The sequence below is a fragment of the Eublepharis macularius genome, chromosome 3, assembly GCF_028583425.1.
Source record: "Eublepharis macularius isolate TG4126 chromosome 3, MPM_Emac_v1.0, whole genome shotgun sequence".
In the NCBI taxonomy this organism is placed as follows: Eukaryota; Metazoa; Chordata; class Lepidosauria; order Squamata; family Eublepharidae; genus Eublepharis; species Eublepharis macularius.
The window spans coordinates 134,905,362-135,049,540 of record NC_072792.1 but is presented as its reverse complement, the minus strand read 5'-3'; the positions used below and the strand labels follow the sequence as shown (position 1 = coordinate 135,049,540).

Sequence of the window (144,179 nt, the reverse complement as noted above, 5' to 3'; positions counted from 1 at the left end):
AATTGAAAAAGTAAGGAATTATTTGAATATGCTACACACATTGGCTTGCACAAAGCCTAACCTCAGCTCGTGATAACTAACAGAAAAACACCTCAGATTATTTTGTATAAATAAGAAGGTATTTGCAAGCCTTAATTTTTTTCGAAACATATATGACTCATGTAATGTAGGGTGGCGGTGGAGATCTTAGTGAGCAAAGGGCTGTCTTGTTTCCTTCTGCCAAGAAAGACCAATTCTGCCAATTGTTCTAAGCTTTGTGGAAGTTCTGATGAAAAAGACGTTGATAATAAGAACCGATAAGAAACAGGGATGTTGAATATATTTTTAAAAAATTCTGCTATGGTTCAAAACCAAAATGACAAATCTGTTTTCATATTTTGGGGTGTGGGGGGAGAAAAAAAATAAACTTTTACATTTTCAACTGAATCCTTGGTGTTGCCTTTTTGAAATGCAACATGAAATTTATTTAGTGGCTGCTTCCACACACGTTGGATAATCCACTTTCAATAGTCTTTAGTGAAGATTTGAAACTGATTTTCCATGTGTGGAACAAAAAATCCACTTACAAAGGATTGCTAAAGTGCATTGAAAGTGCATTATTCAACGTGTGTGGAAATGGCCAGTATCTCAAACATTCTTAAGATCTAGACTTCTGAGCAGCTCTTTTATGAAATTATTATTGATTGTTGCTTTACTTCTAATGTACACTGTTTGGACAATCAGACATTCATGTGAATAGCATGAGAGAGACTTAGCAATTATTTGAGCTCCACATATGAGAAGAAAACCTCCTTTATCCTTGTAATCATTTGCTGTGTTCTTTTTTAAACATTTGCCTTTGGATCTTTAATCAATCTCCTCCTTACTTTACTTTAAACTTATAACACTCTTAATTTCCATTCACACAGAACATCAGGTGTTTCCTACTTTACCTAGGCTTTTACCTCAAGAACACCTTCCCTTTTGTGTTAGTGTGACTTTTATATTGCTGTCTCCCTGACTCCTTCAAAAAGTTTTCACTGCCACCTTAGGCTTCCACAGTTTAACTGATAATATAGGAAGTTTTGTTATAGATGGTAGTTCTACCGAATGGTCAGTGCATGAGGGTAGTGGCGGGGGGAGTGATCTTTTCTGTTTAAACAAAAGTAGAATTTATTTATAAGAACATAAGCATAAAGGCTGTAGAGTTTTGATAAGCATATTTGATTCAGAAGAGTTCTTAAGCTTGGCAGTTTCAAAAATAATTATATCTTCTGTGTTGTTCCCTTCCCCCCTTGCCAAGCCTAGACTCTTCGGAGGGGCAAGGTGGTCGTCTTTTGTTTGGTTCCAAAGCCTGGAACCCAGACAAGCCCATTCTTTAACCTGACAAAGCTGCCAGAAAACCCTTGCTGGATTCTAAGGTAGTCTTGGAATAAAAACTACTGTTTAGAAATATAAAGATCTTTATTAGTTAGCAGTTAAGCAAAAGCAGTTAAAATCCAGTACAAATTTCCCTTTGTAACATTGTGAGAAAGGCAAGGAACAATTTAGTGGGTGATTCAAGAGGTTAAAGTGAGTGGACTTATCTTCCTCTGATGTCTTGTGTGACCTATGAATACCATTCAGTGAAAATTTCCACGCTTGATTACTCCAAAGTTACATTATTCCTTGAATTCCTTGAAAAGGCAGCCCTTGTAAATTGAGTTTGCTCATGAACAGAAGCTGATTGGATAACATATTTGGAGTCAAAAAAAGTACTGCAGTTTTTTGTCCTCCTCTGTTTGCAACATGTCATTGGACATCTGAATCTTTCTCCTGTTCTGTTTATGTTCCTGTGATCAGAAGTGAGCTGGTGATTGATTAGTCTTGGCTATGCTTTGGGGGGGGGAGGGGGGCTTTAGGACTTTGATTCTGTGGGCTGTTTGCACATTATTTCTACCTTTCTTCTGTCACTACTTCATATTTGTATCCACAGGGAAACTGACAGCACACTCCTAAACAGAGCTACAACCTTCTGAGTCTTTTGAATTTAATGGGTTTCGGAGGATGTAACTCTTCTTAGGATTGCAGTGTGGGGTCTCTTTCTTATGGGCTCTTTAACCGGCTTTGGCTTTGGGAAGCAAAAAGATTTTTTAAAGGTTTCTCATACCTCAACTGTATGTCATTTATTGATACATTTAGGAAACATTCCTGGGGAAAATGGTACTTGAAGAGGTTGTGTGTTTCTGTAAAGTTTTTTTTTATGGATTACTTTGTATTAGTAGTGGGTATCACATCACACTAACACGCCATGAGAGATAACCTTGACCTTGAGATGATTACTATCTGTGGAGGTGAAGGTTTAAGCTCAACAGAGAATCAGTACTATAGAATTTTTTCTTTAAAGAGCCAACAAAACAATTCATAAATGTGGGAGGAAAAGTTTCCTCTACATTTTCTCAATGAACACCCATTAGGCTATTCTACCTCTTCAGCTAAAGTGAAACAGGCCTTTAAAAAAAATTCTGTAGAAACTAACTTGCTGCCTAATCACACAAAAAAAGAAGAAAAAAAAGAAAATAAGACAATGAAGGAATATCCAGTTCTTCAAACATTCCTTCTTTTAAAAGGTTGGTTTATCATTTAATGACATTCCCTCTTCAAAGTGTCCTCTTTTTTCCAGTAGGGAGCTGTGCTTCCTTTAAGCAATAGTTAGAGGATACCCGTCTGCAAGGGGAATCATTCCTCGCCTCTAGCAGGAACAGTTCTTGCGCCAACTCTCTGAAAAAGCTCTCTTTGTGAATAATTGAAACTGTCCCTGGAGTTCAAGATTTCTTTTGCTGTGGGACTGCCTGAACTCCTGTATTCTTCTTAACAGTAATTGTGGAAGAAGAATTGTATTGCAATTGATGTTTTTTCTCCACCCACCCCCTTAATGGAAGGGATAATGGAACTGTTGTGCCTTCTGCTGGAAAAGTAAATTTTTTATCATTCAGAATGCCTTTTCTGGAAGTAAAAGCATCAATAGAAGATAATTGGAGGAGTCCCGTCGCTACCCTCTATATGTGGGCAAAGTTAATGTGTGCCAGGAGATTTGTTTTTAGTGTTGATACAATGGAACTTGCATATGAGATTTCAGTGCCACCTACTGACAGTTCCTTGATACTGATCTCTAGGGAATGATGGCAAATACATTTTGTAAAACTGTTTTGCAGCTCTGCTTCCCTCAAAGAATCCCAATATTATTAAAAATAGTAAGGAACTGAAAAGAGATATATTTAATGCGAAAACTGTTAAATTGAATTGCCCTCAGGTAGAATCTAGAAAAGCAACATTATCCCACAACTCCATAGGCTGTACAAATGGAAGCCAAAGGGAAACCAAGATTTGCAACCTCCAGGTGATGCCTGGAGATCTCCCAGTATTACAACTGATCTCCAGGTGACAAAGATAATTTTTCCTGAAGAAAATGTCTGATTTGGAGGGTAGACTCAGCATACTAAAGATTGAGAATTGTTCTATAAGAAATATACAAATTTCTGCCCAATATTTTGGCTTAATGCCAATGTACAGCCCTCTTCATACATGTTAGATCTGCTGGAATAGAGTTTAGTCAGCATGCTAAGTTCAGCATTTTCTTTACATTAGAAACGGACTGTATTTGTGTGATGCCTCTTTTTGTCTGTTCTGGAAGCTTCTGACTCCTTTTATCCTTGTGCCCTTTGTTCTCTCTCTTCTGCTGGTCTGGCAAGAGGCATCATGGTTCTGCAGAGCTTTCTTGTGCAAGCTTGCAAGAGGCACACCCCAAACCTCCACCAACATGCTGTCAGATTAGCTGTCCATAGTGTTATTTAGATTAGCTTTCTATTTTTCTTTCTGCAACTAGAGATGGGCACGAACCTAAATATGAACCAAAAAAAACGCATGAACCAGGCCAGTTCATGGTTTGTGAAACAGTGGTTCGTGGAAGCTCATTTCCATGAATAGACATGGGCACGAACCGCATTATGAACCAAAAAAACCCACGAACCACCTGATCATCTGTTCGCGATCCAGCGGTTCATGAGGGTCAATGGCCAATGAACCAGCATTTGTATTGTCGAAGGCTTTCACGGCCGGAGAACGATGGTTGTTGTGGGTTTTCCGGGCTGTATTGCCGTGGTCTTGGCATTGTAGTTCCTGACGTTTCGCCAGCAGCTGTGGCTGGCATCTTCAGAGGTGTAGCACCAAAAGACAGAGATCTCTCAGTGTCACAGTGTGGAAAAGATGTAGGTCATTTGTATCTACTCAGGAGGGGTGGGGTTGAGCTGAGTCATCCTGTAAGAGTTTCCCAGGGTGTGGAATGCTAATGGCGGGAGGCTTCACTGTATCCTGAGGAGGTTCTTTTGCATATGGATTGGTACTTGATGTGCTAATCTTCTCTGCAGGGCTATTGTCGGGGATAGAATGTTTTGTTAGCCTGGTGTTTTTCAGAACTGGCAACCATGCTCTGTTCATTCTTAAGGTTTCTTCTTTCCTGTTGAAGTTTTGCTTAGGCTTGTGAATTTCAATGGCTTCCCTGTGCAGTCTGACAAAGTAGTTGGAAGTGTTGTCCAGTATTTTGGTGTCCTGGAATAAGATACTGTGCCCTGTTTGCGTTAGGCTATGTTCAGCCACTGCTGATTTTTCAGGTTGTCCAAGTCTGCAGTGTCTTTCATGTTCTTTTATTCTTGCCTGGATGCTAGGCTTTGTGGTCCCGATGTAAACTTGTCCACAGCTGCAGGGTATACGGTATACTCCTGCAGAGGTGAGGGGGTCTCTACTGTCTTTTGCTGATCATAGCATCTGTTGTATTTTTCGGGTGGGTCTGAATACTGCTTGGAGGTTATGCTTTTTCATAAGCTTTCCCATCTGATCAGTAATTCCTTTGATATATGGCAATCTCATCATCTAAACCACGCACTTCAGGCAAATGGCTACTCCAGAAATGAAATCCAAAGAGCAATCAAACCCAGGATGAATCAAACAACCAAGGAAAAACAGTCTCCTACAGGAAAAGTGTTTTTGCCTCAGATTGGAGAGGGTATAACACCAAGATCCCTATTGCAATCTTGACCAAACTTGGGTGCTGGCTTTAGGAGAGCCTGCTAAACACTCCCTGTGAATACGGCTTCTCTAAGTGCAATGGAGGCCATTCTGACACCCATGAACTACGAACCGGTTTGGTAATGGGAAATGTTTGTTATGGTTCATTTGTTCGGGTTCGTCGGTGGCACCAAACCATGAACTGCAAGTTCGTTAATTTTTTTTGGTTCATGCCCATATCTATCCATGAACTTCCATGAACTGGTCTACTGGTTCATTTGGCTCATATTAAATTTTTGGCCTCCTTTGCCACCCTGTGAGCCCATGGCAGCCATTTGAGGGGCAGAAGGTCTGCCTCCTCTGCCATTCTGCGGGCCCACGCAGCGGCAGAAGAGGCCAAAAACAGCCTTCCCGCCCCTCGCAGGAGGAGGCCGTGGGCCCACAGGTCAGCTGGACCATGGCCTCCACCACCCCAGCTGCAAGGTAAGTGTGGGGCTGGGGCTGGAGGCTGGGGTTTGGGCTGTTTAAAGGATTCCCCCCTACCAGCTGCTAGTTTAAAGGGACCTGCCCCTTGCAAGCAGCAGGAAAGGACCCTTTAAATGATTAAATGCCCCTTTCCCTGCTTCTAAGCAGCCAGAAAGGGGCACTTAAATCCCACGAACTACGAACCCCACGGTTCATTTTTTTTGTGGTTCGTGCCCATGTCTATCTGCAACTGAAAAAATACAAGAGATTGTGAATTAGCTTTAATAAAAGTATATTTTATCTGTTGCTTGGGGAGTGTTTCACTACATGTGATTCTAAGAGTGTGCAAAACAAAACAAATGAGCCAGAAATACAACCAGAAATCACTGTTCTGTTTTGTTAAAGCAGCTCCCAGAACTCTGAAACAAATCTGGGAAACCAAATTGTAATTAGTCCCTCCCACCAAAAAGTGTGTGTGTTTTGTATCAGTTCATACCTCAGAAGAGAAGCAAGAGGCAAGCACTGGGCTGACAGAGCTGCATCTTGTTTTCCTTTACAGCATACAGCAATCTGATCCCAAGAGGAGAGAGCTCTTATGATATTAATTAACTTTGTTGGCAGGAAGGGGGGAATGGGCACAATGCACATTAGTGCATCTTTTTTCATGTTGTTGCCTGGCCAATGGCATTGTCTCCCTGCCAATTGGGTCCTCACAAAGAGACTCCTCCCCCTATCAGATTTGGAAACATTTGAAAACAGGAATGTGCAGACTTGAATCATAGGTTGCAATTCAAAAGACACTTCCCTGGGAGTAAGAACTATTTAATAACATGGGGATTACATATGAGTAGACTTGGAAGCACTCGTAAACATCAGGGTCAAAACTCATATTAACGGGAAAAAACTCAAATAGATGATATCTAAGCTAGCCACTCCTCAGCCAGAAAAAACCAATAATGTTGCACAGTTGGTTCGGAAGTAGTGGATCCAAAACTGAAACAGAATTTTTTTAAGTGCACACCCCTACATGATTCTTCACTTTATAGATTGGGTAATTTTGCTGCATTAACATATCCACAATAAGATCAGACAGACAAATTAAAGGAGGAAACCTTTATTATACAGATCTCGCTGGTTTTTGTATGTATATGGCCCAGTGCATCAGCTTGTTTCATTGGTATTCTGCACACAATTTATGCAACAGTGTGGAGGTGGGAGGCTTGGGGGAAACCGCAAATGTAACATTCAGAGGAACGTTATCACATGCTGATTCATCAGGCCAATGAGAGCCTTCCTTTAGGAATCCTTGTGCAGCCTCTTGCATAGCAGATCTGAAGGGATTGCAACGATAGGTAATGAAAACACATATACAGTGCTCTGTCTTTGACAGCTTCCTGATTATCTTCTGAGGGAGATACTGCAGCACTTTCATGAATATCGCAAGTGAGTACTTGGTACATAAGGATACATCTGGCAAGCCAAGACAAGCACTGCACCAGAGGAATAATTTAAGATTTCATATTTTCCCCCTGCCTATTTCCTCTCATGTGTTAATAAATACCAATCCTGTGTGCCTGAGCTACTGATGGACAAATTAATTTACTTTTCTTATCTTCACTGTCTTCTGTGTTCTCAGCGGAATGACAAGTGCCAACAAATATGGTCCAATGAAAGTCAAGGCCAAAGAATAATGGCTATTAGTATGTCACTCTTAGATAGGACCTAGTAACCTAGGATCTACTGAGGACTAAAGAGTGACCCTCTTGTGGACATGACATATATCATGCTGTGCTTGTGCCTTCCTATTCAATTGTGATGAATAGTTATAGGATCAATAAAACGGCTACCAGCAATTTTTCTAGTATGTCACACAAACAGAGCTACATCTGCTGACTTCTTGCCCTTGTCTCTCCTCCTCTAGCAAAGGAAGGTAGAGAATAATCTGAAGGAAACAAGACCAAAAAATAGAGCAGTCTGCTTATAGAACAGTGCCCCAGGAAGGAACTGGGAGATGGGAGCTGAAATTAATACCACCATTTCCCTAGGCTTTAAGCTCCCTTGCAGTTTACTGTACATGCAGTGGTCTCATTTCAGACTTCAGTGGTCAAGGGGAGGAAACAGCAGCTACCCAAAGCTTACTTTTAAATACTTCTATTGTTTTAGATATTCATACCTCATTTCCCCATCACAGGGACTCAAAACAACTTAAACATCATCCTCCCTTCTTCTACTTTATCTTTAGAATAACAATCCTGTTAGGTAAGTTAGACTGAGGCTGAATATTTGGCCTCAGATCACCCAGTAAGCTTCCATGGCAGACTGAGAATTCAAAGCTGAGGTTCGCAGAATTTATAAATTATTAACATGCAAATCAAATAATATTAAAATTAATAATATAATTTTAAATTATTTTGAAAACAATAGTATTCATAGCAATTTACTACTTAAATCAATGAAAAGGAATATGGTTGCCAGACCTGGCTGGCAAATAGTAGGAGATTGCGGGGGCTGTTGGCGATGGCGTGATGACACTTCTGGGAAAAAACGCGTCTTTAGGAATTGCTGGAAACTCTGCAGTCTTTTTTCCCTCTCCTGCCAGCCCTTGGAGCATGACTGGGCAATTCCTGTTGGGGCAGGTGATTTCCCACCCCCAGCAGGCGTGTGGCAACCCTAAAGAGGAGTGATCAGTTAATATTCAAACATTATAGACAAATTAAAATAAAATGCTATATTTAAATCCATCATATTGGCCTGTATACTACTACTCTACTCAGCAAAGTTGTAAGCTTTCAGACACATTTAAGTTTGAGGAAAGTTTCAAACATGGCAGAGTGAAATGTGAAGATTCTAATAGTAATCTGTATTTTACTGATGGTATGCTGCTTCCCCCCCAAAAGTCTCACATTGCTTACAAACCTGCAAATTACTGTAAAACAGTGTTTTTTAAAGAATCTGTAACAATTTTATGTCTTTTAAAACAATCTTCATAGAAGTTTCAACAGTTACTCCCTTTCTCAGCCATTGCTGTCTAAAGGGAACCTCCACATTCAGAGGCAGTAAACCTGTGAATATGAGTGCCAGGAGACATCATTTGTAGAGTGCCAGGAGACATCATCAGGGGAAGGTTTGGGCTTGTATGCCCTGTTGTTGGCCCTCCAGAATAACTGGTTGCTTACTGTGTAAGGTAAATTGCTGGACTAGATGGATCACTGGGCTGATTCACCTGCCAATGTTTCTTATGCTCTGATGCAACTCTTTCTCACAGAGAACCATATGATGGACTTTGATGAGTACCTCCAGAGTCAGCTGCCTACTTTATGAAATACTCTGACAGCACACAACCTGTCACATTCCTGGGATTCCTGCAGATAGGGAATCAAATTTGCTCATTTGCCTGAATTGCGCTTTTGGCATGATGGGTGATAGGTACCCTGGAAAGTGGAACCCTCTTGGGTAGCTCTAGCTCCAATTTCTTCCCAGCCATAAGGGAGAGTGGATGATGAACAGGCAGAGTTTTAATACACACTCATGCCACCTTTCCCCATGTTGTATTTGGGCAGGGGTGATGGTAGAGCATATGTTTTACATGCAGAAGGATCCATCTTCAACCCTTGACATCTCAAGGTAAAAAAGATTGCAGGTAATAAGTGCATTGTGTTACAATTTTCCTTTTCATTTTTCTATGAGATCTTAAGGCAAACTGTTTCACATATAAGCATACATATTAAAACCTGTTCTAGCCGTGGTTTCCTGTAGCATACGTTTCCTCTCAGTCAAATGAAAAAAGAGAATATGCAAATTATAATTCACCATTTGTAGAGAAAGAGATAATCATTTGGTGGTTGGTCTGACTCCACAAGACAGAATGTTTTGACTTCTTTGAGAACCGGGGTGTGATTTGATTTTTTAAAAACCTTTCTCAGCAGCACAAGATGAAGGTAACATGGTCATTTCAGGCACATTACTTTCTCATTCTCCTGCCACATTTTATCAAAGGTAAGTGTTTTCTTTTAACAAAGCTATATGTGTTATGTTGGTGAACCTGTTTTATGCCTTAACTAAGAATCAGAATCCAAGCCATGTGGTGATGTCTATTTAATTATCTCTTTTTAATAAATACAAGATTGTAGTTCTGGCTTACTGTTGGAGGGAAGGAGTTTGACTAAATTGGCCTTCGTTCTGGGCTAGCCAGTAATTCTTACATTCTTCTGAAAAAAGTATTGATGACTTTCATTTTCAAATGGAGATTTCTAGAACAAGTTCTTACAGTGTATATAAAGTGAGAAACTTCAAAGTTCTTTTCTCTAAAAGGAGAGTGCTGGGTTTTATTTTACTATTATGGAAGAGCATTGGTATAACACTTCCCACATTTCAAGGATGAAAATAGGAGTGTACTTGTTAAAAAGGACTGCTGCCTGAACCCTTCTTCTCCACCCCATCTCCCACTTTTACATGTAACCAAAGGCTCCACTCCACCTGTTGCTGTGGGACCCTTTTTTTCTTCCATTGCTCTGAAAGCCAAGAGGGTAATGTTGATGAAAAATATATTGGAAAACCGTCACTGTCCTAAAATATCAAGAGTTCAAAACCTACTCCAGCAGGCTGGACATAGGCAGCAGCCAGGAAGAGAGCTGAACTTTGAGAAACGGCAATTGTAGCAGCTCATGTTAAGAAAATGATCAGGGGCAGAGCAGGATGTTAAAACAGACCTGGAGGAACTTGAGCCAAGGGCCACTGCAGTGCTAGCAGTACCTCAGGGTCTACTTGGCTCAGATCCAGGCTGCAGGAATGGTGACACTTTGACTTGGCTTTGATTTCTCCTTGCAGCTAGTGGCCCCCCAGGGCAGAGGCTCACTGAGAACTTTCCCAGTAAATTACAGTACTAGTTCACTCCTGAAAATTGTAACAAGGGATCTCTGAAGGGCAAAAACAGTGACTTCACAGGGACAAGGGCTAGAAAATAAAGAGAGTGGCTTCTGAGGCATTCTCGGTATAGATAAAATCTCACAAACACGAGGACTAATGGGATATCTATAATGCTGAATCTTAGTAGTCTTAAAAGGTGTTGTTCATTTCAATGGGATTTCCTGATGAACTTCCTGATGGAATGTGCTGGAAGTCAATACAAGTACATGGTTTGTGATGCTGTAGCAGCTCTTGTTATCTCTAAGCAATTGCACACCTCAAAGTTTCATGATGAGTAGGCTTGATCCTAACAGATAATGTAATCAGCTAAGACTCTGTAAAAGATTATACTCAGACAGAACAGCTCAACTTTAGGAAGATGAGCTTAAAAACTTTGGCCTGATAATAAGACCTCTCATGACAACTTGAAAGATACAGAAATTCCAAGTTGCAACACATTTAGAGATAAAAGGGCTATTAATAAAAGTTAACTATTAAAATATTTATTTCTGATACCCTGCTGATGTTGGCCTTTGATCTTCATGCATGCTCTTAAGAATTTTTTCTCAGAAAGAATTTCCTGTATAACAGTCTGTCAAAAGCAAAACAGCTTCCTGAATGCAAAATACTGAACTAAAGTAAACCTGTAGCACTTCCTGTACTCTTTTTTAATGACTTCTATAACTTACACACTTGGGAACTTTTCCATCATGCCCTGAAATGTCTTCTTCATCAACTTTTTATATGCTTCTTCCCCCAAAAGCAAGTCTCTGTGGAGATGGTATATACATTTTCTAAATAAATAAATAAACTTGACTGTGCAATTTGATGAAGTGCTCTGGTGGACTTAAAAGCTTACACATTGACACCCTATTGCTGTTCTGATCTCCAAATCCAATGCTATCAACTTTCTGTCTCTTTCAAGCAACCCTCTAGAATGTAAGCCAAGATTCCTTTCCCTGTCCCTCCCCCTCACAGTTTTCACTGCCCTCAGATGGGCACGCATAACATGATCTTGAGCCCTTCATTTACTCTGCCTCCCGCTGACTGGCTTACCCCTGCTCCACCCCTAAGTCTCCTGCCACTTCTTTTCCGCTTTGCTCTTCTTTTAATACTCTTATGAAGCCTGGGAACTGTGATTTCCTTGCCAAGGTTCCAACCAGCACCTTTCCTCTTGGTCTCCTTCTCAGAGTCCTGCTTCTAACAAAGTGGAAAGGAAGGGACAAGCTATTGATGTAACCTGCCCTGAGCCTATTCGTGGGGAGGGAGGGCTAAAAATTGAATAGTAGTAGCAGCAGCAGCAGCAGCAGCACTCCCAAAAAACTGCTCCTGTTGTGCTTCCAGCTTCTCTGGATTTGGCCAAAATATTTAACATATATTGAAATTATCTATTTTAAATACAAAGGAAGGGGGAGCAAAAAAAATCCCTCAAGTGATTGTCATATTTCATGCATTTGTTTTTTTCTTTTTAGCCCAGCCAGAAATCACCATTAAGAACAAGAAAACTGTCTATGCCACATCTGGCAGCAATGTGACCCTTCAGTGCTGCATTCTGAAACGAGATGGGATATATGTTACACAAACTCAGTGGTCAAAAGTAGATAACACTCCGCCATCCAGGATAGCTGTATATAATCCTGTATATGGTGTTGAATACTTGCATTTTGCTACAATGGGATATAGCCATTCTGTAGACTTCAGTCAACAATGCCACCATTACCAGCCAGACCTGAACAGAACTTCCAGTCACAGTGATTTCACAGCAAACTACACAGAATGCAACCAATGGAGTTTACAGCTGAATAATGTTACTTTGGAACTGACAGGACAGTATGAATGCAGCTTTGCTACCTATCCAGCTGGAATAAGAAGCTCAGAAATTAACCTCATTATTAAGAAGCATGGTAAGTAATAGTGAACATGTTACTATTATTTAATGAGAAACGTGTGTGAGTCTGTATAAAGCTATCTTTTCCAATAGAAATGGATCAGCATTGACAAGATCAACGTTGTTGGATCTTGTGCAATTGTAATCATGGATCTCCTTGGTTCTCCTGGCCAGACAGGAGGTTTGGGATATTAGCACAATATCCAACAGAGTGTGAGTCCTATCCATGGCTCCAGATGGGAACTTATTTATATAAGTACTGTTATTACCAACATGGCCAACTGTGTTCCTTTTGCAACTATTTGCTGTGGCAATGGATGTGCTTCATCGTTATAATATTCTGCAGATTATACATTGGCATTCCATTCATGCAATGCCAGATGCATCTGTCAGGAATACAAGGTCCCCCACAGTGTGCTCAAAACATATGATCACAGTTTCCAGCCACACAAACTAGAATTCTGTCCAAAATGCAGCAGTCAGGCTACTGTTGGGAGCAGGATACAGGGATTGTTATCATCTTTGTGGTGAAACATCTGCTCTGCTTGCCCATCTATTTCTGGGCACTATTCAAAAGGTGTGGTCCATAGTTGCCCATCTGTGTTTTTCTGTAGCCATCCCAACATTATGGAACAGTCAGCTAAGAATTAGGAGATTGTTGTCTCTGTTGGAGTTCTGTGGGGGTTGCAAAATGCAATTTTTAAAGAAAAGCATTTGGTATCCACAGATGATTTTTGTTTTGTCAGAGGGCTGGCAGCTCTTATAGACATTATTGTTAAGGTTTTTAACTTTGTGTTCTATGTTTTGTGTGTGTGTGATATCCTGTTTGTGTGATATCCTGTTTTTACTTTTGTGAACCTCCACAGCTATCTCGGAGACAGGCAGGCTTGTAAATGTTTCAAATAAATAAGACAGATCATTTGAGCTGGTTATGAATCTCATCCAGGTGCAGTCATAGCCTTAGAAATGAGGTGAACTGGACTGATTTCTTCTTCTTGTTGTTCATCATCATCATCATCATCATCATCATCATCATCATCATCATCATCATCATCATCATCATCATATTCTCCCTGATCATTCTTAGTTCAGGATTTTTTCAGACACTTCAGCTAAGGACAGCTGTCAAAGCATATGACTAACAACAACAACAACATTCAATGTATATACCGCCCTTCAGGATGACTTAACACCCACTCAGAGCAGTTTACAAAGTATGTTATCATTATCCCCACAACAACAATCACCCTGTGAGGTGGGTGGGGCTGAGAGAGCTCCAGGAAGCTGTGACTGACCCAAGGTCACCCAGCTGGCTTCAAGTGGAGGAGTGGGGAATCAAACCTGGTTCTCCAGATTAGAGTCCTGCCGCTCTTAACCACTACACCAAACAGGCTCTCAGCCTCATGATCCCAGCCACATGATCCTCGTGAAGAGGACACAATTTCTACTGGATATAACATTTGAAATTTATTTTTATTCTTGTTTTTTGGGCTGAATTCATCTGTTCCAAGCCTTGCTCTTCACGGAAGTGTGATTTACAATGCCAACCAGGGCCGGTGCCAGAGTTTCTGGCGCTTGAGGCCAGGGGCAGCTTCAGGGCTGTTGCCACCCCACATGCGCGTGCAAAGCACGCGTTCGCACCCGGACTGCATGATGACATCACTGCGTGTGACATCATCACGCAGCATGCTGCTGCGAGCCGGCCCCATTGGCACGGCAGGCAGCTGGGATGGTGTGTGGGTAGCCTCCCAGCCCTCCTGCTCAGTTGCTCTGTGCCGCCTTGACCGCTTGCTGCGCATGGCCTGCAGCTGTGTGCACGCAGCAGCAGCAGCAGCAGCACAGGGCAACTGAGTGGAAGGGCTGGGAGGCTGCAGCAGCTGCGGCCCAGTGCGGCAGGTGGTTGGGGAGGCATGTGGGTGGTTTCCTAGCCCTCCTATTCAGCCACCAGCACTGCCACCACCACCACATGGTGTGCTCCCTCAACCCAGTGCCCTTTCCGGTGCCTCAGCATGTGAGGCAGCCGCTAGATCTGCCTCCATGGACACACCAGCCCTGATGCCAACAACCTGTTTAATGTTATCACAACCTTGTAATAGGACAAAAGTCAAACAACCCTTGTTCACAATCCATTTGTTTTACTCTTCTTCTCTCCACCCTGACACCCTTGCCTCTTAATCTCTGTTGTGCTGCCTGCTAGACAGAGTTCCAAAAATAGTTAGCAAAATGCACATTTTAGTTTTATCTTTCAACTCACCGGATAGAACATGCACAGAAACTGTGAGTGAGAGGATGTGGGACATTAGTCACTAAGGAAGCATAACTATACATCAAAGTCAAACAAACTCATCCACATGGAATAAACCCACTCTAAATCACTAGGGATGGATAACTGGCAAAGTGGAGGCAATGAGGGTTACTGTAGAATTGGATCAAAGGAAGTATGACAAAATAGTTATTGATGCAGCATTGTGAGAACGTGAAAAGCATCTTAGAAAGCTGTAAAGAATCCTGCTACTTAGCCATCCTCTTCCTGTTTGTCTCCAGATATTATTTAAACCACCTGGTCTACTGTTTCTCCAACAAAACACTATTCTAATACAAGGGAGGCAGGGACATTCTTATTACTTGGATGCAGAGGAAAAAGTTCTGCTTGCCTTTAGACAACCTCTCGTGTGACAAAGATATAGGGCCAAGCTACAAGTGATGAATGACACTTGAACAGCAAGTGTATTTCTCCCTGTTCACTTGCCTTCCATTCAATCCACTTGCTGTTCAAGTGTCATTCGTCACTTTTAGCTTGGCCCTCAGTCCACATAAGAACTTAGTAACAACCATTTTGCTCAGTCTTTCAGCCCAGTAATCCATCTGATGTCTCATTAGTCCACAAGTTGGAGGGCCAAAAAGCCCCTTTTGTTGTCCCATAGCAACTGCCATTCTGAGGTATAGTACCTCTGAACATGGAAGTTCCATTCAGCTATTGATGGAGCTCTCCTTTTTAAAGCAACTTTCACTAACAGTCACTACATTCAAAGGCAATGAGTTCAAAAAGTTATTTATGTGTTGTGCAAGGTACTTTCCTTTGTCCTAAATATTTTCTCCACATCATGCCTAATATAATACAATTCTGACACATCCTTCCTTTTTGACAGCAACAAACTCTAGCAAATGTGCTCTAGCTCTTTAATCATTTATATTGCCCTTTTCTGCATCTTTTTGAACTCTATAATATTCTTTGGGAGACAGAATGACCAGGGCTGTACGTAGTGGATTAGATCCCATGATCATCAGCAGAAGTGTTCCCCTCCGATCACAGCCATTTCCAATTCCATGGAAGTTTATTCCTGGACACACTGGACCTGTATGGATCAACAGCCGTGGGAATCAGAAGACTACAGTGTGGAGGAAAAAGGGGCCGTGCTTGCATGAGGGAAGTTCCACTTAAGTGAGGAAATTTCATCATGTCTGCCTCCTCACTTATAGACTCTCAACTCATGGCTGTTAGTCCATATGGACTACCCTAAACTTTCCCAAGGTCAGAAATTGATGTAGGAAAGAAGAAAGCCAGGAACATCAGGGATCCTTACATGAGCTTCACATAGTCCTTGAGCTGGACTATTTAGTCATTTTAGGTGACTAAAATGATGGCAAAAAGTTTGCAAGAGTTTGTGAAGCCCTCTGTGTCTTGTTGTGGTATTTTAAAAGAAACCTGGGGGAAAGAGGATGTGGAGTATTTGCTACTCCAACTCCCAGGTAGAGACAGAAATGGGACTCGTGAGGCAGAGTTGACATGAAAGGAAGCAAGCAATAGGTGGGGTGGGAGGTTGCAGCCCCTCTAAAATCCAGTGTTTCATTTTACCTCATGACAGAGCCTGTTGAAAAAACAAAGAACACATTAATATGCTTTTTCATTTATATCCCTGATTATTCTCTATCATACTATATCCTGTGATCTACTCCTTTTCTTAAGTTCATTTTCTCCCTCTGTATTTGATATCCCAATGAAAGTTCCAACCATAGTGTACTTGTAGAATTCAGTCAGCATTTTATAGGCTTGGCAGATTAGGATATAGTGTGTTTTAAATATGCTCTACACTGTGATTTTAATCATAGTTTTATTTCTTGATTTTGTTCCATTACAGAAGATGAGAAAAGTTCTGTGGTAGAAATATTATTGAATCAGACGCTGGAAATTCCATGCTTTAAAGGCATGAATTCTTCAATCCTGGCAAATGCTACTTTGAAGTGGCTAGTGGTAAGTAACATTTTCTCAAGCTGTGACAGCAAAAGGAAATTATATATGATCGGACACAAATAGAAATATTCAACTTGAACTGCGTGACTTAAATTCCAAAACATAATTTTATGAAAAGGGATGGATCTGTTTTTAATTCCAGGATACATTTTTTTTATCAGACAGTAGGAACACCCCAGAAACAACTAAGAGCTGCCACACGAGCCAGATAACTGAAGAGAAGTACCCATGATAATAGCCTTGAAGGACTGTCAGAGAACCAACTGTGGCCCAGCAATACAATACCTGGAACTGTAGCTATGGGATTTAGGGAGGAAGAAGGTGAAGAGTAAAAGCACTCCTGTGATATCTTGGAAATTAGTTGTCTTCTTGTGGCATGGGATTTGCTGGACAATAGCCTACGTTATTGTGATATTTTACAGTGCCATACAAGCACACTTTCCTAGAAGTAAGCCCCAATGCTTAATCCTTAAGTAGGATTCTGAGCGGCCCTGTTTAAGATTGCACTGTTCATGTTGTAGCAATTGTCAGCCTCCTAGAATTAATAAAGTTATATAATAATCCCCCTCCCTTGGCATATACTAAAGACCCATTAGATTGGTGCAAAGGATTGGTGCACCTATTGTTGCTCAAACTGTTTCCCTTCTTTGGAACAGCAGCAGAAGTTTAAAATTACTCCAACATGGGATCGCTCTTCTCTGCTTTAATTACTTTGCTGTTAAACATGGCTTTTCAGAGGTACTCTTGTCACAAAGCTACAGCATTCTACCTCTGCCACCATAGGCTACTGATACAGTATAAAAATGTAAATATTAGAAAAGATAGTAGAAAACAGCACAACTGTGTTCATTTATAATTTATAAATGTCTTATATTTTCTTATAAATATTCAAATTCACACCGACAACTCTGCATCAGAATCTTTGATGTCTTTCTTCATCCTTAGAGATGGATGTGAGGTGGAGGGGGGCTCCAGCTGCAATTCCTACCACCTCCATAGTCAAACCACCGATGAATCAATGATACATGGTAACAGGAAGCAAATTCCTGAATAAAGCAGCAAAATTCTCAAATGTTAAATGTTGTTGTTTTCTACTATATCTTTCAGCAGAACTTGTGACAATAATCAAATCCAACAAATACAGACCAAAAAAATCCCCAGGCTTGCTTGTAGAAATAAAAATGATACAAAAGTGGGAAGTAAGTTGCTCTGTGGGCAATTGAAATGATGGAGCTAAAAGTTTTACCAGTCTCTCTTCTTGATGATGGCAAGGAATTGTCGGCCTAGATCTGTTCCTGCAATCCTATGATACTGGGGATTGTTTCTTTGCCTATGAAATCCTCTCCGGTACCTACCCTGATCTCACAGGATTATTAAGGCTTCCAGAGGTTAGTCTTTGTTTTGGCTTGGTCAACAGTCAGCCTTAACTGAGTTTTCCTGGTTATAAAACCTTGGTGTTACAATTGGTTCTCTCCCCACCACCATTCTCTATTTCCCTGAACTTCTGCTAAATTTTCCCTCAAGCCTCCCTGCTTTCTACCCTGCTAGCTCTCTATGGCTGCCTAAAGCCCAGCATCACAGAAACTGTAGGGCAGTGATCACCAGTTTCCTGGTGCCCATTTGTTTCTTCTCTAAAACAAACATCAAGCCCTGGCTTTCCTCTGTATTGGTAGCAGGTGACTCAGAAGGGCAAAGGAAGCATCACCTTTCTATTTAATTATTTAAAACATTTCTCTACTACTTTCCCATCCAAATACGGTCCTAACGGTGGCAAACATCAAATATTAAAACATTTCAACAGTAGAAACATTTAAAATAAATTATATCCTACTATATAAAAGGCTAAGCATGTTCCAGACAACTCACTTCCTACTTTGGTGCACCTCCAGAGGGCACTGCCATGGAAGGAATCCCAGAAGAGGCAGCCTGTCCCTCTGAGAGTGCACCATGGCAAGAAGCTCAGGCCAGGAGCAGGCACGGAGCAGGTGGCAATGCCCGCCCCACCTTTACCCAGCTGCAATCAGGAGCAGAGCAGGTGGCAATGCCCACCCCCTGCCTTCACCCAGCTGAGATCAAGAATGGAGCAGGTGGCAAAGCTCAACTGAAGCAGGGCCTCTGAAGGTGACTGGAGTGGTTGTTTCATATGGCAGAAGGTGGTTCTTAAGATATGTTGGCCGAAAGCCATATAGGGCTTAAAAAGTCAATGCCAGCCCTGTGGGGGAAGAGCCCTGTAGCACAGAGCGGTAAGCTGCAGTATTGCAGCCTAAACTCTGCTCACGTGAGTTCGATCTTAGTGGAAGCCAGGTTCAGGTAGCCAACTCAAGGTTGACTCAGCCTTTCATCCTTCCAAGGTTGGTAAAATGAGTACCCAGTTTCTTGGGGGTAGAATGTAGATGACTGGGGAAGGCAATGGCAAACCACCCCATAACAAAAAGTCTGCCAAGAAAACGTTGTGATAGGTCAGTAATGACTCGGTGCTTGCACAAGGGACTGCCTTTACCCTACCAGCACCTTGAACTGGGCCTGGAAACAAATTAATAGTCAGTGTAGAAATAAGACTGAAGTGATATTAGATTTGCCAGGCTGAACCAGAGGTCTGGTGGTGGGACATGTGTGGGCATGCAACCTTAGCAATGTTGCTACATCACTTCCATGGAAAACCTGGGAGTGAGAGGAGAGGATTTATTGTGGACTCCAGGCAAATGTGCAAAGCATGCCTGTGTCACAATTCATTTCCACAGCTGTAAGGCAGCTCTCTGTTGTTCTTACGGAGGAAGGAGATTGATGAAGCTCATTATCTGTCCAATTTATGAATGCTGATGCTATTACGAATTATTCCAAACGTAGGCTGAATCCACACTACCTCGGAGCACCCTGGCATTGTGCTAAATGTTCGCTAAACACCCGGAAGTATAGCGTCTTTCTGAATTTCTGAATCATGCTAGAAAGACACTATACTTCTGGGTGTTTAGCGAACATTTAGTGCAACAACGGGACGTGCCGAGGTAGTGTGGATTCAGCCATAGACTAGTAGTGTTGTTTTAATAACAAAATAAAATTCATAGGGATGTTAGAAAGGGAATTGGTTTTTGACATGATTCTTGTTTTAAGCAGAAAGAAATCGGAAACGAAGAGATTATTCTAACCAAACAGCCCTTTCATCATCCTGGATATAGAACCAATCACACAATATATAAGGAAAGAATTCATGTGGGTCCAGAGAACACATTAAGGATTTCACCTGTCTCCATTCTTGATGATGGCAAGAAATTTATCTGTTCTCTCACTTACCACCCTGGAATGAAGAGCATCACTGAAGTGAAAGTATTTGGTAAGGAGAAATAATACTAGTAAGAATAACTTAGCTGTAAAGTGTGCAGTGGGTAATACTGTTTTTAGCAGTTATTTTATATAAGTTATTTTTTGTTTTTTAAGTGCTAAAGTTGAAACTTCACATTATATATGCTACACACTTGCCATGGGGACTTGCAGCTGTGAGTTTCCTGTGGGAACTCAATTTGGAAATCCCACAGGCCCCCAATTCAAATCAGGACAACAAAATGGGAGCAGGGACTCCTACTTTCTCCCCCACATAATTTTCATAACCTAAGACAGCCCCAGGAGGAGTAATTTGCACTGCTATGGGCTGTCCCGTGCAATGAATGCTTGCACATGCAAGCCCCATGGTGCAAATGAAGGCTCCCCGACAGGGCCATTTCAGGTCAGGGGAAGGCAGTATCTCCTCCTCCTGTTCCGTGGTTCCCCTCTGAGAGCCAAGCTACAAGTGATGCCTTACATAGGTTGGACCCTTGTCAGCTTCCCTCAAGTTTTGATGGGAAATGTAGGCATTCTGGTTTTACAGCTTGGCTCTTCATTACAGCTGCAAGACCAGGATGCCTACATTTCCCATCAAAACTTGAGGGAAGCTGACAAGTGTCCAACCTGTGTAAAGCGTCACTTGTAGCTTAGCTCTGAAACAGGCCTCTGCAGCACTTCCAAATTGTGTTCCCATCCTGCTGCAAGTCCCTGTGGTGATTGTACAATATTGTACAATATTTTTTTGCAATATTGTAAAAAAAACCCACCCTCTCCCCGCAATTATTACTGACCTTTATTTATTGCTTATTGCATTTATTTTAAAAACTGCTTTGCCACTAATTCAAAGTGAGTTACAGCAACTGCCAAATTCTGGCACATAAAATTAAAACCCACCATTGTGACAAACATATTTTAAAAACCATTAAAACAATCATAATAAAAACTCTTGTCCATGAACAGTGACACTTTCCTCTGATTCAAGGTGACCTCTTCCAAGGCAAGAGATTTTCCTCTGGCAAAAAAGCCTCTTGCCTGAGGAAAAGCCACTCGCGCTTTAAGAAAGCACCGTCATTGGTCGAAGGGTACAGAGGATCCAACCTAGAAACAGCATAAATCAAACAAACTCCAGCCAATGACTGCCAGCTGAAGATTCCCCCCACCCACCCACACTCAAACTAGCCTTCATTGCTTCCTTTGGAAGGTGTTTACAGTGCGTGGGCACAGAGGGCCCAATTTCTGCTCCAAGTGGCTCCACCTGTCCAAAATACAGTAAAGCATGCTGACTTTGCAATTCACCCACAAGATGCTCAGAAGAAATGCTTCTTAACCTTGCCCAAATTCATACTGAATCCTACACATTCACAACCTTCTCACAACAGTTTCACTGTAGGCTCATATGCTACATTTCAGTACAGGCTGACTTATTCCTCTGGTTGCAATTGAACTGAGATGATTGAGTTGAAAATCTGCTCTAAATAAAATGTTTTCTAGGTCAGCTTCATCAGAACAACATCCTGCCCCACCCCATGTTTTAATGCTGTTCTCTGTAGTAGGTCAGCTGTTTCCACTGACAAAACTGTGGTTATATCAAGGATGCAGATTATTGTGCTGGGCTGAGACTGAAAATCATGTTGACTGTGGTGGCAGCCACTCAACTTATGGCACTGCTGAAAATATTCACCACATTCCTTTTTCTTTTTTAAAAAGCGTGCTGAAAAAGCATCGAGGTCCATTTTTCAAAGCCAATAAATAGCTTGTGTATATTTGTTTATGTACAGCACAATAATTCCTAAATGGTATGACATGGCACATGAGTATGATGTTAGAGAACCACTAGTGCATTGAGAGAAATAATAATTAATGAAAATAATTAAAAGTTGTTATGAGTTCAGCCTACAAACCCACAGAAAAGGCTGTCCATTACACAAGTTACTCTTCAACCTTGCCTTCCTCCAATTAATCTCCAATATAAGTAGGTGATTCTGTTTTTATATACTTAATGGGATGTGATTGGATCATTCAATCATTCTGAATGCAGCAGAATTACCATCCCATATAAGGTTGTTCATCAGGATTTGAGTCCAGTGGTACCTTAAAGGCCAACAAGATTTTCAGAATGTAAGTTTTCAAGAGTCAGTTCCCTTGTGCCTGAAGAAGAGAGCTCTGAGTCTCGAAAGCTTACACTTTAAGATGTAAGCTGGACTCTAAGGTGCCACTGGACTTAAACCCTACTGCCCTTGATATGTCTCCTTCCAAAAAAGAGTCAAATGTACAATTGTGACACAGAGAGTGTGCTTTTGTCAGAGTGGAAATACATGATACTAAATACCTAGGAATGCTCAAGTGAACTTCATTTCACATGTCTCCCCTCCAACTTACTTGCACAGTCATGCTTCAATTTGCTCTGTGTGAATACATTCACATGTTCGATATCAGTTTCTCCTAAATTGCTAAAAGTATCCCAGTTCACCACCACCACCACATCCATTCACTGAAATGCAGATTTTGATACTTTCTCACACCTTAAAGAAATGCAGTCTGGCAAGTCAAAGAAGCGTACAGAACTTGTTCTCACAGTGAGGGACTCAGAGTCTCTCTACATGAGATGAATTACATGAAGTGAATGGAGAAGCAATGTTAGCTGGGAAGGGTAGTTAAAAAGACAAAGCCAACGGCTCTGTCAGTTTCACCTCTCTAGAGCAAATGATTGCTCCTGAGGGGGTTTATGTCTTCTTCACCTCCCCAAAGGGGAGTATCCTCAGGTAATTCACAACATGTGCCTTAGCTGTCATAAGTTTAGGGAACTCTGATTATAATATAATGGTGAATCTTGAAAGATGCACATTTAATTCTGTTAAAATGAATGAATACAGAACAGATAATTTTCATCACAGAACCTCCTACTTTCAGTAGCCAGTGACTCATCCATTCACATAAGCGTACAAAGATTTTTAAAGGACAGATGAGAGCGATTGTGGGGAAGTACATACTTGTCATTCCCTACTGAAAAAGAAACAAAACCAGAAACAAATGGGCTGAGATTCCCTTTGTTTATCTAACACAGAAGTTGCTTTTGAGTTTATATATTGACAGAAGGTTCTCATTTTCCTTCTCCCTCAGGAGATTAATACAGAGTGACTGCGCTGCAATCTGTTTCATCATATAGATTTTTTACTAGTGGATTATTGTGAAAAAATCAGTACAGTGGTGTGGCATGGGTGAAAGCACAGCCAGCGTTTTAAAGCCTCAGAAGCATACTCTTAGATGGCTCTGCTTTACAGCATCACAACTCTGGACATATTTAGTATGATTCCAAGTTCAGTGAAGCATCTGAAAAGTGCCATATGTAACATGGCTTCTTTCCATTTTCTTCTGCACTAGAAACTGTGCTTATAATATTTGCATCATTATAATCTTGTTCATGCAGGCAGGAGACTGATACAGTAATAACATGGCAGAGCTAGGTTTACCGACCTCAAGATTGGACTTGGAATTCTCCTGATCTTTACACTACAGAGATCAGTAACTATGGGCGAAGCTACAAGTGATGAATGACACTTGAACGGCAAGTGTATTTCTCCCTGTTCACTTGCACTCCACTCAATCCACTTGCCATTCAAGTGTCATTCGTCACTTGTAGCTTGGCCCTGAGAAAGAAATGGCAGCTTTGGACAGGGTCTTTATGGTATACTATAGTGAATAAGAAAAGTAGAAGCAGAAGTTCTAGAATGATATCACTCCCCCGCTGAGCTCCCTCCCCAAGCACCTCCCCCAAATCTCAAGAAATTCCCAAGATGGACCTGGCATCCCTTAGGGTGGCTAGCCCTTGGTTAATAACTGGCAGGAGGACTGGGGATGGATACAGGCATCAACAGCAGTGTACAGCACCATAATGACATATCCAGCTGGAAACCAAAGTGTTTGGGCTGAAAACAAAATCACTGCATTGCACAGCACCCCTCCTCCCCCGTGTTTCCCTCCCTGTTATCCCACTGAGTGCAGGTGGGTAATGGGGGAGTGCAAGCAGGTGTTCCCCACCGGCAGTGGGCAAGTGGCAACTCTAGCAACCATAGGCAGATCCTTTAACTGATGACCCTATAGCATTTCAGACTGCAAATGGCAGATTCCAGGTATGAAATACTCTTCTCATATCAAATGCCATACAAATTACCACAGTAGGCAGAACACTTCTAGTCCCTCTCTTTGCTTGGTATGCTGGTTTTTGTGTATGTAGGAAAAGTGTAACATAAGAGGAGAATTCCAAAATGTAATCCTCAAATGCTATGTCCATCCACATCCTGATGTAGTTGAATCCATTCTATTAACTCAGGATTCTACCATTAATTCCCATCTCATTATGCGGCATGTATGAATCAGGCTTCAGTCCTTTCTATCAGTGTACTAGGTTAGCATCCAGGCCTGTGTCTGGGTGGCCAGCGAATCACTGTTTCACCCCCCACATCCAAGGTAGGCCTATAAAAAAAGTCAGCAGAGATAGAAACAGACCCCTCAAAGTAACTGGGACAATCAGCCCTCAGATCTGGGCAAAGAAAGAAAGAAATAGAAATAACCCTGCAAGGCATCTTAAGTGGGAAATCCTGCAAGTATGACTGAACACTACAAATACATTTCTATTTGCCAGTATCATACCATATATGCAAGATCTGGGCCCGACCTATAACACCTTAAAGACCAACTAGATTAAAGTGCTGTTGTACCCAAATCAAATATGCAGACAGCTGTTAAAAGAATCTTGATATCACAAAGTACTGCTCATGAGATGGGAACTTATCCATGTGCTGTTATTATAAATATACATTTTAACGTGTCTGTTTTATCAACAGACTACTGAGCCTTGCAGAAAAAACTTACAATGCTGTAATAATTGCTGCCTATTTAATTAAAATGTATGTTTTCTTTCTGTCCTTAAGTGAAACCAGAAATCTCTATTGTCCCCCACAAAAGTGTAACAGGAAAGGTGAGTCAATTTGCTTATGAATGCATGGTTTTGTGTGCAGTTATATTTCCTCTTGTCATCCAGTTATATGGGGCAAAAACAAGTATGTAGTCAGGAAAAACTGTGCAAATAAAGAGTTGGGGGGGGGTGTTTTTTTTAAGTTAGGAATTAGCCTGCCAGAAATCTCCTCTGAGTAGTAAAGCAAGTAGGATAATTTTCCTCTGTTTGAGAGAAAAACTACGCTTGCAGACCTGGCTTTATACAGTATACAACTTTAGGGGATAATTGAAGAGAGTTAAAGATGTTGATCTTTTACAGTAAAAGCAAATGGGACTCCAGTGGCAATTTAAATACTAACAAGATTTTATTTCAGCATAAGATTTCATGGACTATAGCGAGGAATAACAGGCCTCCTGCTATAGTGGGAGGCCTCCCAGAATCGTTGCCTGCTAATGTCTCAGGTGCCGGCAGGAGGAAATGGCTGGGAGAGAAATGTGTGCTGGTGTTGCACGAGGACGCTTACATCACTTCCAGTTAAAACCAGAAGCAACATGGTAACTGTTCCAGCATTTTGCAAAAAACCTCTAAGGTTAAATGCATCCACCATGTCACGTCTGATTTTAACTGGAAGTGATATAAGTGTTCCAGTGTCCATCCCCAATTTCCTCCTGAAGTTGCCAGCTGTAGCCTGGCAACCCTAACAAGAATCCACTTTTTCAGATGCAGATTAGTAGATTTAGGTTTTACTAATGTCAGCTATTGTATTTCATGTTCATTTTCCCCTCCTCCAGCGTATGTTGTTGTATGTTAACATTACGTTTCTGATCTCTACATAGGACAAACATGTCAGTCCATACACAAAAGATACAAATCTACAGTAACTATAAAAATGGCAATATTCAGAAACCATTTCAACCTCCAAGAATACACTGTTGCTGATTTAAAAGTCACCATTCTTTAGTTTTAATAACAACAAAACTTAAAAGGGAGACACCCAGTGTAAAACCGCTGAACTAGATTTCATCAAGAGGTTTGATGCAGTCTTTTTTCCTCTATGCATTTTAAGTGCTGAACAGGGAGTTGTGATTGCTCACTTTTTCTGAATTTTATATAATTACATTTCATTCTGTATATTTCATGACCCTTAGTACTGTTTGTTTGTTTGTTTGTTTGTTTGTCTGTCTGTCTGTCTGTCTGTCTGTCTCCCTAGAAATACCTGTCAAGTGAAGACTCACTATATTGATTATTAAGAAGTATGCTTTTATTGGAATAAAATTTTATTCATCTTCAAGGAGACACTGGACATCTACATTTTTTTACTAGTCTAGGGGAAATTACTGTATCTGGGTCCAGGAATCCTACCAGACTCCAAAGAGACAAAGAAAAACATGGAAGAAGTTTCAGGTGAACAATTCAAGTTCACCCTAAACTTGAGCTTGTGGGGGGGGGGTAGCCAAAACTCTGCTCAGAGTAGCTAGGCATGTGATGAGGGAGTTTTGGTAAATTAGTTGCGCTTGAAAATAGGGTCCTAAAATGTAAATAAATACTTTGGTAACCTAAGTAAGAGTCCCTTTGTATTACATATATATTGTTTGTATCTATCTTCCCTTCCCTTTTATTTTCTGCCCATACAGAAAAAGTTAAATAAAATATTCACAAAAGGAATCCTTAAAAATCGAAGACTTAACCTATCTAGAATGTTAGAAATCATTACAATAGCTGTATTTTGTATCTCAACCCATATTAAGTTTAAACCCTAAAGGCAGTACAATATTTCAGTAGCATAAGGACGTCTCTTATGCTGACAATTTTCCCAATACCTCATTTTGGCCTAGGCAGTTTACCATTTTATGTATGTGCATCGAGAATAAGAATCCTGTGATCTAATTACTCTTGAGCTGTCAGCCGGGGGAGCAGGGGCCCAAACCACATCCTCCCTGCTTTCATACAAACCACATGTCAGACAAAGCCACTTCGTTGTCTTTTAACAACTGTTTCAGTGCTAATATTTGAGAGCCTTCATTTCACATATGACTCTGTAGAAAATGTACAGACTCCTTATGGGCCAGGAGAACCAGGTTTTAGCTATTTATCTGAAATTAACAGCCAGAAAATGTGTAAATCAATGGTATCCAGTTTGACAATGTGAATAATGAGAGGATATTAGAATCAACAATCCAGAAGTCAATAACAAGGGGCATTTAAATGTTAGTAAGCTGCAGTTAAGCCAAGCTATCCAGAAATCCCATGCGAATAGAGCTTTTTTAGATTTCCTATTGTACAGCACCAAAGCTAGATTCAATGGCTTTGTACTTCAACCTTTATGTGACAAAAGAAGGGCATTTGCTTTCTGGTACGTTCTTGAGCACAGTCTATTTACAGAATGGTATCACCTTTAGTTTCACTGCACTTATTGAAAGATAGGGGTCAGAATTTATAGGTGAAGTTAATCCCATTTTCCTAAAACTCTGTCCCAAACTTCATATAAACCCTAACTCAAAGAGTACTTCTTGTTTCGAAGGGCTGTTCTTGTTCCTTCCACTCAATTCTTGAACAAAGAACTAGAAATTATGCAAAATTTCAGCAAAGACCTTCAATGAAGAAACAAGGGAGTAAATAAGTTAAGTGTTCTTCATGTCTCACCACTCCTGATAGGCAGCTCCGGCTGCCAACCAGAGACCTCTCATTGTTCTTTATGAGAGTAAGCAGTATATATAACACCCAGTGCTGAGCCACAGTTTCACTTTCCAGCTGGTTACCAAGGGAGGAACTGCTTGTTGAGGGAGGTTTTTTTTTAATTATTGCGCCAGAGGGAGGCTTGGGGTTGTGCTGCAGCAAGGCTCTGAGTGGGAGCAAACTTATTGGGTTTCCTCAGCTGAGGACTCACTCTTCTGTTTAATATTTTTTAATTTCAATTCTTATTCACTTGTGGGGTGGTGCGCTAGTCTAGGGCACTGCCCCAACCCAGTCTCAGGGCTGCAGTCAGGCTTTGGGACCAAGCTTATTAGGCTCCTTGAGGGCTCACTCTTTTGTTTCATTTTTTCTTTTCAATTCTTATTTGATTGTGGGGTGTTGGGCTAGCCTAAAGCTCTGCTAATTGCTGCAAGCCAATGCAAGTCAATTGTTGTTTGTGGCTCCTACTCTATCTACTGGAAGTTTCCTGGGGGTGACCACTTTGGGGGTCTGTAACTCAGACCTCTGAAATGCAATCTTGGCCAAACTTGGAGGGTGGCTGGAGGAAAGATTGCTGAAGACAGTAAGTTTTGCATCTCTGGGTGTGAAGGGGGCAGTCCTATGTCCCCCCCGGAAGTGATGGACCATGGACCAACAAACTGGTCTGTGAACAGGAGCAGGTCCATGAAAAGTTCATGGTCTGCAGTCCATGAAACATGATGGACCACGGACCAATAATAATAATAACATTCGATTTATATACCGCCCTTCAGAACAACTTAATGCCCACTCAGCAGTTTACAAAGTATGTCATTATTATCCCCACAACAATAATCACCCTGTAAGGTGCGTGGGGCTGAGAGAGCTCCAGAGAACTGTGACTAGCCCAAGGTCACCCAGCTGGCTTCAGGTGGAGGAGTGGGGAATCAAACCCGGCTCTCCAGATTAGAGTCCCACGCTCTTAACCACTACAACAAACTGGCTCTGTGGTTTTTTTCCTGGTCCGTGCCCTTGTCTATTCCTCCGCTTTTCAACTTGGCATTCAAAACCATGCAATTATTGCACTCAGTGGCTGTACAAAAATGTACTTCTGCTGCACTTAATAGATTCAAGAACTGAATGTATCACATACAGGACTAGGAAAACATGGATTATCACTATTATTACTTAAAGAAGTAAAGGGTTCTATTTGGCTAATATTACTATTCTATAGTAATGGTGCTTCTGTTATATTTATGGTCCAGTCTTATCCGAAAGTAAGCTCTACTGAATTCAGTGGAAGTATGTTTAGAATTACAGTCTTAGACTCAAACCACCAAGTTTAAAAATCATTGACATAGTTTCCTTGCCCCCACCCCACAGGCTGCTCTTACTTGTGTTGTAAGAAAGGCATTTCCCAAGCCAAACCTCCTGTGGTACATGGACAGAAAGATTCTGAAGAACAAACCTGAAGGTAATGCAAATTTTTCTAAAACAGCATTCAAAAATAACATTTCTAACCTTGTATGGCTGTAAGAACAGGGTATAACACTGTAACTGTGGGTGTGAGAGGTTAGGAATCTTTATTTTATGTAGTTTCAGGTGGGTAGTTGTGTAATAGAAGAGCAAGATTCAGGTCCAGTAGCACCTTAAAAGCCACTGGACCCTAGTCTTGCTATTTTATGCCGGAGCTGAAGGCACTAAGGGAAATAGAGTGATAAAAAAAAATCACAACGTTTAAGCTAAGAATATGTTTTGAGAATAGTTTTTTCAAACTTAACTGATATACAGCCATAGAGAAGAGTGATCTTTGTTTCTTTTCAAAGGGATGTTTTTTGCAAATGAAGATATAAAAGATGAAGAAGGTTTTTATGAAATGAGATCACTATTGATAATATCGGATCCATCTCAGCCACCCATTCCTCAGATTTTCAGATGCATGGCTGTGTACCCTGTCCCAGGAAATGAACTGCGGAATGTTTCATCTGGAGAAATATATCTTCCTCCTGGTGAGTAAGATTAAGTTATCAGCCATCCAAAATCCAAAGGGTGCAATCATGCACAGGAACTCAGCCTAACTAAACACACTTTGACAATAGAATTCCACACACACAAAAATCTTCATAAGTGTTTCATGAACCATTGTACACAAGTTTTCAAAGTATGAGCTCAGTTTTGCTCAGGGAACAGTCAATGATACAAATATATTCAGCACTGATGCACATTCAAAAGGTTATATATTCCTTCTACAATTGTATTTTGATGCCCTTTGAGCATGCATTCACTGTGCACTGAAAACTAGAACCAGGCACATATAGCGCCAGACAGCACCAATTGTGGGGTGGGGGAATGAGTTTTACCCTGTATCCTGCCCACTCACACCCACAGATATTCAGATCCTTGATAAACATTTACTGCCACTGCATTTTTCTCTCTGAGAACCGTAAGTCCCTAGAAGAGGAGTATGAATTACTGTAATATGCTTCATAGTCATTATGGTGATGCCAGAAAAATACTTTTCCCATAGCAAATTCTATCTACTGGGACCATTTCTTCATACTGTTCTTGTACTGTGAACTTTCATTCTGCCCCCTTCCCACTGTGGCTAACAAAAGAACTCAGGATCACTGGACGACAGTAATAAAGACTTTCTCAGTGCCAGGATAAGTAGGATGTCAACCAGGGGGTGGGGCTAGAGATCTCCTGGAATTACAACGGATCTCCAGATGACAGTGATCAGTTCATCTGGAGCAAATGGCTGCTTTAGAAGGTGGATTCTATAGCATTATGCTGAGGTATAATGCCCTCCCCCAAACCCTGCTGCTCTCAGGCTCCACCCCCAAATCTCTAGGAATTTCCCAAACTGGAGTGGGCAGCCCTAAGAGTATGGGGGTTTGGTATTACCAGGCCTGGCCTGTTGCTCAAGACTCTGTCCTCAGAAGTGTGATCCCATTACAACCCTCATTCTCCTGACCTCAGACTGGGGGAGGAGGGGTTTTTGGATACCTCCTGTGCTGCCTGAGTCCAGTTATCAGCCTTGCCCTCCTCATCTACCTTACAGCCCCTTTTGAAGCAAGTCAACAAAGTACACGTGCTCCCACTCCTCTCCAAGCTTGTTGCAAAATTGCCACTTGTCATGATGAGCCATTGGGAGTCATCTTGACTATGGCAACAGCTATGCCAGGCACTGATTCCTCACCTGCCTGTTGGCTGTTCCATCCATCTGATGTGGCACCTTTTCAAAGGTTAGTGTCACCAGGTTAGTTGCCCAAATAGCTGACAGCCTCTTCCCCTTGGAACAGCCAGCAATCAAGGACAGGAAACCATCCCCACCCCCATTCTCAAAAACAGGATGGACTCACAGAGGCTTTCTGCTGCAGTTCAGACAGATTTGCAAGTAGGTCCCAACTGCAGCCATTAACTAATAAAGTTTGTAATAGTATTACACTGGCTAGTAACTAGGGAACAATATATAGCCCAGGAAAGCCTTTCCAGTTTTCCCATCTCATAAGAGTACTAAGTTATTTTGAATCCAAATGATAAGAGATGTCCTATAGCTATTACAATAATAACATGTCAATCACTTAATCCACTAAATTATCCTGTCCCTGAATATTGCATGGTGATAAGAAAAGACTTTTTCCTGAAGGTGGGAAATGCTTGTTTTTAAGGATTTGGACACCCAGGCATATACCGCTTAGTCACCCAGACAGCTAAACTGATCTACTCAAAATCCTACTCACCACTATACAATTGAGTTTATTACCAGGAAAGTATTCTTAGGATTACACTGTTCATCTTTTAGATTGTTATTCCTGTTCATTGCATATTTTCTTAATACAGAAATTCTTCACTGCATATACTATAATGGCATATTTCTATAGTGCTTATATTTAGGGGTGTGCAATCTGGTATTGAGATATGGGGGGGGGAAGATGGATTTTTGCTGATTTGGCAAAATCCAGCTTTCCAGGACCACATTAGAGAATCCCAAATCCGGCCACTGGAAGCTTCGTCTCTGTGTGTTTCTGCCTGAGACCCTGTTTGAAAAGGTTTGTCCGACAGGAAACAACGAAGAGTCTGTGCAGCTTGTCCATGTGGATTTGGGGGGCCTTCACTTTGGTTCTATTGGGCTTTCTGTGTCTAGAGCTTGTATTTGGGAGTGTGCCTTGGCAATGGCAGCCTCGCCCCAGTGTGTCTCTACAGTGGGAGTCAGCTTTGATTCCCCCCCATTAGAAACAATGGTACAGCTGGGGGCACCTTGTTCAGGGGCTAATAGAATAGGATCCCTGGGTTTAATCTTTCCTAAACTTTGGAGATCTTTAGAGGACAGGCAGGAGTAGGTCCCCTGCAAATTTGGTGAAGTTTTCTTGGGAAAATGACGCACACACTAAGACCTTCAAACAACCCCAGGATAGTTTTCCTCATAGGGAATAATAGCCAAAAAAACTGAATTTCTCTCATCTGTCTGAACTGGATCAAAGAATCTTTCCCAGATTTTGCGAATCCTGGATTTTGGGGGGAGAAGCACTAAATCCAATATCTGGATTTCCCATATTTTTTTCCTTTGGATGCACACTCCTACCTAGATCAATAAATAATTTCAGATGGGTAGCAATGTTGGTCTGTAGTGGAAGAACAAGATTTGGGTCCAGTAGCACTTTAAAGACCAACAAGATTTCCAGGGCATCAGCTTTTGAGAGTCAAAGCTCATACCAGGGAAATCTAGTTGGTCTTTGAAGTGCTACTGGACCCAAACCTAGATCAATAGAGGGCTTCTCAGAATTACTTCCATTGGGTTGGATCCTATGAGTGCCAGCAAAAAGTGGATTTTCCCCTTCTTCCTCTTCCTCAAGCAACCATTTGTGACCATCAAAAAGGTGGTACTAGGAATATAGTACTATAGTCCTTAAGCAGTTACTGGATTCTTTACTACAACATTTCAGGCCATGGTTATTTCAACAGGGTTTCAGACTACATCTTTGGCATCCCCAGAAACCATTACTCAAGTCACTCCAGTTTCGGATTCCCCCAGAGGAAGTAAGTTTCTGCTTATGTATGCCTATTTACTATTTTCTGTGCTTTTTTCAAAAATTGGGGGGAAAATAACACAAGTGACCATTTTGAGAAAGAATTTGGTGGTGATATGGTATTCTGGTAACTCCTGAGGCCAATTGTTTTCTTCCCGTGTTGTTTTCTTCCCTGGTTAAAGAACCACAAAGTTGTTAAATCCTTGCACTGTATTTCTAAGCACAAAACTAATAATTGAAAGAAGGATTTCTAGTGCATTTTGAGTGTGTTTGTTGGAGGACGTGACAAATAATAACAACAATGTGCTTATATACTGCTCTTCTAGACAGATTAGCACCCACTCAGAGCAGTGAACAAGGTCAGTGTTATTATTATCCCCACAATACAGTTGGGGAGCTGGGACTGAGAGGAGTGGCTTACCAAGGCCACCTGCTGAGCTCATGACAGTATTAAGAGTCAAACCTGCAGAGTGCTATTTGCAGTCCAACCACTTAACCACTATTCTACTGCAGCAGCAAAATATTTCACTGTATGTTTGTTTATTTAAGTAATAAAATATGTGCATCTATATGTTTTTAAAGCATTATCAAGCTTCATCAATAAAATCATAAAATGCGAATCACATTCTAAAGTGGCAATTAGCAGCAATTTTATCCCTCCCAAGCCTTGGTAGTGCTGGAATGGAACAATTGGAGATAATACAACCACATACTCTGCTTATGAGGAAAAAGCTTTCAGAAATTCTAATCTTTCCAACTCCCTCTCTGGCCCCTATGCCATATTCTAGGTAGAATCAAGCAAGTAGAATCAAATGCCTACTCCATAGCTCCACAAACTGAGCAGGCATAAAGCTTTGTAGTATCTTTCTGGAATCCGTAGGGAAGGAAATTCTCACATGGAACTCCTGGGTCTCAGGATGTAAGGAAGGCTGTCCCACTCCACACTCACTACCGTTACTACCATCAGCTTTCCTGTCTCCTTTCTCCTTTTTGTAGGAAAATATAGCACAGTTGGCGCAAAGATTGTGCATTGAAAGTAATGAGAATAGACACACACACTCGAGTGTAGCTCTGTAAGAATACTTTACTAAAGGATAAAAATAGGGTTTCATTTGGAGAAAATAATAAATTGCTAAACTGGCTACATCTTGCTAGAAAGTAACTGAGAGAATACTGACTTTGAGAGAGAGAGAGAGAGAGAGAGAGAGAGAGAGAGGTGGGAAACTCACTCAAAGCCCTAATGGTTACATGCAAAGTAAGTTTACTAATTAAGTAAGTAACACAAATAGTTTAGCTCTTTCATGACTGAAACAAAAACACTTGTAGATTCCCACACTTATGTTACCCCAGTGCTCATCTGGACAGCATAATCAGTCCTAGGGAGTAAAGGAAAAAAGGGAACACAGACCAGTGTGAATGTGTTTTACAAGCCATTGGTGCCTCCTCTCCCCAACATGTGCACTTTGCCACAGAAGTGGTATTTGCAAGGTAGAACGGAAGTAGCTGTAACAGGTCCTGTTGCATTTTTATTCTATTTAGTGATGATGAGCAGGGGTGTAGACTTTCCAGTTTCCATGGGGGAGGGCTGGGGCTGGGCTAGAGGCATTGCTATTATCAGGTCCTTAAAAGAACCGGGGGCCACGGACCTCACAGGGAGGAGTCAATGACATCACAGGGAGGGGCTTCTATTGCCATCATCTACGGAGGTGGGGCCATGGAGGATTTAGGGAGGGGCTCCCCACAAATTTAGGGGGACCCCTAACAATGCCCCTGGGCTGGGCCAACCTAGGAAAAGGTGGGAGTTGGCCAGTAGTTATAGTACCATTTCAGCGACCTCCTGCTGAGTCCTGTTTTTGAAATTCACTTTTAGGATAGTCACTTTAAGATCTACAAATATACATACCATGTATATTGAACAAACTAATGGTCACAAATTTGACACTAAGAAAGGCAACACAGAAAACCCTGTAGGGGAACATTTTAAAAGTTTTCCTGGACATATATTTACAGGAGTCTTGATTCTGCCTCATTCATAAGGGTTACTTAGTACTGAGGGGTAGCCATGTTCAAAACACAGAGAGTTATATCCTGATCCTGAATGAGGCCAAGAGTTGAAATAATACTAAAGCAAACCTCTCTAAAAGTATAATAAAAAAGAATCTTGGACACAGTCTGAATATTATGCCCTGTACACATTAGGTGTTATATTTTGGTCCATGGCAAATATGTGCAAACATCTGCTGGGACAGGCTTGCCTGGGTTGTGCAGGCAGGGTGTAATCCCTGCAGCTTCTAACTTTTTGTAATAGCATTTCAAATTTACCAAAGTGTTTTATAGCTTTTTATTCAAACAACCACCATGCAAAGTAAGCCACAGTGCAATAATATTGTTATATGCTTGAAACCAGTTCATGTTAGCTGTACCTGCCTAGCTGGTGAACAACTGTTAATACACACCTACTTGACCAACTCTTTAGTGTGTGTGTGTGTGTGTGTGTTATGTGCCGTCAAGTCGTTTCCGACCTATGGCGACCCTATGAATGAAAGACCTTCAAAACGTTCTATCTCTAACAGACCTACTCAGATCCTGCAAACTGGAGGATGTGGCTTCTTTTACTGAGTCAAGCCACCTCGTTTTAGGTCTCCCTCTTTTCCTGCTGCCTTCCACTTTTCTTAGCGCTATTCGTACTTGTCCTCAGCTCTTCCCCAGTAGCCAGTTGAGTGCCGTCCGACCTGGGGGTCCTGTCTTCTAGCACTATATCTTTTTTTCATTTTGGTCTGTCTCGTCATAGGGTTTTCAAAGTAAGAGATTAGCAGAAGTGGTTTACCATTGCCTTCTTCCGCTTCACAGTACTAACCAGGGTTAGTTGAAGTAACACTGCCATTGTCTGTGGGAGATCCTCTGTCAGTGTCACCTTCCACTACTGCTGCTGCCCAGTAGCTAACCTTCAAGGATTCTTCCACTCCCATCACCATTGGAACATTCAGTTCTCTTCTGCTGATGTGACCATTGAATCTTGAAGGGGGTGGATACAGCTTAGTCTGGTGTCTCAGCTTTGACCATTCTGCCTTGAGTGACTCTTCCAGAAGTTTAGACTCTTGACCAAGCCTGTGCTCCTGGCAGTGTTACTCTCAGCTTCACTGACACACTCAAACCCCCTCACCGCGTTAAGGTGTGTGTCCAAGAAGGGGCTTTAGAGTGTAGACATTTTCAAGCCTGTGATTTTCTATGTTTGCTGAAGTGGATGCAGAACCAGATCCTTTTTAAAGTTAACTAATGGCCCCAGAAAACCTGTTAAATATTCTTTTGAAAATGTCTTTAGAGTGTAGACATTTTCAAAAGAATATTTAACAGGTTTTCTGGGGCCATTAGTTAACTTTAAAAAGGATCTGGTTCTGCATCCACTTCAGCAAACATAGAAAATCACAGGCTTGAAGAAGACACAAAATATCTGTCTACTGAAAGAATCCCCAAATCCTATATCCCCAAATCCTACATTTGCTATACAAAGTGCTACTCAGCTGTTTTTTTTACATTTCTTCTCAAAGCATTAGCTAGTTGGTCACCCCTTTGAAACTGTACCACACCATTTTAGGTACCAGAAAAATGCAAAGCTTGAACATGTAGAGAGTGCACATTCCTTGCCAATGTTCTCATTGGGCTGCACACAGGGAAAAAGGAAATTTTTAAAAGGCCTCTAATCTGCATCCCCCATGCCCCCAATCTTGTTCACGCAGATGGTCTTTCTCATTGCTTCAGAGAGACAGCACTCAATTTGAGAGCCAGTTTGGTGTAGTGGTTAAGAGTGTGGGACTCTAATCTGGAGAACCAGGTTTGATTCCCTGCTCCTCCACTTGAAGCCAGCTGGGTGACCTTGGGTCAGTCACAGCTTCCTGGAGCTCTCTCAGCCCCACCCACCTCACAGGGTGATTGTTGTTGTGGGGATAATGGTAACATACTTTGTAAACTGCTCTGGGTGGATGTTATGTCATCCTGAAGGGCGGTATATAAATCGAATGTTGTTATTATATTATTTTAGGAATTATCCCTTTTGCAATAGATAATTATAAATAACTCATGTTTTTTATATCCAGCACATATCAGTCCTTGAATGTGTTTGGTGTCTGTCAGAAAAGAAAGTACAGTCTCCAGTATTCAGATTTTTGATCCTCCAAGCATCTTCCCACTGTAACATTTCCATATAATTAAAACACATTTTTGGGGAAATTTGCCTTCTTTGGTTTTCTTCATCTATCTTTTTTTTAAGATCCATTACCCCATTCATGTCTCCAAAGATCATTATCTTCTTGAAAATCGAAAATGGATTGGAAAACATTTTTGTAAAATTTTTCTCTTGCATTGTTTGGTGCATATATTGTTGCTAGTGTGTAAATCTTGCCTTCTAGGAGCCTGATTTTCAAAATCATATATCTTCCACCAGAGTGTCTTAATTCTGTAACATTTATTTGTAAATTGTTTATATAAACCGCAGTTCCTTTTTAAAATTATGAATTCTTAATAAACACACAAATACATACAAGCAAAAAATGGGAACAAAGCTCCAAAGAATCATGGAAATTGTAATATGATACAACAGGAAGGGTGGACAGTCCTGTGCTTCAACTGCCATTGTAACCGATTCCTTCATGTGAGTTTGTCATTTCTTCAACCCGCCCCCTCCCCGGGCCAAATCTGTGGGGGGGCTTGAGCCCCTCAGCTTCCCCCCCACCATAGTTTACACCTATGATGCTGAGTAAGTTCTTAAATAATTGGCTTATTATACATTTTTCAGGTCTTGAATTTGGCACCCTTATCCTGGAACTCTTACTCAGTCCATAATAATGAAACATTGTTTAACTGATATGCTGTTTTTGCATCAGGCAGCTGACAAGGTAGCTGGTAGCACATGTTCATAACTGATTATTTTAACTCCTTTTTGTCCTTGCTTCCTGTGAGCTGCAACTGACTTGATATCTTTTTAAGGGGCACTGTAATTTACAGAACAATGGTCCAGCGCCACCTGCAGTACAACAGTCTAATTGTCCTCATGGCATCATCATATTATTTGCTTTAGTGATAAGCTGCTGCCTGCACAATTCTTGCAATACAGTTCCCCAGCAGGACTGCAAGAACAGTGGGTTGAACTACACCTTTAATTTTTTTTCATGGATGAAGCCTGTAATTAGAATCCCAAACATAATTTTAACTAAGGACAATTCACCCTATTCTAGGTTAATCTTCATTTCCTTCTCTGACAGTTCATAGAATGAGAAACAGCAATCCTCCTCTGTTTGTCTGCATTAAGTTTTGAAAAATCTTAAATATGTATTTTCTAACAATGATGCAGAAGAAATCCATAAAGACAATAACAAGAATGTGAGGCTATCACAGCTATATGCTTTAGACCAAAGGGAATGCAATTGGAGAGGATATATCATAGTTCTGAATCTCTCTCTCCTGGGAGTTACTACACACATGTGAAACTACATTTGAAGCTGCAGATGGAGCTCAGAGTCAGCTGTTTGCTAAACATTTGTTTTGAGCTGGCTCAGATTTCGTTGTAGGACAGACATAGCATATCATAATGATGGGGTGTAGTACATTTGACAATGGAGACTATTTTGCTGTTACTGATTTAAGAAATAGATTCAGATAGTCCTGGCTTGTTTTCTTGCAGTGTATTTATTTTTGGTGTTGTTGCCAAACATATTGATTTTAAAGCTCCTTCATATTTATCAAAAGTTCATTGCCACCAGGGAAATACCAAAATGATATGTGGGCTTGTTTGGCTTTGTATATAGATGCATCAGAAAATAAACCCTACCTCTCTTCTCCAAGGAAAACTAGAAGAGGCTTATCTACTGCCTTGAAATTATGCCATTAAAATAGTGAACAGTAATGAGTTAACAATTACTGTTCACTATTTTAATGGGATAATTTCAAGGCAGTAGATAAGCCTCTTTTAGTTTTCCTTGGAGAAGAGAGGGTTTTTTTTAAAAAAAAATAGGGTTTATTTTCTGATGCTATCTTCAATAGCAAAATATAATTGCCACCCCAGTCGGAATGAAGAGGCAGACACAGGAGTTGGAACTAAAGGGCCACTTTATTAATATAACATCAACCATTAAATACGGCAAGGGCAAACTAGCGGTACAGGTCAAGCCACGGGGTCACCCCTGGACCACCGCCTTGACCTGTCTGGGCGAGCCCCACAGCCCCGGGTAGGAGCCATCCATGCAATGGCTTTTCCCCGGCCAGCCAGGCAAAATGGTTCCCCCCTTCAAGCTCCTAAAGCCTCAGCCGTACAGCATGAGGGAAGGACTTACACATGGGGTTCACTGCAGGCAGTCTCCAGGTGGTGGTAGCCGTCACAAGCATACCATCCGCTCCTGGTAGACCCCATTTCCCCACCAATGGGGAATTGCCAAGGGGTGCTCACCGGCCCGCTCCCTATCCCCAAACTCTCTCCTGCCAGTGACTTACAACGATGCACCACCACTGCCAATTACCTCAAACCTCTGCCTGCAGTGCAAGGTAGGCGAAAAACCACCTCTCCCACCTTGCCAATATGGGGAGAGGAGAAAAAATTCCTACCTGGCTCTGGGAACAGCAGCCGGCTAATCCTGCACTACTACAGGGTGAGGTGGGTGGGCCGAGCACGCAGAGCAACTGCCAGCAGGGAGGGCGGAGCCGTCTTCTGAAGGCTTTGTCTCCGCCCCCCCAGCTATATCCCCATATGCCTGGGAGATGTCTCTGCCTGCTTCTCCTTCCGAAGTGGCAAAGTACGGTCCCCAGCTCAAGCCACTGTGTGGCAGCCAGGAGTACCGCATTGCCACCCCAGTCGGAATGAAGAGGCAGACACAGGAGTTGGAACTAAAGGGCCACTTTATTAATATAACATCAACCATTAAATACGGCAAGGGCAAACTAGCGGTACAGGTCAAGCCACGGGGTCACCCCTGGACCACCGCCTTGACCTGTCTGGGCGAGCCCCACAGCCCCGGGTAGGAGCCATCCATGCAATGGCTTTTCCCCGGCCAGCCAGGCAAAATGGTTCCCCCCTTCAAGCTCCTAAAGCCTCAGCCGTACAGCATGAGGGAAGGACTTACACATGGGGTTCACTGCAGGCAGTCTCCAGGTGGTGGTAGCTGTCACAAGCATACCATCCGCTCCTGGTAGACCCCATTTCCCCACCAATGGGGAATTGCCAAGGGGTGCTCACTGGCCCGCTCCCTATCCCCAAACTCTCTCCTGCCACCGCTGGGGCCAAGCCTCTGCTTAGGCCCAAGCGCCCCACAGGTGGCCTAGTGCCCACCGGAGCCCTTGCCGCTGGTTTATGATGATGTCATTGCCAGTGAACCCTGTCACCTCTGTAGAGGTTGGGAAATCCAGCCCTTATCCTAAGATGAAGTAATTTGACTAGTGAACCCCCACACCTCTGTAGAGGTTGGCAAATTCAGCCTTATGTGGAGGCGTGGCAAATAAATGCACAGACCCTTCCCCGCTGTGGGAGCACTGCAGACCAAACATCAACCCGCCAGGCCCCCACTTGCCCACACAAGCCTGTAACAAAAGGGGAGCATACTGCCCAGTCAGATCACCACCATGCAGTAAATGACTAAAATGAGGCGGAGGCCGACCTCCCCTCAAACCATCAGACCACTACTTGCCTGTGCGTTGCGAGTCCATGTGAGCCTGAAAGGAAAGGGCCATGCCCTGTGAGCCAAGGTCATTACCCAGGGTGAATGACCGGTACGTGAGGCGGAGGCCGACCTCCCCTCGAACCATCAGGCCACTCCTTGCCTGGGCGCTGCAAGTCTGTGAGCCTGTAAGGAAAACGGTATGCCCTGTGAGCCATGGTCATCACTCACCAGGTGACTGACCTGGACGTGAGGCAGAGGACCACACCTCTCCTCGAGCCATTAGGCCACTCCTTGCCTGGGCGCTGCAAGTCTGTGAGCCTGTAAGGAAAACGGTATGCCCTGTGAGCCATGGTCATCACTCACCAGGTGACTGACCTGGACGTGAGGCAGAGGACCACACCTCTCCTCGAGCCATTAGGCCACTCCTTGCCTGGGCGCTGCAAGTCTGTGAGCCTGTAAGGAAAACGGTATGCCCTGTGAGCCATGGTCATCACTCACCAGGTGACTGACCTGGACGTGAGGCAGAGGACCACACCTCCCCTCGAGCCATTAGGCCACTCCTTGTCCGGGCACTGCAAGTCTGTGGGATCCAGTAAAGAAAGAGGGGCCAGGCCATCATCTGCCGTAGCCTACACCTCCTCAGGTGCATGACTAGATATGCAGAGGGGAGCAGTTATCTCACCACAGTGGCAGCAGCCCGGCCAACACAGTTCTAGTTGGTCCCGTGACTTGATAACTGCCATTAACAAAACCAAGCTAATTCCCAACTGGCATCCTCTAGGCTCGAATGACTGCCCGAACAACCCCATGCTGGGCCAGCAGATGAGGGACTTCACCCTCCTGTGGCAATACACCGCACCCACCAAAAGACATGATAAGACATTCTACAACACCAGCCTCAGCCTAACTCTGAACAATCACTGTTGGCTGGCACCAGACAACCTGCTGATTAACAGCCTGAGGTCCATGGCTGTGGCCCTAGAGGCTGCCCCATACAAACTGGGTACTGAGAGAGAGCTGCCAGGCCATGTGGGGTATCACTATCTCTGAAACACCAGCCAGGGGTGGTGAGGGAGTGTCCTACATGTCAGGGAAGTGGCCACACCTTGTTGCAGGGTCTCCCTTTGCTACCCAAGGGGGACATGGCCCCAGCCCCCCTGGGCCCCATGGCCTTCATGACCACCCTTTGGGTTTGACCCAGTTGTCACTGAGACCTACCAACTTCACGCCATGCGCCAGAAAGGCAACCCTTGACCACTCCATAAGGGATTAGCCATAGGAAAACTGAGCAGACAATGGAAATAGAGATGTATGAAAGCTGGGTGTTACTTGCTCATTGAGGAAAAGATCTGGTTCAGATCAAGGCAAAACCAGAGGCAGGGTGCCCAGTTGGAAGAGCCCAGCCTGTATTAGATTGGCCCCAGAATGAAAACCCCACAGCAAAGAGCCCCAGGCGGGGCTAGGAGGAGGCAAAATGCCAACCCAGAGCTGCTGGAGGCCTTACCAACCGCTGTACCCACCCAGACCTCATGGCCAGTCAAGAGTGTGAGCGTGTAGGGCAAGACTGCACTGGGAGGTTCCTATGCCAAACAGGCCTGTTGGGGATCATGCTTCTGTCCCATGAGAGGACAGCACTTGAGCTTCTGACCACATAGGCTCAGATGCCTCACCAATGGGTAGGAAGCCCTGGCATGTATAGCCTAAACATGTTAATAATGTCACAAAATTAACAGTTGATTCATATACTGCCCTCCAGGACACACACTGCCCACTGAGAGAGTTTAAAAAGTGTAACTGGGCATAACGTGCCAGGGGTGAGGGGACCAGGCCTGATCAGCAAGGCTCCATGGCAAGACATACCCCAGCCAGGGCCCATGGGCCCACCCTCATTGCCCACAGGCTCCCTGCTACAGATACCAGCCCAGTTTACTCCACAAACTCGGTACCTGACAGCACATTCGCACGGCAGTCCCACACCCTATGGTCTGGGATACACTTCCCATGCAAAACATAACAAATGCCCCCATTATCTCCTTAACTGGTGGTTGCACTCTACTGTTACCAGCACAAGCTCCAACTATAAATCTCCTTCAGCCATATCAATGTCATCTTCCCTCATCATCTCACAAGAGGCTGTGTGCCAGACTGGTTGCCACCGAGGGCGCTGGACAATCCCCTTCTGCCAGATAGACTTGACTTCATCAATCCACTGCAACAGTCCCAGGACCGGCTTATGGCAGACTAGCGCATCTCAGCTGCTGCCCATCACTTACAGTAATCTTGTCAATCAGATCCACTGTCTCCTCTGCATGACTGGATTACAGCAGCCTAGGCCAGATCCACTACTGGCTGTCAATTGTGCGAATCTGGTAGAAAGATCAGACCACATCTTAGACTACTGTGCTCTGCATGACAGCTCTGCAGATGCAACAACACAGCATGCCTTTAGGTGGCATGAGTGACATGAATGACGAAACCTAAAAACAACCCTTTAGGCCTACAAAGGCTGCAAAATTGAGCAGGGGAAGGTGGGGCAGCAGGTGGTTTAACTAGCCACGACCCTGGGATTGTAGAACCTTGCTAAGCTGGCAGAAATAATATGTGAGGCAATTCACCATTCAGATGACTGCAAGCCTCCTCCCCCGCCCCCACTAGCCTCAGACAAGCCTTCTCTGCTGTTGCTGTAAGTACTGTCTCCAGACAAAGTAGAACAATGGGGTGGGGGAAGTCTAGGCAGGATGGAGGCCTGCGGGGGCTGGGCCTAAGCCTGCTTCAGCCCTCCTGACTGATAGACAGTGATAACCCAATATTTTCTTCATCCCTTTGGCCTCATCATCATCCTCAAAGAATGAGTCTGCAGGTAGCTGCACAAGCCCCACCAAAATGACTGCTAATGCCAGTAAGTAGGAGGCAAATCAGGCCACACAAATGGCACACTCAAAATGGCCGCTCTTGGAGCAGTGCATGTTGTAGATGCCTTCACAACATGGCTGCACTGCCAGGAAACTAAGGTCACTGGGTGCCACTCACAAAATGGCTGAACCCAACTGAATAAACTGCAAAATGGCCACTGCTGCCTGAAGGCCTTAGGCCAAGCTATTGCTGCTAGAATTACTCCCTCCCAAGTAAGTGTAAATGGCGAGGGAGGGAAAAGCCTAGATGGGAGGAAGGGGGGGCTACCAGCATCCACCCTGCTAGGCCAGTAGTAATAAAGTATGAATTAATCTATCCCTCAGAGGGCTGCAACTCACCCTTCTGGCCTACAGCAAAGCCTATCTATTGCTGCTGCTGAAGTACTCTCTCCCAACAAAGTAAAACAGTGTTGGAGGGAGAGGAGCCTAGGTAGGCCAGAGGCCTGCAAGGGCTGGGCCTCACCCTGCTTTAGCCCTCCTGACTGATAGACAACAGGCCCCAAATGTAAATAAGAAAAAAGACTCTGCCAAACCAGTGAGCCTGGCGCTGGGCCCTGGCTCTCCTCTTGAAGTCTGAAGGTAGCAAGCATGAGAAATTCACAGCTCTCCAAGGCAGCTACTGCTGCCTAGCCCTGAGGGCCTTTAGTAAAACCAGCCTCAGAGGAGCTCGGCTGAGAGAGCTTGAGATGTGCTCTGCTCAGGCCGAGCACGCAGAGCAACTGCCAGCAGGGAGGGCGGAGCCGTCTTCTGAAGGCTTTGTCTCCGCCCCCCCAGCTATATCCCCATATGCCTGGGAGATGTCTCTGCCTGCTTCTCCTTCCGAAGTGGCAAAGTACGGTCCCCAGCTCAAGCCACTGTGTGGCAGCCGGGAGTACCGCATTCTGTGTTAACAGCACTCCTTACCCTATGCTTAATATGTAGTGTTAATGCATATTACCAGTAATGTGTTACAATTTTATTGGGAACCTTGGCATTAATAAATTGCCCCAGAAATGTTCATAGATCTGTGTGTGGAGAACTTCACCTACAGTGAAGTATGGAAAATGTGAACAATGTGGAAAATAGAAACTAAAAGTAGTGCTGTGGATATGAAAGACTCATGCTGGGAGTAAAGTTACCAGTCCCCATGTGGGTCAGGAGTTCTCCTGGAATTACAAGTGATCTCCATAGTTCAGTTCCTCTGGAAGAAACGGCATATTCACATAGACTGTATATGGCACCACATTCCTGCTGAGCTCCGCCCCCCCCATCCCCCAAAACCCACCATCTCCAGGCACCGCACCTAAATCTCAAGGGATCTCTCAAGACTGAGTTAGCAACTAGAGATGGGCACAAACCCAAATATCAACCAAAAAAACCCCACAAACCACCCCAGTTCATGGTTCGTGAACCAGTGGTTCATGGAAGCTTGTTTCCACAAACTTCCACAAACTGATCTACTGGTTTGTTTGGTTCATATTAAAGGGGCAGTTTAAATGGCCATTTCCCCAGGGAAATGGCCTTATAAACTTTTCCTGCCACTTGCAAGCAGCAGGTCCCTTTAAACTATCAGCTGGCAGCTGATAGTTTAAAGGAACTTGCTGCTTACAAGCAGCAGGGCTCTTTAAATGGTTCAAACCCGATTCAGCTCTTTAAACTGTCAAATGCCCCTTTCCCTTCTGCTGCTAAGTGGCCAGAAAGGGGCATTTAAACCCCATGAACTACGAACTGGTTCGTGAACTTGCTCCAGTTCATGCCAGTTCATGGTTCCTGATTCATGAAAACCCATGAACCTCATGGTTCATTTTTTTGTGTGGTTCGTTCCCATCTCTATTAGCAACTCTAGCTGGGAGCTGATGTGGCATAGTGGCTAAGAGACCTCTGGGAGGTCTTCCATTTAGTGAGGAGACCTCCAAGTAGTCTTAGGCAAATTATGTCCATGTTTGGAATATAGGAATAATACTGGCTTAGTCTACAGTGATCCTCATGTATTTGCTCATTCACATATAAAGAAAATGTAAATCAAAAATGGAGTTGCAGGGATCAGACCATGCACCCTGCCAAACCTGATCTCATTGTGCTTCTGAAGCACCAAAAATAAATATGATAACAAGAATGAACACATGCAGTAAACATAATAAAAAGACAAAGAATAAGAAAGTAAAACAAAAGTAAAGAGAAAATGAAAATGAACAAAATTTTTGTATGTATCTTGGAATACAGTCAAACAAAGCAGAGAAAAGGTCTATTTGATTGGAACCATTCACTCTGGTTTATAATGGATTATTAGCTTGCCCAATACCATGTCTTATTCCATGCAATAGTCTTCCTTATTGCACACAATAGTTGGTGTCCAACAAACAGGTTGGATCCTGCTAACTTTTTTGCTCAGTCTCACCCATTTCTTTTTATTACAACATGAATCAAACATGGCTTTTGTCCATGCAATTCCCATGACCTCCCACATAACCTTTTTAGTGGTCAAAAGGAACTCCCTCTTCTTTTTTTCACAAGTAGAAAATATGGTCTGATCCAAGCCTGCATGTGCAGAATTTCTCCAGTAGTATTTAATTGAATAGTGCAGTGTGCTAGCTCAGATGCTCTGTGTGTATCCTAGAGCTTTATAGATGTCACATTGGTTGCCTAGTGGTCTTGTTATTCATGCTACTTAACAAATCCCGCCTGAGAAGAAACAGTGGAATTAATGAAAGAGTAATTTCCCTTTGACATTTTCCCCTTTGACTGCAAAAGATTTCTATTCAGTTTTACTCAGTGAGATAAGCGTTCAGCACTTAGCTTCCTGAGGAACATCCTTTGTGGTTGCACCACAAAGAGACACTTTGCTACTGAATGCTAATCACTCTGTATCTCATCTTCACAATCATAAAGCCATCAGATGACTGACTTCTGCTCGTCCCAGATCCGGATAGGTGTCAAGGATGATTGACCTATTCCCATAGAATTTCTGAAACAAGGCCTTTGAATCAATAAAAAAATGAGGTTTTCTTTCTTTTTTAATGTCTAAGCTTGGACATCTGACAAAGAACTAACCGCAGTTTTGAAATCTTTGACATTTCCCATTCATTTTAAATTGATGAGTAAGTGAAGAATTGGAAACAGATTTTCATAAGAGAAATATGTCATCATACCCTTTCAAACATGGCTTCACGAAACTCTGGACTAAGAAGTATTGAGAAAGAAGAGGCCAAGGATTAAGAAGTTGTGAAGAGATTAGAAAAGAAGTAGGGGGGGCAGTGAAGGTATGGCAAGAAGACCAGAAGTTTTAAGGAAGCAGGGAGGGGAAGGGCTTAAAGCCAGCTAGGAACTGGAAAGGGAGGTGGAACTGACAATAGAGGTACCTGACAATGAAGGGCCTTACCACTGTGCTGGGAGTTCCATGTTTGCAGATCCCAGCAATATTTTAGACAATTTTCAGACATGCAGGGGCCCAATTCAGATTGGATCCCCAGCATGTGAGGAGGGTTTTTTCTGCTTTCTAAACCCCAAAATGAACTCAGTCATTTCCTCCTAATTGAATAAGAGCTTGTCCCTCAACAAAGCAGTCCTTTAAACACTGAAGTTAAAAAAAACTATTGGATTTCCTCAGGACACTTGCCTACTACTACAAACCTGCAAGAGATCACCATTACGAACATCTCCAGTTACACCACAGTGCCACCAAGTAAGTAATTAATGAATGCTTTTTCAAATTATGAATTTTGCTAATATCCCAAGGTAATGAAAGATGATAGTTTAGAAGTACTAATAAATGCAATAATATAAAAGATTCATCTGCTTGTGCTTCTATGAGGGAACTTGTTATTATCTTTGTCTTGGGAAATACATGGAGTTTGAGGGGCTTTGCCTAGAGACAGTGGAGTTTGGGGAGGGGAGGGAGCTGAGTGGGGAGAGCTAGTTTGGTGTAGTGGTTAAGAGCGCAGGACTCTAATCTGGAGAGCCAGTTTTGATTCCCCACTCCTCTGCTTGAAGTCAGATGGGTGACCTTGGGTTAGTCACAGCTTCTAGGAGCTCTCTTAGCCCCACCCACCTCACAGGATGATTGTTGTTGTGGGGATAATAATAACATACTTGTAAACCACTCTAAAAAGTGGTATATAAATCAAATGTTGTTGTTGTTGTTGTTATTTGATGCCATAGACTCCACCCTCTGAATAGGATTGCCTATCCCCAGAGAAAAATTAAGAAATGGACATCGTCTATGTCATGATATCATTCCAGGTTTAACCACAGTGTTTCCAGTAATTCCCACAGAGGTGTGATGTCACTTCTGGATTTTTCCTAAAAGTGATGTCACACCATCGCCAATGACGGTACTCCATGTCCCTGTCTCGGGGTCTCCCACAACCAGAACTCTGAAGTTGCCATTTCCTCCGAGGTAACTGGTCTCTGCAGCCTGGAGATCTGTGTATTTCCAGGAGAGCTCCAAGACTCATCTAGAAGTTGGCAACCTTGATTGCAATTAAGTGGGGTGGGGTGGGGGGTTGCCCACTGCCTCTATAACTGACCGACACTGTGTAAGACTATACATTCTGTAAATAAATAAAATAAAAATAAGGTCACTGGTGATGCACAACTCACATTCTCTCTTCGCTTTGCCATTTTCGACAACTGTTTAGAAAGTATTTGAATTTTTACGTTAATTCTGTTTTTCTAGTATCTGATTTGGCACCATGCTTTATAACTGTCATAGAAGACCTTATCTTTCTTATAATTTAGGACCAAAACTGGGTGAACACAAGCAATGCTGCATTACTCATTATTACACGTTAATCTAGTCTTTTCGTTTTGTTCACCCATCATTGGAACACACAATACTTTTTACATTTGAGTGACAAACAGGCTTTCCCCAGAAGCTTAGTTCTGCCAACAGTCTAGCAAGGTGCGTCTCTATCCCATACTTACAACGCTCTGTCTTGTCGAGTAGTATCTTAGTATTTAGACTGAAAATGTGTTCTTTATTGCTGGAGGCTTTCAGTCATTATTCTGGGAAGAATCTAACCTATGGGTTAATCTTGTCCATTCACCGTTACAATTCTTTTAACACAATAATTCTCCATGTCTAGCATGGCTGCTGCTCTTAAAGTTAGAGGAGTCTTACTTGATTTATAAGCTGTGAAATACTATTCCCAGTAGCAAGCCATTCTGCTTGTAATGGCTCACACACATAACATAACACACAAAATTAGGTTCAAACAAACTAATATTGATTGCTCACTTCCAGACTGTTTCTGGCACATGTTTCCTGAGCATTGCAAGTGTTGATTGAAGCTCAAAAGATTTTTTCCTGACAAGAATTTTTTTTTCTTCACCCGTATGTTCACTTTACAAGATTAGAGGAATGGAAACCTGCACATCTCCCTTCCTCACTCCAATGAGAGTGACTACATCAGCTCCAGAATTAAGCCTCTTTCAGTCATTAAAATTTTAGTGCTGGGAGAGTGCACTACATGTGATCCTCTCAATATGTATATCCTCCATTGTGTGTGAACAGGGGGGAAACATACACGTTTGTGTGTGAGTAATTAGAAACATACACGTTTGTGTGTGAGTCCCAAGAGCTGTCCACCTGTCCTATGAAGGCACCGACCAGAACCACACTTGGGCCGAATCCACACTTCCCTACCTTCTGCTTTTCATACGCAATAACTGCGCTGGATTCTATCCCGCAATGTCCCAGTCTGTGTTCACATCCCCTCTTTTACTGTGCCAGCGTTGTGCTATACTCCGTTCACATCCCTGGGAGAATCACGCAATACAGGGTGGGTTTAGATCTGCCATCACTGATGATAACATCACGTAGCCTTTTAAAAAAATTTAATGCTAGATTTTCACTATATCGATTTTCTGTTCAATTGCAATGGCAGGGCCACACCTCTATTGATGCCTGCAATTGGTTAATGTTACCGCTCAACTATAATTATAGGATAGCAATTTTTCACTATACTGATCATTTTAATTTAAAAAAAAAACACAGAAAGAGTCAACCTTTGCAGGCACAGTCCGCTTATCAGAAATTACCTAGGCTCTCCTTCGGCAGTGAAACATTATTTACTGTAAAAAAAATGGCAGAGTCCCCCTTGATGCCTCCACGGACTTTTTACAACGCCACTTCCCAAACTGCTTGTGGGTGATCTTCATGAATGGGATTGCACAATAGCACTAGGAATGCCCCCTCCCTTTTAAAAAAATAAATAAACAGGGCATAGGTGCAGGCATGCCTTGGACAGAGTTGGGACCATAAGAATTGCTTGGCAAAGAGGGACGGTGTTCTGGAAAGGCAAGAAACAAGGAAGTGGGGGTGGTTAAGAGGGGGCGGTCTCTTTGGGAACCGCTTCTATTTGTTCACATCCATAGTGAGAACTGCCCAAGAGAAGCGTTTGAAAGCGTGACAACCTCGTCAGAGGCGCAGTACAACAGATACGATAGAATGGCAGGATTGAGGTAAGAGTATGTGAACAGCCCTCTGAGAAGTGCATAAATGGCAGGAAAATAGCAGCAAACTTGAGCCGTGTGGATTCAGCCTTGTTTAGCATCAGCATTTGCTGAAGTTTGTGCCTTCAGACCATACATTGGACTTTGTTCTTCTAGTCTTGCAGCACTGCACAGCACTGCAAAAGAAAGAAAGAAGACGAGTATGGGCTACTTTAAGAATTGTGGCGTAGGAAAGGAGAGCTGCTGTTGAGGTCACTCAGCAGCTACTTGGGAAGACAATATATCCACCAGGTTCACTACAGCCACAGTTATAGAGAGCCACTATGGCCCCCCCAAAGAATCTCTGTGGGTCCCCCTCACTCCTAACCTGAATATCATATAAAAGTAAATCACATTACTTCCCCAGTCTTGCAGGCCTTCAGGCTGATGAGGGGCTCAGAATTTTGTACCTTTCATCTTCTCTTTGTCTGTAGTCCCTAAAGAGGCAGCCACAGGAGGGCTGAGGTGAGAACTGAGGGCATAGGTGAAAACAGTTGTCTACTTTGTCTTGCCATGGCTCTGCATCAAGGAAGAGGGAAACACTGAGTTGGTCGCAGTATCTGTTTTCTTGTCTTTATTTGTTTGTTTAATTTTCACTGTAATTCTTTTTGTGTTAAATTATTGTCAAAATTTTAGAAGCAGCCTCAAGTGCCAATATGTTGTTATCCATCCTGAGCCCAACCATGGGGAGGGCAGAATAGAAATTTTAAATAAAAAAAATATATTGGTAGGGTATTAGGGCTTTAAATATATAAATTAACTTTTATGCAGGACTGCTGGATTCCAGCACTGTAGCCTCAAAGGCCTCTGTACATATCACCCACCATCGGATCTTAACACTACCAGGATGTAAGTATACAGCACTGTTTGGATGTAGATCACTGTTATAGTTTGATAAATATGAATATTGTAATTAGAAATTTGGAAAGCAAAAAAACGGTTATAAGTGTGCCAGGAATATTCATATCAAGTAATGCTTGTTTTATTTAACTTGATGTTTCACATATAGAGCTTCAGCTTTTTATGTGTTGAAATGTATTTTTAAGATCTTATTGTGCTTTTTTAAAATGAGAAGTGGCCTCTCTCATCGTCATATTGCAGCCTTAGTAATGGGATGCTATGGGGATACTCAGTATTACAGCACATGCTCCCCAGATCCCAGGTTCCCTTGGTCTCAAGGAACAGATCAAAGAATGCACCTGAGAAGCCACAGCTAATCAGATTAGCTGACAATAGGGAAGGTGAGCCAATGAGATTCTTCAGTCCCTGGACAAATACAATTGTCAAGGGAATTTATGTTGCTTGACTTCCTTGATTAGACATGAGGCAAGCTCTTGATCAGATGACCCTGATGGTTGTTGTCAAAATTTGTATCAACCAGCTCTGACAAGCTACCTGCTCTATAGCACCAGGCCATTGCAGCTTCTGTTGTTGCAGTTCTGGTTGTCAGCCTGTGAAATGCTTGTGAGGTCATCTTTTAAAAAAAGTGAAAATGATGCTATTATACCAGTGCATTATTTTTTTTTTAACATTCATGGTATGGCAATGTTAATTGGCTCAAAGTGAAAAAAAAAATCATGGAGGAATTCTTCTGCATACAGAGATGCCTAAACGGTAATTTCAAAAAGAGTCCAGTAGCACCTTTAAGACTAACCAATTTTATTGTAGCATAAGCTTTCGAGAATCAAGTTCTCTTCATCAGATGCCTGATCAAAACTGGGCAGATACAGAAGAGGAGGGGAGAAGAGAGAGAGAGAGGAAAGAACGTATATCACAAAGAGACAGAATGCAATTAGCGTGGAGGCAATCAAAACATCCCTTTGCTTGGAAATGTAAACATCTCCTTTTGGTGTGCAGTCAGTTTGCCATATTAGTTTGTAGCAGTGAAGGTATCCAATTCCTATGTAGTATAAGCCTTCGATAACCACAGCTCTCCCCGTCAGCTGCATCTGACAAAGAGAACTGTGGTCCCCGAAAGCCCACACCAGGCATCACTGGGCTCCCCCAGATCACGCCTCTGTAAAGAGAATCTGTTACCTGTGATAATGTGATAACCATTCATAGTCTCTATTCAGTCCCAGCTTGACAGAGTCAAATTTGCATATGAATTCCAATTCAGCAGCCTCCCGTTGGATTTTGTTTTTGAAAGGTTTCTGTTGAACCACAGCGACCTTTAAGTCTTTGGTGGAATGTCCTGGTAGATTGAAGTGTTCTCCCACTGGTTTTTGGACGTTTCCATTTCTAATGTCAGATTTGTGTCCATTTATTCTTTTGCGTAGAGGTTGGCTGGTTTGTCCAATGTACAGAGCAGAAGGACATTGTTGGCACATGAGGGCATATATCAGATTGGAGGATGAGCAGCTGTAAGAGCCAGAGACAGTGTAGTTGATGCCATTGGGTCCTGTAATTGTATTCCCTGGGTAGATATAGGGGCAGAGCTGGCATCTGGGTCTGTTGCAGGGCCTGGTACCTGTGCTGGTGACTCTGCTGGCCGATTCATGATTGTAAGTGAGAAGTCGTTTAAGATTGGGGGGCTGTCTGTAGGCAAGGAAAGGTCTTCCACCCAGGACTTCTGAGAGAGAGGTATCATTTTCCAGGATGGGTTGTAGCTCACTGATGATACGTTGGATGGGTTTGAGCTGGGAGCTATAGGTGACAACAAGTGGTGTTCTGTTGTTAGTTCCTTTAGGTTTGTCCTGGAGCAGACTGTTTCTGGGTACTAGTCTGGCCCTGTTGATTTGTTTCTTCACTTCATTTGGTGGGTACTGTAGTCTCAAAAATGCTTGTTGTAAATCTCTTAAGTATGAGTCTCGGTCGAGAGCATTGGAGCAGATACGGTTGTAACGTAAGGCTTGGCTGTAGACAATAGACCGAGTGGTATGTTTAGGGTGGAAGCTGGAGGCATGTAGATATGAGTATCGGTCTGTTGGTTTCCGGTATAGGGTGGTATTTATTCGTCCATTATGTAGTTGTACAGTGGTGTCCAGGAAGTGTACCTGTTGTGTAGAGTGGTCCAGGCTTAGGTTGATAGTAGGGTGAAAGTTATTGAAGTCCTGATGAAATCTCTCAAGGGCTTCCTTCCCATGGGTCCAAATGATGAAGATGTCATCCCGGAATCTTAAGTATAGTAGTGGTTCCAGTGGATGGGAGCTGAGGAAGCGTTGCTCTAAGTCCGCCATGAATATGTTAGCATATTGTGGTGCCATGCGTGTGCCCATGGCTGTGCCATTAACCTGTAGATATAAGTTGTCACCAAATTCGAAGTAATTGTGAGTGAGTACGAAGTGACAAAGTTCAGTGGCGAGGTTTGCTGTGGTTTTGTCCGGGATAATATTCCGTATGGCTTGCAATCCATCTGCATGTGGGATATTGGTGTACAAGGCCTCCACATCCATGGTTGCTAGGATGGTGTCATCTGGTAGGTTGTCAATGGACTGTATTTTCCTGAGGAAGTCAGTGGTGTCCCGTAAGAAGCTGCGTGTTCTGGTGGCATAGGGCCTGAGGATAGAGTCCATGTATCCCGAGACTCCTACTGTGATGGTGCATTTTCCTGCAACAATTGGGGGTCCTGGGTTACCCGCTTTGTGGATTTTGGGTAGTAGGTAGAATCTTCCTGGTCGTGGTTCCTGGGGTGTGTCCGTATGGATGCATTCTTGTATGTCCATGGGGAGTTTTTTTAATATTTTATTGAGTTATTATAGATCCTCTGGATCTATAAACGGTAACTGGATTTTTTCCTCTTAACAATCAGATTTCTGCTTGCAAATGTCAAACAGGGCATGAGTCAAATCATCAGGTGCTTGAGTATATTTAATAGGAGTAACATTTTTTTCAAAATTTCAAAATGTTAAAATAAAACTGTTCTGATGTGTTGTGTATGTTCTTTAAGACAATCTACCTACCAAAAGAGTGACTGACCTGACCTCACAGACTATCCCTAGCTCTTCACCCAGTGTAAAGGGTGGGTTTAATCTTACTGGTGAGTCATTGTTTCTCTCTCAAATCTATTCTTACTCAACCATTAGATTTTGTTCTGGGTCTTGATAGCTTGATATGTGCCTTTTAAAACTGGAGGCAGTGTGGCAGATAAATGTCCAAGGGGATGGATTTAGTGCAAAAAAGCATTGCAATCCTGGGAGAAATCAGTATAATCATACAAAATGGACACATTCAAATAGCTCACTGAAAAATCAGTTTGCTGCTTTAAAATGATGACTGTGGTATAGTGGGTAGAGTACCAGCCTAAGATCCGGGAGACCCAGGTTCAAATCCCCACTCTGCTATAGAAGCCTACTAGTTATTCTTTCTCATCATACCTACGTCTCAGGATAGAGCTAGATTTGATGTTTGGCTCAGGTTTGTACTTGTGTCCGCTGATGCCATTTTTAATTGATTTGTTTTTTAGCAGAGCCATGAGGCCCCGTCCGGAACAGGTGCAGAGTAAGGCAGCCTTAGCACATGGACTTACTGGCCAGCCAGGTCACTTAATGGTGTGGCCTTGCCACTTTGACCTGGAGTGCCAGGTTGCGGGGGGAGGGATTGTCCCTCAACCCTCTGCCTTGCCAGGAGAGCAGAAAGCCAAGTGAGAGCAGGAGGAAGATGGTGGTGAGCCATGTAGATTCACTGGCCAGGCCACCATCTTTCTCCTGCAAAAGGAGGCAATGGCAGGAAGAAAGAGGGGGCATGGCAGTGAGGTCTACTGTTATGGTCCTTTCTTTCTCTTGGGTAGAATTTGCCTTTAATCTTTCTCTTACATCCTCTTGGTAGATTGCTGCCACCAGGAATATTATATTCCAAGATATTTTATTTAAATTTCCCCTTTAGTAACGTGCCCAAGGGTCAGGCTTTTTTGTGATACTATGTGCCCCTGAGGATATGAATGGGATATAGGAATGACAGATACTCTGGGATATAAAAAAACAAAGTAAACTTTTATTTTTTATAAGAAGCGTATTGGTTTCATATTATTTCTAAAACTTTTTTTTTTTTGAAAAATTTTTATTGGGTTAGAATCCATTATTTCCACATTTACATTCAATTTTCCCCAATTTTTTCATCTCTAACCCCCTCCCTTTCCCCCCCCTTTTTGTTGACTTCCAACAGCTTTCCAACCCTTTGTCCCCTTTCCCTTAATTTTATTAGCTTCCTCTATCTAAAACAAATATATATTCTCCATTATTCTAAGCAGTACATCCTTAACTATTTTTAACATTATATGCCCAAACTGTAAGCCTTTGTTTCTATCTTAGATAAACAATTTATCTCAATTTTTCAATTTCAGGTATTTCTATATATCATAAACCATATAGATCATACATTCGTTTATATCAAACAATTTGACTTATTCTCTATATATATTACTCATTCTATCTTTTTATAATAGTTCTATATATCTCTCCTCACGTAGTCAATCAATTTGACCCATCTATATCTTCAGACATTCAGTTTGGTACAAAACTTGTCAGAAAAAAAAGGAAATATTGTTAGTTAATCGCTCCTTATATTTAGTCCTTATAATTAATTATTTTCTCTATGTTCTGTTTGTTAACCTATATATATCTATATATATGTCAATCTATTAATCTGACTGCTTATTAATTCACATTTATCTCTTCTCCCCCCGGTAAAGTCTCCCCCCTCTACTTCAATACTTCAGTAGTTCTCAAACTGCCACAGTTTTCCTCCCACCTCCCATTTCTTCTCCAGGTATTGTTTCAGCTTCTCCCAGTCTGTGTTGAACTGCCCTGAGTCCAGATCTCTCAATTTTCTTGTCATCTTGTCCATTTCAGCCATATACAGCAATTTGTAAGTCCAATCTTCAATAGTTGGCACTTCTTGTACTTTCCATTTTTGCGCATACAAAAGTCTAGCTGCTGCTGTCATATAAAATATCAACGTCCTGTGTTGGGCTGGAATTCCCTCCATTCCCAAGTTCAGTAGCAGGAGTTCTGGGTTCTTATTAATTTGAAATTGTAAAATTTCACTCATTTCTCTTATTATTTCCCCCCAGTACTGCCTGGCTACCTCACACGACCACCACATATGATAGAGGGAGCCCTCATGCTTCTTACATTTCCAGCATTTATTAGAAGTATTCAAATTCCCTAGCGCAATCTTCTTTGGTGTCATGTACCAACGATAGATCATTTTATGAATGTTCTCTTTGATATTAATACATGTCGTTGTCTTCATTGTAGTTTTCCACAAGTATTCCCATGCCTCCATTGTTATTTCTTTATTAAAGTTTATAGCCCATTTCACCATTTGTGTTTTAACTATCTCATCCTCGGTATACCACTTCAACAGTACTTGGTATACCTTGGATATTCTTTTCTTATCTTCTTTAAGAAGGGTCTGCTCTAGTTCCGAATTCTCTATTCGTATACCTCCCTTTACAGAGTCCGAATTATATAAGTCTCTGATCTGTCTATACTGGAACCAATCGTAGTTAGGTGATAGTTCCTCTTGTGTCTTTATTCTAAGTTTGGATGCTTCAGTTTTAGTTATTTCTTTATACGTTAAACATTGTTGTTCATTATCAACAGCTCTCGGGTCTATCACCTCATATTATTTCTAAAACTTGATGGTTTCAAAAGAGTAGTTCTCAATTCTTAAAGTTACTTTACTTAAACTCAGTCACATAGATCTTCTCTCAGGCGCACACACAGTTTGCCTGCTTTTGATATTAATTTCTCAATTAGAAGTAAGACTTCTTCTCAGGCGCACACACAGTTCGCCTGCTTTTCCCTGACTGAATGTTCTTTCACAAACACACAGTTCAGGCTACCACACAGATTATATTTCTTTCAGACAACATACACGAGCTCAGGCTGCACACAGCTGGCCTGCTTTTGATATTAATTTCTCTCTCAATTACAAGTAAGACCTTTTCTCAGGCGCACATAGTTTGCCTGCTTTTCCCTGACTGAATGTTCTTTCACAAACACACAGTTTCCACATAGGTTATATTTCTTTCAGACAACATACACATGCTAAGGCTGCACAAAGCTTGCATCTCTTGCCCTGACTGAATCTTTTTTCTCCACTCTCTCACTGCATTCATTCTGTCCACACTCTCAGTCATCAACCAATCATATCACTCACTCATCCCTCTCTTTCACCCCCACTCTTCATCTATGCCACACCAAGGATTTAAAGGCACATACACGCATTTACGTAAAATCATTACATCTACTATCCTGGACTGTTATTATTCCTGGAAGGGAGGGAGAAGCAGTGATGTTCCACCATTGTTTTCTTCTGGCTGTTACCTCTTTTCACAGTAGAAAAATGGCATCCTGGCCAGAGAGTCTGCACAGCCTACTGCTGCTGTCTTCTTCCTGCTCTCATGGCCAGGTGGAGAGCTGAGGGGAAATCTCTCCCCCTCCACCAACCTGGCATGCCAGGGCAAGGTGGTAAGGCTGCACGTCTGAGCCAGAGAGTCCACATACTAAGGCTGCCTCACTCTGTGCATGTTCTGGATGGGGCCCACACGCTCTGTGATAAAAAACTACAAATCAATTAAAAACGGACATAGGTACAAACCTGTGCCAGACATCATGTCTAGCTCTGCCTTCAGGATGGGGGTTGTCAGGATAAAATGGAGAAGAGAATGATGTCATAGGTGCATTTGGAATCCATAATGGAGAAACACAGGGTATAAATATTTAATCTAAATTAATAAAAGTATCAGCTAAACTGGTAGATGCTTGAGCATACTTAGCAGTGATAGCATTTAACTTCAGAATATTAAAAGTCATTGTATATATTACATTTTTAAAGACCATCTATCTACAAAAAAAGTGACTGAACTGACCTCATTGACTAGCCCTGGCTCTTCGCCCACGACAAAGGTTGCATTTGATATTACTGGTGAGTCATTGTTTTTCTCTCAAATCTATCCTTGTCCAATCAGTTTATTTCTTTTCCTGCTCTTGATATTTTCCTATGTAGCATCTGAAAATATGGCTGGTGCCACTAGCTCTGACCTCATTGATTTAGGAGTGGGTGGGAGAATCACATAATAAAAGGAAGGAAATGGATGCAGCAAAAAAAGAAAAAGAAAAAGCTAAGGACAAAGTCACACAAGGCCATATACAATGTGCACAGAGGTTCTAAAAAGTAATTCTATATAGGAGAGATGTCTGGGGACGGTGCCAGCCATAGACAGATTCAACATGGCTCCACCTGCAGGAGGCAGCCTGGCCTGAGACCCTGGCACCCAACCCAACATTAAGGTATCCAACCAGGTCCAGCCAGCAGCAGCCATGGACTCAACCAGGTGCCTCTCAAAGATTCAGGGATGTGGCCAGGCCAAGGAAGAAGCATCTCAGGACTTCCAACAAGGGCCAGTGCTGCAATCCCAGGCTGACACAGCCATGACCTCAATGGCAAAATTCTGGGGGAGAGTGGGACAGGGCTTGTAGGCAAGGCAGCCCATTCTAGGTAGTCTTCAGCAGCAGACACACAAAGGACAGCAGGGGCCAGAGGGACTGCTTGTCCTGAGGCAAAGGAAGGGAATAATTTCCCTTCCCTCTAACACAACAGGCAGAAGTGACAGGAGGGGGAAGGGAAGGGGCGACTTTAGAAGGGGGCAGAGCATGGCATGTCCTATAAAAAGTGGACTCCAGAATCCAGCCAGGGAGGAAAGAGAAAACACTGCTCTCAAGATAAGAGAACAGAAGCCTTGGGAAGAGTGAGGAATACATTGATGCAACTCATTCTGAGACTTGAGATGCCTCCACGCATGTTAGCAGGATGGCTGAGGGGCAGCCATTGGGATCAGGAAAGAGGGAACCTCACAAGTGATAACATTTTTTAAAAAATTAAGAATACTATAATCAAGTCAAGGATATATGTATACTTTTGTTTTTGTTTTTAGACAGTCTGTCTGCCAGAGGAGTGACTGAACAAGCCTCATTAAGTAGAACTGGTAATTTCTCCACCGTAAAGGATGGGCTTAATATTACTGGTAAATCATTTTTTTTATTGCCCCAAAAGGAATTTTCTTGTTGAACTATTTCATTTTGGTTCTGACCTTGATATAGCACCTGCAAGAATGACCAATGTTGTCAGCTCAGGCAACTTTGGTCAGGGTGGTGATGGTGAGCAATGCTGCCCAATCCACCAGCACTGACTATATCTTTAGCAACACGCACGTGGAACAGGAGTGATGAATGCTGGCTATCCATTGCACAATTCAATGTATATAACAACACTTTGCACTAATTTTTTTCCTTGGAAGAATTCTCTATTCTGTCTTATACCATGGTAGGCCTTCCTGAGATCTTCATGTCTCATTTTAGTAATCATCATCATTCACTGTTATATGTGTACATTTATTACACAATAACATTTAAAACCATGGCAGCAGTCACAGGAAAATAATTATGCTTGCCAAAATAATAGTCCATGTAGTCTCTTCTCTTTGGTTTTCTAGGGAAGTACATTTAGAACATTCAGAGAATTCCTGAGGGGGCAAAAATTGTGGAAGACCTGGGGGTGAGAAGTTTGGATAGCTTTTTGTAGATGGTACTGACTTGAAAATCTGTTCTACATGGGACAGCCCTTAAAACGATTATAGTAGATTCTAAGCAGAATTATACCATTCTAAGCCTATGGATGTTAATGGACTTAGGGTGTAACTGCTTAGGATTGCACTGTTGATTGTACAGGATGTTTCTGTGGGTGGGTTGGTGGCAGTTCTGAATTGGATCACCACACACTTGGGGAATGATTGTTCATATCAAGCCTATCATGCTCTCCTTCAAGAGAGGCCCAAAATTTCATCTCTTATAGAGATAGTTGAAACTTTCAGATACCCTGTCATGAGCTACATGGATGCACAGATAGACTGATGTGCAGGTTAGGATCTGATGTGCAGGCAAGACACACACAGCCTCAATGTTTCCTCTGTCACATTCCCATTTGGAGAAATACATTGTGGAAACCAGTGGAACACAGATGTGACCCACCACAATTTCCAGCACCTTAGCCATATTTTTGCAGTTGCTGTTATCACAGGAATTGCTGCTGTATATGTAAATACCACTTTACAAAATTCAATTCTGCTTGGATGTAGCTACCTTAGGAACCTTGCATTAAAAAAAAAGCATTGTCTGAATTAGCCCCTAGTTTAGAAATGTGGACAATGTGATTTTTCAATGTTTATTGTACTGAGTTACAACAGTTGTGGTGTTCTGTGTTTTTTGCAGGTGCCACAACAAGGCCAGGACCCCAACGTTTCTCCTGGCCAGCATTTGTAGCAGCATTACTTCTCATCTGCAGTTTCTTAATAGTTTTGGGAATCAGAAAATGGTGCCATTATCAAAAAGAGATGTAAGTATATTGAGTCCCATGTAGTATTTTGTTCTCTAGTATGGTTGTAGGGAGATCAGACTAAATGTCCACATATTTTAGTATCCGAAAGTGGTCAACCAGATTCTTCTGGGAAACTCACCAGCAGGAAATGAAAGCAATAGCACCCCACCATTGTTTGCTTCCCAAACTGCCGTACTGCTCTGAACTAATAGACTAAGCTACATACTGATGGACCTATCCTCCATGAATGTGTTTGGTCTCCTCCTAAAGCCACCTGAGCCACTAGCCATATACTGTGGCAGTGAACTCCGCAAATTAATTATATACTTTGTGAACAAATACATTTTACCACTCTTATCCTGAATCTACTATAAGTCACTGGCTGACCCTCACACACTAGGGTAATGAGACAGGAACAACCTTCTGTCCATATATTGCTCCACTCCATGCATAACTTTGTCCCTTTATGATGCCCTCTCTCAAGCTATATTCATATTTCAAATATTTTAGGGAAATGAGCACAGTAACTGTTGGTTTGTGAATGCACCTTACAAGTTCCCTCTTCCTTTTCACAAATGACGCTGCTTATTTGTTTGTTTGTTTGTTTGTTTGTTTGTTTGTTTGTTTGTTTGTTTGTTTGTTTGTTTGTTTGTTATTAGCCACCTTTGTACAAAAAAAGAACTAAAGGTGGATTACAGTATAAAATATAAACAAAGCAACAGTTTTTACAATATGGCTGTTTTCACATGCACCCGGGAGATCGCACAAACTCACGGCATGAAGCGTCTTCCTAGCATGATCTCCCAGCACGATCTCCTTTAATGGCCCGATGACGTCAGAAAATTGTGCTAGGAAGATGCTTTTATGCTGTGAGTTTCGTGCAATCTTCCGGGCGCCTGGCTGTGTGAAAATGGCCTATGAAACAAATAACTATTAAAATATAAACAACCCAAACAGTGAAAAACAAAGGTTAAAAATAGAGTATAAAATATATTTTAAAGCTATCCTAAATAAAGGAGTCTTCCACAGAAGCTACAGAATGAAAAGGCCAGGCACACCTCCCTGGGGAGATCATTTCACAATCATGGGACTACCACCGAAAAGGCTCTCTCCTGTGTAGTCACTAACCAAGGTTCCTTGGTTGATGGGACAGTCAGAAGGGCTTCTACCTGTGATCTGCATAAGGATGCCAGACCCCCGGTGGGGGCGGCGGATCCCTGCCCCCACCCCACACACCCCACCCCCACTTACCTGGCCAGTGGGGGGATGAGTTCCTGCGCTCTGCAGCAGCCCCAATCCATGCCAAAATGGGCCCGATCTGCACCAAAAAGAGCCTGATTTGGGCCAAAACAGGTCCGTTGGGGGATGCTGCACACAGGAGTGCTCATGTGCTCCACAGTGGCCCCAATTCATGCCCCTGCAGAGTGTGGGCTTGCTCCCAGGGGGCTGCGTGATGACATCACTTCCCGGAAGTGATGTCATCGTGCTTGTGGGAGCGCACACACGTGTACCCCCCACTCCAAGAGGTAAGTGCAGGGAGCCAGTCCCCCTGCTGGAGGTTAAAAGGGACTGGCAACCCTAGATCTGCAAGGTATGAATGCAGGCATGGTGTTAAATGAAGTTTTAGTTTTCTTTCCACTAACTAAAATTGGATTAAACCCTAGTTTAGGATCTTAGTCAGTGGAGAAGTCCTGTTAATTTGCACATCTGCATTTGTACCTCATGAACAACTGGAGTCTGTGACCAACCTGCAAACAATTTTTAGTGACCAAACTAACTAATTCTGTTAGCATAGAGCTGTGTTTGTTCTGCATAAGGGAGATGCTGCATAAGAAATACAGTTCACATGAGGCTTGTTGCTTTAGGAAAGAGAAAGAAGTCTTTCATTTAGAGGAACTGCATACCTTGATAGGAAAGGAAGAATAGTCATTCTCTATGCTGGGGTGGAGAAGGATTGCAAAAAGCAAATCTTGCCTTCATGGAGCTTAGAAAGAGTTAGCAAAAGGGTGTTAGTTTGTCATAGCAAAATAAAACAAAGCCTACTAGTATCTTAAAAACTAACAACATTTATTTCAATAGGAGCTTTCATGAGACAGAGCTCACTCCTTCAGATAGATATGTGAAAAGAAATAGTACTAGGAAATCCTATGGGAAAGTGTATGAGGCAGGGCAAGGCTTGATGTGACTTAAAGAGAAACAGAAAGAGGAGTTAGCCAGAAGGAACCCCAAAGAGTAGCACTCTGGGGTAACAAAAACACTGCAGCAAACAAACACTGCAGAGCAAACAAAGAGAAGTATATGGAAACTGACCTATCTAGTCTTGCAAGCTCTCCTGCTGCCTTCCCAAATTATCAATAAGTTCTACACAAAGGGACATTGCTCAGTAATTCACTGCCAACTAGAGATGGGCACGAACCACAAAAAACCCAAACCATGTGGTTCGTGAGTTTCCACAAACCAAGAACCACGAACTCCCACGAACTGGGGCAAGTTCCCGAACCAGTTCGTGGTTCATGGGATTTAAATGCCCCTTTACGGTTGCTTAGCAGCAGTGAGAGGGGCATTTAATCATTTAAAGGGCCCTTCCCTGCCGCTTGCAAGTGGCAGGTCCCTTTAAACTATCTGCTGGCAGGCAGGGGGGGGAGTCCTCCCACCGCCTGCCAGCTGATAGTTTAAAGGTACCTGCTTGTAAGCAGCAGGGCCCTTTAAATGGCCCAAACCCCAGCCCCAGTCCCACACTTACCTTGCCCAGCCACCCTGCAGGCCCGCAGTGTCCCCCCTCCTCCTGCGAGGGGTGGGAAGGCTGTTTTCGTCCTCCTCCTCTTCCGCACTGGCACATTTAAAGGGCCTTTTAAAGGGCCCTGCCACTTGCAAGTGGCAGGTCCCTTTAAACTATCAGCTAGCAGGGGGTGAGGGGGGATTCCCTCCTGCCACCTGCCAGCTGATAGTTTAAGGGGACCTGCCGCTTGCAAGTGGCAGGAAAAGTGCCCCATTAATATGACCCAAACGAACCAGTAGACAACTTCGTGGAAACAAGCTCCCATGAACCGGCCCGGTTCATGCGTTTTTTTGGGGTTGTAATTTGATGTGCCCATCTCTACTGCCAACACTCAAATAAAACTTGCACCCCACTTGCTATTGTTCAAGGACATGAATGATGGTAAAGCTCATCCCAATATAGGCAACTATCTGAACCTCCCAAGGTTGCCAGTTTTAGATTTTAACACTCTTAATTCTTTGGCCAGTTTTTGCAAAAACCAATGAACCCTAACGTGTGAAAACTCTTAAATTCTGTAACATGTGGAAACCAGTTCAAATCTGACAGCAACATTAGAAAGATTTTAGAAAAGAAATTCAATATCCATAACTATTCTTTTTTCATGTATCAGTAATGTCACTGACTGCAATCCTGCACATATTATTGCATACTGCAGTCCAATCAGTTAATGGAGTTGTGTTTGTGTGATTTTTGGCCATTATCTCCATTAATTGCCATTCAGATATATTTATGTGGAAAAGAATTTGATAGTAATGGAATGAGAATTTGGCACAAATCATGATACAGAAAATTGGTTTTGTCTGAGACGGTCACATCATCTTTACAAAATGGTGAATGTGAGTCTTAATTTTGCCTGCCTTGTCTACTGTTTTATCCTTGTCTACTGTTTTATCCCTTAAGTTTTATTGGCTGCTTATGTTTAAAGACCCTGTATTCATTTTCAGTATGAACAGACCACCATCTTTCAAGCCACCGCCTCCTCCAATTAAGTACACTTCTATGCAAGAAACTGATGGAGCTTATCTATCCTGCCATGAACTGGAAAATTTGTAATGGGCCTGAAGTGCTCCAGCAGGATAATGGCTTCTTCTATTGTTTTCAAAATGAATTGCAAGAGTTCACTGGTGGTGACCCAGATTCCAATTGTGACTATCTAATCTCACATTAATGACAAGAGCACAATATTCCCTAAGTACTCTTACCCAGTGCAATTTACCTTTGTGCATTCAATTAATGCTCTGAAACCAAACAAAATACAAGTTAGTCATCCTGAGTTGCAAGATCAACAAGGAATTCACAGTATTTATTTCTCGTGAAAAGCATAAAAGTGTTGTCTGTTTATAACAGGCATCTTTGATGCGTAAAGTATCAGCTCTCTCAGCACAACCTACCTCACAGAATTGCTGTGAGAATAAAATGGAGGAGGGATAGGACAGAAATGTACTAAATACAACATCCTTATTTTCTTTTCTCTATCACAGTAGCAATAGACAACTTTTATTGTCTGAAAAACAGAATGCTCCTTGAGAATATAATCTAGGGTAAGGGGGGCAGAAGTTTATTTATGTGCGTGTGAGTTGTTGGGATCCATAATAAAGCTGGCGCCTTTATTGATGGAGCACATACTGTTCTACAGATAGCAAAATATCCAAATATGTGCATTGATATATTACCCATAAAATCAAAGAGCTGAAAATTAATATTAACAGAGTGCAATGTTTTCATTTTCTTATTCCTTATCAGTGAAACTACAAACCTTTTTTTGCACCATACTTTGATTTAAATTTAGTAAGGCATTAGGATCCTGAAAAAAATTCCTTGGGACTAAATCCAGGCGATAGGCCATCCTTATACTAGAACAACATGGAGTAATTATGTTTATGGCCATCAAATGCATAGGTTCCACTTTGTGCAATTCTGAAACCTGGTTTATCTTTATACAAGGCTTTTTTTGTGTGTGGGTGGTAGTAGCTCTCACTGGTATTGAGTACTAATACCTGTTGGGGAGGCTCTCCTAACCTCTGAGGGGGAAATTGGCAGGAATCAGTGCAGCCCTATATATGAATACCAGCACCTTTTTAAACAGAAAAGCACTGTCTTTGTGTTCACCTGTGTGGTTGGACTCCATCCTGTGGTTGCTCCCATACTCTTGGGAGTATGGGTTAATATGTATTATCAGGGTTAATATGTATTATCTTCTCTCCTCATAGGATGAAATATGAGGTTAGAAATCACATTGACAACATACCCCCCTAATTGGATCAGTGTTTCCAGCCTGGTACACTACCACAAAATGTGTTGTTACCTTGTGAGCAGAAGATGATAATACAAATTGCTCATAGCAGCAGTGGGAGGGGTGCAGTTCTCTCATCTCATGATTGCAACCTTTGCTTCATAATTTCACATTTCCTTTTTTTAATTAAAAAAACACCTCTGAGCTTTGGCAATGATTGATTTCTTCTTTCTACAAGCCTCATTGATGTAGAAAAAACATAATTTAAAATACACACACAAATATGAGAGAAAGTGTAGTGGTCACATTGCACCAGGTGGTGGCTCTATAGTTTTAAATTTACTTTTGCTGTTAAAATGTTTCACCTGGACCAGGTAAATTTGCTGATTATCAAATATATTGAAATGCTGTTGTCAAATACAGATAAGTAAGCTGAATAGTCGAACTGAAATTAGTTTTGTGATATTTATTTTAAAAAACTATAGATTTGGGCCAAAGAAGAGTAAGAGACATGATCTATCAACCACAGCTAGATTTCAGAAAATCTCATCTATCACTTTGAAGGACGTAATCAGCTTGAAAATGTAATGGCAACATATCCGAAAGATTCTAGCCCTGTTCACACATCTCAATGAACGCATGTTTATCCTGCCTGTACAAGTGTTACATCTGTTTGTAAGGAAGAGCCAAAGCATATTCAGTTTAAGAATGAAACTAGTACCAATGCTCGGATAAATATAGAGCTTGTATCACACATTGCATTGTACATATGTTAACTGTAACATGAGAATTACTCAATACATGTGAAAAGAACAAGTGTACACTGTAATTTGTTAACAGGAAGTACAAAACAATGACTGCCAAATGCCAAATCTCCTGTCTGTTGTGCTGCATATTTTTGAGATGATATATTTTAAGAATATTAAATGTTTGGTAATGTCAGGGATAGGCTTTCTACACTCCATGAGGAACAGTTTATATTAAATAAATAAATAATTCATTATTTAAATTGTAGATGCATCCAGTGATTTCATTTTGTAGACTTGGGATGAAGTTTCTCTGAAAAAGGAATGCATGTTTTTAGGAAAAGTGGATTTTTAAGGTCCCTTTCATACTGGCTCTTCAACTCTCTTTGGCTTCTGAAGGCAATGTTCTTAAAGTTTCACGCATTTCAAAAATAAAATATCCTTCCACTGTTAATGAAGCTTTAATCCGGGGTTTCCAAAACCTTTTTTGATTCTTTTGTTGTTGTTGTTGTTATACTTGTAAATCCTTTTAAAAAACTCATTTCCCTTCAGAAGCCAAAGTGAGTTTAAAGTCTATTGAAGGGACCTAAAATAACGAATTGTGTAGCTACCATTTTAATTCATGTTATCTCAGTAAGTGGTTTGACAGTGTTTGCAGTAAAAAGCTTTGATGTTTCCAAATGACCGCGGTCTCTAGATGTAAGGAAAGGAGGGACTCCTATCTCCACCCTTGCAACTGGGGTCCTGAAAACAGTGCATGAGTGGAGGGGGGGGACAGAAGCCCCTCCCCCATGGCCCCAATCAGGATCGGGCACTCTAGGCTTTTGTAAATAGAGGGAATTTAATCTCGAAAATGGTGAAGATGTCCCCATAGTGGACTTTAGAACACAGTCTCACCTAGTTTGGTTCTTGGACATAGAAAAGCATAATTCTGTTTAGCATTGCACTGTTAGGATCCAAGGCAGACAATTAAATAGTATGTAGTTGTATCCTAGTTTCAAACAGTGTCTTCTTAAGTTTTCAACTTTAAGGGCTGAGAATGGCAAACCTATTTGGTAGGAAGAGCTCTCAGGAGCCATTGGGCTAATCAAAATTTGAGAGCAACAGATACACCTATCCGCCTTGAGTCTCAGTGGGGAAGGCAGACTATAAATAACATAAATAATAAAAATAAACAATACATTTAAAGTTCAAGGATTCAGTGCAGGGATCAAAAATATTTCACTGTATTTGGGCATCGTCCACTGTGTTACCTGAATTGCTATACATGTGGACGCCCTGTAACAAGCAAAAGAGTCCCCGTGCTGGCCCAGAACAAATACATGTATTGCAGGATATTTAAAACAATATTTTGAGATCTTTAACCTGTGTATGCCAAGGTCCAGATCCAGCCCAGAGTTCAGAATAACTAGGGGGAATAAACTCTCTTTAAAATGAAATGAGATACCATAAGCCTAATTAAACAAGTATTACAAAAATACGAAAGAGAGAGAGATTGTAGAGCAGCAAACCAAAAACCTTTCCCTAACAGATATCTGTCTATAAGGGAAAACAAAAGCAGGGGGGGGGGCATACAACCTGTCCTGCAGAGTGTGGAAACACTGTAGAGTCCTGATGTGAAGAGCAGAAGAGTGGAGTGCAGAGACAGAGACCAGCTCGTGTCTCCAAGGTGCCTGTGCCACACAGGGACATTAGCTGGAAAAACTGGCGCAAAATATTGGCAATTTGTGGGCTATACTTATAGTACAGATCTTCATGATCTGGAATGTGCTGGTCATAAGGTGAGGTAATGATAAGTGAACAAAAGAACAGGAAATGATAAATGGCTGTCTCTGGGAAGATGATAGGTCTATGATGAGGGTGATCACCTGCTAGATCCTGTTCTGCATTAGGGCTATCAGAAAACCTAATTCTAGAGAATCAGAATGCTGGAGAATCAGTTTTCCTAGTTTGCATAAAAGTTAAAAATGCTTCCTAGAGGAGGTTTGGAGAAACACAGCCCTGGGGGGGGGGGATGAATAACAAGATTAAGGAGAGGGCAGGAATCTTCCTATACAGTTACCAAGCTAAAAGGAGGAACTAGTTGGGGCCAGGCCATTGCTCATTGTTTTGGAGACTGGGATGTTCATTAGGGTCATATTATTCAGGAAAGAGGCTCCAAATTCATTGGGGAGACTGGCCCTCTGATTTAATCAGGCTGAGGTGGGCTCTAGGGAGGAGGGGGTCTACATTCCATTAATGACTCACCATCTTGCATGGCTCACTGCCACTGTTGTTAGCTTCACTTTCGCAGGATGCAGACTCCATTTTCTAGCCCTAAGCCCATGTTAGAACCAAAGTGGTAGCCCAAAAATGGCTTCATCTTTAAGGAAGGTTGTGGAGATTACAACTAGCTGTGTGCACCCGAAAAAGATTCAGGTATACTGCTTCGGGTTTACCCAAATCGGGAAAACAATTCGGGATAACCCAAATCCCGAAGCTCAAAGCAACCCTTTTTATGCAACTTGCAAGAGACAAGAAAAGGGTTGCTTTAAACTTCCTGCCCTGCCACTTGCTTCCCCTGATGGGAAGCAAGAGGCACAGTGTTTGAAAGAGCCCTTTTTTGTGCCACATACAAGTAGCTGAAAAAGGGGCACTTTAAGTTTCAAACACCGCACTGCTTGCATCGCCCGATGGGAGGGGAAAGAGGCTCCCCCTCCCATCGAGTGAAGCAAGCGGCACGGTGTTTGAAAGAGCCCCTTTTCATGCCACTTGCAAGGGAACTCTCTTCCCCCTCCCATCCGGGGGAAAAAATGGCAGGGTGGGAAGTTTAAAAGCAAGCAGCAAAATGTATAATTTACCCTCGTAAAAATGTTGTGTAAATCATGCTGTCTTGAATACTCATATGGGTAAAATGGGATTACTAAAGGATTTGGAGTATCCTGGGAATATTCTGTTGTTACATCCAAGCATTTGTGATCCATATGCAATCAAAGCCTCTGGAGAAGGCACGTGGAATTAAAATACCAGATTGGTTTTTAACTGAGATCTTTCCCCTGATGAATAAGAAGTGACTTACTGTTCCCTTGCAAGACTCCCAAGAGGTTTATTGGCAGCAAGTCAAGACATTGTCTAATAAGCACTGCAGGGTAAAGCTCTTCACTGAATCATGTGAAAATATATACAAAATAAGATAGAAGCACAGACCTGAACATTATTTCTTTAAGGACTTATTCCAAAACAAGAAGTCAGTGGCAATCCTTACATTGATTTCACTGTATTTCAAATTAAATCTTCCTTGTACACTCTGTTTACTTCGTATTTCTTTGAGGTTTTTTTTTAAATACGGTGTACAGACACAACAGCAGCCCGAGTAGCACAGAGAAGCCCAAACTTGTCAGTGCTCAGAAGTAAGCAATTTTGGCCATGGCTAATACTTGGGTGGGGGATCTATAGTTGCTATGCAGAGGAAGGCAATTACAAACCACCTCTGGTTATCTTTTGCCTTGAAAACCTCTTGAGGGGTTGCCATAGGTCGGTTGTTGTGACTTGATAGCACTTAATTTTAAAAAGACGCAATTATATTCATCCCAGAAATGACTATTAGGGCCAAATTAGACATAGTAGTATCACTTCATACAACTGCCCCAGTCATGAAGACCTGGTTCTAGGGTTGCCATATCCAGGTTGGGAAATTCCTAGAGATTTGGTGGGGGAGGTGCCTGGAGTGTATGAGGCTCAGGGAGGGGAGGGACCTCAGTAGAGTATAATGCCAAAGCAGCCATTTTCTTCAGGGGAACTGATATCTGTAGCCTGGAGTTCTATTGTAATTCTGGAAGATCTCTAGACTCCACCTGGAGGTTGACAACTGTACCAGGTTGTGGTGTAAAATCTGTGGCCTTGTGGTACAACTGCAGCCTGCAAGTTGCAATATTTTACCACCTATGGTGGACATGCAAGAAGTCAAGAAAATATTGGCTAGAAATATATGAAGAAATGCTGAAGATATTAAAATTTAAATCTGTGATGAATCCCAAAACTATGTTATTAAATATTTTACCAAGTAATGTCACAAAAATGCATAGTACATGGTGACAGCAACAAGAGTAATATTTGCAGCAAAATGGAAGGCAGAAAGATGTTCAGATCTGAAGGAATGGAAGAATAAATTATACAAATATATAACAATGCCAAAATTAATATTTTATATACACAACAGGCCAATCTCAGAATTTCAAGAAAAATAGAAAGTATTATATAGCTGAAAATTAAGAATAATTAAGAATAAATTAAAATTAAAACATTGTGTTAAATTTAAATTAAAATGGTAGAAGAAAAGGGAGGAAGAGAAGAGATTGGCAATATATATTTGTAATAAAATTATTATTAGATATGAAAATAGATGGAAAAGATAGAATAAAGATATTTAAATAGAAGTGAAAAATTAAAAACATAGATAAGCAAGTTCTATATAGATATATCATTCATTGATGACTATATTATTTAAATAATAGTAGTTTTATGTTTTGTTTCCTTCATATGATTTAGATTATTGTGTTTATGTTTTATGTATTACTTAGATTGTAGACAATTGTAGTAATGGATAATTGTAGATATATTATTTAGATGACTGCACGATTGTAGTTCATGTTTTATGTTTGTGAGTTTATTAACTGAAATAAAAATGTATAATTATAAAAAGACTGCAACCATCACACTTATGTACTTATAAATAAATTCTACTTCTGATCAAGCAAAAAAATGAAAGACACTCATAGAAACAATAGATACTAAATGTATTCACAATCTTCAACTTCAAAACAAAATCTTCAGTAAATATCCTGGCCTCCACAGTATCCTGATTATTATACAAAGTGGGTATATCTACCAATTCTTGAATGACTTCTCTATCTCGTGGGTAGGCCACTGGAAGATATTGACTATCCTTACCTCAAGCCAGAATCTCTCAGGTCTACTCTCATGACGGAGGATCATGGATATCCTTCCATCAAGTTTCTCTCTCTTTCATCTTTAGTGCTATAACAAGAGGGTTTATGAGGCTGGGCTCCCTGTTTTTCGGGCATCCAATCCCCATAATGGGAATTCCATTATTTATACTAGTTGATCAAGACAGCCATCTCATCATTCAAAAGATTCACAGAGTTTTACCATCTGTGTATAGTTCCCCAATCACCTGATATTCCAATGATTTCCCTTTATCCTAATACATACCATTTGGAAAGATAGTGGTGGGCCCTATGAAACTGAGTAACATCCATTAGTCATGGTAATCACTTGAGACAGGGCACCAGAATGCCAAAAAAACCCTCTCCTATAATGACATATGTCCACTGGAAATCACCAGCTCTGGCAGGAACACAAGAAGCAAGGCCTTTGAAGATGACTGCAGTAGTTATGTATGTTCATAAGGGAGTAAGCAGTCCTTCATGTATGTTGGTCCCAAACTGTATAGGGCTTTGAAGGTCAGCAGCAGCCACCTTGAATTGGGCCCTGAAGCAGATTGGGAGCCAGTGAAGATGAGCCAGGATTGGAGTAATATGTTCTGTGTGACCCTCTCCAGTCAACATTCTGGCAGCAGCATTTGTACCAACCACAGCTTCTGGACAGTCTTCAAGGGCAGCTCCATGTAGAGCACATTGCACCGCAGTGGTAAAATCTTTCTTGTCAAAGAAAGGCCACAGCTGGCTCACCAGCTGGAGCTGGTGAAATGTGCCGCTGGCAACCACTGCCTCCAAGAAGAGGCCTGGGTCCTGCAGCACTACAAATCTGCTCTTTTAGGGGGAGTGCAACCTCCTCTGGAACCACAGATATCTCCATGCTTGTGTTGAACCTTCCCCCATACCAATATCGTCTCCTCCACCAGCAGCACTTCCTCCACTTCCAGTTTGGGGTTGGATAAGAGCTAACAAGCTGAATATGCAGACATTAGCTTCATTGGCTTAGAGAAGGCATGTTTTCCTAAAGCCTGTTACATACATCCCTGTCAGCTTTTCTTCCAACATTTATTAGAACACTGGTACTACAGTTTACAGCATTATACAACAAGGCACATCTGGCTGTACAGTACTGACTTTCAGAACTGTATAATTATGGATTTGCTCTGGGTTAATGGAGCCTGCACCTGCTCCTGCTCCAGGCATTTGAGCTGTCCTCCAGCTGACCTCAGCAGAACTAAGAGCAAAGAGCCAAGGTACAGCAACATAGCTTATAAATGGAGTTGACAGGCATTATTTTGTCCACAGCTTCTTGTGCCTGAAGTGGCATTTCAGTGATGTGGTGTGCTGATTATACAAATCACCTGTTTCCAATGCCAAGACACCATTCTGGAACATGAAATGGTCCCAATTAACTACAGCAAATCCCGTGTATTTGCCAGGTATAGTTTAGAAATAGATCCCATTGAAACCAGAAAAAACAGTTAATCAGGACTAAGTCCCATAGAAAGAAATGGGATTTGAGTTAATCTCAACTAATTTTAGCTGCATTGGGGTGACCTTTTTCCTCTAATCACAATGCTTTAACACACACAACTGTTGAAACTGTTGCCTGTGTAGTTAGTTAAATACAGACATTATGGTTGTGAAATGTTTTTTATAATTGAGTGACTCCCTTGGCTGTTTGAGATATAAGGTCTGACAGTCTAAAGCTGAAATGTTCTTGATCTTTGTGATAATATAAAAATTGGTTACATACCCCCTGCATCACCAACTACTTACATAGTTACCTGGATTGGTTTCTGTTGAAGGAGAAAACACTAGAGACTTGTAACATTTTTGCTGTATTTGGAAGCAAAGACGAAGTCTGATAGAACAGTATATCAGCTATATCAAATCAAATCCTCAGAGACCAAAAGGAAGAAAAAGAGAGAGATCTTACACCCTAAAGTGCTTTAGCCAATTCACAGCAGTTTCTGCCTGCTTCTTTTTCTGTCTCTTCCAGAATCTAAACAATTGTTTCTTAATACAGAGTCTCTTTACACAAGACATATTACGTAGGGACACTCAAGTGAAAGATCTTATACTTGTTCTTCCACTGTGGTACACATGCACTTCTAGGGAGACAGAATACACAGACCACACAGAAAGTAAATCACTTGAGTGTCCCCATGTAAACTGCATTGTGTAGAGACAAAGATCTGTTCCCCCTGCCCCCCCCCCATCATGAGGGCCAATTCACATGCTATAAAGTGGTCCTGTCTCCCACGTGGCTGCCACAGGTCCTGACAATCAGACATAGACCTGGAGTTTTATGCTTAATTCCCATGTATCTATATTCATTAAAAAACATTACCATTCTTCTTTCATAGGTACTAACTTTTGGAAGTACACAGTTTTAGGCAAAACCAATAGAACAGAACAATTGAGTATTAATTCATAATAATATTTAGCCTACTGTGTATTTGGTAAATATTTGTTGACCTACTTAAACCCCAATTTCTATTCTTCTTTCATAGTCAGGAAGCAGAATATACATGGATGAATTTCATAAAAGTCATTTTTAATGGTATATTGGCAGCTGGCACAGAAGGAAGAAGTAGGGAGGATACGAACAGGCTAACTCAGCCAAAGTTAAATCACATGTCACAAGAAATAGAAATCTTTTTGAGATGTGGTGAGTAATATTTCATCTGATGGACACCTGCCATCCAACAGAGTGCCTACTTGCACTTGTGATGCTCTCTCTCACTCTTATTCATAGAGAAAGAGTGAGGATATAACTACACAATACACCTGACACGTGTTGGGTCACAGGGGAGCAATGGGACTCACAGATAGATGCATATTGGAAGAGCTCACATTTAAAAGAGCTTGTTCTCTCAATACTGCAAAAGAGCATTGCAGGGAGTGGGTATGAGCTTACAGTTTCCCTCTTGCCCAGTTTTGCCAATGGAAATGGTGGATGGGGTCTTTTTGCCCCTTTTCTCTGGCTCCAGTGTTCACATCCATTAACTTACATGTTCAGGCATATCATGCAGTTATGTCCTGAGAGAGAGTTTCAATTCAACTGTATTATGTGCTCATAGAAATTATGGAAGTATTTTACAACTCGCAAGAAAATTTAGGCTGGGATACTTCCCCCACCATCATCTTGTTACCCAAATGGGGTACAAGTGTAAGGCCCTTCACTTTGGAGCATCCCCATTGCATGTTGGGTTAAACATCTGCACCACTTGGACAATCTATATTTAGGATCACTTTCTGGTGTATACTGGAGTTCCAATTTCAGCAGCAATTCACAGAAATAAAGCAGGCAGAAAATAGAACAATTCAAATCTGTATCGGAAAAAATACAGAAAGTAGAAAAATCAAGATACAGGATAAAATAAACCACACACATGCATGTGCGTGCACACACATATAAAACCAATAGGTAAGCTACTTAATAATACCTTGGAGAGGATTGCTAAAGGAACAACAACGGACATAAAGAAAACATAGGAACCTGATACTGGTGAGACTCCATGAGAGTTTGAGAGCAGCAGAAGATGCAATAGCGCATGTCAAGTGATCTCAGGTGGCACTTGGGGTGCAGAGGCTGAAAAAGGAAGCGATATGGGGACCAAGGCCTGCTTGAATTCCCCTTGGAGAATCCTGTGCAGTTTTATGGGGCAGTAGGTAGGATAATCCTGTTAAAAGTTGCCGGGAAATTAGGGCTGTTTTTATTGGGATTGGACTATGGGACAAACTTTGAATTTTACTGGATGATTCAAAGTGAACTGCTTCCAAATTCATGTAGGAAGGTTTTAGGAATATTACAACAATTTAGGTGGTCCAGACAAATGGGAAGACATTTCACAAGCTATTTTTAGGGAACCAAAGCCCGTTGGGATTAATGACTTAGTCTGGGGTAGTTAATGGGATTCCATTTGGTGTCTGGTGGATTCTTCCATTCATTTGGGGCTATTGTTATTGCCAATCCAGGAGATACCTCTGAATGGGAAAATGGCTGATGGGATTGACTCTGTAATCTTGAATGGGGAGGGAGTTTGATAAGATTGCCTCTGAGTACCCCTTTTTGCAGTGAAATGGCTTTGTCTGTTCATATGCAGGAGTGCCTAATAACTGTTCAGATTTTACCAGGAACCCCAATGATGTACACCAATGTTGAGGTTTTCACTTGTACTCCTGGATTGGGGGGGGGGGGGGCTGATGCCATAACACATGCTACAAGCTTGTGTGGGGAGGATCCAAATGACTGGCTGACTTAGTAATCTCTACTAACTGAAAAAAAGGAAGACCCAACAATAGAGCCATGCATCTCAGCAACTGTCTTTAATTTTAAAATGTGACAGATTGTAATGGTGAGCCACTTTGGTGCCAACCTTCTCAAAAAACGTAGTGGGTTACTCTCATACCAGAATTAGGTTGTCTAGAATTATACCACAAACATATGCCTCCCTTTGCCTGCCTCTTTTCAAGATACTTGCTCACTGGAAGCTAGAAGCTGAATGACTGGAATGGTCAGCAGAAGCAAGCCTGGCTAGCATCAGTCCAGTTAGCATCAGTCCAGTTTTTAAAAGCAAACGATGGCCCAAAGGATTCTGGGGCACAGCAGCTACAGCTGTCAAAGTCACATCTTCCCAAATGGTTAACAGTACAGCTGCCCTTTATAGCCAACCATGTGTTATTTTTAAAGGTTTGGCTCTTTATTTCAAGAATGAAACTGTTACATGACCACATCATTTTATCATGACATGGTGCTGTGGATGTGAGTGATCCAATTTCAAGCCCTTGCTCTACCCTGAAGTTCATTGGCTAACAGTGAGTGTACCATTTTCTCTCACCTTAATCTTGCCACAGAATTGTTGACAGGATTAAATGAGGGCCTCTTCTAAAGTTACATCTCCTTACTCATGCTTTGAAAGCTGCCAGGAAATAGTTGGCTCTGCTTCTACAAAAACTGCTCTAGAATTGTCAGACATGCAGACTCCAGAGAAGGTTCTGAGCGTTTTGCAAAGTGCGGCAGATATTTCCTTTCAATGGAACTTAGTTGTGAAACAGGCATCTTCTTTGTCTGTACAGTGGACATAACTATCATTCATGTCTAAGTGAAAACAATACTCTCAAATGTTTTGGCAAAGTATAGTAAACTGGGCTTCCTTCCGAAACCCCATGCTTATTGCTTATTTAAAAATGGCTCTTTACGATCAGGTTACTGAAGATATTTTCTGAAAGTAACTATGAACATATCAATTATATTCTATGATTAAAAATAATATATCTAAGATAGCTAACACCAGGGCTTTTTTTCAGTGGGAACACAGTGGAACGGAGTTCCGGAACCTCTTGAAAATGGTCACATAGCTGGTGGCCCTGCCCCCTGATCTCCAGACAGAGACCAGGCTGAGCGGCGCGGAGGGCAATCTAAACTCCCCTCTGTCTGGAGATCAGGGGGGTGGGGCCACTAGCCATGTGACCATTTTCTCCGAGGGCAACCCACTGAGTTCCACCACCTCGTTTCCCAGAAAAAAAGCCCTGGCTAACACCAATGGAGAATTGTATGGGCATATCAGAATTCAATACAGATCATATGTAAAAGCTTCACATTTTTCAAATGTTCCTATAAGGTTTGTGTAGCAATGGCTTCATTACCATGGCTCAATGAAAAACAATTCAAGAGGTGCGGTCCATGTCACAGTCTGTAATGGAAAGTTCATGGCTCTAAGCCTGACATTTTGTTCAAAATCAAAACTTGCATGAACTGTACATTATCCGTTAAAGTTTAACTTAAGCTATAAATCACTAGTGACTATATTCAGCCTTTGGGGGGAAAAAGTTTATGCCTAGGGTTTTTGAGCCCAGGAAAAAAACAAGAGAGAATTATTTCTATATAAGTATATGCATGTGAGAATTTTCTTAAATCTAAGGCATTCTTTATTTTGAATTTATTTTCTTAAAAAATAGAAATGTCTGACATGGAACTAAAAAATACAGAGCACAGTTCATTGAAAGTTAGTTTGACTAAGTTCCATTGAAGCTAATGAAACACAACAAACTTAAGCCACATTGCTTTTAAAGAGACAGCACAGTCACAGCTCAGTCTGCCTGGACTGGAGACAGCTGTTTTCCTGAGTGTTATACTCCTCAAACTTGGACCCACGGGCCTAGAGCAAAGTCTACCATGCAGTCACTATGTTGTCATTGGCATTCTTGTTCTCCTTCTGTGTTTTGAGATGCAAGACCATAGTGTCTGTTATGGTTGCCACAACTCAAGATGGCACCCAGTCTTTTTGCGTGGCTTTTGGGATGGCTATAACAGCCCAAAAATGCTGGTGTGTGTGGCTGTCTCTTGTCATGCCACAAGGCCTATTTGCAGAATGCATAGCTCTCAGACCATCATCAAGTATCCCCAGTCCTTGGATGACAGCCTACACAAGGGTCATGGAAAGCCTCACGTGTGGCCAGTTTGCTAAAGGCTGTATTGGCTGTCTTTGCAGCCTTATTCTTCTGTGGTATCCCAGTATGGGTGTTAAGGGAGAAGTCATATTTTCGTATGCAGTATCCTCTCAAATTTGGCTGCTGACATGGATGCTGCTATCCAGAATGGGAATGCTTCAGAATTAGATATCATAATCACACTCACCAGCAAAGCTGCAGGAAGATGCAACAGACATAACTGAATACCTTTGCTGTCTGGCCTTGCTGGAGCGCAGCATTACTTTCAAAGCAAACATATAGTCACAGTTGCTAAGAATAGCTTAAAGGACTTAGATGTAGAATGGGACTGCATTCGCCCTGCTCCAATCTGAGGTACTTTGAAATAAAGAAAAATAATTAAAGCTTTTAAAATAACAGACTGTTACAATGAGATTATTGTAGAAATGGTTAAATCTTGTTTTCTTTTTTATAGTTTCATGTCACAATAAAAATGAATTATTTCAAAAACTATTTTTGCCATTTTTTTCATCTTAAAAACCAAGCATTGTTACAGTGCAATCTGGTCTTTATTGCACTGAATCCACCTTGAGTCTCAGTGAGAAAGGCAGATAATAAATGAATAAACAATAAGTAAATACAATCATGGAGGGAATGGGGGCAATAGCAAAGGTTTGCCATAACTGAGGAAGATGGCTTCAGTTTTATTTTCCCTGACACAGCAAAGAAGAGAATAGTTTGCTGTCAGATTTCTAGGCTACTGTACAGCCCCACATTTCTTAGGAAGTATATTCCAAAGGGTTTGCTCAGGGTTATTCCCAGATAAGCAGGAAAGTACTGCTGAGTTATTACAGGCATCCCTGCACTTTGCAGTGGTATTATACTACTGAACCAGAAAAGCTGAAAATGTTCTTTGAATCTTGAGGAAATGTAACCCCTGTGAGGTTAATTGGTTTAGCCCAGTGGGGTGGAGTCAGAAGCTAGTGACAGGCTGTTGAGGTGGAGGCTGTTTGCTGGGGAGCTTAATAAGTTATAAGCTCTTATCACCTTGAATAAGGTAATCAAATGTTGTATGTAAAATATGATTTAAAGCGGTGTTTGTGTATTGTGTTTAGTTGGCGTTACTGGTATTATTTTTGCAGGGCTATAATTCCCAACAAGAAGAAGGAAGCCTGGGGTACAGCTGCTTCGAATGGATGAGAGAGGACTCATCACTTCTTGAATGTTGAACTGTTTGCCTTTTCAAGGACATTGTTGGAGTTTTTTGTATGGTTGCACTTAAGAGTTAATTTTTTTAAAAGTTGTATTTTATTGTTAAAAAGCTTAAAAGAAAAAAAGTTATTTCTTAAAATGTTGTGAAAGTTGCTTCCTAAGCCCCATAGAACCCATAAAAAGAGAAGTTACAGAAACAGGAGATTTAACATAATAACATGGTATAAAAGTAGATTGCCTCTTGGTGTGTGTGTGGATTTTCTTTCTTTTTTCCTTTGTGCCAAAACAAGCATTTCAAACAAACTTAAAAGCACAAAAAAACTGAACTTAGGAAATGCGGCAACTATGTGTTTCCTCGACTGTTTCATCATCAATGTTAAGGGTTTATGGTTATTTTAGAGGAGTACACTCCTTCGAACATCTTATGCTTAATATCAAAAACCAACGACGGTCAGTAAAAAATAAATGCAGCCGTTGTTCTATTTAGGGGCGGGGGGGGGGGCACCAAACAGTGAAGCCATTACACTGCTTCTTCCACGGCAGACACCAAAGCTTCACACTGTCTCGTGCTTTTAGGGGATTACTTTCCCCATAAGGCGACTCGCTTTTCCTTTCTACTCAAGAAGCCTCTGAGGCGGCTGGAGGAGTTGAAATTTCAGGAAGCCATCTGGCCAATCGGAGCTAAGCCGGTCCTTAACCAACCGGCATCCGAGAACTGTCGTGCGACGCAAATTACATCCTCCTTGTCCAGCTGCTCCGCCACGAGGGCAATACTTCGTGCCCGCCTGCTGTACCAGCAGCCAATCCCCGCGCTGAGGCTTGTGTCCCGAGTGCTGTTTTCTTTTTGCCTCGCGCCCTGCCCTCTCTGGAGCTGTCTCCGCGGTTGCCGACACAAAGGCGGGGCGCTTCCTCGGCCTGCCAGGTGCGCTCCGGGACCGGGTCAGCCAGCCTCTTGTTACATAAAAGGAGAGGGCGAAGCGGCCCGCGGTAGAGAGGTAGTGGTGACCTTCCGTGCGGGGCCAGGTGTCCCTAGGCGGCTCCCCGCGGAAGCAAGCAGGAGGCGGAGTCGGCTTAGCGCCTGAAGAGCGGGCAGCGGGGTGGTCATTCGCGCGGGCGCTCCTCTCTGCCGGAGCATGGCAGGAAAGGGGCAGCCTGAGGCGAGAGCGTCTGTCCCGGCGCTCTGCAGGTGGACACGTCTCGGCCACTGACTGTGAGGGGCTGGCCGGCTGCTAGGCGGTCCAGCGGCAGCAGCGGTATTCGCGGCCCCAGGGCGGAGAGAGGATGGCCGGAGAAGGCAGCAACGCCGACTGGATGGGCTCCCTGCCGCCCGCCCTCAGTGCTCTGCCCCTTTCCAACCTGGCGATCCCAGGTAAGGCGCGCCTTTGGCTCCTTCCGTGAAGTTCGAGTGCCAAACAGCTGCTCGCGGCTGGAAGTAACTATTCCCCTCCACAGTCAGTTTATGGTTTTAGTTTCTAAATTTCAGGGTTTCACAATTGGTTTTGGGGATTTCATAGGCATTTCATTTTATACTGTAAGGCATTGAAAAGTACATACTGAAAATATGGAAACAATGTCAGAGTTCTGCTGCTTTTCTCCAGTCACCTGGAGAAAGGGAATACAGAAAGTTTAGGTTTCTTTCTTATTTAGATATTTATACTCATTTTCCCTCCTCAATGAAGACACAATGTGGATAACATTTCCCTCCCTCCCTCAGTTTTATCCTCCCAATGCTCTGTGAGTCTGTGACTGGCCCAGCATCATCCAGTGAGCTTCCTTACTCAATGAGCTTCCACAGCAGAATGGGAATTCAAATTGGGATCTCTCAGACCCTACTCTAACCAGAATATTATGCTGGTTGCGACTTATATTATCTTCAGATAATATGAATCTAAAATTACTGTTTGGAGGCTTTCTGCAAATTATTTATTATTTTTTTAATTTTATTTATAGTCCACCTTTCTCACTGAGACTCAAGGTGGATCACACAATGTGGGTCAGTACAGTCAAAAGATATTTCAATACACATGTAGTAGGGTATATAAATGCAAATTTGCCAAGATTTAAATCCAGCAGAAATCCAATACAGGTGATGAAATGCTGAAACAGAGCAAAAGTAATTCTAAGATTAACATATTAAATAACAATTAAAGTATAATAGTAATCCCAAAATTTAGGGAAATTTATTTTTAATGACTTTTCGCCAGAATTCCTTGTATGTGCACATGAACGTATCTGTCTGTGTAATAACAAACGGCAGCACAAGCTGCAGTGTTTAACAATGGGCATTATTTTTTAAAAGTCCAGTGGAACAGTAGTTTTTAATCATGGACTTTTTTGTGGGACTCAGTTCTTTTTACAGCATATGACCATTTTGTACCTCTGGAGTGACCTGATGCAGAGGAGGGTAGGTTTCCTATATTTTTAATAGTTGTTAGAAGACTGATATTTGGAAAGTGCAGCTTATCATGCAGGGGTGAAAAAGCCATATCTGCTTCTACATGACTACTGAAGTCCTGGTACGCATCTGGTCCCCTTTTTCTCACACTGTCTTCTTTCTCTCTTTTTTATTTCTCTACAACTGAAATAATGGTGTAGTCTTTGGTTTGTCCTCCTTAGGCCTGTGAATGACCCTCTTGTAGGCCCTGATCCATTAACGAAAGAAGAGAAACATTTACAAAACAGTTACTGAGAGGCAGTTGTGGAAGAGGGTGTATTTGGGACCAAACTAGGAGCCATTTTCTTGGCACAAATCCCCACAACCATCAAGCTGCTGTCTGTCGTTTATGGGTACATTTTTCTTCAGACAACATATTTATTTATTGGCTTACTTATAGCTTGGCTTTTTCGTGGAGACTCAAGGCAGATTACAAAATATTAAAAAAATCCAATCGGTCAATTTAAAACTGTCAGATTGAATTATTTTTAAGATTGGCAGTAGGGTTGTGATTAAAAGATTTAGAAAACAGTGCAAGCAGAATACTAAGGCAAAACATTCCATAAACCATGTAGACAGTAGATTATAAATGTAGAAGACAGTGTAGTAAAAGTACAGTGATACATACTATAAACATTGCAATAGACTATAGTACTATTCCCTTATAAAAGTGCCCTTTTGGACTGTTCCATTATACTCCAATTCTAATCTCTTTATAAAAATGTCCTCCTGAACATTTCTTTTTTGTACTGTCTGTGAAATGATAGAAGTATGGAGGCTGTCTTGATCTTCTTAGGCTGGCCATTCCGGGGGGGGGGGGGGGACCAAGACAGAGAACGGATCAAGGAGTCTTTATGCAAGAAAACAAGAGTTAAGCCCTCTCCCCACCAGTGACACTGATCCAAATTTGGTGTCCCTGCAACTGCTATTGTTATACTTCCAAAAATTCCTCCTTCACACCTAGTTTGGCCCTGTGGTTATTATGGCATTGGTTTAAACTAGTGAAAGAAAAGGAACTGATTACACAATTCCTGAGAAATTCTCTCTTTATTTATCTCTTTTTTATTGTTTTATTTAGTGTGTGTTCCCTAACTTGCTGGAATGATCCACAGGTGTTATCCCAGTAATTGCTGTAAAAATCAATTTTGGCCAAACTGCATACAGAAACTGCATGATTAGAACTTCTAATGTGCAATTTGGGTCTAAAACATAATTTCAGGGTGGCTTGATCTAGAATGGAACACAAGTATGGGAAAAGGCTCTTAATATCTGCGTTATTGCCCCAAAATAAATTTCTCAAATTCCTTCCCCATGTGCCTTAAGTCCCAGTAGGGAATAGTGACAAGTAAATAACTACCTTATTCTCTTCTGTACTGGGTTAAAGTAGCCAGGTTGGCATTTTCCTGGTGATGTGGCTCCAGTTCATATCAAGTCCTTCTACGGAAGCTTTTCAGAGGCAGATGTCATTTCTGGAATTACAGTCATGGAACTCCTGTGTCACGTTCAAATTATGCAAGTAATTTTTTTTTGCAAGGAGGCAGTATGCAAGTAATTTTTTTTCATATTACAGATACAGGAGAAGAGGACGGTAAAAGCAACAGGGCCTTATTTAAGGTCAACCAGTGACTCATAGCTGACATAGCTTTCTGTCAGAGGCTTCCAACTCATAGTCCATACTCTTAAACTCTTGAAGATAATTTAGCATCAACGTAGTTCAGAATAAGTTTGTAATATATCCATTTCATGTTCTTCCAATGTCCACCCCTCTTTAGAGAATTTCTTTTTAAATTCACCAGACATACACATAGGTTTGCAGGATCAGCCCAAATTCTGTATAGCTGTATAAAGTTTTATATATCCTTTTCCCTTTGCTGGCTAACACAATGCATCCAAAAAATTCACGAGCAGGTCAAGAAGGCAGGAGGCACCATTTGCTGTTACCTACAGCAACTGGTATTCAATAACATATTGCCTTTGAAAATCAAGGTTCCATTAAGCCATTATGGCTAAAAGCTGTTGATCTACCTGTCCTCCATGAATTACTAATAGTACTCCCAAATTATCTGAGGTAGGTCACTCTGTCAAACGGTAGAACCAGCCCTTAATTCATTCTTTAAAGTGATGGCTTATATAACAACTCATATAGCTGTCCATTGCAGTACAATAATGCAGTGACATAGTTTCTCCAAGGCATAGCTAAACATCAGAAGGCCGTGGAGGCTGAAATTTCCACTCAGCTGTGAAGCTCATTGGCTAAGCTTAGGCCAGTCATTTTCTATTGGACTAATCTTCCTCAAAGGTTATTATGAGGATAAAATGTGGTGAAGGAACACTATGTATACCACCCTGAACTACCTGGAGGCAGGGCTGGATAAAAATATTATTAGATACGTTGATTCTGATTCACCAGAACTGCTTCAGATTCTCACTATGTCAAGGATATTTTAAACATTCTTGAAAAAGCAAAATATACTAACAGGTTTATAGTTAAGCTAGTTCTGTGTTTTCATTTCTTTAAAATTCATTGTCTTGATCCTCATGTTATTGGATGATTGACACATTCAGAAAAGGTTTTGAATTGTCTGTGTAGGATTGGCCCAGTGTCAAATGTATGTTACTCTCATTTTGGCTGCCTTTATAAAAAAAATTATTTTCCATTCTTGTTTGACACTTGTGTTAACTTGCAATTTTTTTTGCTTGACAGTAAAAAAGACAAATTATCCACAAAGTGGCATCCTTCACATGTCAGTTAAAATTAATATAAAATGTTCAGACCTCATAGGGTGAAAGATTTTTCCCATAAGAATGAGCCCATCTCCTGTGACTCCTCATGTTTGTGTATAAAATACTTATATATTTCATGCATGAGAAGTTCTCAGCTAAGAACAAATGACTGGAATGCCTAATAGCACATGCCCAGTCCTGGGCATCTTCAGCTAAAGTAGCAGGGATAAGAAAAGTTTCTGCATGAGACTGAATTTAGTCTTTGCCAATTGAAGTAAACAATGTTGGAATATTTGGACCAGTATACATTATTCATAGGCTCCATATTTTCAGTGTTGTGATGGGTGGTTGTTTTGTTTTGTTTTTGCTTGGTAAGAAATTGCATTTTATTACGCAGACTTAATTATTTTTTAAGTAGTCTGATTAGGACAGGCTGTGGCTCAATGATAGAATTCATTCTTCACGTCACGGGTTCTGGCATCTCCAGTTTAAGGTTCTTGGGTAGCAGGTGTTGGAAAATATCTTTATCTGGAGACCTACTACTGCCAGTTAGTGTAGATGATACTGAGATAGATGCACAAATTGTCTAACTCAGTATAAGTAGGGTTCATATGTTTAGATACCTGGTTAAGAACTGGTATGAAAATCGGTGGGGGAAAGGTAATTAGATGGGTCTCACTTTTCCACATCAGAAACCTGTCAGGAGATTAGTATGTTATTATCTAGTACAGTATAACATGAAGAGGTGTTCATCTTGTGTATACAGTAACAATTTGTTCAATTCATATGAAGGATGATATCTTGGAGAAAGATTTGGGAATCCCTGACTTAGTACTTTTTTTGGTTTTATTTATTTACTTCATTTATACCCCACTTTCCCCCGATGGGGACTCAAAGTGGCTTATGTCATTCATCTTTCCTCCTTTTTATCCTCACAGCTGAGTGTGTGTGCCTGGCCCAAGAGTAACCACTGAGATTCCATGGCAGAGCGGGGATTCAAACATAGTTGACCCAGATTCTAGTCCAGCACTCTAACCACTCGACCACACTGACTTCCACACACCACATCGGGTCTCACAGTGCTTGAAGCTTTTCAGTGGAATGACAGCTGACTCTGCATTTAAGAATTAAACAAGCAATGGGCCCACAAGGGCTAGCAGGAGATCTCATCTACCCTAGTATCTCTTTACTCGCTATTCCCTCTTTCCCTTCCCTAGGAAGCCCCATAGCCTCTCCCTTTTTCATACTTCCTTCTCTCCCTACCCACCATTCAGCCTGTCTTTATATGTCCCCTCTGTCGTCAATTTTCCCTCCTTCTTTCCTCTCAACATCTCTTCTGTTGGAAAAGCCTGGCCTAGTGGTGTGATGGCTGTTGCTGGGTGAGTCCAATGGCATGGTTGCTAACACTGGGAGCAGTCTTTTCCATCAGGGTCATAACAAGGGAGGGAAGTGGGACTGTAATGATTGTGTGTGTGTGTGTCTTTAAATGCTTGGTATGGTACTGGTGAAGACGGGGTGAAAGAGAGGGATGAGTGAATGAGAAGATTGGCTGATGACTGAGTGTGTGGGTGGAGTGAACGGCTGTTTTTTAGTTACTGAGCAGGGAGAGAACATTGAGTCTGGGCAAAGCAGGCAAGCTGTGTGCAGCCTGGGAGTGTCTATGCGTTTCTGAGAGAAATATTGATTTGGGTTTAGACAGGCAAACTGTATGTGTACCTGAGAGAGAAAGTTTATAAAGATCTGTGTGACTGCACCTATGTAAAGAAACTTTAAGAACTGAGAACTATCTTTGAAACTATCAAGCTTAAGTACTAGAATGAAACTGATACGCTTCTTGTAAAAATAAAAGGGTTTTTTTTGTTCGTACCAGAGTGTATGTTATTCCTGTATCCCATTCCTTTCCTCAAGGCTACATAGTCCCACAAAGGAGCCTTACGCTTAGACACATTATTAAAGGGGAAATTTAAATTAACTATTTTGGAATATAATTCCTGGTGGCAGCAATCTACCTGGAGGGTGTACGATGAGGGTTAAATGCAAAATCTAATTGAAGAAATAAAGGGGATCATAAAGGGACCTTTTTCCAGGGCTGTTTTACACCCATGCTTTAGAGAAACCATTTTTTGGAGGGCTTAGCAAAATTGTTGAGCTCTAAGTGGTTGTTCTTTCCTTAAAGCAACAGGCATGTTTTCTATTGTTTGGGGGTGTATTAGATTTCAGATTTGTCTATAAACCTGTAACGTCCTTCAGGTTTGTAGAGAAATCCCTTCATCCATCTCTTCCTCCCTTTTGTAGATCTGTTGGTCATATCCTCTATACTATGGTTTAGAATTAGTTCTATAATTATTTTCATTGGCTGAAATGAAGTTAATTTGGTTTTGAGGATATAAGAAATAAGCAAATAAGAAATAAGCAAAGAGATGTTGAACTGTGGAACACAACATTACCATAAGTTTTCTGAATTCTTACATGTATTTTTAATTCTCATGAATGCTTACACTGAAACTACATCAGGTGTGCCATTAACATTGATCCCTGGATTTCTGTTCTTTAAATAGATCTCATACCAATGCCTCAATGGAAGCTGGAGATGTTTAAAATTCTGTTTGTTACCTCTCAGTGGAACAAGCTTCTTCGGGAGGTGGTGGGCTCTCCTTCTTTGGAGGTTTTTAAGCAGAGGCTAGATGGCCATCTGACAGCAATGCTGATTCTGTAAACCTGGGCAGATTATGAGAGAGAGGGCAGGAAGGGTTACATCAGTGCTTAGTTCTTGTGGCCCTTGCTTGCATGCACAGGGTAACACTGATTGCCACTTTGGAGTCAGGAAGCAATTTTTTCCAGGCCAATTTGGCCAGGGATCCTGGAGGGTTTTTTGCCATCTTCTGGCCATGGAGCAAGGTCACTGGTGGTGTACAGGGGATAGGTAGTTGTGAAATTTTCTTCATGGTGCAGGAGTTGGACTAGATGACCCTGGAGGTCCCTTCCAACTCTATGTTCTATGATTTGATGAGTTGATATGCTCAAAAATTCATCTTTGTGCACAGAGGATTCACAGTCTTGGGACCACTGCCAAAAGCTTAGTAAAAAGGTAATAGGACAGAGGTTATTGTGAAACATACTCCCTTACATACATACATATTATGTATAAATATTTTAAATAGTTGTGATAAAAGGTTATATTCTTAAGGATTGTAAATATTAGGTTTACAGACAGTTTCATATGTGGACTGTTTTGGAAAATATAGTAGCAGAATCAACACCTTAACGATAAGACTAAAGCTGCTGTTCTGCTGAACAGCCACATTTCTGGTTCAATTATATGGCAAGGCATGCCCGCTTGTGCCAACCTGGGGATATGCCCATTTTGGAAGAAGACCACGCAAACATTCCTACAGCAAAACCATGATTCATCTAGTCTGGTATCCTGTCTCTAGCAGAAAGCAGTCCTGGGTGTTTCAGAGAAAAGCTCGCTTCCTCCTCAATAATTAACTTGTGCTTGCATTAATATACCCACACCGTGGGCTGTGGTTGGGAATGTTACTTGACCTCAGCTAGTGATCAGCCTACATCCTAAAGCTGGAGGTAGTACTGAAGTGAACATTTTATCCTAGTTAGCTAGACTCATTTACAGTAATGCAGTATAATAACCCTTATGTTATTTTAAGAAACTGATAGGTATAATTCGTACCTCTGGGTAAGAAAAACATTCATAGGTGGGTAAGAATAACATTTGTAGGTGCTTAAAGAGACACCAGGGTGTACATTAGACAACTAACCATTCTGGTAGAAAGTGCCCCTTAGGAAGTATTTAGAATTTTTTTTAAAACTGTATGCAGTATTTTAGATAGTCAAGCAAATCTGGGGAGGGCTTGTTGGAACCAGAAAACAGTACCTCTCATCTTTAAACAAAACAGGTCAATAGCACTTGCCTATATAAATCTCCAAGAGCCTAAGCCCGTAGTAAGAAATGTGATAAAGCCCAGTAAAACTGTGGTAGGGGGACAGGAAGAGAGAGAGAAAGAAGTAGAAAAAGAGAGAGGTTCAATGTATCTGTCCGTCAGGGTCTAAAGGTTGCCATTACTTCTCTGTGGATTAGTTTGGTGTACTGTGGTGTAGCCAGTGTGATGTAGTGGTCAATGTTATACTAGGATCTGGGAGGGCCAGGTTTGAATCTCCACTCTGCCATGGAAGCTCAATGAATGACCCTGGGCTGGTCACACGCTCAGCTTAACTTACCTCACAGAGTTGTTGGGAGGCTAAAATGGAGGAGAGAATTATGTAAGCCACTCTGGGTCCCCACTGGGGAAAAAGGTGGGATATCAATGAAGTAAAATAAATATTAAAAAAAACAGCTGAGGAGGGAGAAAAACAGTTATGGAACCTTGGTCCAAATGAAACTGTTCTTTCTATTGTTTTCCAGAGTGTGAAGAATAATGAAGCACGTTATATATTATTTATTGAATTAGAACAGAAGACATGCATATCAAAGCTAACACAACATTATTGAAGCTTAAAATAGTTTAAACTGGTTTAAATCATTTTGGAGCAATTGTATGGCAGCTGATGTTCTTGGGTTCTCCATCTCCACATGCAACTGTGGCACAACTTTGTCGAGTTCACTTGCCATTTAGGTATCTGTTCAAAGTGCTGAGACACACCTGTATGTAGGCATGCACAAATGTATATAAACATGAGATGGGGGGTGGTGAGAAGGGAAAGAAAAATCTTCATAGTGTCCACTCAGGATCATCTGCATAATCAGAGTAAGAAATCCGCCATCTTAGATGCAGTTGATCAGTCTAAACTGCTTGCTCTGGCCCTTCCAACCTGTTAATTAGTATATTTGCTTACTGTGATGTCTTGAAGCATGCCAGGTATCAATTGGGTGCATAGAAAGTTAACGCAGAATCATTGTACATGCTGGTGCTGTTACTCAAAGGGAAGATCTCCTTGTGAGTTGGAGGAATTAGCATGCAAGGAGGGCAGCAAGAGGGGGTAACTTTAATGATCTCCACCAGTGTATCTGAGGATTGTCCCAGCTAGAGAACTCTTTCAATGACCAGACAGAGGTTTCAACCAAAAAGGGGATTTTATTGAAAATAAAAAAGATCAACAGCACACAAAACACTCAGAGCTAACTGGAAAGCAGTGGTGAAAGTTGGATAGAGTTTAAGGGATTGAGTGATACTTACTATCCAGAAGAAGGCATCCAAGAGAGAGCATTGAGTGACCTGCGCATCAAGGCGGATGGACTCGAATGGAGGTTTGAGAGTGGATGCTGGATCCAAGAGCGTGCACACAGTTATGGTAGCGTAGCAGTCCAATTATACTGTGGCTCCTACCTGGCGGCAAGATTGTGTCTACTGCCCCCAAAACAAAGACTTAATGGTTGTTCCCAGGGTGGGACAAAGGACAGAAGTTGTTTCCAGGGCGAGATAAAGAGCTGGTGAACTGTCTCGGAAGTGGGACAGTGAACCAACAAACCATCTCCAGGGTGTGACAATGAAGGTTTGAACTAGGAAGGTTTGCTTAGGTCTTCCCAGGTGGAACTAAACTTATTCATAATGATTGATGATTTGCAAAGTGGATGGGTAAGGCTATCAGTTTCCTGAATCACCTAAGAATAGGAAAGTGGTTAAGGGGCGATGAATAAGGTGTGCTGCGTTGATTAATTCAGGAACTGTGGGAAGGCCCTATTGTATCAGGATCCTTAGCTCATCTTCAGGGCATTGTGGGGGGGGGGGGGTGAGCTGGCTTTGCCTGTCATTCCCCATGCTTGCCCATTCTATTTCTCGGCTGGAATCTGGCTTCCATATTTCTGCCTGCTTGGGCAGCAGTTTTAGTGCTCGAAGCACATTCAGAGAAGGTGCTTATGGCATAACCATATTCATAAGCCTTCTAATATTATGGGGAGCAAGTCTGACTGCTAACAGTGCTATTGTATTTAAATATGTGGAGCTAGTGCCTAAAAATATCATGCTGGTTTCATGGAATCAACAATATTTTTTTAATACCAGTATGCACCAAAATTAAAGGAGAAATAGCATAGCTAAAGAACCTAGACTAGGTGAGCTTATTTTTGAAGCCCCTTCCTGGACTTAAAAGGTCCTATGTGCTATCATACAGTATCATCTGGGCTGTGGACTATGGCTTAGGATCATGCAGTATGAATAGGTTTAAGATTATCATCAGATGCTTAAAACTTAGAAGAATTAAAAACAGTTTCCAGTAAACTTTAATTCATCTTAGTACACTGTCATTAACCTACCTTCATTATGGGGACTGCAAAAGATAACACTTGAAAGCCTATTTAATGAACCTGGTAGTCGCTATGAAAAGATTTATGATTGATGTGACTCATACATCATACCATTGTCAGAGCACATAATCTCTTAAAGGGTGTTTTGTTAATCAATCACCTATGCTAGAGTTATGCCACACAACAGGTGGTAGTTCGGAGAGAAGTCTGCTATGTCAACTTTGATATTTCTTGCCTTTATCTTGCCATCAGTATTCCAAGTCACGGGGAACTAATTGCCATGATTCATCAACCGTTATCGAATAAATGATACAACCGTTTTCTATTATGAGGCAGGAAAGGACACACAGTAATTATTTAGGAAAAAAATGTTTCATGCACGCTTGCCATGTGTATCTATGACTCCTTCCCAGTGTAACGTGCAATTTAGGCATGATCAATTATGTAAGGTATATAGGGTGCAGCACAATGTTTATTTTACATCATGGCTTTTATATATATATATATATATATATATATATATATATATATATATATATATATATATATACATGTGGTGCACTAATAACATTCAGACTAAGTTAGATGACTGTCAGTTTCCTCTTAGTTTCATTCCCATTCAGTGCAGACAGCCTAGTTCCTATATTATCTTGTTTTTTTAAGACATGCATTTGTAATGATGAATATAACCAATAGAAATAATTTTAACATTGCTTACTACCATAGTAATTACTTCTGCATGTGGCTAGGAACAATAGAAACAATAATTAAAAGCAAGTCACTCTTGCTTTCTGCTCTACTGAACCGTCTGAGAAATGTCTCCAGAGAGGAAATGTAAATAATTTAATTTCATCAAAGTGTTGTTTTTTTCTATCCATGATTTTAGTAAACAATTTTCAGTTTTAGAGGCAAAATATTTGTTCTGCAACTGATACATAATCCATAAAACTCTCATTTATTATTCAACAAGCACCAACAGAGATCTAAGAGTAGTTGTACTAATTATTGATAAAAAAAATAGAAAGTTTTATTATAATAATTTTATTCTGCATTTTTAAAATTTGCTTCATGTCTCTTCATTCCATCTAATCAACAGCATACAGAGGTCCCCCTGTCCACAGACCTTTGTTTCATTTCGATTAATAATGTGCTTTGCACTCAGGATATATCTGTGTACAGGGCCAGAGTGTGTAGAGTAAGTGTGGGTGAATGGACTAGTGCTGCCTACCCAGTCGCACATGCTCACTTCATGTGGACACAGCACTTATACTTATGTAAGCTGAACAACTCCCATGCTTGGGAATGTTTATAAAGCAGCATTACTGACCATGGGGTTCGATCTTGTTAGTCTTATAGATGCATCTGGACTGTTGCTCTTTTCTACTGCTGTGGACAGACTAACACGACTGCCCATCTTGATCCATATCACAAAATATTTTAATTTTGTCTGCAAATATGTCGTTCAGGTAACTGAGCCCTGCAGCCTTTTGTGCAGAATTAACCCTTGATTATATGAAGAGACGTTTTTCTAGGAGATAGATCAAGATGGGTAGCCGTGTTAGTCTGTCTGTAGCAGTAGAAAAGAATAAGAGTCCAGTAGCACCTATAAGACTAACAAAGTTTGTGGTGGGCTATGAGATTTCGTGAACCACAGCTCACTTCTTCAGAAGTTCCTGTTGGAACTCCCATCTCTATCTGTGGACCCCCCCCCACACACACACAATACTCATTTCTTTAATCCCTTTAAGTTTAACTCGAGCCCGGGACCTATTATTGTTCCACCTGACCTGTAAGATGGACCTATTCTAGCAGGTGTATGGTGGTTGAGGCGGGCAAATCATCCAAGTGGTCTCCTGCTGAGGGGGGCCTGTACCCTCCTGCTTTTGTTGTTCATGTTGGTTTTGTTGTTCACCTCCCCACAGTTCTGATGACTAAGGATTGGGTTGCGCAATATATGCGGTGCATCAAGAATGTTGTTTAATAAACTGTATTATTGATGGTTTTTATCTTGTTTTATGCTATTATTGTTTCATCCCTTATGTATTTTGCTTGTTTTCCACTCTGACCACGTTTGTGGGAAGAGCAGACTATAAATCCATTAAATAAAATAAATAAATAAAACAGTGGGTTCAACAGTGGGTTCCTGTTTTAAATGTGTATTAATACACTTTTGTTTTAATGTTTTAATGTAGATGAATTTTTATTGTATTTTAATATGTTGTTATCTGCCCTGACCCCGCTCTCGGGGAGGGCAGAATAGAAATTTGAAATAAATAAATTTTTTAAAACTTGCTCTTCAAGTGAGAGAGAAATCCCCATATGGAAGAACCCATGTCCCCGTCTGGGACAAGATTTTTGTGGCTGGCCAGCTTATGAGACTTTGGGTGAGTGATATAACCCATATGTTACTTTCAGGACAAATTGATTTACGTTTGATTTCTAGTTTCATTTTCTACCTGTAAAATCAGTTGATAGCTTTGCTGTAGTTTCCTCTCTATCATGAGATAAACTATCTAGGAAATAGATTCTTTCTTCAAAAGCTTGGATGAGGTGTGTGGAGCTCTTTTCCTCTACCACTCCAGGGAAGTCAATGAGGAACAAATTGATGAAAGGATTTGCTGTATTAGAGAAAAAGCAGCTAAGCTGGCCATCTGTTTTCTTTGAGGTCATGGCCATGAGAAAATGCAGAAATGTGAAATTAGAAGGGAGAAAAAGACCCCCCCCCCCACACACACACACACAATACTCAATTCTTTAATCCCTTTACCAGTATGGCTGTAAGTTCCCAAGATATGACATTGAAATCTAGGCAAATATGTGGACAAAAAAGTTGGATCAGTCCATCATTCTGCTTTGGGTCTTGGGGGCGGGGGTAGGTATACAAATATTTTCAATGAATGAATAAATAAATTTTCCTTATGCAAGGGTAAACTTACCTCTACTGAAGCTAATATTAGCCATGTTCTAAAGTACAAAATTCCTATATTTTTGGAAACTATTTTGAAAACCTTGAAACTTCTGCATAAAATAAAGAGAAAGTGGAGAAGCAAATGAAGTTATGTGCCCTGTAAGGACACAGTGTCTAAAAGTATGTTCTAGTGTTTAGAATGTTGCACTAAAAATGAAGACTTAAACCTCTGTTCCAGTAGTGGTACCCATATTTTCCCCTCTTGGCAGAAAGAAGCTTAGGGTGGCTTTTTCTAGCAAAAAATTGCAAGGAGGAAAGGATTAAAGTCCCCTTCCCACTGAGTTATCCTCTTCTTTGATACAGCTTTCCTGACGATTAAATTTGTAAAAATAAAGTATACATGGTGATTTGAACTCAAGTCATCCAGATGTGGTCCAGCACTCTCAGTTTTGCCCACTTCACAGATTTCTGGTGAAGATAAAGATGAGATATAGGGGTGCCAGCTGAGTGCTGTTACCTGGAGGGAGATGCTGGAAGAACAGTGAAATGCTTCAGTTTTCCCTCCAATTTTATTCTCATTGTAAGAGAGCTGGAGATGTGGTCACCCTAGGGATAACTCTCTGGAAGAAAAGTGAGATGAGAATGTGACAGAGAATGTGTACCCAGACGAGACCTGAGTCTAGCATCCTATACCATTTTGAGAGAACTAGTTACTACATTTTGTGGACGTGCTGCCTCCCTCCCAGTGACAAAAATCATACATTACTATGTCTTGAGCACTTCTCATTTTCTATCATTTTGTAGTAACTTGTTTTTTTTTTTTTTTTGAAAAATTTTTATTGGGTTAGAATCCATTATTTCCACATTTACATTCAATTTTCCCCAATTTTTTCATCTCTAACCCCCTCCCTTTCCCCCCCCTTTTTGTTGACTTCCAACAGCTTTCCAACCCTTTGTCCCCTTTCCCTTACTTTTATTAGCTTCCTCTATCTAAAACAAATATATATTCTCCATTATTCTAAGCAGTACATCCTTAACTATTTTTAACATTATATGCCCAAACTGTAAGCCTTTGTTTCCATCTTAGATAAACAATTTATCCCAATTTTTCAATTTCAGGTATTTCTATATATCATAAACCGTATAGATCATACATTCGTTTATGTCAAACAATTTGACTTATTCTCTATATATATTACTCATTCTATCTTTTTATAATAGTTCTATATATCTCTCCTCACGTAGTCAATCAATTTGACCCATCTATATCTTCAGACATTCAGTTTGGTACAAAACTTGTCAGAAAAAAAAGGAAATATTGTTAGTTAATCGCTCCTTATATTTAGTCCTTATAATTAATTATTTTCTCTATGTTCTGTTTGTTAACCTATATATATCTATATATATGTCAATCTATTAATCTGACTGCTTATTAATTCACATTTATCTCTTCTCCCCCCGGTAAAGTCTCCCCCCTCTACTTCAATACTTCAGTAGTTCTCAAACTGCCACAGTTTTCCTCCCACCTCCCATTTCTTCTCCAGGTATTGTTTCAGCTTCTCCCAGTCTGTGTTGAACTGCCCTGAGTCCAGATCTCTCAATTTTCTTGTCATCTTGTCCATTTCAGCCATATACAGCAATTTGTAAGTCCAATCTTCAATAGTTGGCACTTCTTGTACTTTCCATTTTTGCGCATACAAAAGTCTAGCTGCTGCTGTCATATAAAATTTTGTAGTAACTTGTGATTGATTACTATATGTTGGTACTTTTTGCAAGGCCATTTTACCACCTGAGGAAAAGTTATCTCATGATGATCTTTCCATTTCAAAAACAAAGTTTGTGGCTTGATATAGCAACCATCCAAATAATCTTTTGAATGTAAACAATTAGCCAGGACTGTTTTTGATTAGGATTTTAAAACATTCATAGAGCTACTTCAGTGGAAGGTCTGGCCCAGGAAATCAGATCTCTCAGCCATGCCCACATGTTGATCTTGTTGTATGTATGTCTTGCAACAAGCTGAACTCGGACATTGGAGTACTTCTATGAAACTTACTCTGGTGTAGGTTGGTGATAATAGCAGAATTAGGCACGTGGCTGGCATAGTGCATGCTGGGTATAACTGGAAGTCAAAAAGAGTAGGCTTCTTTCTGTTTCATGACTTCCAAAATGGCCATGAGAACACAACCTAATAAGTTCAGCAGAAGTACTGAATATTCACATGCTGTCACTTACAACATTTAAGCTTTGTTACAGATTTCTGTATCCCTCACTTTTAGTGGTGACCACTAGGTTTTTCCGCCCTGCCCATTTGGTTTTAAGTTATGCTGAAAATACATTTTACGTACTTTAATCTCCCTCTTAATTTGTTGAATTGCAGCCTTAGAAATGGCAATTGTGAGATGAAGAGCAGTGATGGCAGTGCCTGCTTAATTCTTTTTGCAGTTGCTTAGATCAAAATAGCACATTCCTTTCAGCTGCTTTCTGTGGCAGAAAGAAAAGAGTTTCAGCACTCCTCCCTAACTGTATTTTAGCTCAGTGCTTAAACTGAAGGGGGGGGGGGTAAGGATACCCCCTAATGAAATTTCAGACTCCCCTCAAATTTAGCCCCACCAATGGAATCCTATTAAGCCACATTCCCAGCTGTGTTCCTACAGAGTGCTGTACAAATGATTCATATAGAGCATGTTCAAAAGAGGAAAACAGGGTGGGATTTAGCTGTAACAATAAATTCCTCTTCAGTTTTCTGGGATACAGAAAGGAAAATATTACCTAGTGTTTGGCTCACCCAAGTATAAAATGAGATAACAGGATGAATAGCACAGGATGCAGTAATGTAGTTTTTGAGGTGGGTCAGTGTTCTTTTGTATTCTGACATTGCCCCACCAGAGCCAAACTTATGGCTGCCAGGTCTCCCAGTGGGGGCTCCCCCACTCCCAAACTCTGCCCCCTGTCACTACTCACCTGACCAGCAGGAGGAAAGGCCCTGGGGAACAGGCCTGGGAGGCAAAAAACCTTCCATGTCAGCACGCAGTGGGTGTGCACCCAACAGCAGGCACGTTCCTGTGCTTCACAGGGGCCCAAATTGGCCCTTGTGAAGGGTGGGAGCATGCCTGCCACCAAGCATTTCTGGAAGTGACGTCATCATGCCTGCAGGGAGAGCATGCACTTTGTACATGCATGAGCAGAACAGAAAGGTCAACCCCCCCCCCCCACTCCTACTAGGATGATAAGGGGCCCTGGCCAAACTAAAGTGACAGAGGTCATGGGCCCATCCAGCTGATGAAAGTTTTGTGCCTCATTGAACTGTTTTAAATCTTGCCTTCTAGTGATAGTGGCCACAGGTCCTTTTTGTGGCTTCTGACACCATTTTAGAAGCATTTGTAGGGTTTTTTTTAATTGCCACAAGACCCTGATGTGGGAAGTATGCGCAGCATGGCAGTCCCAGAAGCTCTCCCCCTTGCTGTCTCCCTTCAGGTGCGGAACAGTATCCCATTGACTGTTTCAGCTCCTAAAAGGGGGAGAGAGCTCCTGGGTCCACCGAAGTTCTCCCTGGATTAGGGCCTCGTGGCATTTTTAAAAGAACTATACATGGTTCTAAAATAGCTTAAAATACCACTGATATCAATCAGTGTGTGTAACTTTAGGATATGGCAAGATATCCTGATGGATAGGAGAACCAAGTGGAGTTCATGGGGGGATGGGCAGCTAACTTGTCATCTGACTAAAGTCTACCTGGAGTCATAACATGGTTGAATCTGGAGAGAAGGGATATAGCAATCCACAGCTGAAGAGCAGGATATTCTTCACAGCCAAGCACATGGCCACTGAAAGACATGGTCAAGAAATCCAGGCAGGGGCCATGGCCCTTGAATAGAGGTAGAAAGGGGCCTTCTAAAATAGTAGCTATGGGGAGTCATTGCACCTTTTGCCCCCTCCTGTAATTTAAATTCTGCTTCTGTTCTCAGTTGCATCCTCTGAGGCTTGAGTTCAACAGTGGGGACGGGGGAAGCACCATATTATGCAATGTTAGTCTGGTCCTAAGAGAAAATGTGTTACTGACCTAGATGGTCTCTTTGCAAGATTTGTTCAATATAGAACTATAAATGAGCATGCTTGTTTATAGTCTGATTGGGTTATTCACTGTTCATTTTGTCAAAATCCCAATGATCACAGCTTCCAATGCTATGGTGATGCAGAGTGCCCTCAAGTCATAACTGACTTATGGTGAGCCTTGGTGGTGTTTTCATGGCAAGAGACTAACAGAGGTGGTTTGCCATTGCCTGCCTCTGCAACCCTGGTCTTTGTTGGTCGTCTCCCATCCAATTTCTAACCAAGGCTGACCTTGTTTAGCTTCTGAGATCTGATAAAATCAGGCTCACCTGAGCTATCCAGTTTGGGGCCCTCTAATGTTATAGCCTTCTAATAAACACAAAAAGAATGATTCTGTTAGTATATATTTGAAAACCAGATTTGAGATGTTAATCTTTAATTAGATTATCTGTCCTGTTAAGGACCTGAATCTTCAAGCCTCAAAAGGTTTTGTCAGCCAGCTTTATTCACAAATCGGGCACTTGGTAAATGAAGAGAATTGTATCCTGACCTGAGGTATCTTTTTAAGATATATAGTGGAACATCTACTGTTGGAGAACCAGCAAGGATATTTTCTAGACAATCTTTATATTTATACCATGTTATTCTGAAAACATATGGTGTTCTTTAGAAGTTGTTTTGTATTTCACACATGGTATAAATCTTTATTAACCTTCAATATGATGATACCATTGTAGTGTAATTATGAAAATACAATATATTAAGTGTGGTAGTATCCACAGGCCCTGACCTAGGTGGCCAAGGCTTGTCAGATCTCAAAAGCTAAGCAAGGTTAGCCCTGGTTATGTATTTGGATGAGAGATCACCAGGAAAGTCCAGGATTGCAATGTAGAGGCAGGCAATGGCAACCCACCTTTGTTTGTCTCTTGCTTTGAAAACCCAATGGGCTCACCATAAGTCAGCTGTGACTTGATGGCATGTTGCATGCATGTAGTATCCACAGGCAACAGGAGCCGAATTATAAGGTTTGTGTTGTTCTCAGAGATGGCTTCAGTGGCAGGTAGAGTGGCAGCAGTGGTATCTTGTGCTATTTAGAGACCGCTGACATCCTGTCATGCCTGCCTCATACTCTTAAGTACACTGAGCAGCAGTTCTGAATGTCAACCACTTGGGGCAGGGCTGCCGGCCCTTATTGGGAACGGACAAAAAGCACTCCAGTTGGAGACATCATTGCTTCAGGTTCAAAACAAATCCTGGAAGTCGGTCAACAATACCCCTGATTTTGGGATAGAGCAAAGCAGCCACATACTGGCAAAATGGACTCAAATGCTGCCGTACTGGCACAAACTGCCTATCCCAGACCTAGGTGAATCTATTGGGAGCCTGGTTCCCTCCCAGTTTTTCTTGTATTAGGCAAAACAGGTTTCTCCAGTACAGCAAACCTTGTGTTGAAATGAGAATCCTCTCCCACTCACCTTTCTACCAAAATAAATGCCCATATAATTTGGATTACTACCTGGCTGAGATGTTCAGTATAGCTGTACTTTTCTTTGGGATTATTTTGTGATGCCTTAGTGCTGTGTGAAAACTTACAGATGCATACTTAAATCTTATGCAGCTAAGAAATATTTTTATTTGATGAAGTGTGAACCCAGAGAGAGGCTGTAGCTCTTCTATTGCATGTAGGAGATCCAAGGTTTACTTCCTGGCATATCCAGATAAAACAGACCGCTGGTCACCTTTGCCTGTGACCTTGTAGAGCTACTGATATTCAGGGTAAGTACTGCCTTATCTTCTGTCTGAACCTGAATTTAGTTTTGCAGTTATAACCTCTATAACACTTTAAATAGACTGGCAATGCGGAGGTACACCTAAGTTCATTGAAGTCTATGATTTCAGAATGATTTTTAAATGCTGAGAAATATAATTGTCTTCTCACACTTAACAATGTCAAGTACGGTGTTTTAGGATTTTGTACTCTCTAAATTGTCAAGTTAAAGGAATGTCATCACCATGCTTTCTTAAACACATGAAGCTTCTTTATGCTGAGTTAGAACATTGATCTGTCATAGGGGGATTCTGCATGATCGACTTTGGTCGGACTTTCTGAGCAGTTGTGCTTCAGTGGAGTCGTACGAATCCACCGCTCCCCAATTCCGTTGACATTTCATTTCATCATGCTCAAAGTCTATTGTGCGGAATTTGCCAGTATAAAAATCGATTCCCCATTGCTTTTTTAGGGGGAAGTGTCAACAGACGTGCATCTTCTTCATTTTTAATTTTTATTTCAAAAAAACGCTACGTATAAACGTTGCATCAAACAAGCAAAACAAAATTTTTCTCAAAACACACATTACTACGTATAAACGTTGCATCAAACAAACACATCTGATAGGTCAGAGCATTTCCTGCTGATATCGTGGAATTAGTATTGGTTATTGACATTTGGAGGGAAAATTGTTACTGATGACCCCGCTTTCCCTCTGCCTCAGAAGCTGTCAGCTGTCAGTGAGCAACATGTAACAAATTTGGCACATTGAAAAATGGACCCGTTATTGGGCAGCTGTCATCACGTGACACAGGATATGTTTCTGCATAGACATGTAGAAACGTTGCAACTTTTTAATATATTTTTTTTAAAAGAGAGAGAATCAAAAGGAGAAAGGAAAGGGTAGTGGATGTGGCTTGGAAAACATGATCAACCAATCAAATTTAGTTGATTCAAAGGGTGAGAGAAAAGGGCAAGGGTGGGGAGAACATCGGAAAAAGAATTTCGCACGATTAAAATCCCTAATCTGCAGCAAATGCACAAATAAGTCAGGAGGAAAAGCAGGAAGGAAAAAAAACCGGACAAAACCTGCAGTGACTTCGAAGCTGCTGCTAGGATCGCCTTCCCATGTGTGGAAACGCAAAAAAAAATTGAGGTCGTTTGTAAGCTGAACTGCAGAAAACCACTAGTGGGGAATCACCCATAGGTAGTACTGTCAGTGTCTACTCTGACTGGCAGCAGTATTCCAGATTCTCAAGATGAGGTCTTTGACATCAACTTACTACATGATCCGTTTAGCTGGAGATGCCAGGATTGAATCATGGACCTTCTGCCTGCAATGCAATGCAGATGTTCTGTCACTGAGCCACTGTACCTTTCTCCTACTTAGTATATAGTAGGAGAAAGTAAAAAGCATGCTCACTTACAGGACATGCTGAAAAATTGATATTTTTTATAGATCTGTCCAGTTATGCTGAGAGTTTTCTATGATTGATGGGGATAGAGTGACTATAGAATGTGTTCGTGGATTTAGAATATTTATCTTTTTGCTAGTGGAATGGATTAGGCAGTTTATAGACATGCAGACATAGGATTAGCCTCATTTTGCACTGGAGATACTTAAGTCTGTGCTCTGATTGGCAGCTAATACTTGTCTCATTTCATTAGCTGCCCTGAGCCCATTCATGGGGAGGACAGGATATAAGTCAAAATAAATAAATAAATAAATTATCACTCTGAAGTTTTTACAAAGGAGAAATGGAACTGTATCCATTTATTGTTGGATATTATGTTAACATTGTACCATAGCAATCATTTCCAAGTAGATTGCCTTGCCAACACAGGAGAATCCAGTTGTAAATTATTGTTGTAGTACAACAATTGTGAAATATTCAGCACAGTGAACCCAGCCCAGAAACAGTGATTATTCTATTGATAATACCTATAGCAGAAGAATACATATTGCTCTCACTTCTTCACTATATGAATTTCAGAGTTTTGGCAATTCCTTTGACTTCTAATATATCAAGTAGAATGACTCTGAATTTGATTATATAATCGTAGGTCCGTAGAGCAAGTTGTGATGAGCCTGAACCCATTCACATTATCCATTGTTGCCACACTGTTATAGGGATTGTAACTCCATTTTAAGGATGGGTTCTTTTTTCAATTCTGATTTCATAAAGTATCATATATCAGATCATAGATCAGCTTTTTAAAATAGTCTTGTAGTATTGGAGAAAATGGTGAACGTACTCTTAAGTGGGATGATATAAAACAGCAGTTCACAAATTAAAAACAATTTCAGATAGTGTAACAGTACAGTTTCTTAATTAGAGAACATTATATTTTTATCTATTTAGGGTGTTAAATTAATTACACACACACAATGGCAGAGAATTTTTAAAAAGGAAATTTTCCATCTGCAATTACTTCCTGTAATAAATTTCTGGAAACTTAAGTGGGGGGGAGTAGTATATCCTAAAGAGTACTTTGGTAGCTTCCTTTCATAGCTGGCCTTTCCTTAATGCATTTGAACATTTGTTTCTTTTTTCATAGACAGAACCTAATGCAAACAAGACTCGCAATTAGGTTTTCCCCACAGTGTCATAGCATGATCTATACCTTGTAATTATTATGTAGTAATTAAAATCTTTACCCTGTGGTTCTGAAGTAAACAACCTTTTGTAATCAGGGTCAAACTGCAGCTCAATACCTTCTTTAGCCTAAAGACAGATGATTACATTCCACCCAGCTGGCAAAGAGACTACCTTCAAAAAGGGGTTAAAGCAAGGCTCAACAATCCCAGGTGCCAGGTTGCCATGGCACCTAGAAATTTAATTGTGGCTCCTAGTATTTTCAACCATCATTTATTGTAAGCACCTCTTGTTGATTCTTAGTAGAAGTACAAAGCTTATTTAGGTGAGGGATAGAAATTAGGTTTTTGTTGTGATGAAAACTAGGGTTACCCCATACTTATTTATATGCTACAACACTTTTGTTGTAGCCTAAAAAGGCTAAAAAGACAAAAACTCTGAAGAGTTTAGGATTAGGTTTTGTGGTAGCAATATTAGAAAGTATGGTCATTAAAATATAAAATCCTGGAGACTGAAAAACAAGTCCAGTTCCTAACATTTTGGGGTGGCTTATAAAACCCAAGAAAATTTATCAAAATCTGGGTTAAAGGAATTTACAGTGAAGGGATACTGCCTTCAGCTCTGCCTGCTGTATCTCAGAAGGATGTTATATATCTGAGACCTCTAGTCTCTGTTTGTTGGCCCTTCCAAAGCAACTGGTTTGGCCACTGTGTGAAACAGGATGCTGAACTATATGATCTGATCCAGCAGTGCTCTTCTTTTATTCTTATGTTCAGGAAACCTATTAACATTTTAATCTGAATCCTGCTCCTAGCAACTTGTTAAATTATGTCTATGGGCAATATGCAGTGGATATAATAGATTAAAGACATAATGCAACTCTGTAGGATCTCTTAATAAGAAATGTGGAGAAATTTAGTTGTAAAGACAGGAAATATAGTTTTAGAGCTTGGAGACAAGACATTTGCCTTGGCATATTAGCAGAGCATACTTAGGCAGAGTTATTCTGTTTTGTGCCCATTGAATTCAGTCGGTTTAGAAGGGTAGAATTCTGTTTAGGTTTGTACTGTAGCTTAGTACAGTAGATTATCTGTTGTCTTTTCCAGTGGTATGATAGTGATATGTTAATAAGGTGTTTACATTATGCAAACTGATTGTGGCACTCTGTGCTGAACAAGTTGCCTTACCCTACTCATTGGTTCTCCTAGTGTATGTGTGCATTAATGGCTTTGTAAACTTTGGTTTGCTTCCTTAAATTGCCTGGCAGCTGCACTTGAACTACTTGCAAGTCACAAGCTGTTTGGTTTCTCCTGAATGATCACAATGTGTCTAGCTTCCACTGGGCTCCCCCCCCCCCCAACTATTCTTAGCCAGCTCATGTTCAGCCTTGTGAAAGAAAAATTCTTTGTTTACAGTTTTGGCTGAAGGCTAAAGAAGCCCTTACCTCTTATTTTTTCTTCAAATTGTTCAGTCCCAGAGGCTCATATGCATAAAGAAATTTGAATGAGTCTGAAAACTATCCGTTTATTTTTACCAGTTCATGATTTAAATGTCATACATACACAAGACTAATCCTTCATGCTGATATTCTCAGAATGAGGCATGTTGATATTTTATTTTGACTAGTACATGGTCATCCAGGTAGATTTAGTAGTCCCACCAACATAATCCATGTAAGATCTTATTCGCATTTGCAGCTGCTAGAAGTAGGAAATGTATTGCTTTCAGTGAGTATATGTGCGAGCACACTTGAGCTAGATACTGAAAAAAACCCAACCATAATGTGTCTAACTTCTTGATAATAAAGATGGGTAGCCGTGTTAGTCTCTGTAACAGTAGAAAAGAGCAAGAGTCCAGTAGGACCTATAAGTCTAACAAAATTTGTGGTAGGGAATGAGCTTTCATGAGTCTTCAGATTAAGATATAAAGAAGTGAGCTGTGACTCACGAAAGCTCATATCCTCCTACAAATTTTGTTACTCTTATAGGTCCTACTGGAGTCTTACTCTTTTCTCTTGATAATAAGGAACCTTTGTAGGTGTTAATAAACATCTGCAAAAAAAATAGCGAATGAAGGAGGGAAGAAATAGTAATGAGGTTAAACCAGTATCAAGTTTGTAACAACAAGTACACTGTAGTGGGAGCCAGTGTGCTGTATTAAGCTATTTACTAGGTTCAGGAAGACACAAGTTCAAATCTCCACTGAGAGTCTCTCTACATGAGACATTTGACATGTGAAGAACACATGTCGAGAGATGCAGTGTTAGCTGGGAAGGATAGTTTAAAAAGACAGAGCCAGCGGCAGGGCAAAGGCTTTGCTATACACTGGAGCTGTGTGAAGGGGCTGTGAAATGCCAGAAGGAAAGCTTCCACCCATTATAACGTCTCTAGGTCCAAGCCCGGCTCTGAAAGGCAGCTCCAGCCCATTTCCACTCCTCACTGCCCTCTGGTTAAGATCCCACACAGTTTTAAACTGGAGAGGAGAAATTGACAGAGCCTTCAGGAGGAAAAAATTAACAAACCCTCTGAGGAGCGATTTCCACCAGCTATCTTTTTAAACTACCCTTCCTGGCAAACACTGCATCTCCCTACACTTAATGAACACGCACCAAGGCATCTTATGTAGAGAGATTCTCAGCCATGAAGTTCACTAGGTGATCTTGAGCTAGTCACTCCCTCTCACCCTAACCTGCATCTCAGAGTTGCTGTGAGGGTTAAATGCAGAAAAGGAGCTTCTTGGAAAGATAAAAAGAATGCAATAAATAAATGTGTAATGAATCTCAGTATTAAGGAATCAAATGGTAATGCATAAAAGATAAATGATCAATGTGTGCTTTCACTGAGCAGTTTAGAGAAAGTAAGATTGAGAAGAACTAGTAATTTAACCCATTGCTTTCTAATTCACAATCCTCTTCTTTCTTAGCAATGCAGGTCCGCTTTTAGGTTAGCAGAAAACCTATCCTAAGTCTAAAGGCACTAAACTAGGGTTAGAGCTCAAAACTTCTGTTGTCTTATAGAATCACGAAGGATCCATAGGGCATGGCCTTCTCAGGGATAGGCTAGAATGACAGAACAGGATGAATAGTTTTACTTTAGGGTAAATTTACATTTACAAAGAGAACTCTTAAAGAACAGGCTTGAATCTTTCCTATTTGTATTACAGTTTCAGCATCACAGAAAATGAATCTACCATTCTTTTCCACCTAATTCTAACGACAATGTTGATGTTCTGAACCGATGCTTGGAGTGGGTAGAATGTTGCTGCTAGATTGCTGATTGGATCCAGCTATCAGGAGTATGTGACCCTGATATTACAGCAACTGCACTGGCTACTGTTTCAATCCCAAGCTCATTCAAGCTGCCGGTTCTGTATTTTAAAGCCCTACATGGCTTGGGACCTGGGTATCTGAAGGAGCATCTTCTCTTGTATGTTTCTGTGCGGAAGTTAAGATCACATTGAGAGACTCTCCTGACTGTCTCATCTACCAAAGAAGCTCAGTTGATGAGTACATGGGAGAAGGCCTTTTTTGTGGCAGTCCCATGATAGTGGAACTCTCTTTCCAGGAAGGATCCCTGACCACCCTTAGTCTCTAGCTTCAGGAGGAAAATGAAGACTGCTTTATTTAGGACAGCTTTTTAATGTATTTTAACTGTCTTTAATTCTGTTTTTGTTGTTTTTTAATATATTTACATTGTTTATATTTTAAGCTGTAAGCTGCCTTGAGCACCTTTGGAGGAAAAACGGCTAATGTTTTAAATTTTAAAAAATCATTGCTTGTTAGACTCCTAATGCCATGTGGGATTTTATTCTTGGACAATGTTGCACTGGAATATCACAGACTCTCATTTTATAGGAAAGTGTAACTTGAAGACCATGGGGCTGTTAACTTCATGGTGGACCCATGCACTGGGAGAATGAAAAGTTGTATTGCTGCACTGTGTGTACAGATATTTCCATCATTCCCCTGAACATAGCATACTTCTGATCAGGCTGATAAAAAAAAGAAGCAGAAAGGCAATCAATTTATTTAGGAAGTTTTTGTTCTTCCTTTCCAGAATCCTACTCAGTGTAGCAATGGGATTCATACGGTAGCATTTTTGGAATGCCAGGTACTTCAGGACTAGGTTTACAAAAATGTAAAACCTAAAAAAAACTAAGTTGTTGTTACGTTGTCTTGTAACCCAAGAGCATGCCCAAGTGCATAAAGCCAAACAAAAAGAGACACTAACGTGTTTTGTTTCAATGATTACAACACCCCATGAGTTCAACCAGAGAAAAGCAAGTTGCTGTAGAACAAGTTGCTCTCCCCTCACACCAGGGTCTCAGTTTGAATCATACTTTGGAAGTTCCACGCACAGAAATCTCAGGACATTTCTGGTGACACATAGAAGACAGGAAGACTTTGTAACATGTGAATAAGCCATTAGATTGGAATAAATGCATCTGATTGCACTGTGTGATTTCCCCAAGATGGGTTGTTTTGTTTATTTATTTAGTTATAATCCACCTTTCTCACTGAGATTTAAGGCAGATAACATAATGTTAAGTCAGTTCAAATCAACAGGATTAGATGAGGAGACATCTAATAAACAATATAATAGAGCTAGCATTTCAGAAATCTGAAACAAGGCATATATATATTAAACATGTCATATTAAACAGCGCAAGAAATGGTTTTACATAAGTAGAGATACAATGTAGTGAAAGCAATATAAAAATATATAGCAACCAATAATATATATTAGTGGTACTGTTTACCAAAGTGGCTTACAACAGCAACTCACACACAGAACCAAGCAATGTAAATGAATCAACCAAACCACTGGCTCATCTAATAAAATAGTATTGCCTTACTTTTATATAATAAAATAATATTGCCTTTCTTTTTTATAGGATCACATGACTCTTTCAGCTACTGGGTTGATGAGAAATCCCCTGTGGGGCCAGATCAAGCCACAACCATTAAACGGTTAGCTAAAATTTCTTTAGTAAAGAAGCTAATGAAGAAGTGGTCAGTGACACAAAACCTGACATTCAAGGAGCAGCTTGAAAGTGGAATCCGCTACTTTGACCTTCGTGTATCTTCCAAACCAGGTGAAGCTGGACAGGAGATCTACTTCATACATGGCCTGTTTGGAATCAGAGTATGGGATGGGCTGATGGAGATAAACACCTTCTTAACGTATCACCCAACGGAAGTGATCTTCCTGGATTTCAACCATTTCTATGCTATGGATAATGCCCATCACGTGTACCTGGTCAGCAGGATCCAAGAAGTATTTGGATTAAGGCTTTGCACAAAGGAGTGTGTAGAAAATGTGACATTGAACTACCTCTGGGAAAAGAAACAGCAGGTAGAAAGTAGCTTATGTTTAATTGGGTTTAGAACCAAAATTCTATAAAGTGGGTTGTATCCAGACTGTATTTTCCATCAGCTGCATGGAAGCTTTCATGCCTCCCCTTCTCACTGCAGCCAACTAATCTCTCTAAAATCCTGTGGGGTAAGAGGCCCTAAAGAATGACATGAAGAGGATCTACAGCAGGAAGAGGGGATCAGTGGAAATCCAGTAATTTAGATGGCTATTACAATTGTAAGAAGGGTTTTGTTTGTGGTAATATGTTGTTCAGAGAATTGATTACAAAACCTTCAAATACCCCATTTTTTAGTGTTACAGTGTCTGTTAAAGTGGCAAAATTTGTTTTGGAAGTGAAGATTCTTGATTTCTCTTAAATGCAGCTAATCATCGAACAAAGGTACTCAGTGACTTCATTTCTCATTAAAATATAACATACGCATTTCATCCTATGTGGACTTTATTTATTTACTTATTTATGTCATTTACAGTCTGCCTTTCTCATTGAGAGTCAAGGCAGATTACAAAGTGTGAGATTAGTACAGTCAGTTTCAAGTACATTTCCATAAACAATTCCATCGGGTAAATAAACACAATTTTACAAAGACATAGCATTAGTAAGAATCCAATACAGAGTTGAAGAAATGCTGAAACAGAACATAGGCAATTCTAGGGCTGAAATTAGACTGCATGAAGCACAGGTAGCTCATAGGAGTACATATTTAAGACAACAGGCAGCAGTACATAAGGCAACACAGTGGTGAAATCTATGGTCCTTAATTCATTAGCGAAGCATCTGAGAGCCCCTCCCTACAATACAAAAGCCTTTTTGTATTGTAGGGAACATGAACAATGAACAATAATCATGAACAATGACTTTTCCTATTTTTTCAAGACAAAGTGAACTGTTTAGTGTCACACACTGTAACAAATGGAGATGATTCAATACATAATTATAAATAAATATGACTCCACCTTAAATGTGCATTAGTGAATTCATGTCAGGATCCTTATTTTCTCTGTTTATCAAAGAGAAAATGAAGCTTAACTTTGAACATGGTGTATTACCTGGAATACACTGACTATAACGTCTAAATTATCCTTACCAGTAAACTGAAGGCCTTCCCCCTCAATATAACCAAACTGATGGAAGGCGAACAACTTTTTTTTTCTCTTGTGGGGGGAGGAGTAATTTTTCTTAGTGTGATTTTCTGGTGTGAAACTGTTCCCCTTGCATCAGTTTGGTTATATGGGGGGGGGGCTGTTTACTTCTAGTGGCAAGAGTGTCCCAGCTTCATATGGTTTTGTGTATTTTAAATTAAAGTAAAGTAAATTAAATTTTTCTTAGTGTGATTCTCTGATGGGAAGGTTGTTCCTCATAGGGAACAATGGAGATTGGTGGTGGATAATGGCCCCCTCTTGGGGGAGGGGTCATAACATGGATCCCTGAAGTCAATCTTTCTGAAACTTGAGTAGTCATGGGAGGAGGGTAAGGAAAGGGACCCCTGCAGGTTTGGTCATTTTGCTTGCAAAATGCCTATGACTCCCCCTAGTTTCCCTATAAGAAACAATAGAGGTTGGCAGTGAATAAGGGCATCTTCTTTGGGGGGGCATAACATGATCCCCCGAAGTTCAATCTCCCTGAAACTTGGGTGGTTGTGAGAGAAGAGTTATGAGAGGGTCTCCTGCAAATTTGGGATTATTAGGGAAGAAAATGGCTTTGCTTTGGGATTCAGGTTTTCCCGATTTTTTTTCAAAAATATTTTGGGGGTGCACACCCCTACATCCAATGCTGTTTTATAGTTCCTCTGACAGACTGTTTCTGCTTGACCTATCCATCTCGCTGTTTTACATCCTGTAAAACCCTATAAACTTGTCATCTGTGAATGCTATTTTTCATTTCCATAAGCTCCAGTCAGCTGCTTTCCTCCCACACTTTACAAGTATAGAATATCACTCTTCTCCTTGCACTTAAGGTTTTTTTTGGGGGGGGGGTTGTGTTCCTAAGGCAGGTCAGGGTATTAGAAGCATGTGCTAAAGAGGCCCTACTTAGTGGCAGTAGTTGGACACAGCTGCTTAAAAATTGACTCATACTAAATACAGAAAGAGAAGGATGGTGACATGGTATAGCCTGGTCTCAGAACCTAAGCAGGGTCAGTACTTCAATGGATTACACCAAGGAGAAGACTGCAGAGGACGGCACTGGCAAACCACCTCTGCTTTTCACTTGCCTTGACAGCCCTTTGCTGGGGTCACCCCAAGTTGATTGTGAGTGTGACTTGATGGCACATATACTCACAAATCCAGAAAAAGAAACAAAATCACATCACATTATTTTTCTTCTTCTCAGAATGCAAGTGCTGCAGTCTAACATCTACAGCCATCAAGCTATGACCCTCCCTGTATCCAACATCAGAGGCTAGCATGACAGGGTCTTAAGATCCGGACCTGGAAAAATGGCTTTTTTCTCATTGTGTGATTTTTTGTAATGTCTGCCTGATGAAGGGCACTATAGAACTTGAAAACTTGCACAATGTTTTATGCCATTTGGGTTTCCCCCCTCCCAAAGGTATTACATGATTTTGTTTCCCTTTATACATGATCAACCAAAGTGTATCCCAGCAAAATACAGATATTCATAAACTGCTAGTTGTAGCGAGTTGTTTTGTTTCTCATGTTTCACCAACCACAGAGGCTGGCAGTGCAATCCTTTGCAAGCCCATCATAGATCAATTTGCTTATTTTAGAGTAACTGCATAGGATTGCACGGTTAGAAACTGATTCTGTTGCACTCGTTTAGCCCATTGTCCTGTGAACAACCAATCCAGAAGTGCCTAGCTTAAATGTTATCTTAGAAATGAACTCACAAGGTGGCCTTTTAGGAAAGCTACTCTCATCTGCAAATGCCATCTAACATTTTTAATAGTATTTGCTTTAAACACTTTAAATCTTAATTAGTGGGAGCATGTAAAAATAATATGATTATTAACTCTTAACACTTTTTCTCATTGCTCAAATTACATCTGCAATTTTGTAACTGTTACGTAGACTGGGAAACAGTGATGTTCTTAAAGCCACCTTGGGCAATCATGGCAGCAGTGAGATTCATTCTTCTGGCCCCTTGCCTTTAATCTTTATGCTTCCCCTCTTATTTCCATGTAGACACCAAGGCAATAAGGCCTTTTTCTTGCCCAATTATAGAAAGAAATGCCAGTGAGGAATATATGAAAACAGAAATATGTTTGGGACAATGGTTCTGATGTTTTGCACATTTTTTTCTTGATTTTTTTCAGGTGCTTATTTTCTACCATCATCCTCTCTATGAAGAATACCCCTTTCTGTGGCCAGGGAATAAAATGCCAGCACCATGGGCAAATACAACCAATGTACATAAACTGTTACAGTTCTTAGAGACCACCCTTGGTGAGAGAGCAAAACATGGAACTTTTCATGTTTCTCAAGCTATTCTTACTCCAAGGGTCAAAACTATTGCACGGAATCTCATCCGGGGCCTGAAAAACACACTTGTTCACAGGTTAGTGTCTCCTTAGATTTCAGTGAGATCTTGTTGACTTGCTCATTTTATCAATATATATAAAAAACTTAAGTTCCACACGCTTTGTGTCCAACAGAAGCAAAGCCCAAGCAATTGCATTCATTTGCATCACTTGTTACCTTTTCATCTTCCATCATTTTCAGCCACAATGTTCCCTCTAAACTGTGCAGTGCTGTGAGCAAAAAATCTACTTCAATAACGTGCATTAAAGTTGTGAGCACCCCCCTCTTTTAAATGTATTTCAGTCAACAAACATACAAATCACCAGAAAATAATTTGTATTGTTTCTTGCATAGAGCAGGCTACATCTTATATGAAGGCTATTTCCTAGGGGGGGAAAGGAAGAACGCAAAGACACGGGAATGCACCACTAGTGTGCACTGATGAGATCAGGGAGCCTCAGAAAAACTGCCAGCTTTTCTCACCCCATGGTGCAGTTTTTCTATGAAAATGACAGTTTACCCATATTTCTATTTAAAAAGAGAACTAGAGGACAGTGCTCTTGCCCTTTAATAGAGGCTTAATATATGTAAATAGCATGGAGGGAAATAACATCACCTTGTGCTTGCTGCAGATCAAACTGAAATTAAAGAGACCAGTTTAAAAGTTGGTAACCATATTTCCTGGATATTACTGATCCCAGCAAGATTACTGGGGGGAAGGTGCCCTGCTTCCTGTCTTGGGAATACAGCATTATCTTGCATGGCTGCTTTAGGACTGGCTCACATATTCCTCAGTGGATGGCTACAACATCAAGTGGTGACTTCAATGAGATCAAACACCACATACAGAATTTGCTTTATCATCTCAGATGGAATTTCATACATTCTGCTGCAAGCTACCAAGAGCTAAAATAGGCCTGTTTTTGGACTTGGAAGTTTTTGGACTTGGGCTTCCTTCAAAGCACTTCCTCAGGATGGCATACACAATTCTCCCTTCCCCATGCTATCCTCATAATACTCCATAGAGAAGGGTTAGGCTGAAAGAGTATGACTGGCCCAGGGTCACTTGGTGAGCTTCATGGCTAGGAATTCTAAACATTATACCACACTGATCTTCACATGAGGCAGAATGTGATGGCAGAATGGGCAGGACTTCTGTTAATGGGGAGAGTCACCGTTTTAATTATCCACTACAGAAGAACTCCTGGCAATTTTTTTTAAAAAGTACAATCAGGGAGAAAAGATTTATTTTAGCCTTTTCCACTCACAGGAAATGTACTTTGAATGGTGAAAGGTAGAGATCTGCTCTGTATCACAAATCCTGGTGCTGGGATGGAGAGACAACGCAAGTGCCCACTCGCCACCGTGGCCTCCTCCAGCTCCTGCTGCCAGGACAGAGAAGCCATGCGGGCACCTGCCAACCCACCTGCCACTGTGGCTGCTGTGGCCACAATTACCTATGTCTCCTCCAGCTCCCGTTGCCAGATAGGCTGCTGGGTGGGCCTGGAGGAGGGGCCACTCGGCTGTCCACCCACCACTGCCTCCTTCTGTGGATCCCAGCACCAGGACTGAGAGGTCGCTCAGTGGGCATGGCAGAGAGGGAATTTCTTGGCGCCGGAGCTGCACCAGCCTTCCAGGTGGGCCTGCCGTGCGCTGCGCTTCTCAGCTGTGTGCTGAGTAGTGGAAATTTGTGCGTGATTGCGCACAAGGGCACCTTAGCGGGAACACTAGCTACCACCATTTCTCCCCATCACAATTTAGTGTGTAAACTCCCCTTCTCTCTCCTGCCTTGCCTATCCTGCTGAAGTACTTTGCACTCTTTGAAAAGCTACTCCTGAGTATGGAGGACCCTTGAAAGTTGTCATTAGATACAGGATAAGAAAGGGCAAATCAGCAGGAATTTCTGTCGTCTGTTTCATGAGCTGAAGGGAAAGTTTGGATCCAACTCAATATTTCACTCCAATTTCATGTCTGGATTTTAAATCCAATCAACGTGTTTCATCATTAGAACGAAATATCTAAAGATGTACTGGTAATTCTGTGTCACATTACATTTGCCTAATGTTGCTGAATTTGGTGAGCTTAAGCAAGCGAACATGCTTACAAAAAGAATTCTTCAAGATGAACAAATGTGTTGTGGCAGTAGAGCAAGCAAGGTGCTGACCAGAGCACCAAAATCATTAATGCACCATGTTGCTGCCACCTAAAGACCAAAATAAGTACTGTAGTTACTTTATCTTAAAACATTACATACTAAAGGCGTTATTTTAAGAGGTAATAATTTTTATATTGTTTTGGCTTACATTTTACGCATAGGTTAACTACAGAGAAAGTCAGGATTGAAATGTTTCAGATATAAATAATTTGATACACTTTACAATAACCAATGAATTCTTTCATTACAGATATTACTAGATTAAAGCCTTCAGCCTTAGTTGTGCTAATCTAACAACTAGCTAGCTAAAGCTTTTGCAACAGGAAGAATTTAATAGCAAACTCAAGAAAAGGTTTAGAGTGTTCAGAATATCTCTGGCTGTTACACATAATCTGCAATTAATCTGCCACAATTCACTGCTGCTTTCCAAAGTTGACTAGCTTGGCAGCTTTAGACACTAGATGGCACCAAAATGTTATTTTTCCCTAATAAACAAATGAATTTTTGAGTGTCACTCATCAATCTAAAAATTGCTTATCTAGTCACTACACATAAAGCCCATCATCAATCCCAAGGCATGAGTATGTAAAAATATTTTTTTCTAAAACCTTCACAAAAATGTACACTATTGTACCAACAATAACAATTCCTTCTCCTTACCTTTTTCTGTAGCTCTTCCTTCCTATCCTAGTTCTATTTTTTGCTGAAAATATGTTGAATATAAATACAAGCCATATTTGAACATGGTGACCCACAAATTGTTTACTTCATGTGGAGATAGACTTGTAAGGGGGAATGAAGACAAAACCTTTGGACTATTGACATTTGTTAGCCGCAATACTGAGAATGCGGCTCTCCCAGCGCGGCAGAACGCCGCTTAAGCTGGGAGCCGTCCTTTGGAGCCCCGCCCGGTGGAAAGGAGACAGTCTCCCTTCCCGGGCATCCAGGGCTTTGCTGGGGGGGGGCGGAGCCTTGAGCCGTTACTGGCTGCTCCGCCCTTACCCAGCCTCAGTCTCTTCGATCGCTCGGAGAGGCAGGAGGCTTTTTGCTCCAGGCTTCCCCGAGCATCGAAGGGTAGGCCCACTGCAGCAACAGCTGCTCGTCAGGAGGGCCTTGGAGCAGCGAAAGCAGTCAGCTCTTGGAGGCTGTCGGAGGCGGCTGGCGGCTGCAGCGCACAATACAGGCCAGGGCTTCAGGGCCTGTTGGGGCTAGAGTAATTGAGCAGTTTAATTGAGCAGGCTGGTGGGGCACTGGGGTGGCAGGCAGCAGGGCTGTATTGGAGGGACTTTGGCCCAACTTGGGTGTGGTCGTTCCCCTTAATAGTTGTCTTGGAGAGAGTGGGTGGTGAGAGCCCTCTCCCCCCCCACTCACACATAAATCCCTCTTCCTGCCATAAGCCTGTTTGTTTCCATTTAGCCTCCCCCCCCCCCCCGGCAAGAAGTAAAATAAGGTAATTTAAAAAACAGAGCCAGTGTTCTTCACTTTGGCTTACTGGTAAAGCAGCACCTAAGCCTATATTCTTGTGGGCCATAAAAGAGGGCCTATCTCTGCCTGATAGCCATTCTGTTAGCAGGCAGATTTGCTCAGGGCTGTGCTCAGCGCCATCTTTTGGTGGAGAAGTGCTGGTGGCCTGTTTCTGCCTGGCAGCCATTCTGTTGGCAGGCAGATTTGCTCAGGGCTGTGCTCGGCGCCATCTTGTGGTGGAGAATTACTGGTGGCCTGTTTCTGCCTGACAGCCATTCTGTTGGCAGGCAGATTTGCTCAGGGCTGTGCTCGGCGCCATCTTGAGGTGGAGAATTACTGGTGGCCTGTTTCTGCCTGACAGCCATTCTGTTGGCAGGCGGATTTGCTCAGGACTGTGCTCGGCACCATCTTGTGTGGCAGCTTGGTACTGCTCCTGGCAATTGCTACTTTTGCTGGGGCTTAGTGCTACCTGTCAGGGCTAGCGTCAACAGTTGGTTAAGGGGTAAAGCTGTGAGCCAGTCCAACACATTATTAACGGCTGCCATGTCATCATTTGGGAATGTTTATGCTGCCCAGAAAAGGGGGTGACCCATCAATGGGGAAGTGGCCCGTAAACGGCCAGTGCCGCAGAACCCTACTCGGGCTCTGTCTCCCTCAGACGAGGATGATGGCCCAGGCAGGCAGGAACTTATGGAGCGCATTGTTGCTCTTGAGAGGGCTAGGAGTGGTACAGCATCAGCTATTGCACCTGTTCAGCCACACAAGGGTGCTAAAAGAATTACAATTGCTGCCTTTAATAAGGATTTTGCCTCTTGTCTTTCTGCCCTGGATGGAGTATCAGGAGTGGTGGCAAGTGATGGAGGCAGCAGCCAGGACCATCCAACATCAACTGAGAGTGTGGCTGACATTGACCAGGAATGGTCAGCTGACAGTGGGCAAGTTGCCATAGCAGTGGAACGACCCATGCCTGACGGTACGGATCCTTTGCCCAAGCAGAGTGCCACTTGGCCCTGGGGCTCTTTGGGGCAGGTAGCTGCTACCGGCGCTCCTGCATCTTCTGTTCTGGAGACATGCTTGGTTGGCCTTCTGCAGGCCTAACTATTTGGCCTAGTTATGCCAGACGCTCCTTGCACCTCCAGCAGGTGCAAGTACTGCCTGTACCGGGCTGTGCTACCAGTTGGGATGGATAGGCCTTCCCTCTGTCTGTGACTGGATGGCCTTTTGGTTATGGCAAGCAGATGGGCCTGGCCCCTTATGGACCCCAGGGATATGGCATGGTTCCTTATAGGACACTTCCCCCAGGAGACATGGCATTGCCTGCGGGGGCGGGGAGAATATACAAAGGGTTAGTACATGGATGACTTTACCCTTCTCTTCAGGGAACTGGAGAAGAAGGATATAGATGATCTGTATGATAGGGATAAGGAGAAGATCCGCTGTAGGCAGATTGGTGCAGGTCATGGCCCTTACCAAGTCCAACCTCAAAAATAGGAGCGAGAGTGATCATATGATTATTCTGCCCTCTCAGGGTTCAGGTTCCCGCACTTCTGCGGGGCAGCAGGTTTAAATATGGCTGCTTTGTTGGGACTTCATGTCCGAGGAACTTTGCAACAAAAAAGTGGGCAAGTATATGCATGACTGCCCTGCATGCATGGGAACCCACCCATAATCTGCCTGCCCCAAAGGAAGACAGGGTGGGAAATGCTTTGGGGGCAGTGGTGGCCAACAAGGGCCTGGCAAAGGGGCCCAGCCCAGTAAAGCTGAGGGTACTTGAACGGTTTCTTCAGGTCTACCCACGGCGCAGGGTGCTGACTATTCGTCCATTGTTTAAATGACTTTTTGATGTCTGGGCCAGCTGGCATGGGGCAGTGTGCCAGGCTTTTGGCAGGGGTCATGGAGTGTTCAGAGGAACTGGAGGTTCCTTTAGCTTATGAGAAAACCGAGAGACCATTTGTTGTCATAGCATTCTTGGGAATAGAACTGGACACAGTACAACAGACCTTAAGGTTGCCCCTAGAGACGGTGTTAGATCTTGGGCTCGATTGGAGGGCTGCTTGAGTGGAGCCTAGATATCTCTCCTTGAGTTGCGGCAATTAGTTGGCCATTTAAACTTTGCCTGTAAGGCAGTTGCGCCTGGGAGGGCTTTCCTCAGGTGGCTGTATGATGCTATGAGGGCCTTACGGTTGCCCCATCAGTGTTTAAGAATTAATAAGGGCAGGCGGGATGACCTTTTGGTGTGGAAGGAATTCCTTTACACCGTTAATGAGGTGACTTTTTGGAGGGAGGAGCTTTTGCTAGAAGCTGAACTTCAAGTCACCTCTGATGCCTCCTGGTCTACAGGCTTTGGAGTCTTTTTTAGGGGGCATTGGTGTGCTGACCAATGGCCCGCTAATTGTGTAGCCCAGGGATTGTCCGCAGAACTTACGTTTTTGGAGTCCTTTCCCTTGTTAGTGGCTGTGTGGCTTTGGGGATCACACACTTTTGGTCTGACAACTTGGCTGTCATGCACGTGGTCAAAACCATGGCATCTAGATCCCCCAGGGTGATGAGGCTGGTAAGGGCCCTTACATTGAAATGTGTGCAGATGAACATTTTGTTCAGGGCCAGGCATGTTCCAGGTGTTAATAACGGTGTGGCAGATGCTTTGTCTTGCCAACAGATGGAACGATTCTGGCAGCTTGCTCCCTGGGTCGACAGGCAACCAGTGAGGATGCCCCAGGAGCTCTGCGAGCTTGGACGGCGGAAGTAAATAGAGCAATCCAGCTGTCCATTGCCCCCAGTACACGCCAGGCCTACGACCGGGTGGTCAGGCAGCTTCACCAGTTCAGGGTGTTGGCGGGGCTCCAGCAGTAGTGGCTCATCCCACCTAAGCACTTGATGCACTTTGTGTAGTGCAGCGGGGCCGGGGCCTTGCATTGAGGTCCATCAGGGGTCAGTTGGCCGCTTTAGCCTTCGCCAGCAAAGCACGTGGCTTACCTGAATTCACGGATGTCTTCAGGATTAGAAAGATGCTGGAAGGCTGGGCCAGGGAGTTAAAAATGCCACGTGACCCGAGGCAGCCCATCTCCCCATCAGTTCTTAAGGGACTGGGGACCGCATGGGCGGAAGTCTGTTGATCAGCGTTTGAACGGAAGCTTTTCCACGCTTCTGCCTTAATGGCATTTTTGGAGCTCTGCGAGTTAGTGAGCTGATGGCCTCATCGCGTACAGACGCGTCTGGCCAGGCACTGAATGCCCGGGACATTAAATTTGTTGGGGATGAAGTCTCCATTGGGATCAGACGGTCCAAGACTGACCAGCGACAGCAGGGGAGCCCCTTGCTTTTGGACCCCTGCTCTGAGTACGAGCTGTGCCCTGTTAAGGCCCTCAAGGAATATGTCATGCTTCGTGGGGATGACCAAGAGGTTTTATTCCGCCACGAAGATGGGGCCCCACTGACTAAATATCAGTTTGGGCGGTGACAGAGAGGGCACTTAAGAATCTTGGCTTGTCAGGAGTCATGTTTGGAACCCAGACTGACCAGCGGCAGCGGGGGAGCACCTTGCTTTTGGGCCCCTGCTCTGAGCAGGAGCTGTGCCCTGTTAAGGCCCTCAAGGAATATGTCACGCTTCGTGGGGATGACCAAGGGGTCTTATTCCACCACGAAGATCAGGCCCCACTGACTAAATATCAGTTTTGGGCGGTGACAGAGAGGGCACTTAAGACTATTGGCTTGTCGGGGGTCAAATTCGGAACCCACTCCTTCCGGATTGGTGCGGCCTCCACAGCAGCTGCTATGGGATACCCTCAGCAGGCGATTCAGAGAGTGGGCAGGTGGCGGTCAAGGGCGTTTCAGTCCTATGTCCAGCCCCTGCCGCAGTTTTAAATAGCAAACTACTTGTTCTTTCCTCAGGTGCCGTGTCGGGCCAGGAGAGGAAGAGAATCCTGATTTGTGGCCACAGCATGGTGTTCTGGGCGGCCAATCAAGCCAAGAGAACACAGTTTGGATCCCAGCTGGGCCTGAGCGCTGTGGCCACGGTGGATTGGCAGAGCAGGCGTGGTCTCAGATGGCCTGGCCTGCTGCCTCTCCTGTTTAGGGGACGGAAAGGTCCTCCCCCACACATTGTGGTCATTCACCTGGGTGGTAATGACCTGGGGCTGGTACAGGGCAGGGCCCTGTCGATGCAGGTAGCTGAGGACCTTGAATACATAAGCAGCCGGTGGCTGGGTGTGCTTATAGTATGGTCGGAGATGCTACAGCGGAGGGTTTGGCGGGAGGCCTTTGACACGAGGGCAATAGATAGGGCCCGACGCAAGGCTAACCACGCCATTAAGAGGTCCTTGGGGCAAGGCTTGGGTATTTATTTGCCACACCCCAAGATTAGGGCCGAGTTTGCCCACCTCTACAGAGGAGATGGTATCCACCTGGCACCTGAGGGCAATGATATTTTCCTAGATGACCTGCGGCAAGGGCTTTGGGTGGCTCTAGGCCACCTGTGGGGCGCGAGGGTCTAAGCAGAGGCTTGACCCTTGCGGTGGCAGGAGATTTTGGGAATAGGGTGCGGGCCGGTGAGCCCCTCTGGCATTTTCCCCATGCGTGGGGTGCAGGGTCTGCCAGGACGGCGGGATGCTTTTGACGGCTCCTTGCTAGGAGGGCAGGCGCCTGAGGGGATCCCCAGGAGCAAGGCCTAACCTCATGCTTGACGGCTGGGGCGTAAAGGGTGCTTGAGGGGGGATCCAAGGCCTGGCTGCCGGGTTCCAGCCATTCATGAGATGGCCTATACCCGGGGCAGGGGGGCTCGCCCAGACAGGCAAGGCGGTGGTCAGTGGTATGACCCCAGGGCTTGACCTGTACCGCTTAGTTAGCTCTTGCCGTGCATTACGTTATGGTCATTTAATAAACGGCCCTTTATTCCAAGCCTGTGTCTGTCTCTTCCTTCCGGCTGGGGTTACAAAGAAATGGAACACTGGTGTTTTTTTTAAAAAAAATTTATTGGATGGGTCATTATATCAATTCACACATACAACACATTATTTTGTCTCCCCCATATAATAATATCCCCACCCTTTCCCCCCCTTTTCCGTTGACTTCCGACAGTTTTCCATTCCCTTCATCTAATTTACATTAGTACCTTTTAGTACATAATCCTTAACCATCCTAGACCCTATATAACATAGTTATCTAATAACATATAATATATTCTAACAATATATACCATATATTTAATACTATATAGTATCTAGTATATTCTAGTAATAAATCATATATTCTGTTACATATACACTCTCTACAATCATAATCTATAATAGTATAATCTATAATATTCCATGTCCAAAATAATATATATCTACTATACCATGTTTATAACATTCAAAATTATTGTTATTTTCAATATTACTTTAATATATATTGTCTCATTTTTTCCTCTTACAACTTAAATTAGGCGTTTATTATAATGTCCTTCAAGATATCATAATCTGGTGTATCGTATAATCCTACCCTATAGATCCTGTCTTACATTATAACAAAATGTATTATAACAAAATACATCACTATAACATGGTATATTATCACAAACTATATTATTCTTTTCCAATATAATATTAAAATTTCTATCTCTATATTCAGTTAAAGTAACAGATCACTATCCTCCCCTTAAAAAGTATCCAAAGACCACACCTTCCCTTTAATGTCCCACTTTTTCTCCATATAATTCTTAAATTTCTCCCAACTTATTATATATTCTTCCGCAACTTCTTCTCGTAATTTCCTCATAAGTTTGTCCATTTCCACCAAATTCAATGTCTTCAAGATCCAATCTTCCACCGATGGTATCTCCTTTGTCTTCCACAACTGTGCATATAGTATCCTAGCCACTGTAGTCATATAAAACACCATTATCCTGTCCATTTTATCAAATTCTTCAAGGTTCATACATAACAATAGCAATTCTGGGTTTTTAACAACATTTTTCTGCAATATATCTGACATAGCGTCTACTATTTCCCCCCAGAACTGTTTAGCTTTTTCGCGCGTCCACCGCATATGGTAAAAAGAACCTTCATGTTTCCCACATTTCCAACATTTATCTGACATCTGACTGTTTCCCTTAGCTAACTTTTTTAGCGTAAGATACCATCTATAAATCATTTTATACACATTTTCTCTTTTCGTGGTATGTGTTGATATCTTTATGGTATCCTTCCACAATTTCTCCCAAGCTTCCATCAATATATCCTTATTGCAATTTATTGCCCATTTTACCATTTGAACCTTAACTATCTCGTCTTCTGTAAACCATTTCAACAAAATTTTATACACTTTAGATATCAATTCCCCCCCCCTTGAAGTAAACACTGTTCCAGCTCTGACTTTTCTGCCCTAAAACCTGCTTTCCTCTGATGAGAATCATACAGATCTTTTATCTGCATGTATTGAAACCAACCATATCGAAATGGCAATTCTTCATTATTTTTAATACTATATAAATTCTGGTCCACACTAAGAATATTCTGATATGTCGTCAACTCCTCTCCTTCATATTCAGTCCTTGGATTGACAACCTCCGCTGGTACAATCCACATTGGTGTTTTTTCATTCAAATATCTCTCATATTTAGCCCATACAGCAAATAGACTTCGCCTCACAAAATGATGCAAAAACATCGTATCAGCCTTAGTCTTTTCATACCGTAGATATGCATGCCATCCAAAGGTTTTATTGTACCCTTCCAATGTCAATGGTTTATGGTTTTCCAACAGCATCCAATCCTTCACCCAAACTAAGCATATGGCTTCATAATATAATTTCAGATTTGGTAGCTGTAGTCCACCTCTCTCCTTTGCATCATATAACACCTTCATCTTAACTCTAGGCTTTTTCCCTGCCCACACAAATGTTAACATTTTCCTTTGCCATTTTTCAAATTGCTTATTGTCTTTCACTGTTGGAATTGTCTGCATTAAAAAGATTATCCTTGGTAGGACATTCATCTTAATTGCGGCAATACGACCCAACCATGACAAATTTAACCTTTTCCAAACCATCATGTCTTTATCTATTTGCTGCCATAACTTTTCATAATTATTCTTGAATAAATCAATATTTTTTGCAGTCAACTCAATACCTAGGTACCTTGTTTTATGAACCACTTCACAATCTGTTATCTTCATTAACTCTTGCTGTTGTTGTTTAGACATATTCTTACAAAGCAGTTTAGATTTCTTTCTATTTATATAGAATCCTGCCAACTCTCCAAATTCTTTTATCTTCCCCAGCATTCTTGGCATATTGAAATGGAACACTGTTGTACTAGGAGCCTGCCTAACCCAGTAGCCTTAGGTCTAGGGTTGCCAGGCCCCCTCGATCTCCCAGCGGGAGATTGAGACCTGGCTGTTACCTGGAGGGGGGGGTGCACGCACAGAGCGCAAGCGTGATGACATCACTGCTGGGAAGTGACGTCACCATGCAGCCTGTTTGGATGCGGATCGGGCCCGTTGTGGGCCCCTGTGGAGCACAGGAGCATTTGCGCCTTAACGGGCCTGATCCGTGCCCATTTTGGCATGGATCGGGTCCGTTTTGGCGTGGATTGGGCCTGTTTTAGGACCCTGTGGAGCGCGGGAGCATTCCTGTGCTCTGCAGGGGCCCACAATGGGCCCAATCTGTGCCAAAACGGGCCCAATCCGCACCAAAATGGGCGCGGATCAGGCCCGTTAAGGCGCAAATGCTCCTGTGCTCCACAGGGGCCCACAACGGGCCCGATCCGCATCCAAACAGGCTGCATGGTGACGTCACTTCCCAGCAGTGACGTCATCACGCTTGCGCTCTGTGCGTTAACGGGCCTGATCCGTGCCCATTTTGGCATGGATCGGGTCCGTTTCGGCGTGGATTGGGCCCGTTTTAGGACCCTGTGGAGCGCGGGAGCATTCCTGTGCTCTGCAGGGGCCCACAATGGGCCCAATCCGTGCCAAAACGGGCCCAATCCGCACCAAAATGGGTGCGGATCGGGCCTGTTTTGGCGCGGATTGGGCCCGTTGTGGGCCCCTGCGGAGCGCAGGAACGCTCCCGCGCTCCACAGGGGCCCCGATCCAGGCCAAAACAGGCCTGATCCTGGCGGTTGCTGTGCGCGGGGGCGTGCAGCACCGCAGGGGGGCGTGCATGGAAGGTGCCCCCCCCCCGCTGGCCAGGTAGGGAGGGGCAGGGGTGGCAGGGTGGGGGCGGGGGATCCCCCTCCCCCACCGGGGGTCTGGCAGCCCTACTTAGGTCACTCCCAGTGTTGTTCAAAATAGTGGCTTAAGTGTCCCAGTGGACTGCAGAAGAGGCAGTCCAATGAGAGGACAGCCACTTAGGCATAATGCTGCTTCTCTTGTTCGGCAAGCATTGTTGGAATGAGGAAGCAGCTCTGATGGTAAAAAATGCAAGTTAACGGCATCTTTAATGTAGAACGTGATTCTCTACAATATATTTCATGGTCAGCATTTAATAGAAAGGTAACATTTTACAAGCAAATTGATCAACAAGCAAATTTTCTCATGACATTTATGGTGGCTTTTTAAATAGAACTAGATAATCTCAATATAAAACATACAGTCTTTGTAAGACCTTGTCACGGACATTTTTAAAGGGTCAGACTGTTCTATCCAGCATTAAAGCACAGTTTCCCATTTTATTTTTATAGAGTTCTAAAGGTGTGGCATATTGTGAAAGCAGAAAATAGGCACAAACAGTCTGTTCAAAGTAGCACTCACAAAATAGCACTGCAAGACAAATATTATTCAGACTTTGTATGTATAGATGTGCCAGAAACTATTTAAAAAGCTTCCTTCATTTGTATTTACATTCATTGTTGTATGTAATAATAGAAAATACACACATGTATTTCCATTCAAAAAGATTTAGTCTTCTTCTCTTTCCCTGTGGCACCCCTGTGATTATTGAATGGGTTGTCCAGCGAAGTGAGGACTGCATCTTCCCTTTTAAAAATCTGTAAGGCAGAACTGTTTCAAAGGCCCTTTGGCAGGGTATGGCTTTTTGGGTACCTCAATTGTCTGAATGTGTCATTTAAATCTATTTACTGTATATTAGAATTTTTTTCTAATTGAGTTTTGGGGAGTTAAATAGTACATAAATAATCACACTTTCTAATTTGTTGTAAGGTGTTTGAGCTGCTCAGATACAAAGCTTAGTGCAGTAGCTGGTTAGGTTGGTTAGGCTAAGAGAATCTCTCTTACCCCATTACTCTGTCTGTTGGGATGCTGGTTAGGGTACCAGGGAAAATGGGGAGGGGGGAGGGCTGTGCTCAGATATCATGAAAAATCTCTGGTTTTCATAATGGGTGAAAATGTGGTGTCATGTTCATGCATTCTTCTCTTTTCTGGGAGTATGATTGGAAGTATCTTAGTATGTAAAACATTTAATGATGGTCCCAATTTGTCACGATGCCTGAACCTTTCAAGTTGGAGCTGGTTTATTCCCTGAAGATGGGAATTGTAAACCATAGATTAATCCAGGTTTAGAAAATCCATCTTGAAGAATAAACCTATTTCAGTTAGTCCAGATTCCTGCATAGCTAAATGGAGTTTACTGAACGTCATAGCTAAATTAAGGATGTCATAGCTAAATGGAGTTAACAGAAGAAGGAAGAGTTCAATCTCCCTGATGCCATGCAGGAGGAGGAAGGAGGTAGCATAGGAGCCTGGCAACAAGCCATATTTGTGCTAATCACAGATAAACCTGTTTGTTTGCAACACCTGAAAAACAGTCTGATTCTCTTCCCATTCATCTAAAAGCTAGAAGGCTGAGTGCTTCAATGGGCAAAAGCAGTGCTGTGCGCAGTATGTGTAGAATGCAGAGAGGAGAGGGAGTGGAGTTTCCTTGCCTCCCTCTGACTTCTCTGAACATTCTAAACCATGAACAAACAAATGTCAATCATTCATTATTTTCCACACCTCCTTCTGTTATCCAGACAAATGAATCAAATGGGGCTTTTCTAGCTGATTTTTTCATCCATTTGGGAATAAAAACACATCATTTTTTTGCATTGAATTCTGCATTTAAAATATTAACTGTTATTTATTTTAGTAAAAATGTATTGCTAAAAATAAAAATGAACAATTTTACCCTCTAATTTTCTGTCCTTTTCAGTTTAGCTTGTAAATAACTCAAGAGTCATAAATACTAGAGATCATCCTCCACGTAACCATATGCTGCTAAAGTCCTTTTTTAATGAAAAATTGCACAAATGAGAAAATACTGGCTTGTTTTCTTCTTTGTTCCCAGACACACAGACACTTGTTGAGATTATCCTGGTGCAATCTAAAGTATGTTTGTAATGGCTGAGGTCATCTAGTGTGGCTGTTGATTTTTCCTTATGAATAGAAGCACAGCAAAGTGTATTATATTAGTATATTAGGTGATTGCCTAGTACTGTCATCCCCCAAAGTGGCCACTCTCCATCAATGTAATGTGTGCTTGATTTGTCAGAACACCTATCTGAGTTAATTTTTCCAGATGTTTAAAGTTGTGTGATATGATACCAACATGTTGATGGTGTGCAAACGGAAGGATTGTGTTACATTTTCCTTTCTTTTCCCTTTAGGAATCTCCCTTTGATACTGAACTGGGTGAAGTCACAGAAACCAGGCATCATGGGTGTTAACATAATTACATCAGACTTCGTGGAGCTGGTTGACTTTGCAGCTTCTGTGATTGCATTAAATGATCTCCTGTTAGAAGAAGGAAAGAGCTAAATAAATCCTGACTTTTAAAAAAAAATCTTTCTGTCATTTTCAGAGATTATTTTTCCTTCATTTAATATGGCCCAGGCATATGGATAACTGTTTCAAACTGCCCTACCCTGTTGCTGTTTTACACAAGGAAATAGGCACAAAACTGCACATGCTGATGGGCTGCACAGTTCTAAATAGGATACTGTGGGTTTTTCTTTGTGGGTTCTCTGCCTGTGTTTACTAAAATACAGGATGTGCTGAAGGCCAGCCAGCTTGGAGTCTGGACACTTGTACACATGTAAATAATTAGCAGAGGCCTCTCTCTGGATTTGTTGAATATGTGGATCCTGCACATTGTGAAACCCAGGATGCCAGATAATTATTGACCTCTAAGCACAATTTTACTAGGCTGGCTACATCCGTCAGACCAATGTGCTGCACTTTTCCCTTTCAATGAACTGTATTATGCTACCTCAGTCACTCTTTACAAAAACAGCACCCCTGTTGTTCAGTACGACCTTTTCTGTATATTGTTTGTGACTTTTTAGAATTCATTGTGAAATGTTTTTTAAATCTCCCAGGCTTTTTTTTCCTACATGAATTCAAATTGTATTTTTAATGGGAGGTGATATGTTCAAAGAGATGGCTATTTTAAATAGAAAAGTATACCTTTTGTGGAGGTTGTATTAAATACTGAAGAAATAATGCTGAGAAATTGGAAGTTGTGTTGCAGCTCTGCTCTATTCTCTGACATACTTTTCCTAAGCAAATTCAAGTATCTATGAAAATTATTCATTAGAATGAAAGAAAAATTCTTGTGCATTGCTGTAGGAAAGATGAATGCAACCATTTCCAAATTGTGTACCAGGGTACTCTGGCAACCTATGAGAAAACAACTGGTGTGCCACAAGCAAATGCTTAAGTCAAGCATTCCTATAAAATTTGGATTTTTCTCCTTGTCTCCTTCCAATCAGCTTCTCTCGGAAGTAATGTGTCTATATCAAGCATGAGCTGCTTTTGCGTCTTGAGTTAAAAGACAGGTTATAAATATTTAAAATAAATTAAACAAGTAATTGAATTATTTAGTAGTTTCCAATGCAGAGATGCAGCAATTTTTACCCTCTGACGAGTGCACAAGTTGTGGCATTATGTGTCGCCACTGTGCTTGTATCATTCCAATCAAAAGGCAAGCCTAGCTCAAATAGAAACATGGAAGATAGACTTCTGTGTAGGTGTGTCATTTCTGACCACTGCACATTGTAGTCTACTCTAAATGTAAACCTTTTGGGATGGAAGAGCAGTGTGTATCTTCAATGTAATTCAGGGCAAAACGACACAATAATCAAAAGATTATTGTGTCGTTTTGCCCTGAATTACATTGAAGATACATCTCGTCAATGGGTGTGTTATGGAAGTTCTGTACTTCCCAGATGCCTGATTTGGATCAGGACAGTGGTGTGTGCTAGGAAGAAGAGATTAAGTCTTCCTTGCTATGCCATTTTCCCAAATGCAAGTGGTGCCTAGGAAATGCTGTTTGCCCTGATGGGGAAACTTAGCATGTAGCCAATTGGTACATGTTAAGTTCCCTCTGTGATGCAAATAGTAGCTCCCAAGCACTGTTCTAGGTCAGGAAAATGGCACAGCAAGGAAGGTGTAAGTCTCCTCTCCTTACGTACTGTGGTCCTGAATCAAGTCAGGCCTGCATCCACCTGGGAAGCACAGAGCTCCCTGCAATTGGTAGTTTACAGGATCCAGGTACATACCCAGGCAAAGTATATTTGTTAAGCCCTTTGTGTGATTTTACTATAACACGTTTCGGCTAGAAAATAGAAACTAAGCCTCTTGTTCATAGACTTTTCCTACAGAATGCATGTGAATTTTGAATTCCAATGTAATAGATGTATGCTTGCCAGGAGAAACTGGCCATTTGTTTTGAGAAGTTTGTTTCTTTTATATTTTAATTCCAAGGCAAAATGAAAGTCTAGAATAGTGCAAACTAGCTAATTCAGATAGATGGTGACAGGTTCTACAGAGAAAAAAGAACGAAGTAGAGTAAACTACATGTGAAGTAGTTTTTGAATACTTGACTGTATAACTGATGGCTATTTAGAGTACTCTAAGAGAATACACGGAAACTGGTGGATTTGCAACCGCCCCAGAGGAGGTCTTCGGACAAAACAACAGGCAGCGTCTTGCCAGCCCTGGTTGTCAGGCGGATGGGCGTCTGGACCCTTGGTGGGCATCTGAAAGGAAATAAAGATTTATTCAAGAATCATCTGAGTACTTACCTTGGAGACTTACGTGGGGGTTGTACCCTATGGATTATATCAATTTACATGGACTAATACGTTGATATATGACAGCGGCTTTAGTTTGCACTGTTTGCTGTTTGACTTACTACTGTTTGCTAATTGACTTATTGATGTTTACTTTTCATCTAACTTTTTCATTGCGTAAATTACAATTGTTGACTTTTTCTAAAATCTATGGTATTAATTAGCTTATAACACTTGTTAATTAGTCTTTTCCCCTTCACATGTAGTTTACTCTACTTCGCTCTTTCTTGTGCAGTAGTGAAGGCACCTCTGTTGTATTTGTCTAGGTTCTATGGACAAACAGTGAAGTCAGTCACTCCTCTAGAATTTAAATCCAAATTGTGCCAGTGGTGCTTTGATAATCCAGTAGCAGCTTGTTTTATCTTTAGTTTTCTTGATGGTGTAAAATGCTGTCAAATCATAGCCAACTTGTGGCGACCCCTGCTGGGGTTTTCAAGGCAAGGGACTAACGGGTGATTTGCCATTGCCTGCCTCTGCATAGTAACCCTTGTCTTTTTTGGAGGTCTCCCATTCAGTTACTAATCAAGACTGACTTAGCTTCCAAGATCTGAGGAGATTTGGCTCTCCTGGACTATCCAGATTAGGGCTTTTAAAAAGTTTAATTTAGATTTGTAAATTGCATCTACTTTTTTATTCAGGAAAAGAACATTTATTATACTTCCTTTTTGGAAGTTCCTCACTTGACATTAAAGGGTGTGTGCTTAATGGCAAAGCATCGGCTTTGCATACAGAAGGTCCTAGGGTCAATCCCTGGCATAATCAGTTTGAAAGGGTCAGGTAATGAGTAATTACCTGACTCAGTATAAGGCATCTTCATTTATCCATTTGTAAATGGACAAATCAGAACATCAGTCTCGCATGAAAATGTTTTTACTGGAACTTGCTGAGCAGAATTTGAGCTTCAGACCTTAGTCTTGCAGTGAGTACCCCAAATTCCAAGTTCTAAACTTGATGATTTTAGTTTTATTTATTTATATTTGAGTATTTATACACCATGTTTCTCCCTATTGGGGACCTGGTGCAGTTTATAGCACTGCTTATCCCTCCACCATTTCATACTTGCAGGAACCCATGAGGTAGGTTAGAGAGTGATGAGGCAGCCAGATCTCCCATGGCAGAGTGGCAGTTTCAACGCGAGTCTCCCAAATCCTAATCCAACGCTTTAAGCATTTGTTTCTTAAGTTCATTCCTAATGTTGGAAACCACTTCAGCCAGTGTGAAAAAACTTGAACTGGAAATGAAGAAAATGTTGGCATGACTAGCTAAAGGACTGGCTTACAAAGGTCTCTGCAAACCCTAGAATAAGTTAAGCTATGAACCTACCTCAAGATAGAATCACTAGGCTTGGATGCCTAGTGTTTCAAGTGTTTTCTGCTTATCAGCTGGGGGTGGAAATGTCCAGTCTTCTGTATCTATATTTATTTGAACAGAATAGCATGTGAGGAGAAGACATGATTTTCTGGTTTATTCCCCCCCCCCCCCCGCCGCCCCAGTGTAATAAACTTTGATTATTTCTACTGATTGTAGCTCATGCAGTGTAGCAATTAAAGTATTTGGTGCAGGTATGGGAACATTGCTGTAATATATGTTTCTGAAATATTTATGATTATGAAATATTTATTCAGGGAGATTGTCATTGGAAAAAAGAAAAATAACTGATGACCTCAACATGTGCTCAGACTTGGAGGCTTGTTCCTAGTAACTCTATTGTTTTCTTAATGGGGAAACCATTAGTGCAAATTTTGGAATGAGGCATTGTTTGTACAATCCCTCATTCCTAAGTCATCGCAGATACATGCTTTTGCCTCTGACCATGACCGTTTGAGAGCGTTTATTATTATTATTAACATCTATTTCAGTTGCGTTTGTGGAGAGCACGCATTAATGGCTTACCGTGTGCCTCTGCACTGACAGATTCGTACAATGAGTGACTTCTCACATGATGTGTAGCATGTATAAGTTGTGCCTGATGGTATGTGGTTTCGTGCTGGGAATCAGGAAGACATTTCAGAAGCAAAGGTATCAAAGATGTCATGCACCTTTAACTATGCCAATTCTATCAAACTGTTTTCAGGGAGGGCTGGGATCTTCCATTCCATGTACAATGTAATAACTAGGAAGGAGAGATCCTGTGGCAAAAAAGGACTGGATATTTTTGAACTACTTACTTACTGTGTTAACATGGGCTGCTACATACATCATTATTCTGGGACATTATGGATTATGTGGGATATTTTTAATGAGTTTAATGAGCCTGAGAAAGTGGGGAGGATGGAATATAAATGTAAGAAATTAAATTAAATTAAATTGTTCTGTGCCTATCACAGTAGGCCATAGCTGTTAGCTCAAATTTAGGAACTGCTACTGCCAGCAATAAACAATGATGTTGGGTTTTTTTTAGGTTGGGCCAGTTCATGCTAATCAAAATAGCTCACAGTTATGCCTGGCAAACTAAGAACCCAAGCTATAACCAAGGAAAGCATTTGAGTTTCATTAGTTCATTTGAATTTCTGTTTTGTTTTTGAGTCTAATCCATCATATGTACTGTGAGCAGTCTACTCTTAATATTGTTGATTCAGTTTGCAAATAATTAAATGTGTTAAAAGAATATATAAATGAGTAAAATTACGTGTCTATTCATTATGTCTGTTTATTTCATGTAAACACCTGGTATCTGGCTTCACTTTAAGTAAAAGTCAGATGTCTTGTTTTTATAGTTTTTGATACTTTTTTCTTGAAGTTTACATTTCATTTTTCTTCAGAATGTGTATCCTTCGCAGTTCATTGGTTCACAGAACATGTTCCATGTTCTGTTTCAACCCTTGAGTGTTATAAAACTAGAATACCTCATTTTAATTGTGCAAATAAAATGTGGGGCTTACATCTGTCATTCACATTAACTTAGTACTCGACTGAGTCACTCTGAGATTGCTAACTGCACACATGTGCAACCTGTGTGTATATGATAGAAATCTTGTTATTTTTTAGTGTAATAAAATTATTTTGATACACAAAACGATGGTTTTTGTTATTTGCTTTTCCGTTTGTGCAGAATAATTAAGGATATACAATCTTCCTTGGATTATTTAGTTCAAATACTGCAATACTAAAAACAGGTAACTTCATATTAGAGGTAACAATGTTACGCTGCGCTTTTAAAAATATTTACACTGACAAGGTTTGTTAGCGGACAGCAATGCTTCTCTTTAGAAAATGTGTGTATAATAACAATACTATCATTCTATATGTCTCAGAATCTTGGGGAATGTGGTCTTATTTTCACTCTTATTAATCTTATGAGATCCTCTAATATAAGCAGGTGTTGCTAGATCAAAGAGCAGCTCAGTACATATAGTACAATGGGTTAAGAATTTCATTGATAAAATTTATGAATGAAACAAGTTTGTAGCTGGAAGATGTATCCTTTGTGTATTTGGGTATATTTGCCCATGTCAGACTATATAGATCTTCATTCAGACTGGAAGACAAGTTATACAAATCCCACATTGCCAGGGGCTCTCTCAGTCCCATTTGTAAAGTGCATATTAAGCTGCCTTATACAGAGAGAGACCACTGGTTCACCTAGCTGTCTCTTGTGACTGGCAGCAGTTCTCCTGAGTTCCAGGCAGAGAGGAGTTTCCCCAGTACCACCTACCTTTTTAACTGGCTGTGGCAGAGACTGAACCTTCTCTGCCACTGAGCCATGCCCCTGCCCACCATAGGAATAATGAGATGTCCAGTCTAACAACATAGTTGAGAATTTAACTGAAAAAAGCATTACGCTATCAATATTAGCAGTGTTGTTAATGTTAATAGTAAACATTACAAAGGCCTAGTTACAAAGTGATAGGAAATGACAACATATCCTTATCTTTAGAATATAATTGAAGATTAACATTTGTTCCAGTTCATACGTTACAGCAACCTTTGGGCAAGAATACTTATTTTTGGATTTCAGTGATCTGGACTGTGGTTGTCCAGTGCAAATGCAAGCAGCCTGTTCTTAAGAGATAGGTGGAAAATATTTGGCAGTATTGTTTTCCAATAGGTTCCACAGCTTTGTTATAACCCAGTTCTAAATTCATTCTTGCTAGAGTTTGATACAGGAACTCTTTTACAGCCACATATGTCTGACTGACCATGAATAAAGCAATCCTGTATTTTTCTAGAAGGGTTATAGGACCTCAGGAGGAACAAATCAAATCATGCAAAATGAAAATGTAATATGCCTACTTCTACCCTTTGCAACAATTTGGAAGTATTTATTTCGTTTCTGACAAGTAGTTACCAAATATACTGAAAAAAACCATAAACATTAGAACTAACAACAGATTTTTTAAAAAAATCAGCACAACAGCAAGTCAGTTTACAAAGTCCCTTTTGATTAATTCAGCCTTATACTTGTTTCTGAAGATTTCCAGGAATGACACATTATTCACTTCTTTAGATAACTCATTCCAAAAGACTGGGGTTGCCATTGGAAAGTCTTGAGTACAGGCCAAGACCATTCTAACTGCCCTCAAGCAGCCCCTCTTGTGATGAGTGCAATGGTCTTGGCTCATACCAGGAGAGGTGATAAAGCAAGTATGTAGATGATTAGATGTTTCAAGCTCTCGGTAGTACAGATGAATTTGCTAGCTTCTCTCAGCAACCAGACAGTTGTGTACTAATTGAAGTTTCCAAGTTCCTTTAAAGGCAGTTCCATACTAAATCTTGCCTTTATGTTACAATAGCATGGCTCAGCATAGCTGGATGGGCTGTATTCAGGAGGAGGTGCAGTCTTCATTCTAGATGTATCCCCACATTACAAACTCTAGAGTCTAAATTCCTTGACTTAAGCAAATATGTCAATCTGATTTGAGTGTAAACACTCAACAGTGAAATCCTATTCAGAATTACAGTGCTTTGATGGGTGCTTGGGAACAGAGTGTGGTGTTTCTGGAAGCACTAGTAGCCAAGACTCCAGAATTCTTAGGTGGGCTTTTATCCACATCATTCAGGCCTTTGTTGACACTTCCTTCACTTCAGAGAACTCCTTTGCGCCTACACAGCTAAAAAGTTCATCTGGAAAACCATCCCTAACTTCCATGATGGAGTATATATCTGATATTAGTATGCTTGCCTTACCATTGTCTATCTACTGTTGTCAGTCTTGTCATGGTCAACTGTTCGGTCAAGGTTTCTCGCAAGACTCACCATGTGTGAGGGGCAAGGTACCACAGCTGAGAGTCCTGGGGTCGCTCCTCCTAGCATCACCTTGCCTTTGTGATAAGGATTGTCTGTGAGACCTCTAGGAAGTTTGGATAGGATGTAAAAGAGATTCATACTGCTTCTAATTTTATCATGTGCCCTAAATGGCCACACTTGCATATTGGCTATAATGTGGTTAAATAGGCTCTGCGGGTTCCCCCTGCCACCTATAAGAGCTACCTGGCAGTCAAATCTGCATCTGCACCTGCTCCTAACGCTATACCAACCTGCAGGTTAATGGCTCAGGTGGTGTGAAATGGCTTGTGAAATTTACAGTTGTTGCTCATGGTATTTGAAATATAACTTTTTTTCCTGAACATTCAAAGGCAGTTTACATACCTCTAACAAGGGTATATCCCTGACCTGGATAGCCTAGGTGAGCCTGATCGTGTCAGATCTCAGATGCTAACCAGGTTTGGCCTTGGTTAGTACTTCAATGAGAGACCTCCAACGAAGACCAGGGTTGCAGAGGCCAGCAATGGCAAACCACCTCTGATAGTCTTTTGCCATGAAAACCCCACCAGGTGTCACCATAAGTCAGCTATGACTTGAAGGCACTCTCCACCACAACAAGGGTACATAGAAACCAGTTTCCTAAATGAACCAACATAAAAAAAGCAAAACAAAAATACCAATCAAATGCTTAGTTGAATAAAACTAACCAAAAACATGATAGGGCCTTCTGGCAGTGATGTTCTACAATCAGGATGCCACTATGGAAAAGGTCCATTCTCTAGTTGCCAAACACCTAACATCTGAAGATGGGGTAGTGAATATAGGTTCTTGAAGAATGACCTTGCAGAAATAGCAGGTGCATATGACTCTTCACAAAACATTTGGCCCACATGTTAAAATTCCACCTGGGATGAAATACGCAGGAGGCATTTGACAGAATCTGCACAGGGTTCCAGCCCAAACAGGCATCAATCAGGTTGAATAAGCCTATTCAGAAGTTACTGTGCCCTAACAGACAACTAAAGGACAACTTGAGAGTGGTTATAAATGCCACTGAATATTTTGATAAGCGACCAGACAAAGAAGTTGGCTTTTTCTTTGCAGATGCAGAGAAGGCCTTTGACAACTTGAACTGGGACTTTATGTACGCATCAATGGAAAAGATGGACCTAGGCAAAGAATTTATAGAAGAGCAGAGTCACCTGGGCTCAGGAGCACATGGTCTGCAGCTGCTAGAGGAGGTAAGGGCTTTTTGCCTTTCTTGGCTGTGGTGGGTTAAGCTGAGAAGCTAAGGGTGGTCCTCTCTAGCTTTGGGGCTTTTTGTGTGTAGTTTTGTGTTGATTTGAGTGTAGTTTTGAGGCTAAGTGTGTTTGGGCTTGATTGTGTTTGAGGGTGAGTGTGTTTGTAAGGCTGCTGGGGGTTGCTGGAGTACAAGCCACACACCCCCTTTGTGCTCACCTCCTGTGCTTAGCAGGAAGTGACCTTTTGCATTGAAAAGGCAACTGCTGGGCAGGGGCGCGAGCCTTTGGCGCGAGCCGAAGGGCGAGAGCTAAAGGGCTCTTGGCCTGTGGCTCTTAGCCGGGGGATCATAGCCGTTTTCTTTCCTCTTAGTGTGTTGTTCCTAAAACAGAATAATGAAGTCAGAATGCCAGCAGGGGGTTGGGGGCTTTCCAGTGTATTGCACTGAGTGTCACATGTATGACTATCTGCCTTCTGGTCAGAAGTCCTGGATGTGTGCTCGCTGCAAGGAGCTCCTGGTTCTTAGGGAACGAGTACGTACCCTTGAGGCCAAGGTGGCTGACCTGGAGAAGCGGAGACAGTTAGATAGGCACGAGGACAAGATTCTCAGGGACAGGATAGATGTGTCCCACTCTAAAAATGGCAGCGTTCTTGTTGTCAAGGAGAATGAGGATCTTGTGGAATCAGGGCACCGTACTGAGGATAAGGGGAACATGCCCTCAGAAGGGACCTCTTCTTCAGTTGGTGAGCAGGTTTCCTTTCGCATCAAGGAACCATCCCTGGGTGGGGCGGGAGGGAGGCTCTTGGTAGTTGGTGATTCGATCCTTAGACAAGTAGATAGCTGGGTGGCACAACCGCGTTCTGACCGTATGGTGACTTGCCTGCCTGGTGCGAAGGTAGCGGACATTACGCGTGTTATAGATAGGCTGGTAGATAGTGCTGGGGAAGAGTCAGCGGTCGTGGTCCATGTTGGAACCAACGATGTTGGGAAATGCAGTCGTGAGGTCTTGGAACAAAAATTTAGGCTGTTAGGCAGGAGACTCAAGGCCAGGACCTCCAAGGTAGCCTTCTCAGAAGTGCTACCTGTTCCACGCGCAGGGCCAGAGAGACAAACGCAGATCAGGAGTCTCAATGCGTGGATGAGACGATGGTGTAGGGAGGAAGGGTTCAAGTTTGTTAGGCACTGGGATTCTTTTTGGGACAAGCGGGAGCTGTACAAGAGAGACGGTCTCCACTTGTCCCGAGAAGGAACCCAGCTGCTGGCACTTAAAATCAAAAAGGTGGCAGAGCAGTTTTTAAACTAAATGCTAGGGGAAAGCCGACAAGAGATAAAGTGTCTCTGGTTCAGGATGGTTCATCTCAGAGAGATGAAGGGCTAAGTATAACACTTCTACAGGGAGATAGATTAGAGTTGTCAACTGAGATGGAGACAAACAGTGCAGATGACCTAACTACGTCTCGAGGCAAAGTGTGCCGGGGAAGTTACAGGTGTTTATATACAAATGCTAGAAGTGTCCGAGGTAAAATTGGGGAGCTGGAATGTTTAGTGTTGGGCGAATCCATAGACATTGTGGGCATATCAGAAACTTGGTGGGATGAGGAAAATCAGTGGGACACGGTGATTCCTGGATATAAATTATATCGGAAGGATAGGGAGGGAAGGGTTGGTGGTGGGGTGGCTCTATATGTCAGAGAAGGTATACATTCCAGTAAGATTGAGAAGGTAACTGAATTAGATTCGCTTCTGGAAATGCTATGGGTTGAAATTACGGGCCCAAATGGAAACTTAACTGTGGGAGTTTGTTATCGCCCTCCAGATCAGAAAATAGAGGAGGATTATAAAATGATGACAGGATTAAAGATGGCTGCTAAACAAAAAAACTGTGTTGTAATGGGTGATTTTAACTACCCACACATTGACTGGGCCAATGGGTGTTCGAATCGGGGGAGAGAAAGTGAGTTTCTAGACTGTCTCAATGACTGTGCTATGGAACAGATGGTTACAGAACCTACTAGGGGGGAGGTGATCCTGGATTTGGTCCTCAGTAATGCTGAAGACCTGGTGAGAGATGTAAATGTGATTGCACCACTTGGGAACAGTGACCATAATGTTATTGAGTACAACATATGTATAAATAGGAAATTGCCAAATAAGACCAACACAGCCATGTTTAACTTCAAAAGGGGTAACTTTTCTGAGATGAGGGGGTACGTGAAGAAGAAACTGAAAGGGAAAGTAAAAAAGGTCAAAACACTTGGGGAATCTTGGAGACTATTTAAAACTACAATCCTGGAAGCTCAAATTAAATATATACCGCTGGTTAGGAAAGGCACAAATAGGTTTAGGAAAAGGCCAGCATGGTTAACAAGCAATGTAATAGAAGCTGTAAAAGGTAAAAAGGATTCTTTTAGGCAGTGGAAAACTAGTCGGAGGGAGGTTGATAAAAAGGAGCATAAGCTGTGGCAAAAAAAGTGCAAGTCTGTGATCAGACAGGCAAAAAGGGAATATGAGGAGCATATTGCAAAGAACATAAAGAAAAACAATAAACAATTCTTTAAATATATTAGAAGTAGGAAACCAGCTAGGGAGGCAGTGGGGCCCTTGGATGACCAAGGCGTAAAAGGATTACTAAAGGGTGATAGGGAAATGGCCGAGAAGCTGAATGCGTTCTTTGCTTCTGTCTTCACTGTGGAAGATAAGAAGTGCATGCCCACTCCAGAAGCACTGACTTTGGGAGGGGTTTTGAAAGACCTGAGTCACATTGAGGTGACGAGAGAGGAGGTTATGCGACTGCTAGATAATTTAAAAACTGATAAATCACCGGGCCCAGATGGCATACATCCAAGAGTTCTGAAAGAACTCAAGTGTGAACTTGTAGATCTCCTCACAAAAATATGTAATCTGTCATTAAACTCTGCATCTGTTCCTGAGGACTGGAAGGTAGCTAATGTTGTCCCCATCTTTAAAAAAGGTTCCAGGGGAGATCCGGGAAATTACAGGCCAGTCAGCCTGACGTCAATACCGGGTAAGTTGGTGGAAACTATTATCAAAAATAAAATTAGTGGGCACATTGATGACCAAAAGCTGATGAGGAAAACTCAGCATGGGTTCTGTAAGGGAAGATCTTGTCTCACCAATCTGTTAGAGTTCTTTGAGGGAGTGAACAAACAAGTGGACAAGGGAGACCCGATAGATATTGTTTATCTTGACTTCCAGAAAGCTTTTGACAAAGTTCCTCATCAAAGGCTCCTAAGTAAGCTCAGTAGCTATGGGATAAAGGGCCAAGTCCTCTTGTGGATCGAAAACTGGCTAATTAATAGGAAACAGAGAGTGAGCATAAACGGGCACTTCTCACAGTGGAGGGTGGTGAGCAGTGGGGTGCCACAGGGGTCGGTATTGGGTCCAATGCTTTTTAACTTGTTTATTAATGATTTGGAATTGGGATTAAGCAGTGAAGTGGCTAAATTTGCAGAGGACACGAAATTGTTCAGGGTGGTGAAAGCCAGAGAGGATTGTGAGGCACTCCAAAGGGATCTGTCGAGGCTAGAAGAGTGGGCATCCATGTGGCAAATGAGGTTCAATGTAGCCAAGTGCAAAGTAATGCACATTGGAACCAAAAATCCAAAATATAAATACAAGTTGATGGGGTCTGAACTGGCGGAGACTGACCAAGAGAGAGATCTTGGAGTCATGATAGATAACTCACTAAAAACGTCAGCACAGTGTGCGACTGCCATAAAAAAAGCTAATGCTATGCTAGGGGTTATTAGGAAAGGGATTGAAAACAAATCAGCCGGTATCATAATGCCTCTGTATAAATCGATGGTGAGGCCTCATTTGGAGTACTGTGTACAGTTCTGGTCGCCACACCTTAAAAAAGATATCATAGCACTGGAAAAAGTACAGAGAAGGGCAACTAAAATGATTAAAGGGTTGGAACACTTTCCCTATGAGGAAAGATTGAGGCGCTTGGGGCTCTTTAGCCTGGAGAAAAGACGACTGAGGGGAGACATGATAGAGGTTTACAAGATAATGCATGGGTTAGAGAAGGTAGAGAAAGATGTGTTTTTCTCCCTTTCTCACAATTCAAGAACTCGTGGGCACTCTATGAAATTATTGAGCAGTCGGGTTAGAACAGATAGAAGAAAATACTACTTTACACAAAGGGTGATAAACACATGGAATTCGTTGCCACAGGAGGTGGTGGCAGCTACAAGCATTGCCAGCTTCAAGAGGGGACTGGACAAATATATGGAGCAGAGGTCCATCAGTGGCTATTAGCCACAGGAGATAGATGGTATTCTCTTTGTGGGGAGGTGGTGCTCTGTTGTCTTGGTGCTGGAAGGAAGGCAGTGGGAGGGCATCTGGTGTCCTGGCCTCACTGACAGTCCTTTAGATGGCACTGGATTTCTAGCCACTGTGTGTGACAGAATGTTGGACTGGATGGGCCACTGGCCTGATCCAACATGGCTTTGCTTATGTTCTTATGTTCTTAATATACAAGGAACAAAGAGCAACAATCTGTGTCAATGACAACCTGACAGAGAAGTTTGAAATAAGAAAAGGTACAAGACAAGGATGTCCACTATCACCGTTGTTATTTGTGATGGTCTTAGAAATATTACTAAGGCAGATCAGAGAAGATGATGACATAAGAGAAATAAAAATAAAGGGATCTTCCTATAAATTAAGAGCGTTTGCAGACGATGTGATGTTTATAGTAGAAGATCCACTACAAACTCTGCCAAGACTACTGGAAAAAATTAAGGAATTTGGAGATTTGGCAGGCTTCTATATAAATAAAAAGAAGTCAAAAATAATAACTAAGAACATGACCAAGAAGAAACAACAAGAACTAAGTGAAATAATAAACTGTGAAGTGGTACACAAGACTAAATATTTGGGAATAGAGCTGACAGCTAAAAATATTGATTTATTTAAGAATAACTATGGAAAGCTCTGGACACAAATTGAAAGAGATATGATAAAATGGAATAAACTAAACTTGTCGTGGTTAGGTTGGATTGCCACAGTTAAAATGAACGTGTTGCCTAGAATGATGTTCCTAATGCAAACAATACCAATTGTAAAAGATAAAAAACAATTTGAAAAATGGCAGAAGAAGATATCGGAGTTTGTGTGGGCAGGAAAGAAACCAAGAGTAAAGATGAAAGTTCTTTGTGATGCTAAGGAAAGAGGTGGAATGCAGTTACCTGATCTTTGACTTTACCATGAAGCGATATGTTTAGTCTGGCTAAAAGAATGGGTGTCTTTAACCACTCATAAACTACTAACTTTGGAAGGTTATAATAAACTATTTGGATGGCATGCATATATGTGGTACGATAAGTATAAAATGGACGCAATGTTTCAGCACCACTATTTGAGAAGAAATTTATTGTTGACTTGGCTAAAGTATAAAAAATTTATAGACCATAAGAAACCAATTTGGATTATACCAGCTGAGGTGATCAACCCAAACTTAGAATATAAAGGAAAAGAATGGCTTACTTTCAAAGACTTAACAGAAGTAACAGATAATGAGTTGAACCTTAAACCAAATGAGGAGTTGGCATTCAAATATGGTTGGTTGCAATACAGACAAATCAAAGACTTATTTGATTCAGACCAAAGGAAAACAGGCCTTAGAACCAAGAATTCAGAGCTAAAAGAATTACTGTTGGGAGATAATAGTAAAATAATTTCTAAAATGTACAAATTGTTATTGAAGTGGTTTACAGAAGATGAAACAGTCAAGGTGCAAATGGTAAAGTGGGCTATAAATTGTAATAATGAAATAACGATGGAAGCATGGGAACAATTATGGAAAAATACTTTAAAAATATCAACATGTACCAGTATTAGAGAGAATGGCTATAAAATGTTATATAGATGGTACTTAACACCGAAAAAATTAGCCATAGCCAACAAACAGTTATCTAATAAGTGTTGGAAATCTAAGGAGCATGGAGGTTCTCTATTTCATATGTGTTGGACTTGTCGTAAGGCTAGAGACTTTTGGACCAAAATATGTACTGAGATGTCTTTGATACTTTGTTATAATGTTGCAAAAAATCCAGAAATGTTGTTATTATCATTGCATTTGGAAGATGTTAATAGAAAAGATAAGGTATTGTTATATTATATGATATCAGCAGCTAGAATAATATATGCTCAATACTGGGAGAAGAAATACCTGAAATTGAAGAACGGACAAGGAAATTGTTGTACATGGCTGAAATGGACAAACTAACAAGAAATTTGAAGGAGCAAGATCCAGAAGCATTTTTGGAAGATTGGAAAAAGTTGAAAAAATACATGGAAAAGAAATGGGATGTTAAGGGACAATTATGGTCTTTCGAGGGGTTTTAAAGAAATTAAGTAAGATAAGATATAATTAAGATCTTTACTAAAAGAACAACTTTAGTATAAAAATAAGGTATTATTAATAACGGGGGATTGGAGTGCTGTTGGAAGTCATTATTGAAAAGGGGGGAGGGGAGGGGGTGGGGAAATATACACAGGGGAATTGAAATGGAATGTATTTGTATTTGAAATTGATTATATATTGACCCATCCAATAAAAATCTATTTTAAAAAAAAGAAGTTACTGTGCCCTAGACACAAGCAACGTCTGATGTTTTCCTTCGCTTTGCTGTCTTTAAGATATAGGAAAGAATAAAATCACAGCAGAATACAGAAAACTGTACAGTTCTTTGACTTTCTGTATCTGAAGATCGTCCACTAGATTCTGAAAAAGGTGATTAACCTTCAGCTTCATGACAGAGCAGCCAATGGTTACATTGCTTTCTGTTATGGCTCATTAATTTACCATCAGGAAAGGTCTTTTGGCAGAGTGGAAGATTCTCAACACAGCCACATTCCTGAATGACACACAGCAGAGTGCTTGCCTGTTAAGATAAACCACATTACACAGCCTTTCACTAGGGATGGAAAACACTCTCATGTCTTTTGAAGGTAAGCCAAGGGAGCCTTTGCAGGGTTTGCCAGCTGTGCTGGGTGTCTATGTTTTGCCCTGAAGGTACGGAAGGCATTTGGATGTGGTGCTGTTCTTTTAGCTTTGTGTTCCAATTACAGACCATTGAAGAAAAGATCTATCGTTCATGAGAGACAAGAGGTCCCTTTTCACTAGAGAAACTAAACTGGGGTGTGATTTCAAATGCATTTAAACTGGTATACCTCTACTCAAACCTGCTTACACTCACAAATTAATATTTCATTTTGAGCAAGTGTTGTCGAAGCAGGGGTTATTTCATAGGAAAAGAGCTGGAGGAACTCATTAGCATGACTCATTAGCATATGCCACGCCCCCTGACATCACCAGAACTGTCATTAGCATAGCTAATTTGCATATGCCACACACCCTGACATCACCTATCCTGGCTGTTTTGGAAGCAATCCTGGCCATTCAGGGCCGAAATTGGGCCCAAAATGGCAAAAAGGGGCTGAAAATGGCTGAAAAGGGGCCCAAAATGGTCAGGATTGGGCCGCTGCTGAGCGGGAGAATGATCCACCACCCATCAGAGGGCTGATCTGGGTTGTTTCGGCCCCAATCCAGGCCGAAACGGGTCCCAAATGGCTGAGTCGGGTGGGCCGGGCCACCTGTCATGTGACCTCTTTGGGGAACTTTTGGAACTGCTTTCCTGCGCCTTCCCCCTCAAAATGAGCCCTGTGTCAAAGTAATGTATTTGAAACAGAAAAGCAAATCAGGTGAACTAAAATACTGTAACTAAACTGGCATGTTATTTTCATGATCTTGGTTTGAGAGAAGGTTGTTTGAGCTACAGTGCAATTTTATTTATTTAGAAAAAAGTTATGCCACCTCTCCAGGGAACATATCCAAGGCAGCTTACAAAATAAAACATCATAAAAAATAAAACATTAAAAACTATTAATTAAAATCCAGCATTAAAATAACTAGTCAGAACATAAAACAATGGATCACTAAACAACTTAAAGAAATAACAATTTTCAGACCAAAGCGTACAATAAAGATGGTGTTAAAAATTATCTCTTCATTAAAAGCCTGGGAAAACAGAAATGTTTGGGCCTGGCACCTTAAATAGAATAATGTGGGTGCCAGGTGAGCATCAAGAGGGAAGGTATTCCACTACTAAAAAAGACCCATCTGTGGTTGCTACCCACCTCAGCCCTGAAGGCAGGGGCATGGAGGGCAGGACTTGTGAGGCAGGGCAGGCTGGACCATGTGAGAGGAGGCAGTCCTTCAAGTGCCCTGACCTTAAGCCATCCATGTCTTTAAAAGCAAGAACCAGCCATATGAATTTTGCCTGGAAACAAGTAGGCAGTCAGTGCAGATCTTTTAGCAGTGGAGTAACATGATTCCTGCTCTGAGAGTGGCCTGGCTGCCACATTTCGGCTAAGGTGAAGTTTCTGGGCCATTTTGAAAGGCAGCCCCACGTAGAACACATTATAGTAATCTAACCTGGATGTAATCAGAGCTTGGATCATCATCCAGACCACCATTATACTTTTCAGGGAATGGCCATAGGTGCTGTATCAGCTTAAGCAGGTTAAAAGTGCTAATGCCATGGAGAAGACCTGAACATCCAGCTGGAGGTCAGGACCCAGCAGAATTCTATGCCCAAGCTTGTTTCATGGGCTTAGACTACAGTGACTTTGCATAGGATGGCACTATTATGATTGTTTAGAATAATTGATAAATTAAAAAAATCAGTGGAAACGTTGGATAGTATCTTGCCACTCCATGAGCAGAAAGTGTAGGTTTTCTGTGTTCCTCTTCCCCTTTTGACCCCCAGAAAGATCATTCCTGGGGTCACAGGGCCTTCATGGAGGCCCTGTGGGCGGTTGAAGGTAGGAATAAGGAAGGACAAAGAGCTGGAACAATTTCCCCTCGCTCTTCCACAAGCACAATTCTGCTGAGACAAGGGGACAATTTCATCCCCTTGTCCCTCTTCCTTCCAGCCTATCAGCCCTCATAGCTGCATGAATTCTATCTTGCAATTCTAGATCTTTCTGAGGATCAGAAATAGCTGCTGCAGTGTAGAGGAATGTGGGGGGGATCCATGTGTCTTCTCCACAGAGATGATAGGATACTTCCCACTGTTCATAAAAATATATCCCTAAATGAAACCTGTCTTGGCTCTGATAGAATACCATAATTGTGATTAATAAAATGGGAGGATATTTGAGATCATAGTAATTATCAAGTACCTCCAAAAATATTAATCTGTTATATATTTGTGCCACATCCCCTGCCCATTCCCCCCCCCCCTTTTTCATCCTGTTGTGAGGCATCATGCAATATGGGCTTCTAAGAGCAAACAACAAACAAGAAATTGTATCTTACTATATAACGGAGTAAGCGTATTTCAGACAACTCACTTTATACCATGGTGTACCACCAGAGGCTTCCCCTAGGAGGGAAGCCTAGGCAAGGCACCATATCTTTCCAGAAAACATGCCATGGTGGGAAGCCCAGGATGGGAGCAGGTGGGAATGCCCACCCCCTGCCTTCACCCACCTGGTATTATGAGCAGAGCAGGTGGCAATGCACACTCACACCTTAACACCTGGTATTAGGAGCAGAGCAGGTGGCAATGCCCACCCCTCGCCTTAACGCAGTTGCTATTAGGAGCGGAGCAGGTGGCAATGCTTGCTCCCTTTGAACCAGTTGGGATCAGGAGCGGAGCAGATGGCAATGCTTGCCCCCCGCCTTAACCCAGCTGGTATTAGGAATGGAGCAAATGGCAATGCCCACATCCATCTTAACCCAGCTGGTGTTAGGAGCGGAGTAGATGGCAATGCCCCCCTGCCTTAACCCAGCTGGTATTTGGAGTGGAGCAGGAGGCAAAGGCTACCCCCCTTCATCCAGCTGGGATCAGGAGTGGAGCAATGCCTGCCCCCTGCCTTAACACAGCTCTTACTAGAGCAAAGCAGATGGCAATACCCACTTCCACCATAACCCAGCTGGTATAAGGAGTGGAGCAGGTGGTAATGCCCACCCCCGGCCTTAACCCAGCTGGTACTATGAGCAGAGTAGGTGGAATGCCCTCCCCCTGCCTTAACCCAGCTGGTATTAGGAGCAGAACAAATGGCAATGTCCACCCGCCTTAACCCAGCTGGTATTAGGAGTGAAGCAGGTGGAATTTCCCCTCCCACCTTAACATAGCTGTTATTAGGAGCAGAGCAGGTGGCAATGCCACCCCCTACCTTAACTCAGCTGGTATTAGGAGCAGAACACTTGGCTATGCCCACCCCCCTTCACCCAGCTGGGATCAGAAGCAGAACAGGTGGCTTTGCCCACCCACTGTCTTAACCCACTGTATTAGGAGCAAAGCAAGTAGCAATGCCCACCCCCCCACCTTAACCCAGCTGGGATCATGAGCAGATCAGATGGCAATGCCCACCCTCCTTCACCCAACTGTGAGCAGGAGTGGAGCAGGTGACAATGTCCTCCCTGCCTTAACCCAGCTGGTATTAGTGGCAGAGCAGGTGGCAATGCCCACCCCCCCACCATCACCCTTTGGGGATCAGGAGTGGAGCAGATGGCAATGCCCACTTCGTGCCTTCACCTGGCTGGGATCAGGCGCAGAGCAGGAGGCAATGCCCTTCTTCCTTTCACCCAGCCAGGTAAGGAGCAGGATAAACAAAGCAGCGGTGGCTCTCCCGGTTACAAACACTTGCAAAAAAGGGGGGGCAGAGTCCCTCATGGGAGAAAAATGCACTTGACACTGTGCAGGCTATTAATCAATTTAAAGTGCAAAAATGCTAATACATTTTATATTATAAATCTCATATACAATATACCCAATACACAAAGTACAAAATTCTTCCTGTGTGCATTTGCTACAACCTTATAGATTGGGATGATTCCAGAGGAGAACAGTAAAGTCCATTAGATGGAAGCAATTAGTTTTTGTCTGTTTCTTCTTATGTTTTCTTTAACTTTGTTAATTTCCAAGCGTTGTGTGGTCAAACTGAAGGGAAGATACAATGTCTCACGCCCAATCCGGGGCCGGCTATTATTGACTAAGATTTCGTACATCACCTCCTCAGGGGCGTGTTAATCCACATAGTATGATCCACAAGTTCCCCACACTACAGAGAATGGTGGTTTGTTCTCAAACATTGTATTACCATCTTCCCATCGTTCCCCTCCGGAATGTCAAGTGCATTTTTCTCCCATGAGGGACTCTGTTCCCTCCCCCTTTTTTTTTACAAGGGATAAGGAGCAGAGCAGGTGGCAATGCCCGTACTCCATTCACCCAGCTGGGATAAGGAGCACAGTAGGTAGTA

At 41.8% G+C, this 144,179-nt stretch overlaps 2 protein-coding genes and 1 long non-coding RNA gene across 3 annotated transcripts; all 3 read left to right on the top strand.

The window, feature by feature from the left end:
* Positions 1–9,419: 9,419 nt before the first annotated feature.
* CD96 (CD96 molecule) lies at positions 9,420–63,847 on the top strand. Its single transcript, XM_054974431.1, has 15 exons — positions 9,420–9,483; positions 11,865–12,296; positions 16,423–16,532; positions 19,644–19,863; positions 24,782–24,828; positions 28,843–28,933; positions 29,286–29,468; positions 32,425–32,499; positions 46,631–46,705; positions 50,287–50,364; positions 53,405–53,494; positions 57,298–57,387; positions 58,397–58,486; positions 59,730–59,853; positions 63,559–63,847. Exons 1-15 carry the CDS (start codon positions 9,420–9,422, stop codon positions 63,665–63,667), a joined length of 1,878 nt encoding a protein of 625 aa, XP_054830406.1. The 3' UTR covers positions 63,668–63,847.
* Positions 63,848–79,460: 15,613 nt separating this feature from the next.
* Positions 79,461–124,121, top strand: PLCXD2 (phosphatidylinositol specific phospholipase C X domain containing 2). Its single transcript, XM_054974350.1, has 4 exons — positions 79,461–79,549; positions 105,817–106,277; positions 109,571–109,812; positions 123,971–124,121. The coding sequence occupies exons 1-4, from the start codon at positions 79,462–79,464 to the stop codon at positions 124,119–124,121; spliced, it is 942 nt and encodes a 313-aa protein (XP_054830325.1). The 5' UTR covers position 79,461.
* A 3,072-nt stretch (positions 124,122–127,193) lies between these two features.
* Positions 127,194–135,909, top strand: LOC129326065 (uncharacterized). Its single transcript, XR_008596685.1, has 3 exons — positions 127,194–127,355; positions 132,746–132,882; positions 135,853–135,909. It is a non-coding gene; the product is annotated as an uncharacterized LOC129326065 (long non-coding RNA).
* Positions 135,910–144,179: the final 8,270 nt, after the last annotated feature.

What these genes read in the sequence shown, in the direction of transcription:
- PLCXD2 (XM_054974350.1), top strand. Translation starts at nt 79,462, where the DNA reads ATGGCCGGAGAAGGCAGCAACGCCGACTGGATGGGCTCCCTGCCGCCC. An exon ending in TCTGGGAAAAGAAACAGCAG is followed by an intron (nt 106,278 to 109,570) that starts GTAGAAAGTAGC and finishes GATTTTTTTCAG; the next exon opens with GTGCTTATTTTCTACCATCA. An exon ending in AAAAACACACTTGTTCACAG is followed by an intron (nt 109,813 to 123,970) that starts GTTAGTGTCTCC and finishes TTTTCCCTTTAG; the next exon opens with GAATCTCCCTTTGATACTGA.
- CD96 (XM_054974431.1), top strand. Translation starts at nt 9,420, where the DNA reads ATGAAGGTAACATGGTCATTTCAGGCACATTACTTTCTCATTCTCCTG. An exon ending in CCTCATTATTAAGAAGCATG is followed by an intron (nt 12,297 to 16,422) that starts GTAAGTAATAGT and finishes CCATTACAGAAG; the next exon opens with ATGAGAAAAGTTCTGTGGTA. An exon ending in CTACTTTGAAGTGGCTAGTG is followed by an intron (nt 16,533 to 19,643) that starts GTAAGTAACATT and finishes TCTTGTTTTAAG; the next exon opens with CAGAAAGAAATCGGAAACGA.